At 42.5% G+C, this 122,043-nt stretch overlaps 3 protein-coding genes and 1 long non-coding RNA gene across 7 annotated transcripts; all 4 read left to right on the top strand.

The window, feature by feature from the left end:
• The first annotated feature begins 8,538 nt into the window (after positions 1-8,538).
• Positions 8,539-18,569, top strand: SERPINE2 (serpin family E member 2). 3 transcript variants are annotated; one of them, XM_061453022.1, is made up of 9 exons: positions 8,539-8,840; positions 10,041-10,160; positions 11,284-11,511; positions 12,562-12,759; positions 15,210-15,408; positions 15,552-15,652; positions 16,672-16,758; positions 17,299-17,382; positions 17,895-18,569. In XM_061453022.1, the coding sequence occupies exons 1-9, from the start codon at positions 8,585-8,587 to the stop codon at positions 17,930-17,932; spliced, it is 1,311 nt and encodes a 436-aa protein (XP_061309006.1). In that variant the 5' UTR covers positions 8,539-8,584; the 3' UTR covers positions 17,933-18,569. The 3 variants fall into 3 exon arrangements, with proteins under 3 accessions (XP_061309006.1, XP_061309007.1, XP_061309008.1); XM_061453023.1 differs by having other exon boundaries at positions 10,044-10,160; XM_061453024.1 differs by lacking the exon at positions 10,041-10,160.
• An 8,717-nt stretch (positions 18,570-27,286) lies between these two features.
• On the top strand, positions 27,287-54,454 carry WDFY1 (WD repeat and FYVE domain containing 1). The gene is made up of 13 exons (XM_061453027.1): positions 27,287-27,549; positions 34,581-34,648; positions 36,342-36,415; positions 37,631-37,685; positions 39,010-39,153; positions 41,652-41,658; positions 42,251-42,363; positions 44,912-45,038; positions 46,642-46,747; positions 48,851-48,952; positions 49,721-49,851; positions 50,779-50,887; positions 51,581-54,454. Exons 1-13 carry the CDS (start codon positions 27,413-27,415, stop codon positions 51,638-51,640), a joined length of 1,233 nt encoding a protein of 410 aa, XP_061309011.1. The 5' UTR covers positions 27,287-27,412; the 3' UTR covers positions 51,641-54,454.
• Positions 54,455-61,922: 7,468 nt separating this feature from the next.
• On the top strand, positions 61,923-80,578 carry AP1S3 (adaptor related protein complex 1 subunit sigma 3). Of its 2 annotated transcripts, XM_061453026.1 has the most exons (6): positions 62,037-62,056; positions 64,500-64,779; positions 75,599-75,777; positions 76,936-77,044; positions 77,874-78,011; positions 78,975-80,578. In XM_061453026.1, exons 2-6 carry the CDS (start codon positions 64,774-64,776, stop codon positions 79,008-79,010), a joined length of 468 nt encoding a protein of 155 aa, XP_061309010.1. In that variant the 5' UTR covers positions 62,037-62,056; positions 64,500-64,773; the 3' UTR covers positions 79,011-80,578. The 2 variants fall into 2 exon arrangements, with proteins under 2 accessions (XP_061309009.1, XP_061309010.1); XM_061453025.1 differs by lacking the exon at positions 64,500-64,779 and having other exon boundaries at positions 61,923-62,056.
• A 9,417-nt stretch (positions 80,579-89,995) lies between these two features.
• On the top strand, positions 89,996-93,158 carry LOC133268226 (uncharacterized). Its single transcript, XR_009743011.1, has 3 exons — positions 89,996-91,598; positions 91,997-92,114; positions 92,439-93,158. It is a non-coding gene; the product is annotated as an uncharacterized LOC133268226 (long non-coding RNA).
• The last annotated feature ends 28,885 nt before the right edge of the window (positions 93,159-122,043 follow it).

The following is a 122,043-nucleotide window of genomic DNA, read 5'->3' on the forward strand; positions in this document are numbered from 1 at the left end:
AAGAGTTACATTTGTTATATAGATTAGAATAGCATTTCTAGACTCACTTGCAGATAGGAAGCGGTTGATTATTAGTGTTGTACAGTATGATTAATAAATGAAAGGCTAGTCACCTATCACTCTGCAGATCTCCAACCACAAGTAAAGTAGATGGAGAGATCAAGAGCACTGCTCTAACCAAGTATTTTGTCAGGTGGTAGTATTCCTTAGATACTTGTAAGTTAACTAACTTACATAGCTTGTAAGTTTCAGGTCTTGGATCAGTGAGTTTGAGTAACTGCAAATTCTTATTATGATCAGAGAACATGGGAATTATTCCAATTTAATTCTATGGAGGAAAGAGTGTATCAAATACAACTGTGTAACTTTATAGAACTGCCAACACTGTTACTATGAAAGCCTTACCTTTTGTAGAAGGAAGAATAAGTAAAACATAATAATTTCAGGTGGAGTTTCTTAAAGGCCATTTGGAAGACTGAGAGACTGTAGTCTGGCATCGCTAACCAAAGCATGCATGTGGCTGGTGCATCCTGCCATCCCTTATTTTCCCAGGAGTATAAAAATATTATTGCTACATAGACACCCCTGTTTTCAGTTGTGCTGTAAGCGCAGACTGAACCATAGAGTGTGGAATGATGGGAACATAGCTTCATAGTATTTTTTTAATAGGAAATACAAGTACCTCTTTTGTAGGTTAAACCAAACCTAAAAGGTGTAGAATCTGAAGGCAATCATCTGTCTTCCGCTGTACAGCAAGTTGCATGCCTTGTCAAAGCTCTGTTGAACTTTTTGCTATTAGTTTGAGGAATCTTCTATGTCTTCAGCTTTGATTACTTTTTTTTTTCCTTCGCTTGGTGGTTCTCCATGTCTGAGTGTTTCAGATGTTAGTATCGTAACCCTTCTGAAGAAGGATGTGTACTTGGAAGTTCCCAACATTCAGTCTGTTCCAAGCACAGCTCTGCATGAAGTTTCAAAGTGGCCATGGAGCCATTTCTACGAGGCTTTTTCTACTCTTTCAGCCTGGTATGTGCAGGAGATGGAGCATGTGTTGCTGGCCTGCAGACTAAAATTTACCTGGGGAGGGAAGTAGCAAGTTGCAGTTTGCTTTGCAGGGACGTAGAGGGCCAAGTCCTGCTATCAGGAGAGTTCTGCAACATGTAGGAATGAATAAAGTTACTGAGTTTCCCTTTAATCCTTTAAGGAAGAAAAGAAGGTCAAATACTATAGCAGAAGTTGGGGCTGAGGTAAAGGTGTTGGTGGTGAGGTAGCTGATAAGACACCAGCCATTGTTAGTCCAGCACCTTGTGCTGCTACTCTGTAAATGCGGCCCATTATCAAAGAGTTAATGCCCTGTACCTTACTAATAAGAGCTGGCAATCCTGTAGGTTCGCCTTTGGCTCTTAATGAGCCTGTACTTGCATAGTGAGTATTGTATTGTAAAATAATTGTGGGAATTGTGGTTCCACGAGGCTTTTCCACAAAATCTTGAAATGGGAGTCTGGTTTGTGGACCTGCTGCTATGTTTTAGGCAAATGCTTTAATTATTGAACCATCATTCCCTCTACTGGGGTGAATCCAGAGCAAGAGGGTATAGCCTGACTGCCATGTTGTGAAACACTACTGTGTTGCATCTTTTTGGGAAACTGGTTCTGCAGCATTAGTCATGATGGGCTGACTGTCCCATGCTGTTTCTTCATTATGTTAAAGTAACCACATTGCATAAAGAACTTAAGATCAACAAAACCATCCCTTTATTAAAGGGACACCAGTAAATTAAAAACATAATTCTCTTTAATCTTCTGATACTATAAGACTTGATAATAGATCTTGGAGAAGATTGTGGAAAATCTGCTTTAAATACAGGAGTAAATGACACATAGAAACTTTAACAATAGTTGTTGAGCTTACCATAATGAAAGAACACAAATAAAACTTGAAAATGGTAGTGGAACTATAAAGTCACAGAATTCTTTGTGCCCCCTGCTCTCTGATCTCAGCAAACTGTGTATTTATTTCATGAAGCAGAGCTAAAGTTTCTTTCTGTATAAATGAGAGATAGAAGTAAAAGGAAACGATATGTAAGCACCTTCTTGAAACTCGTAGTATAGTTACAACTAAGTGATGAAATCAAAAGCTGTCTCTGGTCAATGTCAGAGACCTATTTTGTTTCATGAAGTGAACTGCAATGCACCACCATCTAGTACTGGAGAAGGTATGTGAGAGAATTAGTCTGGCTTATGAACTGGAAACACTAGTTGTGAGGCTACAGAAAGCTTTAAATGGAGCTTGTCTCTCTCCTTCATGCTAAATGGAAACTCCCGTGAAGCAGTGGTCAGGACCCTTCATAAAGAAGCACTAAACTCCACTGGCTCATGTGGGAGCTGCACTTGGATAAAGAGATGGTTCCTATTGGGGCCAGCCAGTTTTTGAAGCTGATGCTCTGCTGGGAAATTCCCCCTTGGCAAGGGAGGCTGGTTGGACACAGCTGAAAAGGAGGTGTTCCAGATGGAGACGGTCCATCTTGAAACAAACACAAATACACTAATGAACTGAGAGAGTTAGAAATGGCAGAGAGAGAATTAAAGCTGAGAGAAGAAAGTGCAGAACCAGTACCATGCTTCTTGCAGTTGTGTGCAGCATTGGCTGTATTGCCTGAAGTCAGACCAATATCTTAAGGTACAAAATGTTCTTAAAATAACCTTCCAGCTTATCTCTGTGTGCAAGTTGTTTATCTCATGTTGACAGTAACTTACTCCTCTTCTGAGCAATGTTAAGTACTGAGCTGTTCAAAAGCTAGCAATCATCCTTTCTTGGTAATGCTCTGCATGTACTAAACCTTCCAGGTATTGAGTAATATAAGACTGTTTTGTTGTGTTAGATACTTTAAATGTGACCTGACATGTTGATAAAATGTGGCTTTTATTTTTTTTGTATCTGTGGGGATGTCCAGGGTTTTTTTCCTTACTTTAAAGTAGGAAGCACTGGAAAGAGTTGTTAGAAGGGAAGAGCCAGCATTCAGGACATACCAGAAAACCTGGAGGAAGAAGAAACATCTCTTATTTTTGTTGTAGAAGAAACCACTTCTGAACTTTGTTGCATTCAGATTGTGGGTCCTGCTGCTCTGAACCTGAAAGCATGTTCAGATGTAGCAGAGGCCAAGCAGCATGGTAGGAAAGCTGAAGCTGGAGGCTTTAGGATATAAGAAGTTTAGGCAGAAGGGGAGTTGTGAACACCTGTGAGGGGAGAGGAGAAGCCTACCAAGAGGCTTGAGCATTTTAATATGCTGCCAAGTGTGCATCATCATCTGAAAACCAAGATCCAGCATGTGACCTTCCTATTGCAACCAGAGTGGTCTCATTGCTTTGCAGGAACAATTGCAGTGTGCTCAGCCAGCTCCATAAATGACTGCTAACAAGTTTGGTTGAGTATTTATTCTGTCCTGCTGGAAAGAGTTAGTTAAATGCCTGGAGTGAAGCTGCTTTCTTTGAGCTCACATGTCAGTTGCAATAAGACTTTTAAATTAGTAGCACAGATGGCACTGACAAGGATATCAGCATTTCAAACTTGGAGAAGTCTCCCATTGTTTGTTCCAGGCCATGTTTCTCTGGGCACAAAGGCTGCCCAGTGCCTGCCATGTGGACTCAAGGGCTTTGAGTGTTTTAGGCTCAATACAGCAAGACCAGCAATGCTGCAAGACTGCTTTTTAGTTTTACTCTGTTTAGCTATGCTTGCTGCCATTTTCGTTACAGCTATACACAAAAGCGAAGTCTGGTATCTAAACTTCCCTATGCTTCATGTATCTTCAAAGAAACTATTGAATACACCTTGCAGCTGCAAGAATGTGCTTATACCTTATAACCATTGAAGTTGGACTTCAAAATAAACATGTAGAGGTGTCTCATGGGATACTTACAGTACTTAGTGCGGTTGGTACAAATAGTTAAAAATGTATGTACAGGTCACCTTCTTCCTCAGTTAACTTTAAAATGTTTTTCAGGTTCTCTGGGACAGGTCTTTTCTCCAACGCACACTTTAAATCTGGGTATTTTTTTTCAGGTCATGAGTTTTCACTCTGATCTTGAACCAGACTTCCATCTCTAACTCTTGAGAAGAGGGCAGCAGCTTGGTCTGGCTTTCTTAAAATTGAGTCTTTCTTAAGCTAGTGCCTTCCTGTAAGAGAATCTCCCTGCTCAGCTGCTTTTTGTGCCTGGTGCTGAAGATGTAACTTCTCCCTGCTCTACCAAATGCCTTTCTAGACCTAGATCAAATAGTCTATATTAATGTAACTTTGCTTTTGTACCAAGCATTCTATAACTGCAGGCCGAAAGCATTGTGTTCTCTTTGTTGACATAAACAGTTCCATGATAACTTCAGCCAAAAACTTGAACTATGCATCATGTGGGTGATGTGAATAGCTGAGCCTAGTGAGAGTTGAGTACGCTGCCTAGTATGTGTGAAGGTTGATGTTTGCAACACTTGCTAGAGTCTGAGGTCATCTGGAGATTGGTAGCCTGAAGACATTTCATCATCTGTCATGGAACAACACAAAGCTACCAGTGTAAATAGGACACACTATGGTGTTTCCCTCCTGTCTTCCCCAGAGCTCTGTACCTGACAGGACTCTTTCAGCTGCTTAAACTAGGCTCTGCAGTTAGGTATAGGTAGTAACTACTAATTTAGCATGATGTACAGGACTTGGAATGGTGCTGTTCAGTGAAGCGGGGGGAGTAATGGAGTTCTTTTATGCTTGCCATGGGCAAGGCATCCCTCATGCAGCTGAATGCATGACACATCTGTTTTGTTCAGAAACTTTAGGGTTAAGAACTGGGTTTGCCTAACAAATTGCATTTGGGGGTTTTGTCACTTATTCTCTAGCTGCATTTCTCTGGGTCAGTGACAGTGTTTCCATTGTCCATTTAGAAGTTTTAAGTTGTGAGATGTCCTTCCTGTAAGTTCATAATCTAAGTGGGTAGCCTACCTTGAAGAGGGATTTTTAGTCCATCAGCTTTCAAAAGCCCACACTTATGTAAATGAATTTGCCTATATACCTTCCTCCTTCTCAGTTAGCTTATAAAAATATAAAGGTCATCGGCAAAGAAGTGCCTAGCTTTTATTTTTGTTAGGCTTTCTGAAGCATTAGATTCAAATTTAACTATCTTTAAGTTTTTAGCTTCAGCATTATGAAAGCTTGTTGAAAGCTTGTTGGTATTCTGTATAGCAGGTCAGCTGTTTTCCATCCTACACATCCTACATCCTTTCAGTTTTTTTTTTCTCCTTGCACTGTACTTAAGCTGTTTCTTTCAGGATACGCAAATGTATGTCTTGTTACTGAACTGCATAGAGGTTGAATATACTGAAATCCATGCCAGAAGCATTAATAACATGAATGCCACTTCAGCTCAAAGATTAAATTTGCTCCTCAGTTAGCTGGTCAAGCTATCCAGTGGGCATAGCAGGGCCAAGAAGTGGCTGCTCTAACTAATGCTGAATAGCAGTTGTACAGTGCTCTGAGCACAAGAGTAAAACTTTTTCACTTACTGAGCAGCCATCTGCTAGAGGCCGTACTCCAAAACGGGGACCAGCCTTCCTAATGGCATAGTAGGAGGGAGAGGTTGGGCCAGTGTGGACACCTCTGAGGAAACCAGGTGCAGGAGGTAATAGTGTTGGCCTGAAACAAAAAAAGCAAACCCAGCCCCCTGCAGCAGTGGCCTTGGGAGCAGAGTTGGGTGGTTTTGACAAGGCTTTGCACATGTCATGGGGAAAATGCAAGGTTATCGGTAGCTGTCACCAGTGAAGTGCAAAACTTGGGACTCGCAATATATTGTGGTAAAGGCAAAGAAGAGAAATGTCTGACTTCAATTAGGCTTAGGCAGGCGCAGTATATAAATGACAATGAAAAAGTGTTTTATTTGTTTTCATAAAAGTGTAACTCCTGTCCTTGCCCTCATAATAACTTCTGGCCATGTAATGCGTCAAAGGTAGATGCACTTGAAATAGTCCAGTCTCTTCTGGTTTGCTCTCTGGACCACGTGGAGCTGCCTCAATCAAAAGCAGGGTTTGCAAATTACAGCTCAAATTGTGTTCTCTGGGATTGCAGTTGCCTGTCACCATCTGTGGTCTCCATCACTACATGGGACATGATGTATTGCACCAATGTTAACTGTTTGCTTGCTTGTAAATACTAAGAATGTCTAGCAGTTTTTTTTTTTTGTAGATTCCCCCCCCCCCGGCTACTAAGTAAATGTAAAAGTCAAATTAATAATTGGGATTAATAAATTGTTTAAACTGGTCCTTGAGTCTCTGGGTGGGGAGATGGCTGCCAAAGAAAGCCCTTAAACAGCTTTTCTTGGAGTGGGAAGCCACACTTGCCTCCTGCAAGAAAGCACTGCCATCAGAGTAGAGCTGGGGAAAGAGGGGAGCCTTTCCCCCTAAGAATGAAACTAGAGATTTCGAGTGGTTTGTGCTACTGTCAAAGAACACTCCTTAAAGAATAATCTGTAACATTTTTACTAGAAATAGTACAAGTTCACTTTCCCTGTCAGGCTGCTGGTCCTCCCATGACTGCTTCCTGCTGTAGCCAACAGTGTGGGGTGCAGGGCAAATCTAGGAAGTGACTCGTATAACCCTCTTCAGAGTTATACCCAAACATCACAGGGTGTTTGGGTTTTCAGTCCTGGAGGTCTCGGCTGCAGCCAGCCAAATCCAGTCTGGTTTTCAGACTGAGCTTGCATAGTGCCAGCTGATGGCTGGTGTGGAGCTCCTTTGGAAGGAATTGTGGGGTGAGTTTAGTTACTCCAAAACAGTTTGGCAGCTTAGCAGGTTGATGGGAAAGACTTAATTAGTGGGTGAGCTGTTAACCTGCCTTGTAGGGCAGCATTTTCAGTTGCATAACTGAAATCAATCCAAGTTCCTCTGGTCACAGGAATACTAAAACGCTTGGGTTGGGGAAGAAAGATGTCTTGCCTCCTGTGTCACTTTATATTAAGCGCCTGATTTTTCTGTGCTGCAGCTTTCAGCACGAAGCTGAGTCTATGCCCTGAAATGGTGTAGAAGAAAGTGGAAGTGCTGTATTTGTTACTTCCAAGTGCTTTAGCACAGTGAAAGTACATGCTATTAAAGGAATCTGTACAGACACCAGCTGGTTTCTGGCGATGGGGTGCTGCAGCATGGCTTTTGCCATAGGTAGGTTGTGCAGTGGCAGAGCTCGCTGGTGCCATACACCCTTCCGTGGGAGTGGGAGATGGATGTGAAGAACACCCAAGCCAAAACACCCTCCCCGCCTTGGTGCTGCGGCCGCCAGCTTGGAGCTGTGTGAGCCAGAAGAGCAAGTGTGCAGTGCTGAGCAGAGGGGGCAAGGGGCGGAGGCTCCTATTTTGGGGTTTTGCCTGTGGTCACACATGGTATTTTAATCAGTTGTATGCTTTCTGCAGCCTCATTTAGCCTTTGGTGAGCAAGGGAACTAGCTAGCCAGCTGCTCAGCGTGTTCGAGGCTAACGGCTAGTTGTGCTCTCGGAGCACTACAGTCAGCCCGGTGGGAAACAGACTTCTTCTTGGGCTGAAAAATGGAAGTCAGGACTCTAGAACTGCAACTGAAATGTCTTAAAACAAAAATGTGATCAAACCTCTCAAAGGTGAGCAGCGTACCTAATTTGATGAAATAGATTATTGCGTAACTATTCCTCCAGGTACCTGTTTGCCCTAACAAAAAAAGGGGATTGAATAAACTTCCGTGAGGAGGAAATACAGCCTATTAGCAACAAGCCCAAATCTTAAAACACTGAGTATGTGTTTAAGATTTGGGCTTGGTTCTCTCTAATCAGTTGCTGAGAGGTCCTGAACAAACTGCTGCTGCTTGTGCCTCCTTTCCTAGGAGGTCATGGGTGTAACGAAACTGCATTCTGTTAGGTGCTAATCTGCAGATGAAGGCTGGCCCATTTCAAATGTGAAATTCCTTCTGTACTCATTAGCTGCTGAATTTTTGTAATGGAAAAGCACAGGCTAACATCCAAACTTAACCTTGCGTTTTGATATCCTTAAAAGTTTTCCTCTATATTCCGATCATGGAAAACGCTAGTTAAGTAGCCAACTCTTGTTATTCTAGGCAGGTGTAAATTCCCAAACAGAAGGTCTCTTTGCATATGTATACATGCTTCTCTTCGCTGTAGAAAATGATCTGTAAAATGTACTGTGCATCACATTTGTGGATAAGGACCATAAGCCTGTCTAGCACTAATTTATCCTGAAGGGCAGCTTAAATAGAATGCTAAGACTCCATTTAACCGAAAGACAAAACCAATGGAACTTGTGTGTGGTGGAAGGTAGTATCCCAGCTTGGCAGCTTTTGTCCTGTTATATGGTCACTCACTGATACCTGGCTATTTTATGGTTATCTCCTGCTTCTGAAAACCCCTAGACCTAAAATACTGCTAGCAGTAAAACACAGGGGTGATTCCCAGAGCATGTGCAAGACTTGCTTGCTCTTCAGGTGAATAAGAATTTAAGCTGAAAATGAAAATGTTGTACTTGTGAAAGCTGATTTAACTTTCCCCTTTTGTTCTCTTTCAGGTATCTCCATCCAGAAATCATGAACTGGCACTTCCCACTTCTCTTTGCTCTTGGGACTTTAACATCTGTATGTTCCCAGTTCAGTTTTTATCCTCTGGAGGAACTTAGCTCTGATGTTGGAATCCAGGTCTTCAACCAGATAGTGAAAGCTAAGCCTCAGGACAATGTTGTTGTTTCTCCTCATGGGATTGCATCAGTCCTGGGGGTGTTACAGCTGGGTGCTGATGGCAAGACAAAGAAGCAGCTGACAACTATGATGAGATACAGCGTAAATGGTCAGTGATTCCTAAGGTGATTTTGGCTGTGGTTTGTCAGAGTCCTCATGCTCTTTTGAGGTGGCTTTCGAAGTGTGGTAGATAGCATCATGCACCAGTTAACTCTGTTTACCAAAGCACAAACTGGACATGCTTGAAGTTAATTGGTAATTTGAGTATGGACATGTACTTATGCTTGAACTGGCTTATAAGCAGCTTTATTAATGACTCCAGGGCCTTGGCTAGAACTGCCTTCATACTTTCTAAATTGATTTTCCAGAACAGTGTGAATGGCAGTCCAGTGCCAGCAGTATGCAGGAAGGCTTCAGTACCCCATTGCAGGCTGTACTAAACAGCCTTTAATGTGCCACTCATAAATAATGGGGGAAGAGAATACTTCTCATCACCACATGGAAAGCAAGGCAAACTCTAACCATTCAATTGATAGTTTCACTCTGATGCTCTTCAGTTTTGTTCATTTGTGTTTCTGCTGTCAGTCTCCCTGAATCTGTAGTCCTTGTAGTGCCCTCTTCTTGCAACAGCTGTTTCTGCTTGTCTCTGTGCCTGGTACTGCATGCATTTGTGTTTATATTCATCTGCCAATGTCTGCCCCTTGAGAGGGTGTAGGCTGAAGGCTCTTGCTGCTTTACTTTGCATGCTGAGTATTTTGTGAGTGTTTGCCAGCAAGACTTAACATCTTAGTGCCAGCATACTGCCTTACTTCAAGGAATAGGAAACCCTCCAAAGGTAAGTGCACATTTAAGTCTTAAGCAGTATTGTCATATAACATGTTGTCCTGTCTTCATTTGCTTTGCTGTTTTGGTTCTGGTTTTAAAATACAGCAAAATGATTTCTCAGCTTAAGATCTAAATACTGTAGATTGAAATCTCTTCATGGGATAATCAACTTCGGGAACATCTTAATGCTCTAAATAAAAACCTTGCAAAAATTCTGAAGCATTATATTAAGTAGTTTAATTTGGCCTGCAGGCTTCCCAGTCCTAGCTGTGAGACACAGAGGTTCTCAAACTCCTTAGAAGGTAGCCAGTACCTTATTACATGAATTTGTTACTGGGATTGCTACCTATCTCTGCACAAATCTCCTTTGCTCTTTTTCATGATTGCCTTGCAGTCTTTTGGCAACTACAGCAACTGCTTCTTTGGAAAGTTAATAGTTGGAAAGTATTTAATTTATCTTTAGCTGTCTTTTAATGCGATCTAGCAGCTGGAAGCAAAGAGGAGAGCCAGCATCATGAGACCAACCAGCTCTCCCCAGACCACCAGAAAGTCCTCCGTGGACCACCTGTGGTCCACAGAATACAGTTTGAGAACCTCTGTTATGGTATGTTCTCCGAAAGAATTTACCCATAATATTGGAGAGTGAACATGTAGAAATTCATACAAATGGTACTGCTTAAGCATTCATAATACATGAAACAGCAAAGCCATCTGAGGCTTTTTTTTACATGCAGCTACTAGAATAACTCTGAACTAATTTATTCCCTTCATATCCCTAATATCAAGTTTGTCTACATAAGGAAGCAGTCTGGAAATATTTCCCCCTAAACTGTTTTGGGAAGCAGAGGGAGCCCATTAATAACTGCTGTGAAAACAGCCACCCAAGAATCCTGTTCAATATTATGGCTGAACACAAAGTTGCTTGCCTAGCAATAGCTTCCCTGTGTAGACAAGCACTGATTCATAACAGGGAGGACTGGGTATGGTGATCACAGCAGTTCTTCTGTGCTGCCATATGCATTCTCTTATGTACAGTGAAGGAGCTAGCAAACACTTGATGATACAAGCTGCTTTCAGCTCCTAAGCATCTTGACTGTAAGCACTAGAACCTACTGCTTTCCTTTTTCTTTAAAAGCAAGCTCCTATTAAGGGGTTGACTCCTGCTTGTAGTTGATTTAGGCCAGCACCTAGTCTTCAAGGAAACAAGGACTTGAACATTGCCATAGAAATCTTCACAGCTTCCTTTATTCTCTAATAAATGGGAAGGAAAGATGGTGAGAAAACAACTTTTGCTTTGCACTCTGAGGTTCAGGGACACCTGCAGGCTGGTGGCAGGTGAGCTCTTGACTTTCTCACTGTCACAGAACTGACAGGTAACCTGGACTTAAGAGATACGCTTTGGAATAGTCTGCTTTGTGGAGGAGTGTGGTTAGGAGCTCCACACTAAGACTTGAACCTCAATACTATTCCCAGCACTTTCTGTAGCATTTTGAGCAGACAGCTAGCTAGAGGGGCAGCAGGCATCACAGTGAAGGTCATGTTTTTTGCTGGGAAACAGTAGCCTTTCAGATGAGAGATCAGAAATGGGTATTTGGAAGGCCTCTTAGAATGCCTGCCTTGGTCTCCTTGTGTGGTCCATTACTTTTTGTGTCATTAATAGTTGCATATGCAGTAATTGTTTGTTCATCATCTTATTCTAAATTAAACTTGCTGTTCTTTCCAACTAGGAGTTGGTAAAGCGTTAAAGAAGATAAACAGGCTCATAGTCTCAAAAAAGAATAAAGACATTGTTACAATTGCTAATGCAGTTTTTGCAAAGAATGGCTTTAAAATGGAAGTGCCTTTTGTTACAAGGAACAAAGAGGTGTTTCAGTGCAGTGTCAACAGTGTGGACTTTGAGGACCCAAGTGCAGCATGTGATTCCATCAACCAATGGGTGAAAAATGAAACAAGGGGTGAGTATTGGTGAGTGCTTTTTTGTGCATGGCAGGATGGTGTCTGAGGCCTATCAGATTTGGATGGAAATACTGGGAAAGAGAGGGGAGGTAGAAAAAGCTCTGCCTTGCAGCTGAAAACAGTCTTTATGCTGGTATTAGTGTGATGTTCTAGAGCTCATGGGCCAAGAATCTGCAGTCTTACAGCCCCAGCAGATGTACCTGTCTGGTGGACTTAAGGGATGTGTATAAGTCTGTGTGTATGCTCATTTGCCTGTGGGATCAGGGAGCTTCTACTGTTCTCTGCCATTATATGACTATTGATAAATCCAAGCTCAATTATCTTGGAGCTATGCATTCTCAAACATAAAAGATGCTTTCCATTTGACTCAGTAAATCAGACTGTTGGAAAGCTGTAGACAGTTCATCTTTTGTTCTTACTGCCCTAAACTCTTGCAAGGTATGACCATGTTCTTGGGAATCATGTTTAGTGGAGGGTCTTTAACCCTGCCTTGACAAAACTCTTCATGGTTCATGCCTCTTGGCAGCTAGCTGTTAAGGTTACATGTGCTAAAAAATCATGTATTGCAACTTATTAATAATCTAGGCAAACTATGTGCTTTGTATATCTTGGTTAAAACCAGTGCCTCCTGGATGTGAAGAATGTTAATGTTGGATGTTTGTGAAATACGGCTGTCAAATTCTTTCTTAACCATGTCAACCAGTTTTGTGTAGCAATGTTGCTAGGAGTATGTGAATGGGAAAGTGCTTCAGCTAGAACTGTTACCATTGTAACATAGTCTTAGATCTGTTCACATGCTTGAAAGGGTAAGGCTCTGTTAGTCATAATGTCAGTCTATCAATTAGCAAGATATGTTGGCTAATTATCCCAAAGGTTTACTTTATGACAAAGAATACTGTTGGCTTTATGACCCTTGGGTGTATTTCCCCATGAAGAGTTGGCACACTCGCAGATCAAGAGGCCTAAAGTAGTATGTGCTTCAGGTTCTTAATGAACAGTTGGCCAGTGTTATGACAGCAAATACTCAGGCTTCATTCATTTCTTTACAGGTATGATCGATCAGGTTGTAGCTCCAGATGATATTGATGGCAGTTTGACCAGACTGGTTCTAGTAAATGCTGTATATTTCAAAGGCTTATGGAAATCACGATTTCGACCTGAAAATACAAAGAAACGTCCATTTTATGGAGCTGATGGGAAGACCTACCAAGTTCCTATGCTGTCCCAACTATCTATCTTCCGCTGTGGTGAGCTCAGTAACTACCACTGTTCATAAAATTTGCTTTTTTTCCTTGAAACTGAAACTAGAGTTTGCTGTATATGTGGTGTTTAATAGTATTGCTTAATCTAGTTTATGTAGGAGGCTTTGGATTACAGAAGTATCTCATGCAGCTGAGGTATGGATGAGCTTGCTGTGCAAGGTATTTAACAGTTGCTTAAGGTTCAATACTCTGTCAAAGTGCTTGCCTTATCCTGTTTCCTTTAGAAAGGAAAACCTGAAGTACCCAAACTGAGAACTTTGCATGTTACTTAAGCTTTGCAGTAAGGAGAAAGCTTTATTTTTGGAAGAGCTGAGAATGCCAACAAAACCAGAACCCTGAGGTTTATCTGGTGATGGGCTGTGTATGAAAGAATAGAATCAATGTGTTTTGCATAGAATCAATCTATATTTTACTGTCTGATAAAGAAATGGGACTTGCATACAGTCCCCAGTCCTGTGGGACCCAGAGGAGCACAGGGCTAGTATGTTGGCTATATTTCAAGGTGTGAAGCTGCTCCTCAAATTCAAATCGAGTCACAAGTGAAAAGAAGTTCAGCAGGTTCAGCCAGACTTTCATCAGAGACTCTCAGAGCTGACATAGGCAGCTTTGTGACTGGCAGTGTACATCAGAGCTTCAGTGTTGCAGCCCTATCGGGATTTTATCAGTCAAAGTGAGATTGAAGCTCTGATTAAAAACTTCTGGTTTGCCCTTCCGAGAGCAGTGCTGCCTGAACTTGCTTCCATGTATGTTAAATACAATCTGAGAAATAGGCCTGAGAATAGAGTTTACTAAAAATCAAAAAACCAAAACCCACTGTGGCTATAAATGTCTAGTTTTATTGTCAGTAGTGCTCAACTAATATTAGTATTTGTGTTAAACAGCTGTGACTTTGTCCCAGATCCATGTATTTAGAACAGGTGTGATGTAATGCTTTCAGATAACTGCTGAAAGTGTGAGTTGGGTGAGGCAGAGAAGTATATTCGACTTATCTCTGGGGTTTGAAAGAAGTTCATGACTAAAGATGTGCTTTAGCAAGGCTATTTTAAAGGCTTTTGATTCTGATGCTGATGGAAAAAATCCCTTATGTTGGTTTATGTTAAGCTAGAAAATCTATTTAAGCTAGAAAGGTACAAGATAAATACCCAATCAAAAATGAGTCCTAACTTGGCAGTATCTCTGGATATCTGAACGCAGGGCTTCTGTCTTCTCTATGCTTGCAAAGGGATCTTTAAAAGTATAAATTTCTTAAGCATCTTAAATTCTATCAGTTGACTGTTTTGGTATGCCTCAATAGTCATGATAGTAGTACATAGCGGACAAGAAAAGTGGTACCTCACTGTTAGACAGTTTACCTTTTGTCGCTGTCCTGTAGATGACTTAGATAGCCAATGTTTTGATCTGTAGGCCCCAGTCTGAGAGCCACTATCAGGCTCTCAGGAAATAATCAGACTGCCAAGCTTGACACAATTCCTGCAAAATAAATGCAGTATTGTCAGTTTTCTAGCAATGTGAGCTCAGTCAAGGCAGGTTACATGGCCCTGGCAACAAGATTAAATTTCTAATGAAGATGTCAATTTTCAGCTTGGGCTGACAAGTGCAGACTTAGATGAAGAAATGGGAAAGATAATAAGATCTTATTGCTATCCAAAAACTTTCCCAGAAACCTGTGTGTAGTTAAACTGACAAGTTATCACTTGAAACTCCTATAAAAAGAAACTTTTGCTTCCCAGTCACGTGCCAGAAATTTCACTGTAACCAAAGGGAACTTTGAAGAAGAGGTCTGCTCAAAGACAGTCTTACTGGCACTTGCTGTAACTCGGAGGCATTGCTACCTCACTCCTTCTCATCTAATTGGCCTCCTGCACTACGTAAAAGTGGCTGCTCTCCACTACCTTGAAGGACTTAAAGCTGCTTCCAAAAGAGATCCTTATTAAGCAAAAATATGAAGTAAATGCAACAGACTGCTTCAAACAGGAGCTCCTCCAATAACTCTTGGAGGAAAAAGAGCTTGTCTATAAGTTCTTTAGTTTGGAACATAGTCTGCTGGTTTTGTTTGTTTTTTGTTTCTCAGTGCTCAGTTGGTTTTGGTACAGCTAAAATCCAACTGATTCACAGACCTGCTTATTTCTAACATGAATTGACACTTTGGGCTGAGAAGGTTTGTCTGGGAAACAGTATGCCTATCAAACTCAAGTGAGTATTTGCTTCATGGTGTCGTCCTGTTTTTGTTTTTGTCAAACTAGCATCTGTACAGAGCCCATGACCCCTTTCGAAGGGCTGTCTAGCAGGAAAGCAGGCAGTCAGTTACATTTTAGTCAGTTTTAAGATGTGGGCAAAACTTTCCAAAAGACTCATACAGCAGTAGGTGTCTAAAGGTAAAATAGAGATTTAAGACTGGAAGGATTATGGCTTATTAGCTCGCCTTAATTTTTCAGGCACTACAAGTACTCCGAATGAGCTGTGGTACAACATCATTGAACTGCCATATCACGGTGAAATGATAAGCATGTTGATTGCCTTGCCTACTGAAAGTACAACGCCACTTTCTGCTATCATTCCCCACATCAGCACCAAAACAATAGGAAGCTGGATGACAACCATGGTAGCAAAAAGAGTGCAGGTTATTTTACCTAAGTAAGTACTAACATGATCCATTTCTTCTTCATGAAGTGTTTTGAGGGTCATATATACATATCTCTTCTAGTACAGGAGAAACAGTTTTTAAGACAACTTTCCTACATAATACTGATGCATTCTTTTTTGCTTGTGCCAACTAGATTTACAGCAGTAGCAGAAACAGACTTAAAGGACCCTCTGAAAGCACTTGGTATTACAGATATGTTTGACCAGTCGAAGGCAAACTTTGCAAAAATAACAAGTAAGTTTGGGTTGATAGGGGTTTTTTTGGGGTGGTGGTGGGTGGGTTTCTTGCTTTTTTTTTTTTTAATCCATGGTGGTCCTTATTTATAGTTTCTGGCACTGAATAAGGGTCTCTTATAATAATGCAGTTGTCTGGTTTGGATAAATGTTATCGGGACATTCGAGCAAGTTCTGTTTTGTAGCCAGCCAAGCATGGCTGCTTGGTCCTACTGAATGCTGCAATGGCTCTCTTCCCCTGTAAATCCTGCAATGATTTACAACAGTAAATCATCTTGGTCAGCTTCTTAAGATTTGGTATTACAACCTGAGGGTCTCAAGCACTGTCTAAAGTCTGTGGCAGGACTTCTAAGAATACCATACCTTGGACTGTAACAAATATTTCAGCTGCAATATTTAGCTTTTCCTTGAAGTTCAATGACTTGAGCTGTAGGAAAGCCTAGGGACTACACTCCTGGTTTAAGGGACTGGACCAACCTAGAGCTGTAAATGAGGTGTAGACATTTTTGAACTTGTGGCTCTTAAAATGTCATTTTATTTATGTTCTCTGCTCCCATTAAATTCCCAATTTAGCTTCTATAGAGAGATCTAACAGAAAAGCCTGCTTTGTGCTGGTGTAATTTGAAAACAAAATCCTATGTTTCACTGAAAGCAAGATGTCTAAGTGCTTTTTTTCTTGTCCTGACACAGAGCTAAATGGGAGTGTAACTTAAATTCAGATAGCATATTTTTTCAGTCACTTGCTTAATTAAAACTAAAAATGCAAGTGAACACTTCTAACTTAAACCATGATCTAAAACCTAGTAAATGGGTTAGGTTATTCCTTATTATTTGTAATTACTTAGTGACTGTATCCAAAGATATTACCAGTAGTGTTCTTTATTGCAATTTTGGGATTTCAGCAGGATTGTAGCAGCTTTTATTATTCTGAGCTATGCCAGCCTAGCTGCTAGCTAGAAGTTACTTCAGGACTCTTGCAGCTGGTTTCACTGAAGGTGCTGTTCTCCTTGGGATTTTCAGGAACAGAAGGTCTTCATGTATCTAATGTTCTGCAAAAGACAAAAATTGAAGTTAGTGAAGATGGAACCAAAGCTTCTGCAGCAACAAGTAAGCATCTGTATTGTTAGCTGTCAGACTCGAGGAAAACTGTATAAGGCTATACCACTAAGCAAAGACAGCCCACTTTGAGATCACTGCAGGAATGTGCTTTGTCATCAGATCAGTTGATGTATTTTATGTAATTTCTCAGGAAAATCCCAATTTGCCAGTATTGTTCAGACCACTGGTATCCTCTAAGAAATACAAACAGGCTTACTTCTAGAGAAGTGTCTCCTAATAGCTAATGCTTTGGCCACCAGTGTAATGTTCTGGTAATCCAGATGTTGAAGAGGACCAAGCTACTACATCCTTTGGGTGGCAACCCAAGACTTCCAGCTTTCTGTGAGTCCTGTGATGTCTTTTTAGAATGGTTCCTGTAAGAATAACCTGTGACCTGTGGTGGTTTAAATGTCCACGTTGGTAGGTTTTAGGCATTTATCTTTACCTGTACAAGCGTATAGTATGCACTAGGAAACTTCAATTTTATAGAGTATATTATGTGTTACAGTACTTGCTTTGTCTAACTTTAAACATTATCTTCCTTTCAAGCTGCAATTTTAATAGCCAGGTCATCCCCTCCGTGGTTCATAGTAGACAGGCCGTTTGTATTTTTCATCCGGCATAATCCTACAGGTAAGCAGCATTTCTGTGTACTTTTTTGCTTAGAAGTTGAATATCAGCATGCAACAGAGACAAAAGAAGTCTGATGCCATTTAATTACTATCGGTTTAAAAAGAAAAAGTCCTACAAGTATATTTTTATGCCTTTAATATTAGATTATTTAGAATACAACTCAGAGTTGTCCAGTTAGTTTGAATAACCCACCTACTTCATATTTGGATGATATATGTGCAAGTTAGTAGGGAACAAGATGCAGCTGCCAGCACCAGGGGAAGAGCAGGCTCCTGGCATCCTGGCAGCAATCCTCATCCCAAGGCTCCACAGAGCATCAACAGAGCTGTGTCTCTAGAAATACAAGCTGGTCACTTATCCAAACATATGCTTCCCTGGGCTCACAGACTTGAGGGAGGCTAGACAAGACTGACGAGATGGCTTAGCTGTGCTCTGTGGGCTTTATGCTTTCATGGAAAAGTTTAACTGTGTCTATAGACTATGGTAATCCTTGTTTTCATTTCATCCCTCAGGTACAATCTTGTTTATGGGACAAATAAATAAACCTTGAATGTGGAGAAGACTTTCTTCAAGAAGTAAACATTCATGTGACACACCGGTGTTCTGTTAAATATTTTGTACACTACTCTTTGACTTCACTCAAGAGCTAGTTTTAACCACTGACTAGGTTTTGAAACAGGAGTCGATGTAGTTGTGGCTTTGTGGGGAAAAATACAGATTGAAAACTACAGTATCTCTTCAAAATGTCTAAAAGATTCTCTAAACTACTGAATGGTTACCTATGCTAACAAACTTTTGAGCTTTTTCTGTATCTACTAAGAATTTTATGTATGGCTTTTGTGAGAGGATTTTAACAAAGAATGATAAATGTTTCTATTAATGTTGGTTTCTTCTTGTGAGTGGAAAAGGTCTAATTTTGTAGATACCGCCTATCAAGATTACTTTTGGTTCTTGAGTGTCTTGGTACCTGGATATTCTTGGTAGAAATAGATTAAAAGTTCTAGCAATTTTTATATAGTGCATGTATCACTGAGAATTTTAAAACTAATGTGGTGTTCAGTACACATCGCATTGTCCTGTCTTATTGTAATGTAAACTTGTCATTGCTAGTATACACTTTCTATTGGATTTAAATTTTATATTTGTTTTTGTACAAAGGAAAAATAAAACTGCATTATGAACTGTCAGTGTTGTGGATCATGGGTGTGCTGATGGGTATTTGGGTCCAGAGCCCTGTGAAGTACTTGTCTGAGACTTCCCTTTAAACAAGGCGAAAGAAGGGTGGATTTGAAGCTCTGCGTGTGTGTGTGTGTGTGTGTGTGTGTTTGGGGGCTTGATTATTCTGTGGTATTTTTACTGCCTGGTGCTTATTGACTTCAGCAGAAAAGGTATTCTGCTGAGGGTGAATTATCCATAGGTTCAGTATCTGAAGAGTAAGCCTTAGTTGCTATGCCCAAGTTACTGCTAAAACTGCTGTGTGAGGACATCTTGATATGCTTTTGGGGTGTTTCTTCCTGCTTGCTGTATCTAAGTTGCATGCACATTTGCATGTCCTCAGCTTCTTATAGGACTCTCTTGAGTGCAAAACCCTTCAAAAGATAAGCAGTAAATCCCTTTGTTTTACCACAGATGATTCTCTGTTTGTAGGCATGTTGTATCGCTCCTGTGGCAGCAGAGGGATGTGGATGGGAAAGGTAAATCTTTGCTAATAGCTGCCCTCTTAAAGGCACATTGACAGTGAGAGGAAGCTGGCTGATGTGGTCTGTGGTCCTGCTCTGTTTGGCAGACTTAGCCCTGGTGTAAATAGATGACTACTGCATAAGCTGGAGGATGAATGAGCATTGAGCCTCTTCATCAGGTAAGAATACAGGATGAAATGAAAATGCTTCCAGCATAAAACATCTGATCTGTCATGGATGGCCAGTCATAACCCAGTACAAAACCCAGGATGCACTTTCACAATGTATTGCCACAGATAATATGTGGATACTTAACTTGGTAGGGGGAGGGGAGTAACAAAACAGCTCTACAGGAAGAATGTCTGGCTCTAACTGCTGGCCTTTCTTCCTGTTTCAGCTGATTACTGGAACATCGAGAAGAATAAATCTGTCTAGCTGTCTTTTATGGGATGTATTAGCTGCCTGCCACCAAATCCTCATAAGCTGAGAGGGAAATGCTCCTGCTGCATGCTTTCCTGTGGAGCTGCACAAACAGGGCTAAGTCCTCTGCTCTCTAGAGAGGTGAATGGAGAAACCAGCATGATCTCATCCTGTCTTGAAGAGAAATTGAGCCATGCTGGGGGGCAGGGGACCACAAAAAATCCCCACGCCTTTATGCATGTGACTGATGTAACTAAAGATGCTGGTGCTGAGCAGGAAAGCTTTGCTGGCTAGCCTCGCATAGCCAGGCTTGCCTTCAATTTGTTGCATCTCACAGAGGGAAAGAGTAAAAGGAATAACAGAATTGTCACTGAGTTTTGTACAATTACAGCGAAACTTGTGTTGGTTTGTCTCGTATCTAGCTTGAGTATGGTTTCTCCTGCAAAAACAGAGGAATGTTGCCTCCCAGAAACTATATAGCTAGGACCTGAGCTGGACTTCAGAAGGCATAATGCATGTGAGAAGTGACTGCTGAGGTGCAAGTTGCCCTCTTAGGGCTCTAGAGCAGCATGGGATTGTATTTCAGAGAAACAGCTTGCTATTTTTATGTAAAAATAAGCTTACAATATGAGAATTAATTTTCCAGTTGCTTCTACTTGATGTTTGTGGTAAGAATTCAAATATTAAGGGCTTGGCATTCAAACTGAGCTCCCGAAGGGCTTCCACACAGCAGCAGTGTGTGCTCTGTGCAGTAAACCAGCTTGGGATTAGAGTTAGGCAAGAAAAAAAGCAATGACATAAGTTTTCAGACTCTCCTTAGCACAGTTTCTCTGTAAATAATTTCTGTTGGTCCTGAAATAATTTGCAAAATAAGATGATTGTTTAGAGTGCCAAAGAAAGAGTAACTATGGCTGTTTCCTTTTCCCATCCAGGCTAAAGCTGGACAACGAAGAGCATGGCTTGGCAAATGTGAACTGGCTTATTCAGCCTGATGGGGCTAGGACTAACTGCCCAAGCTGAGCTGTGAGCAAACTGATGGGGAATGTCACATGTAGCAGCTACTTGAGAACTTCAAGGTTCTGCAGGACATGGGTGAAATATGTCAGCACTCAGGAAAAAGCTCTGACATTCTTATGCAGTATTTAGCTCTTTTTCAATGCTGGGGAAAAAGAAGTTTAACAAAAGCAGGTTCGAAGTAAAATGCTGATGGCTTGCTTATAAACTATGTAAAGGAAGTCAGGATGAAGGGAAGTGAAGTAAGAGCCTGGGAAGGAGAGGGTTAGGTTAGCTGCTAAAATCTTCCTTTTTAGTAATGCTGTAAAAACACTGTCTGTTCTTCAGCCTGGGAGTTGATTCATATCAAATTTCTAGTCCTGCTCAATGGAGTAACTAGAGTTCAGTGTGATGTTTTAGTGGTAGGTCTGTGCCTACTTTAGTCTTATTAACCCTTACGGTAGCAGTCTGTTAGCTGCTTCTGAAAGGCTTTGGGGAATCTGCCTGAAATCTGCAAAAGTTGTCTGGTTTTGCATTTTCATTTTTTTGTTGTCTCTAGGAGTATCGAGCCTAAGGAGGATGCTCATGCTGCTTGGTTCTGCTTTGATCTATTCCTTCTTTACGCCCAGCTGCTTTGCAGTTCAACTTCGTCTTCATCGAAAAGCCAGTGTGGGTTTGGGCCTCTGAGCAATGTGACACAGACAGCCCTGCATGCTGCTTGAGGGCAGGAGGAGTGCTGGGGAGAAACTGTCCTCAAGGAAGAACAGAAATAGTGAGGCTGAATGTGTGAAGCTTGTAACTTAATGATGGATTGGTAATTTCAATCAGGAACATAACTGTCCAGAACTGCAACTCAAATGATCTCATTCTCTATCTGCTGTTGCTGGCTGCTTTCTGTAGGTTTCTCCATCTTTAAAAGTGGAGGTAACGCATCCTTTGTCTGCTTTTCTGAGGTGGAAAGCCCAGGGAGACTGTAACTCTTAAGTAATATGAGACTGAAGCCCTGGGTAGGGAATAGTTATGGAAAATGCCTGTGGTTACAATTGCTTTAGCCTAGAGACTAAGCAGGGAGGCAGAGTTTAGTAAAACTCACCCTATGTTTCCTGAGCCAGATTTGTAATGAAGTGGTTATTCATGAGGTAATTAACAGCAAAAATAGCAGGCTATTAATCTGCTAAACTGTGTCTCAGCTTTGTTTTCATATCTTCAGAGAGCTCTAAAAAGGTTGCTTTTCTTTCACAACTTCCACATTTCATTAACACTTTGTAGTTTAAAAATCTTATTTGGTGGACAGAATGGGGAGAGGAGGGAGGGGACAGATCCTCAGCCTTTGTGAACGGATAACTGCTTTCATCCCTTGGTATCACACTGAATTCCCTGCTGGCAAGCCCTCTCCTGACAGCAGCCTCTCCTTTAAAACCAAGACTGCATTGCCTGCCAGCAGCAGAGTGGGTTAATAAAGATGAAAAAGAGAAAGAAATTCAAATACCTCTTTGTAAGCAACGTTCTGAAGACTCCCTTGTGCTTCAAAGAGAAAGCCCTTTAGCTTAGCCCCATCAATTTCAGCTGCATGTATTAGTAATGCTACTACTACCTGTAGTGGTTGAAACCTGTCTAACACTAATGATTCCCATTATTACTGTGGTGCCAGGAGGCTGTGATAGTCTCATGTGCTGGATGTGACACCCAGGAGGAGACAAGCCCCTACCTAAGTCAGTAGGGGAACATGAAGGTAGAAGCTGCAGAGGGTGATGCCGGAGGCTGGTGCTGAAGCTGGCTTCAGACTGCAGTTGTCCTTGCTCTCGGTTCGCTAGGCTTGCTGCTGTGACAAAGTAGGCACCATTCACTTACCAGATGACAATTTTCTGTGAGCCCTTGACTAATGATGCTTTGTGTGCTGCAGGGACATGAAGTCCTGTTGAGTGGATATTGCTAACTCACAGTAACAAAGCTATCTCAGTGCTGCTCTGCTTTCGGTGCTCTCCTTCCTGAAATTGCCAGGGATGCAATTTTTGCTTTCAAAGCCCTGGTGGGAATGGGTCCAGGGAGACTGGACCCTGTCTGGCTTGCATGTAATGTGTGTGTATTAACATGATGCTGACATTTCCATTCCAATGTACCTCCAACACATTATTAGCCCTGAGCCTTTCCTGGGCTAAGCCTATGGCACCTCTCTTGAATACTGGATCTGCACTCCTAATGCACCAAGTTCCCTGTAATTAAGTGAACCAGCTCCTGAAGGGTGTTTGTGCAATAGGGGGAGTGAATCAGATGCTTTTTCCTTTGGGGCAGTGAGCACCTGGAGCCTGTGGCTATCAGTTAATTATAATGGCTTTGAGCCACCCTGCCTTAGACCAAAGGGCTGGGCATGTGTCTGTGGTTCACAGGCAGCATTTGTTTCACTTCCAGACTAATTTGTGCTGTCTGATTTGGGATCTGAACAGATGGTTGAGAGTGGGGAAGGCAGTGCTATATCTTAGGCTGTATCTCACCAACCTGGGCTCTTCTACCTTCTTGAAATGGTTGAGGTGAGGACACTGGTGCTATAGGCTTGTTCAATGTGGCTGATGCCATGGGCTGATAGATGCATGCCCATGGGAAACACTGACCCATGGGCATTCTTGCAAAATGCTCCTTCCTCTGCCTGGCTGCTGTCCTCAGCAAGAATCATGGGGCTTCTGGTGGAGCAGGGGCAGCACATGCCCCTTTGGGAAGAGGTGCCATCCCCAATGCTCCTCTTTGTACTTAATATATATATAAATATATATGTATACATAAAATAGAGGGGATATAATTTAGATAGCTTTGTTCTCATTTATTTCTTGTGTTGGAGCTCTTAAAGGATGTTCTCTAAGAACCAGGGTCACGTACAGGGTGAAATTCCTGCTTTGCTGGCATCTCCACGTGGCAATATTTCAGACGGAGCTTCCATGTTTCCTGTCACTGTGTCTTATCTGGACTTCAGCAGGGTGACAGGAGCGGCCATCACTGTGGTCCTGGGCCACATGGGGCTGCAGCTCACCTGAACGTGCACACATATATCACCTTTTTGATAACGGGCTCTTTGCTTAACCCAGAGCTGTGGAGCCTGAGCAGCACCTCTGAGTTTCCCTACAGAGCCTGCCTGCAGGAGGGGGAGGCAATGCTCTGAGCTGTTCCTGCAGCTCCCACTCTTCCTAGGCAAAGTGGCTGCTTTCCCAGCTGTTTTGGGAGGGCCTCTTCCTCTTCCAGGGGTTCACCATCCCAAGGCAGACAGCTTGAGTGAGAAGCCCTGCAGCAGGGTGCCAATGGCCAGGATTCTACTCAAAAGCCCTTGCCTGCTTGCTGTCCCTGTTCCTGCACACTGAAGTGCTGGGCAGCAGTGCCCTTCCCGGTGGCCCTTATTGATATCTTGGCGCCCATGTTGATCTCTGGTGTGATGGGGCATGTGGAGGAGAGGGGCAGTCAATTCTGGGGAGTTGCTTTACCTTTCCATCTTGTTTTCAGGGATGCCTGATAGCTGACACTGTGCTAATTATGCCTGGTTTAAAGAGGAAGGCTGTGGAGCAGTAACCTGGCTGATGGCTCTTAGCCTGTTAAAATGGGCTGCAAGGTAAAGTCCTCTTCCCCACAACAGAGGCCTGTATGGAGGGTATGCTGGACAACACCTATTTCTGTTAAAGGCAAAGGTGATGAAATGTGCTGTGTCCTTTTCCTCTGGAGGGGCAGAAGCAGCAGGGGAAGCAAGGGCCGTCACTATGTAAAGAACAATACAAATGTGGTCTTCTCAGGGCATCGCTTTTATTAACAAAAGAACAGCTTGTGCTGGATTTCTGCTGCAGAAGAGCTGGCGTGATCCAGGTGTTGTGAACACAAATGGAAATCTTGTCACTCCAGTGCAACGTGCCATGTGGCTTACTTACTTGGAACAATATGCCTTAGAGCTAGACTGACCATTATGCCATGCCTATGGCATGAGTGATTAGTTGGGGGGGGGGGGGGAGGAAATGCCAGTACTGTGTTTTGTGACTGTACAAGAGGCAATAGGAGGCAAGCTGAAGAAAGGGAGGAGGAGGAAGGGTTTAGCAAGGAGCATCCAGATTGCGATTCTGGAGGTGGAAAACAAGGTATTTTCACATCCCCTGTTCCTGCAGAGGAGCTCAGAAAGAGATGGAAGAGCTGGTAGAAGAACATGATATACCTCTGAGCCAAAATCCATTTCCACCATAAGCCCAAGTCAAGGCAAGCAGGATGAAGAATACCAGATGATGAGGCCAAAGGGAATATCTTACATGAGAAGAAAGGAAGGTTTAGAAAAAGAAGGCTACTAAAAAAAAACTCTTAACTACTACTCCTCATCAAATAAAGTCTTCAGATAGCTGTTGTTGAAAAGACTTGTGTGGATGTACTATTCTATAGCTCCATGTTCATACAGAGTCCCTGCTGTGAAGTCTCTGTATGGGGAGGATGCTGCCTTCCCCTCTTTTCTTCAGGCAGAGAGCCAGAATCTCACTTCTGACAATTCACGTGAGTTAAGCAGCTCAGGTTTATAAATCAGAGCAGTAGGCATGTATAAATCTGAGCGGGAGAAAAATCCAAAGAAGCATTAGGCAACAAAGTGCTTTTTGGTGGCTGCTTGGATTAGGAGAGAATTATTAGTTCTGATCATAAGTATGTTGACTGGGCTGAGCACCGTGTTGCTGTTTGGAAGCCTGGGGAAACCTTGAACAGCAAACATGGTCCAGGCCTGAAACACTGTGCTTGAAGGATTTTTAGATCCAGCTGTGCCGTCTATCTCACCTATGTAGTTACTGCCTGTTGTCTGTACTGGACCGATTTGTTGGACCAGACCTGGAGTAAAACAGTCATGTCCCTGGTGACTGAGTCTGAGTGCCATACAGCCGGTCCCCCCTTGCCAATGGGGTTCAGGCCAGACTCTCACGGCGTTGTAGACCAGCCCGTTACCTAATAAACTGTTAGGCTTACCCGTGGAGCTTCCGGTAGAGGTGGCAGGAGGAACTGGTAAATGATTGCAGCCGTTCCTGGTGGTCGTGTGCAGGCAGCATTCCCGCGGTGCACGGCTGAGCGAGCAGCTCTGCGGCCTGCTGGACCTCAGCTCTGGAGCACGTAGAGCAGTAAAGCACTGAGGGAAACCCTAAAGCTCCCTCTAGCGTGCAGCAAGTGTAAGGACTGTAGATCTGCAGACGGGAGCCTCGAAGGGAGGTTGATGTTTAACCCAAGGGGATTCAGTCACCTGCATCCCTCGGAGGCTCGGGGATGGGCTCTGGGAGTAGCTCTGCGTAGAGATACTGGTTTTGGGAAGAGCTGTTTCCTCTGCACCTCCTTCTCTGACCTTTCCCTCTGAAACCCTGGGTGAACGCTTGGACAACCCTGGAAAAAGTGAACATAGTCCCTTGTTACAGGGACTGTTATCTTGCCACTTCATCTTATAGCTGCGCCTCTTCAGAACCATGAGAGATGTGAGGTAGTGCAGGGCTGGACTGACTTGCTGCTTGCTTTGGTCGTGGTGGTGGTGCAAACAGGGTGATGGGAGGAAAAAAAAAAAAAAAGAACGGGTTGAGGAAGGAAAAGAAATATAGAGAAAAAGCAGGTTATAAATTTAGGAACTGGATTAAAAGAGCGACCACCAGAGAAAGAAAAGCACTATGACACTGGCATGAGGAGAGATTGGGAAACAGGGAAAAGCTGAAAGCAAAGTGCACTTAACCACAAGTATTTTAAAAACTTCAAGTTGGTCCCATTCGTCCTGAGTCTGTTTCTTTTAGTGTCTATAAGGAAGCTGGGAAACCCAGTAAAACAGATTAAATTCCTCTTTTTGGGCCGGTAAGGGGGAGATAATTGCTGTCTGCTGTCCGCTGTCCGCATCCAGGAGTCTGGGGAAGCCTCATTCAGCTTCCCTTGCTGCAGGCATGTGGCACTGTCTGTGATGGCTCATCAGATGATACGATTCCCACCACTGGGTCAAGGAGGTTTGTCCTCACCTCTTCTTGTACCTCATCTTTTTGGGTACAGTACTGTCTGGGATGCCCTGAGCACAAATAGCTTTGGATTTTCACACAAGTTTGTGTGTATTGGTTATATCTAGACACACCGCTGTTCAAATATTTACGTATTTGCTAGACCTGGGATCAGAAACTACATCCCTGCTCCCGGAGGAGGGTCCTGACCAATTCAAGTATCCTTTCCACGAGCCCCAGGCCCGTCGTGACAAGCAGGAGCTTTGGATCAGGACTGGACTCAAAGGTGTGAGCACCACCACTGCCATTGTCACAGCACTAGCACCGAGGGGAGGGATTTTGCTGTTGATTAACCAACTATGTCGACAATAGTCCCATGCACTTGGACACTAAGACAACAGCCAGCTGCCTAACAACTTAAACGGTGAAGGCTTACAGTTGCTTCTAGTTTAAAAGGCATAAAGAAACTAGCTAATATACTTCCTGTGACTACACATCCTTCCTCAGTCCGTATCCCTCTGTTAATTAGTCCAGGGGGAATACTCTTTTCTTTGTGTCCTTAGTGAGACCCTAGGCCAGGCTGGGCAGTGAGGTGGCTCCTTGGGCTCTAGAGTGGTGGCAGTAACTGTATTTAACAGCAGTGTGGTTTGTGTACGGGACAGCACAGCCAGCCCCGTGGATCAAGCCGTAGGAACAGTGTTACAGCCCACGGCCACCTTCTCCCGCTTAGGAAGCCACAGCCCCACAGAGATCCATTTCTCCCTCTCTTCTGCGACATACGGCCCCGTGGCTCTTCTACTACAGAGAATACGGCTGCCGCCGGCCTGCCCCTCCCCGCGCCGGAGATGGCGTCAGCGCGCGGCCGTGCTGCGCCGCTACACGGGGCACCTCGGCGCGGCGCCGCTACACGCGACGTTACGGCGGCCGGCGGGCTTTCCCCGCGCCGTCAGCTGATGGGCGGCGGGCCGGTCCCGCAGCAACATGGCGGCGGAGATCCACTCGCGGCCTCAGAGCAGCCGGCCTGTCCTCCTCAGCAAGGTCGAGGGGCACCAGGATGTGGTGAGCGCCGCGCTCCTCATCCCCAAGGAGGACGGGGTTATCACGGCCAGCGAGGACAGGTGAGTGGGGAATGCGGTCCGGCCCGCCGGGGCGCCTCACGGGGCGGTGACGGCCCGATCCCCCACGGGGGTCCGAGGGGGCTAGGCCGGGGCGCTGGTGGCGGGACGGGCCGGCAGGGCTGGCGCGGCCCCTCGGCGGAGGGTCGGGTCCCGTCCGGTCCTCTCCTCTCACTCGGCGGTACCCACTCCGTGCGGGGCTGGGGCCCCGATCCCGCAGCTTCGGAGCCGGGGCGCCGCGGCGGTGCGGTCCCAGCGGGAGGTGGCAGCCGACGGGAGCCGGCTGAGTTGGGGAAGCGCAGCACTGGGAATGGGGTGAAATTCACTTTGTAGGCTCCAACTTTGCTAGGAGGCATGCAGCCATGACTCTTTGCCTGGAGCCGTAAGGAAATAACCGAGGCGGCACTTCGAGGGAGGAAAATATCGTCACCCGGCTTCCCGCTCTCGGAGGGAGTCTGCGGGCGGGAGCAGGGCTGGGAGCGTTCCCCTGCGGATGGGAAAAAGCCGTCGTACTTCTTTTCCAGCCCTGCGAAGTAGATGGAAAAGTACAACTCGTTTGTGTGTGTGAAAGGGGTCTGCAGTGGTAATGAGTAGAACCGAAAGTGTGGGGGTATGCTTTCCTCTGCCGTCAGCTGTGTTGGCTCAATCACTTGCATGAGAGTTTGGAGCTCTCCAAGCTGCTTCAAAACAAGCCCATTCTGGTGCCTCAGCCTGAACGTCTCAAGCCTGGCTGAAACCGTTGAGAGAGTGAGTTGGCAGATCTGAGGGGAGAGGTGGTGATGAGCTGCTGAGGACAGTGGTTTCTGGAAAGGAAGGGAAAAGGTGTTCAGGTTGTAATCCCCATCCTTGATACGGTATGTGAAACATCTGTCACTAAAGCTGGTAATGTCATTAAGCAGTTATTCAGATGAAAGTGGAAATGAGGAAGCAAGTAGCACAAGATTGTTGGTTAGGAGAAAGATGAGGGGTCTGCAGTGTAGTGGTGAGAGCTGGAATTTTTGGCACGCTATGTGGAAAGTGACTTTTAAATATGAAGAGGCATAAGAGATTCTTCTTTAGAGCTCCTCTCCTGTAACTAGCAGGGTTTGAAAGGAGTATACAATGACTGGCGCTGATTATCAGCACTTCAGAGAAATCGGAACGCTCTAGTCTAGCTTCGCTCTCTGTGGAGAGGAGACAAGAACGTGTTTTTCACTAGTATGCGAAGAATTGTTTTCAAGTGCCAGTTGAGCATTTTAGAAAGCAGACAGTAAAAGTAGTTGATTTCAGAAGAGGAAGACTTAATAATTAGTTCTTCAAAGTGGCTAACTATATCCCACTCCCTTTTTTATTTCCCCTGAAGATTAACACACTTAATGCTTAGACGAGCTATCAGTTATCAGGACAGGAGTAAAAACTCATTACTGAAGTCAAAAAGTCTGAAGTACAAATGCCGTAAGTTTGGAGTAACTGAAGACAAAGATTTCCTTCTGTTTAAAAGTTATTTGAAAATATTTTTCTGAGCCACTTGGAGTCAGGCTCTTATTCCTAAAAAATACTTTTTTTCAGCTATCACACTGGGTGCTTATCTTAATAGGCCATTCAAGAAGTGCTCTTAAGCGTTTTAGTGTTATGGTCGTACCATCAAATTCTACCATGTGACAGATATCATGGTCTTCTTTCCCAGGCTTCTAGAATGATGGAGCTCTGGGTTCTGGAAGCGTTCAGCATCTTGACCCTTTGAGCAGTAATACATACTGCTCCTTGTTGAACCATGGCAGTAATTGTACCTTGCTTACAGCAAGCATTTACGCTTGGATGTGTTAGCTGTGTTTTCTGGCTTTGATTGAAAGGTGGACTTGGGTTAGTCTCTTCCCTTCCTGTGGAAATGACTTTCTGTAGTACATGTTGGATAACAGGTTTTGGATGGGACTGAGCAGCTTCCTTTTCATTCTTCTCTTGCATGAGATTGTTCTGGTATCTTAGTCATGTGCAGGATGAAGTTGGCCTTTTGGGTGCAACTGTGGGTTGAATCTTAACCTTGTTTTGGTGTGCTTCCTGGCTGGGAGAAGAGGAAATAGCAATTTTTAGGAGTGGGTATGAGTTAAACTGAATTTCATGGTGCAGGTTTGCAGAGGCTTGCCTGTAGCAGACAATGTCAACTTTCAGACTTAAAGGTCTAAAGCTGAAGGTTAGCAGCCTGCATGCTTAGACTGTGTTGGTAAGAGCCAGGGATGCAGCTGCATCGTTATCTGGGCAAGTCAGATACAGACTTGTGCAAGGAGGGCAGAGGCCGTTACCCACGTTTGGTGTGTATAAATTTCTAAGAGAAGATTTGGACTCGGGGTTAAATTTGTGTAGGCTGCCTTACTATGGGAGTTTACTTAGACCTTTAAGCTTTCAGAAACCATTGCACTGTAGTACCTCTAATATGGGATACCTCCTATAGTACATCAAAGCTTACTCACATGTACTTCACCTACAGTTTAGCATGTTATCAAACTTACTGCTCTTCTATTTGTTTACTATAAACAGGATGTAGGTGTTAATACTGCATAAGTGATGATGCTGTTAGCATCAAGCATAGTACAGAGTTGAAGATGTGAAAGTACTGCTGTGTACACCGAGAAAGTAGTGCAAAAGCATGTTTGATTAAATCTCAATACAGCTAAGGCTGTCAAGTATTTCATAATAGCCAGTCAGAGGAATGTGTTTACAAGTTAAGTAGTGAGGAAAATACTGGTGCGCAAACATTTCCCAGCAGTGTTGTAGATTATCCTCTCATTAAAGGAGTCGTAGTTCTTTCTAGTTTAAGTTGTATTTTCTAGAATGAGAAGTAACAGGTTTTTGGTGGTGGTGGTGGTTTTGCTTGTTTGTTTTCTGTTTGGTTGGTTGGTTTGTTTTTTTTTTTGAGGGTACAAAAGGTGCCATTGTAGATTTGCGAATACAAATAAAAACCTAGCTCTTCTTTTGTAAGTTTTGAAGCCGAAAACGGTAGCAAGAATATACTTGCAGGAGTTAAATTACTAGTTTTCCAAATCTGACTTTTGGCAGGATACTTGCTATCGGTGAAGCTTTCTCAGAACTTACCCAGAAAGGGTAATTCACTCTGTGTCCCTCTGAGTATCTTGTCTGACTCTGGCTCCCAGACAATGTTCGGAATTGTTGCAGTGTTTACCTCAGCCTGGGCAGAGGCCTGGGTACCAGCTGTGAGTTGGATCTGTCCGCTCAAGGCTGGCTTGTGTTTTCTCAGAGCTGATATAGGCCCGTGTGGGCTGCACAGATCTGTGATACCACCAAATCTCTAGACTTGGCCTTATCATCCTTGTTCTCAGCAAACAAATACCTAAGGCAAGATTGGTGTTTCCCAGCTGTAGTTGGGGATACTGAGGGATTATAAACTAGTGTATAAGACCCTAAATGCAAGGTGAAGGTATTGTATATGCTGCAGGTTAATGGGATCTCTAGAGTCACTAGTACATCTGCATGCTGGTGTTCTGTGATCATTAGCAGCTGCTATTGCATTGGAACTACTGCTTGTAGTTGTGGTATTAAGTTTGGTTGGGCTTTTTTCTGTTATGGAACTTAAATATTGGTCAAAACTAATGTTTTTGTGAGCAGAAATTAAATAAAACCATCAACTGTGAGTCCTTGAGATTGCATTGTGTTGTGATTAAACCAGATTCCTAGTGCTGTTTTGGGAACATGGTCAATAGCAATGTAAATACTTCTGGTTTATTTTGACTACCAGAAAAATGCAGTCTTCTGTTTTCTTGCTAGGAAAACAGTTGTGATTGCTTTCAGGTAGGAAAGCAATGGTTAGTGGTTTGAAGGTGTTGGGAAGATGCAGTTCTTGGAGCAGGGCTAGTGTGTCTGTGTAGTACTTGCGACAGTGCTGGGTTGTAACAAGTCTGGATTTGCCTGCTAATCTTTCATCACTTGTTTCTCCCTGACATAATGCATTTGGATTTTAGAGGACAGCCTATGTGGCACAAGCACAAATACTGTTGGAACACTAAAGGATTTTCTCAGTTCTCAAACCTCAAATTTTATCACCAGCGCTGTTGGGTACTTCCTCTGTACAAGAAGCAGCTATTGAGAGCAATGGAAATGTTTAGGAATTGCTAAGGCCGTGCTTGTTATTGCTTAAAGATGTCTTTTTGTGCCTTTATATTACTGAAAAAAAACCCAAACAACTAAAAAAAAACCCTTTGAATTACTCTTTTATAAACACACATGCTTTCCAGCTGTTTCAATACTCAAATGCTGGGGAAATTTGGAGGTCTTTTTTAATCTTGTCTTACTTCCTCCTGCCACTCTCGGATATCTGAGCCTACTGTAATCTTAAAAGCATGTATCTATCTATCTCTGGGTGCTCCTTAAAGAGTTTCAGCATTTTCACATCCTTACTGAGACTGCTGTCAAATCAACCTGTGTTTTTCCAGGCCCTTAATAGGAAAAGCCTAAGGAAAAGTAAGTGTGGTGTGGTAGCCAGCTCTTCTCAGGTACTGAGCACAGGCCTCTTTGTTAAATAAAGAAAGTTTTGAGAGGAGTGCTGGAGTTTCTAGGATTGATGTAGTAGTTCTCATAATAAAAAACCAAAAATAATGGTACAAGGAGACTGTGGAAGCAGTATTACTGGAGGACTTTTCTAGTCCTTGGACCTAGAACTGGTACCAATTAATTTGTCCTAACAAAAGGAGATGCACCACAACTGGTCTCTGGGAGAGAACTGAGAAGTGGTATTTTGGCACAGGTTATTTGCTGAGTACTGTAAAAACAATCTCTTACAATTTTGCTCAGAGTTTTGTATAATTAGATATAAAGCTGTCTTGACAGCTTATCTTTGCAAACACGAGGCTAGTGAAGTCTAAATCTTGCTTAAACCAAAATAAGAAGCTTTCAGAAGTCAATTTTGCTAATTCTTGCAGCTATTTGCTTAGGCCCTCAACTTCAGTGAGGGGCTGTGTTACTGATGATTGGTGCACAAATTATACTCCCAGGAAATAATTTGCTTAGGAAAACCAAATCCTTGCTTCCTTTATGTTAATTCCTAGTTTAGTGTAGTCGACCAGAATACTGAGAGGAGATAAAGTCTACCTCATGAAAATTAGAAATGCATGACCTCAATCACTATGATAAACCTAGTCTCTTTATATAAAAAAATAATTGCATGGTTTTAGCTAGAAGAGTTGAGTTAGTAAGTTTGGAAACTACTATCTGAGATGTTCTGAAGACTTTGAATATGATGGAGCTGATTTAAAAAGCAGATTAAAAAGCCATTAAAGTGCACAGGTGCTAAACCATATCACTGTCATTTGCATCATAAAAATGTCTTGGAAGCATTGTTTTTTCTCATGTTACCAAGATAATAGCAACTGCTCTCCTGAAGTGTTAACTTTCTGACGATGGGGCAGAGTTCAGATTGCTGTAAAAAGAAAGTGATAGCTTTTAAGAGACTGTCTTAATGCATAATATCTTATGGACTGGAGTGATATGCATCTGCCACTGAACTGGTGGAACAGTGGCTTGATTCAAAAGCTGAAAATCATTGTTTTGAGGCAGTGTGTACTCAGCTGTATTGATTTCAACTTTTAGAAAAGGAAAGTAGTACATTAAGGGTGGCCGTTTGCTTTATTTTTGAGTGGTCCTTTAAAGAAAAGCCCTTAAATGGATTACAAAATTAGAATGCTACCTTTATATATTCAACCTCAAAAGTGCTAGTCCTGGTGCAGGGTACCAGTTCCTTCCTGTACTCTTCTTGTTAAACTTACTGGCAGTCCCATATGATGTTTGGCAAATCTATCCCCTGGTTGAGTTAGTTCCTTTTTTTAGCCAAAAGTAAATAGAACAAGTCATCTTAATGAACTCTCTCGGCAGTGTTTCCAGGTACACATATTTACAGATCATTTAGGTTTCCATGAGGAAGTTGGATTTAAACAGTATCAAGAAGGCAAACAATAATCTGGAGAGGAAATTTCAAGTAGACTTAAAATAACCTTAATACTGTGTACATGTGTGCTCTTAACTTCTTGATGTAGATACCCTTCAGATGTGCCTATTGTAGGAATGTTTTTAACTGACAATAACCTTCCACTTCCTTGCTGACTCTCTTATATCCCTCCTCCCAGGATTAGACAGTGGTGAGAGTGGTATAATGCTGAATGTTCTCAAGGCCATTTTTCCTTTCCTTCCAAGTCTGATTCTAGAAAACTACAAACCTAAAACAATGTTACAAAGAACACTGGCATGCTCTCACATCATCTTGCCAATTTCTTTCAATTCCCATGGGACTGGCTAATCAATCCTTTTCATATTTAGGCCAGAGGAGCAGTGCAGTATAACAGTGCTGCTAATGTTGCTTGTCCTTTGCATTCGTACATGAGAGAGTAGAGGCGTGGCTAAGAGGAAATAACACTGAACTAGATATGATGTCCCCTATGGATCCATAAGTCAATATTTGGGGCTGGAGGTGTCAGTAATGTGCTGGTCTGGAGGATGAGGTGCTTCTCTAACAATATTCAGTATCTGGCTTGCTGAAGGATGAGTTGCACAGAGAAGCTGTAAAAATTCAAAAGTTCAGGCTTCCATAGTAGAATTATTTCCTTTTTTTTTTATTTTTATTTAAACAAATCAAACACTTCATCTGCTCTAAAACAAGTTCAGCCAAAGCTGAAAAGTTCCTTCAACTTGAATGTGACTTAAATCAGCCAGAGCCAAGGAGAAGGAATTAAAGGGATACAATATGTAGCAGTTTCTGTGGTGAGATGAAATAGTATTTCCATTCCATACTTGCTAAAAGTCCATATATAAATAGTTTTGGAGAAGACTCTTCAGAATCCAAAGGTGGCTATTCTTAGTACTATTATTCTTGTTATGTTAAAGTACTATTGGAGTACTGTGATTCTGTTATATTATTCCTCTACCTATTATGTTTGAGCTGCACAAAAGCTGGGAGGATTTGAGCTGATGTGTAAGTAAACTGGTTAACTGTTTCAGATGCAAGGGATGATGCACTTAGTTAAAACTGTCTTTTCCCTGCTCTTTCCCAACAGAACAATACGAGTATGGCTGAAGAGAGACAGTGGACAATACTGGCCCAGTATCTATCACACTATGTCATGTAAGTACAATGCTGGAGATGGTAAGTGGTGGCCAAGCATGACATGGGTTTTGTACCTGTGCTGTGTGTGTGAATACCTCCTTCCCATTTCTCCAAGTGTTGGATTTGCTCGGTGGTCTTGAAATTGGGAACTTTGCAGACACTCTGGCTCAGACTTTAGTTTGAAACTAGCTGTATAGTGGGTGAGATCTAAAGCAGCATTCTGTCAGAACCAGATCCTTCACCACATTAATTGCTGTATGGATCTGCAGCTGTAGATGTCTCAAATGCTGGCAAATACTTCTTTTGCTGAATAAGTGACCTTTTCAAATGATTAGCTTTAAAGTTCAGGCATAAGAATATTCTGTGCTTTCCAAGGTTGAAAGAACCTATCTTCTTTCTTTGCCCCCCTCTCCCCCTCAACATTTAGATTATTAAGAAAACAGCACTGAGCAACAGCTTCAGTGTTGAGTAAATCTTGAATGTCAGTGTGCTTTTTTGGTTTTGGAACATCAGTCAGCCTGGGTTCTTTGCTGTAGCTTCTTTAATGTCTAGTTGCTACCTGGACACATACCACATGTAAAAAGAAGGAATACAATGGCAAAACAAAATATCATAACACGAAAGATAGTCTTTGGAATGACAATTCCTGGAGTAATTTCCATACAAATGTTCAATGAAAACCAAAGAATTGGACTTCATGGTGTTCTGTGCTGCCTTAGCTGCAGGCTCAGTAGCCTACCATCTAGGTTGAAAATATGAAATGTAATCTTTTTATTTTTTTTTCCTAATAGTTGATCTCAATTACAGCAGTTGCTCCATTTATTAGTTTTCTAAAACTATTCAGATTGTATGTATAAACCTACAAAAGTTTATGCAAAACAATGTCTGCCTGTAGGTAGTTCCAAGGGGTGGACTTGTCCTTATGCAGTATGACCCCTGTAATATTCCAGACTGTGCTGTCTGTCTTTAAATTTCTACAAACACCTTCAGGGCCACATTTTCTGAGGGTCCTGGGGGAAGAAGGTATTGGTTTAGAACACTGTATCTTTCTCATCCTTGTAATTTGCAAGTTAAATGAAGACATTCTTCAGTGAAATTTCTGTGCAAAATTTCTTTAGGACCTTTTATTGTATTTTCGTTGTCATTGCTTTTCACATCTATTTTAGCTCTTAATTTCAAAAAGGGAAGTAGGTCTAGAGGCTTTCTGCTGAAAAAGATTGTGTGTAATCTCAAAAAAATAAGTCTCCTTAAAGTTGCAGATGTTGAGACAGGATTCCATATGAAGTTGACATGCAATTACCTATTTGTCTCTAGCACTTTATCTCTCTCTAGTGATAAAGTCCTCAAATATAAAGAACAGATTATTGTTGTATACAACTTAGGGATCCTCTTGAGATAATTTTAGTGAGCTCAAGTTCTTAAGTGTAACCAGCTGCACATGCTGTGGTTGCTAAGTAAGCTTTCAGCCTGTGTAAAATTTCTCTTACTCGGTTGCATCCTGGGGCAGGAAATCATTTTTGCATATGCTTCCTAGTGCTTTGTCTGAGCTACTGTAATAGTGTTCCTTCCCTCAGCTTCACTATCTTACCAAGGGATGCTATCTATGTAGACTAATTTCAATCAGCTTTTGTCTTGAGTGGAAAAAAAAGCCATAAGTTGTGTATCCTAATGCCTCTGTTTCAATGACTGTTATGTCTGCCTTTTTTGACAGCACCATGTTCAGCCATGGCTTATCATCATGACAGCAGAAGAATATTTGTAGGCCAGGATAATGGGGCTATCATGGTAAGTTGCTGTGACTTTTCTTCAGTTTGTGAGTTAGAATTGCTTAGGTTGTCTGTGAGCATCAAGTGTTGCTGGCAGCTGTTAATTCATTTTCTTTCCTTTGTTTTTGGAATGCAACTACTACTAAATGGCTGAACTTCTTGACAGTTCACCTGAGATGTACATGGGAGGACTGCAGATTAGCAAGGGTTCTTCTGGCTAGATATGAGCCAGCTACCCTCAAGAAGTCATTGAGCCATTGGTGTAGCAGTGGACCCAAACAATTGTACTTCATCAAGGAATTATTTTGAGGGGTATATTAAGCTGGGCAGAGTGCTATGGTGGTGTACTAACAGCGGTTGTGAACTGTAGCTACCTTGCATCTGGCCAGAAGTATGGATCTGCTTGTACCTCGCCATGCACATTTCTCTGGATTCTCTTGCTGCAGATCTTTTTGTGATATGGAAATTTCAACACTACTCCTAAAATGACAAGAGGCAGGGCTGGTTTCTTTCTGGGAATTCTTCTGTCTTTTTATACCATCATTGTAATTGCTTTCACTTTCCTGGAGAGCAGATGCATATGGCAGAATAGAACGTGGGTCTGTATTCTTCCCCTCTTTCCTTGGCAAAGGAGGGGAATCTTGTGACTCTCAGATGCTTTAATGGTTTCCTTTCTCTGTGAAAATAAGATCAAAATCATAATTGTCATATAAGGAAGGATACAGGGTACTGCATGACTGTCATAAATAGTGATTCTGCTGATAAGTAGGTGTGAATTGCCTACACAGAACTACAGAGAATAGTGATTCTAGTGACAACTACTTGAAATTGTAAGCTGAGACTTTTAAAATTTCAGTAATGGATCAAATAGAAAATACTCTCACTTAAATATGTCCATTATGAAGTCTCAGATACTTAAATCAGAAATACTACTATGTACAGTTTTGTTTGTTCCTGCTGGGACCAAATGAGAGCTCTTTCTTCCTGTATTCTTCCTTCAGCAAACTTGATACTGAAATACGCTTAATGCTGAAAGGATGCTCCCTATTGAAAATGAAGTTCACTAGTTACTTCAATTTACAGTTGGTGTGTCAGTGCGCTATGCTCCAGCCTCAGAAACTGCTAGATATTTGCTATGCAAATTCTGGCCTTTGAGGTTACTGTTCTTTTTTGGGGTATCAATATTGCTTATGTTACTATGGTATCTTTTCTGATAGTTCCACTTTGCTTTTAGGAATTTCATATTTCAGAAGACTTTAATAAGATGAACTTTGTGAAGACATATCCAGGTAAACTCTTAACCACTGTTTACACTGAGATTTGCATGTAATGCTTGGGAAATAGGACACCATCATAGATTAATCAAGTCCAAATATGCTTTAAGTCTGACTGACCTTCTAGATGTCACTTAGTTGGAATAACTGCCGTAAGAAAAATGTTGTGTTACTGAGTAATCCTCTGTCAGCTGAGTCTGAGTTGCAGTCATTAAGTTCAGTACATCATTAGTCTGTGAGTGTAATGAGCCAGAACTAGTGAGTTCATCTTTGGTTCTTCAACTGTAGCTCTGTTACATGAATGTTAGGGTAAGAGCTTTCTAAAGGTGCATATTGGTATTTGCAGTTTTCATCCTCACTTTCCATATTCACTGAGCTTGGCTACTTGAAGGTAAGAGTCCTTGCCTTCTCTGTCATCTTAGGAGAGCAATAGGGATAAAAAAAGATCTAATTTTTCTGGTACATAGGGAATAGGGATTGTTCTTCTAGTATTTATGGAGATGCTAATTTCAGCATTTGCACATCCTTTAAAGAAATACAAAACTCAATGGCTGGTTTAAATTGGAATATTCATGTGAAAGGCTTGATGGAGACTCTTAAAGACTGCGGATTATGTAGCAAAACAAAGCGCAGTTTGTCTTATGACTCCCTGACACTGATAGAAGCAATGTTCTTGGTTAGGAGAAAAAAGACCTTGTTCTTAAAGCAACAAAAAAACCCCTTTGTCCTAAGGAAGATGACTTGACAGCTCGGTCAAGGAAATTGCTTGCATACTGGGGGCTGGGGGGCTTCTTTCTAATGTTTATAGCTTCTTGCTTAGTGGCAGCTTTCTAAACAGAGTTGGGTGGGATTTGGTTGCTATCACAAGTAGCAGTTTGAATTACATGGGCTAGATATACTCTCAGGTGCTTAAAAGCATGAATGTGAGCATAGCTCCCCTGGGGTCAGGAGAAGGAGGCACTTAAAGCAATTAGGGTTTTTAGATGTGTTACATTACTCCCAGAAGTCCTGGCCTAACTAGAGGAAGCTGAAGATTTGCCTGCTCCTTAACCAGAGCATCTTGGGTATCTGGGCTGAACTCAGTTTCTGTCTTTGTGGAAGGAAGACTTTAATTAGCTGATTGACATGTTTGGTTCACTTCAGCTGGGTCAGAAGGCAACTACCAAACAGAACAATGCTAACCTTTTAATTTGGCTTAGAGGCAAATATAACTGTAAAAGCATCTCCCTGGGGCATTGCTTAGATATCATCTTCAACCTATGTATCTCTGAATTAGAACATAAGAATACATCACTTTGAGTTTTAGGAAAAACTAGCCAGAATCCTTTTTTTTCCACAGCTCATCAGAATCGAGTGTCTGCTATTACTTTTTGCCTGGCATCAGAGTGGGTTATCAGCACTGGTCACGACAAGTGTATCAGCTGGATGTGCACCAGGAGTGGGAGTATGTTGGGAAGGCATTATTTCACCTCTTGGGCTTCATGTTTACAATATCCTTTGAAAAATGATTGTGACCCTGAAACTAGAGAATATTTTGTTCCTTTAGCTCAATTTGGTCCCTCCTTTTCATATAAAAAGCTAGAGTGAAGTATCTTACATGTCTGCAAACCTGATTAGATGTTTAATACCTTTATTTCTGTTAGCTGTTGTTAGTTAGTAGGAAGGGGATGTTGTGACCTTGAGTTACAGAAATCACAGTATGTACTAGTTCCTAATTTTGAAATGTTTGTAGCATCTTGTGACAGTGACTTTTAACTATCTGTAGTCTGGCCTGTATACTTCCTAGGCAAGTCACTTTGTTCAACAGATGCTAGTTTGCATTTGAGTTCTTCAAGAGCATAAAACATCATGAAAATCCTTTGCTTTAATTGTTCTGTGTTTGCTCATATTAATCTTTTCCATTTTTAAGCTATGGGGTACTTTGAAACTTTATTCATTACTAGTAGCGATTTGTCTGTGTGCAGTTTCCTTTCCTGCAGATTGCTTTTAACTGCAACATTTGTAGTTTAAAGACCAGTTGTCTATTCAGTTGCAAGTACTTCAAGCCATTCTTTATCCTGCAGAAAAGACTTACAAACCCGGTAGCTTAAAATGTAGTTCATATGTCATGAGCATGAGTGAAAAACTCATAAGCAAAACTCATAAGCATGAGTTAAATAAATTCTAAAACTGTTTTAGCGCTTGTTAATGGTGGCAGTTTAGATGTGGCTGGATAGTAACTGGAGGAACTGGTTGGTGTATGAAGATTAATGGCAGCAATGCAGAAGTGGCATGATTGAAAAGCTGAACTACATCTCTTATAAAAATAAAGACCTCTCTAAAATTGTAATATACCTGTGTAGTGTGAAGAAACTAAAAGAAAAGCTAACTGCTTGGTTGCCAGCAGCAGGTCCAGCCTTCTGAGGTGTCACATCTGTGCAGACCCTGCCATACTGACTGAAGAGCTGACTCACAGGTTTGTGTTGTTGCATTGTTCCTCTTTTTTGCTGTCCTTTGGAGTTGTGTCCCACAAAATATTTCATGTACACCTCACCTCAGCTCCATGCAGCACAGAGCGGCGTTAATATTGGGGTGTGTGTGTTAGGAGAATAGCTCACAGAACTGAAATTCTTTCCTGTTAGGGTGATGAGGCACTGGAATAGGTTGCCCAGGGAGGTTGTGAATGCTCCATCCCTGGCAGTGTTCAAGACCAGGTTGGACGAAGCCTTGGGTGAGACGGTTTAGTGTGAGGTGTCCCTGTCCATAGCAGGGGACGTTGGAACTAGATGATTTTAAGGTCCTTTCCAACCCTAACTATTCTATGAGTCTATGAACTGTCTGGTGCCTCTGAGTCTCACTATTTGAATTCAGTGGGTTCTATAGCTGATACTATTGCAAATAATGGAACAGTGTATTATGAAAATGGAGGAAAGAATATGACCTTTTCTATTAAGATAAAAATAAATTTCCACTGAAGACTGTGACATTTGCAAATGCATTGTCATTTATCCTGCCTTTGGATTTATGTTTGAAAGAACTAGGTTTCTGGTGTGTGTACTAGCTGCTGGCCTCCCTATCAGGAATTTCCGTAGGAGTTATTAATGATCCCATGTGTAAACTTCTGAAAACCACAGCAGAGTGCTTATTCTTTACTGGATTAGTGGGGATAATGCTTGCCTGAACTTCCAAGATGAAGAAAGTATCACATGGTCACAGACTTAGTGGATTTGTTGAAAGTGAATCATTATCTCAAGATTCTGAAGGCTTAAGAGATTTCAGAATCTCATCAGATGTCAAAACTTCTGTTTTTTTCACTTACAGTGATGGGCTTTTTGGTACATTGACTTTTTAAAGTTTAGTCTTTTCTGTTGTGTAAAGTAGGCTACTTTGCTAGCCACTGCTTGTGTTTCTGTGTGGCTCCAGAAGGACAGGTGAGATTATACACAACTCTTGGGTTATGTGGTATCAGCTGTTTGGATTTTTCATAGCTCTTGCATATATCCTGAATATCAAAAGTCTTGTAAAGGTGGCAAATTATATCGTTCTATACAGCTTGCTGTGCTTTAGCTTCTGGAAATGGTAGTTATATAGTTGCAAAGCCTGAATATCAGAAAACTGTTATGATGTATAAGATAGCCCAGTATGCCACCTTTTTAATAGATTACATGTTAGGGTGTGGTGTTGCTTTTATGTCACTGTTAAGTAACAGAACTCTTTCTGAAAATCATTTCAGTCTTTGATACTGTGCTCAAGGACCTGCATTAGTAAACTTGAAAGTGCAGAAAACGGACCGAGAAATTACATGGTCTCACCTTCTCAGTAGCTAGAACATTTGGAGTATACTTCTGCTGTAAGGTAAACTAGCTGTAGGAGGTCAGTGTCATTGTATCTTGGTTTTCTTATCCTGAGGGCATCGACTAGTATAACATGCCAGAAAACTTAAGTCTGTAGGAGCAGATAGTAGCACTGGGTAAGACTGAATACCATCCAGTGTCCAGTGAGGTGTTCAGTGAGTAGCTGCGCACTACAAGAAGTAGCTTGGGGAATTCTGGCATTGCTCGTAGAACATGAGTGCGTTCTGTAAATAGCTGCTAGAAATGGTCTAAATCTTCTTGTCCTGCCTTAAACAAGGGGAATTACATCATGGCTTCTCCAGTGGCTTTCTAAAACTTTTACTCACTTATTTTCCATGCTGTTTTACATGCACATATAGGGAAGCATGAGGAGAAGAGAGGAATGAAAAAGTTTTAACTATTATGGTCTCCGTCCTGTTTAGTAGTAGTGCCCCTCCTCACTGGCAGAGCACGAGAGACTGAAAAGCCCTTGATCAGGGTAAGCATTACTTAGCAACAACTAAAACATTGGTGTGTTCTCAGACTAAAGTTGAAAACACAGCACTGTGCCAGCTACTAAGAAGAAGAAAAATAACTGTTACAGCTGAACCCAGGACAGGTGGTAATGTAAATATTTATGTGGCACATTAAAATGTTGGGTTTTTTTTCCAATTTGTTTAAACTCTGTAACGGACAACTGTGCTATCTGTTTCAGTTCTGTAAAATACTCATAAGGTCAAATGGGGCTTCTCCTTGACTGATATTCAGATATGATCATGAAACTCGACATGCATTCGTTGGTGATTATTCTGGACAGATCACTCTCCTGAAGCTTGAGCAGAATACATGCTCAGTTATCACAACGCTCAAAGGGCATGAAGGTAGAGTAACTCTTGCTCTTAATTCCACTTGACCCAGATTATAGTACCCATTTGTAAACTGGGATTATGAAGTTTGATGTCTGCCTTGTAAGGATAGACTTTGGGTAAACAACTAGTGCAGGGTAGTAGTTACCAGAAGCTGTTTAGAGCTGTACATATGACTTCTTTAAGAACAGGCATGTTCTTGTGAGGGGAAATCTTAGCCTTGTAAATAATGTAAATACTGATGTATTTGCATATTTGCAAATATGTAAATACTGATGGGTATTTTTATTATAGATGAAAAATAAACATACGTATTCAATTAAACACAAGTTATCCACTAGATGGCCACCTTTAAAAACTTTATTCTCCCTACTATTGAAAAGAAGGGATGAGAATGTAGGGTCTTCTTGGTTGTTGGGTTGTTTTTTCCTGGAGACCTTCTAGTACTATAATAATACCTAGCAGCTCACAGTCTAGCTTCTAAAAAGCCAGTTTAATTCTGCTCAATACAGACTTTGCTGTTCTGATCACTCCTTGAGGCTCTAGTTTAGTTTCCTATGTTTAGCTGAAACTAAGCTATATGCAAGAAATTTAGAGAGCCTTTTAGAATCAGAACTGTCTAGTGAAAGACAGACGTCTCATTCCATGTAGTATAGCTGAAATCCTTATATCAACTGAAGAACTAAATGGTCTGTAACATGATACGGAGTCACTCTCCGACGTAATGAGTAAGGCAAGAATGCAAATCACAGACAAATGTGCAATTTAATAATATACTGAGAGAAATAAACAAGACTTAATGCCTCTTCCCATGTGGTACTGGCAACTTTCAAATCAGCTGACTAGTTTGCATTTGGGTAGGGGTGAATTACTCAGAATCATGAGTCTGATCCACTGGAAAAGGCTGCCTTGTTTAATAGCTGTAAGTATAGAGTAGACTTTGTTAAAGTCGAGTAGGCTCCTGACTTACAGATGACTCTAAAATTATCATGCTGGTTTTGAATGCAGGAGGCAAGTCAAGATTTTCAAATGATAAATGCCTCTTCTGCTTTCAGCCAGAATTTCAGATTACTTCATTAAGAGCAAAATAATTCTCTTGGTCATTTACCTCTGTATGCTTTTGCACTAGTCTGCTCAAGTGCAACTCCTTAAGTCTGAAAGCAGTATGTCTTGGCACAGCACTGCATAAAGTGCGTATTCTGTCTACTGCTTCTAAGCACCAGCTCCAGCAGTGCTGTCCATGTGGCAGCAACTTTGGCTTATATGTAAGTTCCCATCTGTATGGAGATTGTGATCCTCAAAACAAGAATTGATTTAGTATAAAAGATGTTTAAATCCGAGGGGCAAAACCAGGTTTTTCTTCAATGGGTGTAATAGTAGCTACTTTTTTTCCTCCACAGTATTTGGGTAATACTCTCAAGGCCTGGTAACTCTAAACTTGAATGGCATCTATTTCTTCTCTGAGTGCAGCTTTGTTTGCCAGACTTCAAGTCTGACTTCATTTTATTTCCTTTCTAGCTCTTGCGTTACTGTGACTTCATAATCAATCAGTGTCTGCTTTGCAGTTTAAATGTTTTTAGAGCTTGTCCTTCAGTGGGCAGCTGCTTTTTATGTTGCAGATGCCCACTGTGCTCTAATACAGTTATTCTGAGATGGATCAGTCTGAAATAGTCTAGTCCTAAAGGGGGCAAGAATAATCTTTTGCTCCAGAGACCTGGAAGGGACTGATTTGGGCTGTAAACTACCATTCATCATGCTTTCAGACTAACAAGGTTTTTTTATGGAAAAAAAAAAAACAACCAACCAAGCAAACCAAAAACCCAAACCTGAGCAATGGAAGGATGCTCTAAAGGGAAGGATGTCTGGAAGGCAGTAAAATGTTCTTGCAACTTCAAAACTATAGCTGGTTTGAGTAACAAAATTCATTCTTTAGTCTCCTGCCTACATTACAATATCCATGGGTTTAGTATAAGACTGCTGCTGTAAGATGACTGAATAATGAGCTGCACAGCCAGGTTGGGCCTTCTGAAATCTAGTTTTGTAATACAGTACATCGTGGCCAGATTTGCTAACAGCTGTGAAACTGTCACTTAGTTTCTTATTCCAACTATTAAGGTTGTAAATAGTTATGTAATGGAGTTGGTTTAGCTGTGAACACTGCATGCTGTTCCGAAACTGCTGACCAAGCACCTTATTGTGTAGTATGTAGTAGTTTCTACTTGGCAAGTTTTAATACTTTTCACCTTCCAAAGATCACATTAGCCTGCCAGCTCCTAAAACCAACTACCTAAATACAATGGGCAGAAAGACAGTAACTCAAACTTTCTGATTTATGATTTGAATCAAACTTTCTTCTTAGGAATGTTTTGTTTTGTTGTTAAATGCTCTTTGTCTCTCTAGGAAGATTGTATCTTGCTGTTGAATGATGTTGTTTGCCTTAGGGCTTTCAGTCTCTGTTGCTGTAGTAAGGGACTATTTCAGGTTTCACTTTAATGACCCAGAAGAGCATCACTGTGTTGGGGAGTGACTCCCTTAGATCTAACTGCAGAATGTTCTTTCCTAGGAAGTATTACTTCCCTGTGGTGGGATCCAGCTCAACGACTGCTCTTCTCAGGTGCCTCTGATCACAGCATTATCATGTGGGATATTGGTGGAAGGAAGGGACGAACACTGCTGCTTCAGGGCCATCAGTATGTAATGGGGTCTTATTTTTCCTACATGTTCCATAATGAACACAGAGTCCCAGGAAGAGTAAATAGCACAGCAAAATATATGAATGTGAATAAGAGAGAAAATAACTTCTTGCAGAACTCTGAGGAGGAAGAAAGTCAGTACTAGGATAGTGTTACTGATAAATCTTTATTTTTGCTCATGTTAGATACGTTCTTGTTAACCATGGTTTAAAAGTAACATAAAAGTAGGTTATAGGAAAAAGGTGGATAAAACTCCTAAATAATCTTGTTTGGACCTTATGTAAAAGTTGCAGGCTTATGTTTTGTAAATACCTCACTGAGTTGCCTGTGAAGTTGGGGCTAGAAACTATGTATATGTGTGTTGATGCACCCATGTAGAATAAACATCAGTATTTTCCTGTTCCCAGCCATCTTCTCTCAGTGAGGTGATACAGTGATTGGCTAAATCGTAGGGGTGGTCTCTTGACTTCAGAAAAGTATGTTACATCTGCACTTTTCTATGGATAAAGTAGTTAGTTGTCTGTATTAATCAAGTCTTTATTTTTACAGAGACACAACACTAGCTGCCATTTTTTAAATCTAGGGCCTCAATTCCATCTGACTGGCAGTTCACCACCGAAGATATATTTTACTTTAGAAATGAAGTGGTAGTTGAGATCTTGTTTATGTTTAAAGATGTATTTGTATAGTGCATTCTCCTCTTGTCTAATTCCATAGATGTCTCCATCCACCTTTGATCAAGACTGATAGCCTTAGCCCTAGAACTCTTGTTAAATCTTGAGGATTTAGTTTTATGGCTAAAGAACTAATTAATAGAGTACTGGTTACAAAAAAAGTAACCGAAGTCAGTGACTGGAGGACTTTATACTGCTGTTACTGCTGCATCATGTGTCCTGGTGAAGACTTGTAACACTGTTAGTTTCTCTTCAAACATCCCACTTAGCATCAGACTTCATACTGAATGGGAAAGTAAGTTGTTCTGAGTAGCAGAATGTTTTTTTTTAATTCAACTTGGATGTTGCAAAGCAGTCTAATACTGTTGAGATCCTTTGTTTAGCATCTTAGGGTAGACTGTTATTTTGCCATGCCTTTATTTAGGATTAAATTGTCTTATTGGTGAATGCATGCTTTGCTTTGCAGCTACAGACTTACTGTGATTTGTTAGCAAAAGTGGAAGCTCCATCTGCTTCCTAGCTGTATCTTGAAACAAATATTTCTTATTATTTTTCCACTTGTCTCTGTTTTGATAACTGACTTTCCTTGCCAACACAGAAGAGTATTCGCACGCACGCTCTGAGGCAGTTGACACTCAACTCACTGTCAATGCTTACTGCCAGCAAATGTTAACGTGGAACTGTACCTCTGGTATTCTGGTCAAGCCTGTAAAAATGCTGTTCTAGGCAATGTCCTGATGCTAAGGCAATGCTCAGGTGACAGCATCTGTTCACTCATCTTCATGGCTCTACTTAGTAGACTTACCGAAGTGTTTGGAAATAATTTTTGGCTTCCTAGGTAGCTTTAAAAGGATAAATCAGGGTTTGCTGGGAAACTAAGCTTTGTTTAAATACCTGTGGGTAAATAGTGTCTACTTCATTTGCAGTGACAAGGTGCAGGCTATCTGTTACATACAGCTGACACGACAGCTGGTATCTTGTTCAGCTGATGGGGGAATTGCTGTTTGGAACATGGATATCAGCCGAGAAGAGGTAAGATCATAACCAAGGTCAAAGATTTCTTTCTACTTTCTTTTTACTTTATTTTCTCTTTAGCCTCCCCTCTTTTTCAGAGGCTGATGTGGCTTTCCTTAGTCAGTTCTGCAGGCTGGTTTTCTTACATTACCTGAAACTTCAATGCTGAATCACATAGCTAAAAACTGCTGTTCTAGTGTCTGTCCATGCACTTCAGAATGTAGAGATTCAGTCCCCACATAGCATTTTTTTGAAGACCTTAGTACACAGCAGCTGAGCCTGGCATGCAGATTCTTTTTGTGTCAGTTCATATCCATCATAGAAGCTGAAAATATATGTATTACTACTATTTTTGGTTAAACTGTAATTATGGGAGTTAATTTTGGTTGCTCCCATAAAACAGTATTTAAGGCTCAGCTCTATTGCTATTCCTTAAATGCAAGTGTCATGGTTAAGAACTGTTTTCTTCTTCACCTGAAACACACTGGATGCTGTATGTGAAGCTCCTAACATTTTCATCATGACCTCTCTTCAAAGCTTCTGTGATATTATGAAACTTTGTAATTGTAAATAATTGACTTGCAATACAACTGGGAAAACAAGATGTGCCTATGTCTCTTTTGGATCTGCACACAATAAGTAAGGGATCTTGTAAATAATAGACAGTTTTAATACAAGTAAAATAATACAGTTAGCTTTAAAACAGCCATGATATCTCAGAACTCATTGGAAAAACATAATCAAGCCCAATCCAAAAGCAAAGAAACTAAATGTTTGAAGAATGATGAACATACTTCCTCTGAAGCACTAGCTAGTGAGTTGTGTTATAGGGCATCTTCAAATATGCAAATGAGACTAGACGACAGACTTGTTTTGATTAGAAGGAATGGTAACTGTGCTGACAGTGTTGCTATGATCTCAATCAGTTCCAACTATATGTTGGCAATAATGTTGGCAGGTTTTTACCTCCTATTTTATGCTGAAATGAAGATGAAAAGATCAGGAAGATATCCTGCTCTTCTGTTAGAGGGAGCCAGAAAGTGGATTGTCTTCTCAAAAATGCTATTAAGTGAAAACTCTTATTGTAAGTAACTGAAAGAAGCAATATGGAACATCTCACTTGGGGGAAAGGTGACTCATTTCCTCTACTCTGCTCCCCACCCCCCCATGCTAGACTTGTTACTACCCTTTACAGTATTTTCCACTAGTGTGGAGGAAGGAAGGGGATGCAATCAAGGTTGAAGATGTAGGAAATGGACATCTGGTATTAATAAATATTCATAGTGAGATGGTGGTGTGTCTGACAATACTATTGTTTTATTACTATCAACAATGGATCTAAGTGAATTCAGGAGAAAAGCTTTGTTGTTCCAGCTTTCTTCCTGTCAGGGGAGTCTCCCTGAAACCCATCAGATGTATAAGGATGTATAGAATATACATAATTCAAGTCTGTACTAAAAGTATTGTGCCTCTCTTCCTATTCATTACAAGGGTGCTCAGTTAAAGTATCTGAGAGTGTTAAAATATGTGAAAGCTCTTAAGGATTTTTATTTGGCCTAATCCATTTATGGCAGGAATAGTATGTTGGTGGGAGAAGGAGTGCTTAATGAAGGTATGAGCAAGATGGAAAATGCATATGAGTTCTTAATTATTTCAAACTGCCATCCTAGGGATACAAAATATGATTACTTCCAGAATTTACTTCTGGACCCTGCCTTTCGAGAGGATGATTGCCTCATATCCTCTACAGTTTGGACTACACTAGCCCTTAAAGTTCATCTAGTCAACCAGAGCAGCAGTCCTTGAATGCCTGCAGCAAATTTAATAACTTAGATGTTTCAATTAGGTTACTTACTAAGGCAGTACCATAACACACTGCTGTAGGCTTAAAAAGCATAGGAGTTATGTAGGTAACAAATAACTGTAGTCTTGGATTTGAAGTCTTGTCTTTTATACTAAGCTTCCTATGTACTATACCTTAGGCAATCTGTTGTAATGTCCAGAGCTGAGACAGGGCATCTTTCCAAATAAAACTTTACTTTGTGTTCTTAAAACAGACTTCTTTGGCTGTCGTATGAGGAAAAATAATTCTGATTGCTTATATCTCTTGCTCTTTTATAGGCTCCTCAATGGCTAGAAAGTGATTCCTGCCAGAAATGTGAACAACCTTTCTTCTGGAATATAAAGCAAATGTGGGACACAAAGACATTAGGGTTGAGGCAGGTGAGATTGCTGTTTTGAGTGCTCAGCTGTATTTCAGCACTTAAGCAAAATGTAAACAGAAAACTATTAAAAGCTGTTAGATCTTTTAAACTGTTGGTATTTTTGCTGCTTTGAAGTGAGGGTTTATTGAGAGGTCACAGCTTCTAGGCAGTGCTAAGAAATTTCCAGATTCTATGGAAAGTATTACATCAAACTTCCATCATGGGGCAAAGCAAGTTGTGTTGTCGGCACTGTGTTGGATTTCTCTGAATATCTCTATGCACTGGAACTGTGGACAGATAATCCTCAAGCATTGTGTAAAGCAGCACACAATGCCCCATAACTGAGCAAGTTGCAGCCTAACATTGTAGGGTTCTAAGTTCAGTGAGGCAGTGATGGCCCTGTTCTTACCGTCTAGAATGTAAAAGTCTTGCAGATAGATTTCTTTTTGGAGGTACTGGACAGGCACCAAGGCACTTATCTGTTTCTGACTTCCTTAGACTTATTATTTTCTTGGTTGATTATTCAACCCCTTTTTTTTCCCCTACTCCCAGAAGGAGCTTGCAAAAAGAGTAGAGGATGGTCAGGGCAATATGGAGGTAAACTCATTAATGGCCAAGAAGATTGTACAGAACTCCAGACTCCTTGGTCTTTGACCTAACGGAAGACTTCCTAACAGGTTGCTTCCTAACAGGATGCAAACCAGAAGCTGTCTTGGTTTTATTCAGTGAGTGCTTGGTAAGCGACACAATAATAGTGATTTGTTTGTTTTCTTCTTCCTCCGTGAAGCATCATTGCAGAAAATGTGGGCAAGCAGTGTGTGGGAAGTGCAGTAGCAAACGGTCAAGTTACCCAATCATGGGATTTGAGTTCCAGGTCCGTGTCTGTGATTCCTGTTTTGAGTCAATCAAGGATGAAGAGTGAGTATTAAAGAATAATAAACAAAAGTAATACTGCTGAGGTATAGAAATGCTTGTGCTTCCTCCATATCCACACACAATGCTACACTGTGTGACTGTTGACCCTCTGCTGCTAGGCCACCTTTTCCTTGGGCACTCAAAGCACTAAAATAGCCGAGATCCCTCAGCTGGCACTGCAGACTAATTTGGATTAGATGTGGTATTGCAACTTTTTTATCTACTCTATTTCTTATTTTCCATGAGCCCAGATCTAGAGCTGAAACATTTGTTTCAAGATTTCTGTTTAGCTAAACGCTATTGATGGCATGTGGATTAGTTCATGCTGAACTACTGAAAACTGCTTCTTTGGGAATATTCTTCACAGCCCAACATGCAAGCAAATTGGGTTAAACATTGTTTGCTGTCTCATTAAACCATTTTTTGCAATGGAGGAACCCTGTTATTATCTTGATAAGAGCAGCACTTCACTGTTTTGTCATCTCCTTGGACACGTGGTGTGCTAAAGGACCAAAGTAACCAGATCCCAAACACTCCCAAAATTGGCTTTTTTTTTGTTATGGTGGTAGTTGTTGGGTTGGGGGTTGTTTTTGTGGTTGACTAGCTATAGCCAGAGGATAAATGTAGCTGAGCTTGACTTAATAACCAAGAGTAGAATTATTTACTAATGTGCTTTCCCACTTCTGCCCTGGTATTATTAACAGGTTGCAGAAGACTAAGAAATGTCACACCTGTATAACTACACAAGCAATGCCATAGTATGACTTGCTAATTTAATTCTGGCCCTTTTAATATGGCACTGCAGTTTTCAGGACTGATTTGTTAGTCCTTGGGCAACTTTATTTTCTTGTAAGTTTATTTTGCACTGCTATAACGATGCTGTCAAGCTTCATCTGACAGCTGGCTTTCATTTGAATTGTTCTCATGCAGCCGTACTTCCTTGGCAACCTTTCATGAAGGAAAACACAACATTTCATACATGTCCATGGACATCTCCAGAGGGCTAATGGTCACTTGTGGGAGCGACCGGATTGTGAAGGTATTCATGTACCTCTTTCGTGCATTTATTAGAGATACTTAATAGAGGACTAATGTTTATATATACTTTTTTCTGACAACTGTTGCTACAAAGTTAAAACAAGGTCAGCAAGAATCCTATCTGTTGCAGGCTGTTTTTCCTGCAGCTGAATGACAGTCACCTAAAGTGACTCCACTTTATGGAGTTTAGCTGTCAGAGCTGGACTCTCCTCTGGACAAACAAAGCAGTAGGAGAATGGGCCAGCAGCCTTAAAGGCACAGATGGGATGAAGCAGACTTCCTTAACTCTGAACTCCCTGGCTTCTTGGACCATTGCAACTTAAAAGCCTTGGTTATGAGACAGGGACATGGAAATCAGGCTGAATATAGAATCTTGATGTGCTTCAGTTACACATCCACCATGCATGTCAGAACTTGAGACTGTTCCAGTCTATGCTGGTTTTGTGTAAGCCTGTTTGTAACAAACTACATAGCGCTTTTTAAAACACACCCACAGAGAACTGCTACAAGGCTCTCTTGAGCCCAGAGTTTGACTTTAGGTTTGTAAGGCTGGTATAACTCTTTGGCTTTTTTTCTCAAGTAGTTGCTGCTTTGTCTCCAGGGAGGTATCCATGTTTGCTTTTGTGCCTCTTACAGAAATACCTCTTGGGTCTTACAATAATGCTGCGTAATTCTCTACAATATTTTCTTCCAGATCTGGGACATGACGCCAGTAGTTGGTTGCAGCCTTGCAACTGGCTTCTCTTCACGCTGATCTCATACATGACAGGGTTATGCACCTTATGTACAGCAATATGCACCGAACAGATGGAATTCTTCTTACGATTATTACCGCAAACACTGGCTGCTTGATTCTTCTCCTGCTGCTGTTCCTGGATGGACAGTCACCTTTGTAGAGCACGGCTTTTCTGTTGGGCTCACCAGGAATTTCCTTGGTGCAGAAGTGCAGTTTTGCAGCCTCTTGGACTAACTTAAAATGGCTACTGGCAATATGACCCCTTGATGAAAGGACCTGTTGTTTCTCAGTTTACATATATAGTGTTAACAGTGTGCTATCTCTGCTGATAAATCTTGTACAGATACCTTGTAGCTAAACCATTATCTGAGTAAAACAACTGTAGTAAATGCAATTTGTGCAAATAGTAAAATAACTTATTCTCTCTTCCAAAAAGCAGTTCTGTAGAATACGTTTGAGCAGTCACTGTCTAAACTGCCTTGAAAAGGTATGATGGTTATTCCTATGGAAGGAGGAAAATGGCACATAACTTCTTTCAGATGAGATAGTTGGAGAACCTTTGATCACACAAGATTTCCTTTATTGGCTTTCTTGTAGTGTTTTTCTTCAAGTTCATTTACTAGTGAAATCACTTTTGTGGGTCAACTGTTTTATTTAAGTAGCTGGTGAGGCTTTGAACAATTCTAGGTTCTTTAGGTAGTGTTTTAGCATAGCTAATAAACTTCTCTCATTCTTACGAATACATGCAGCCCAGCTACTCTACTCTAAAGACAGGCTGTAGGTCTGAGCCATATAATTTGACAGCTCTATAATGGTGTTAGAATGGGAAGTTAAGCAAATCTGCCTTGTCGGATATAACGGCTAAGAAAATATGGCCAGCTAAATTTTAGAGACTTTTTTCCCATGGAAAGGCTGATGTTTCTTTAACAGTAGAGAACCTGACTCTGCTAAAGTGTGGCATAAACTCAGATGCTACCTTGATGTTGCTTAAAATGGATAAACACAGAGCAATAATTACTGAGGTACAGAACAACTGCTTTTTTTCCCCTGCACTTAAGTGTGTTGATCCCAAAATACTTACTGTTGATTGTTTCCTGTTTGAAAGCAGAGAAGTGTAAAGAAGAACTGGGAGGGTTTTGTGACTGCAGTTGGCACGTACAGGAAATAATTATTGAGATATTGTCAATAAATTGGTATGTCAGCTGTGTGAATTTCCTGCATTTGAACACTGCAAGAATTTACTTTGAAGCTTCTGAAGCTGAGGTAATATGTCACAGTTTTAAGCTTGGAGCTGTTTAGATTTTTCTGAAGACAGAAGCATATGTGTGAGGACAAAAATTGTGGGTAGGTCAGCTGGCTTGGAATACATGGTGTTGCACAACTGTCAAAAGGTAATAGGCTCTTTCTGGCAGAGGACTTAAAGGTTAGATTGTCTTTATTTACAGCAACAATCAAGTGGTGCTATGAGTGTTGGTGAATTCAAGTCCTAGGTGTGTAACTTGACACTAATAACCTGCACTGGACCATGCTGTAGGCTGAAATACATGAAGATCATGGTATTGTTAATATGTCATGATTCACTTGCATTTTAAGCCAAAAAGCTGATAGTCTCCAAAGGGCATTAGAATCTAGAATATGTTACTGTTATTTTGAATCTGGCTTTGTCTGCTTTTTGATGGGCCTTCTCTGGAAGTTTGTCAAAGAGTCTTTTTAATTTGCTATGCTTATTGGGCCACCGAAGAATAAATAAATCCCTCTTTTGTGGGCATCCCAAAACTTGCCCTCAGTTTGGGATTGGAAACTTGTCATGCTGATTTGACTCATGCCTTGCTACATGCTACATGCTGTATAGCTTAGTGGTTTTTGTGAAGGCTTATTTCTAAGCTATTGAAAGAAAATCAGCTTATACTGAAAAAAAAAAGTTGCAGCTTTCTGCACTGAAGGCCTTCACCCTTGTAAATTAGAAAGGAGGCTGGGTGAATAAGCCTTGATAATGCTCTGCATTCACTTTCAGACTTCTTCATGTCTGGCTCTGGAAGAAAATAGAAGCCTTCCTCACAGTGTGTAAGACAGAACATGAATTACATTGCTAGAACTGTTTAAGATTCTACTGTGGTAGGTAAGGAGGATCTAGGATCAAGAGTTAAGTTGGGAGATTGATGTAGATGTCGGAGGAATAGCATATTTTTCAAACTAGATGTTCTGAAACTTACACCAATGATACTGAGGTGTAACTCCTTTGCAGCTAGCACTCCTGAGCTTCAGCATTTTTAGTTACATGCCCCCTGCTTAGCCTGCAGCTCCCCTCTTCCCTGTGAATACTTCCTCTACTTCTTTGCATTACAGTTTTGCCTCTAGATAATATAATCTCTACTACATACTGTTAAACCTAAGGAATCTATTTTCTATAATTGATATACTTAAAGATAGCATCAGTTTAGATATAACAAGACAATTATGGCTGCTAAATCATTAGTCATTTAAGTATACTCTTGGTGTTGAATGAGTAATGCTTACAAACCACTAAAGAGATAGTGTTTTGTTTATAAACAACTATTTTGAAGGGACACATATGCTCTCATGAATCTGAACATCAGCTGTAGTGAGCAATTACTGAGAAGGCTTGATCTGAAGCATTTCTAATCTTGCTTGTATAACCTCCTTCACTGGGGCAGGGAAGGGGAGCAAAGGGTACTAATATGTGCTAATTCTTTACTAGTTGTATTTCTGTACCTTGCAGTTAAGAGATGCTAGATAAACCTGTCCCTTGCTCCTTCTTGTCTGTTTTTTAAACTTTGATTACACGTATAATAAAATATTTCTTGATATTCACTTAGTCTGTTTGGATGATCCATCTTTTCTTCCATTCTGTGAATGCACAACCCCCATTGTATCCTCTGGCTCCTCCTTTACATAGCCCGTGTCCAAATTCTAGGTTGGAGGGAAAGCTTGTTGTATGTGTTGTATTTGGAGCTGAATGAGCTGCAGCAGTGGGGTTAAAGGCCCAGGATGAACCAGTGAGCTGAGACACAACCAACTGCTGTGTGGTCCCAGCTAGGGATGTGTAACCCTATCCTGTATCCTACTTGCCAACCCATATAGACCCCTTCTCTGGTTCATCTGGTTCCTCTTCAGCGGTCTAGCAAAGGCTCTTACAACATAGAGTATCAGAGGATCAACCCGTTCCTTGAGATCCTTTGGACCTGAGGTATTACAGAAATACTAATTTATACTGGATGGGATAATCAGGCTCTATGATATATACAGAGGATATAAACTGCAGGCACAGGAGGTAGTTACACTTGTCTCATGATCCTTTCTCACAGAGCAAGGATGGGAACCAGCTGGGAAGCATCCTTATCCCTCAGTTACAAACAGCCTTCACAGGCTCAAATACAGCACTGGCTGGCTTTGTAATGCTTGGAATGTTTGCTTGTTGGCCAGTTAATGTAGTGTAGCTCACTGCTCCCTTGGGAATTCAGGAGCAATAGAAGGAATTTGAAAGGGTTTCACAAACTCCTTCCATGTCTGAAGGCTGGCTGAGTAGCCTGTGTGCTATATAATACTGTAATTTTACCATTTTTAACAAGACGCATTTCATTTTGATCAGCTTACACTCCTCATCTTTTCTAAGGCAAAATACCTTGGTTTCTACTTTCCATAAAAACTGACTGAAGTCAATGAAGCTGTTACTGATGTGTAGTCAGAAAAGCCTATTTAGATGTCTGTGTAGACCATCTTACAGAATGTTTCAAATAAGGCATATGAACTCTAGATTTAGTTAAATTTGAAAATGTTTGAGAACTGCAAATGGTGTCCTTGTAGTGAAAGCACTGAAATATGTGTGTTGGGTTTCTAAATGAGATACACATAATGGATAGTTGATCACTTCTCGCATTCCTTATGTTGCAAACTTAGATAGCTGTGTGGCAGGTCTTAGCGATGAAGGGTTTTTGGTGTGGTGTTGACTTTTTGTCATGACCAACCATCTTTCAGGGAGTTGTAACATGGCCTTTGAAGTCTTTCTGTGCTTCTCTAGTGGGTATAAGGCAAGTATTCTCAACGATCTCTTCAGGGACTGCTACCAAATGATCCCACACAGCTTTTTGCCCCTTTGGAGGAAGTAAGGGCATGGTCTCTAGGCAGCTATGTGTTGTCTACTAAATTCTTTTAATATGTACAAGCTAACGAACAGATTCAAAGACGGTGTTACTGGTTTTATCATTTTGCAGTGGAAGAAAGTATCAAAATATTAGTAATAAAATCTATACAATTTATTTTCCATTAAATTAAATATTTCACCAAATAGTAAACTGAAATATATGGAGTAACTAGAAACTTTGCTTTCTGCTTCTATAGCATAAGCCTTTTTCACCCCAACATACAAGTAGCTCAGACTTGCTTTTAATAGTTGCCCTCCAACTCACTTGTATACCCAAGGTCCCTTACTATATAACCTGTTCTCACACAGGGAAGTTGAACCATATTCTTTGACTTAATTCTCAATGTGTTACACTAATTTAGGTGGGATTGTCTTCAGAATATTTGGTATCTTCATTTGCAAATTGTCTTCTGTCACAAAGATATGAATTGCGTTATATCTAACTTATAACTAAATTCGTAAGTCCTGTCAGTTTTGTATACAAAGACCCTGGTGCACTATGAATCATGCTTTCTGTGAGGAACCCAGAGGTTTAGGTATCTCCTAGCATTTACCCAGTTCAATCTAAGATAAATTTATGTGGAAATACAGGTTGACTGTAGGAATTCCTATCTGTATTTCTGTGTGTTTTACATATTTTTATATTTTTCAGTTTTTCCTCTGAAATACTTTATATTACACTGTTCTTCAGGAAACTGACTTGCAATAGCAAATATTAGAGGTGCCTGCTTTTCTCTCCTATACCTTGTTCAGAGGGAAAGACACAGAATAAGGTTTAACTTGCTCCTGGCTTTACCTTTATAGCTGTTAAATAAAGATGCCATTACTTTCATTTTCTATATTGTTTTATTCTTTCTGAAGCCTGTTTTTCCTGTGGTTTCAGCTGCTCTCAAAATCTATATGCATGTATCTGTCAACACTCTTTTAAGTTCTAATGAACTGAAGTGTACCCCTGTGTTGTTGATCTGGAATGAGCACTGCTTGCTAATACTTCTTGATGTTGCTGTTGCTAAGCCATAGCTGGCTTTCTGTTCTAGTACTGTGCTGTGTCTGTTCTCATTCATTTTTCCTTCTTTCTCTCTTAGTTTATGGCTCGTTCTTCAGGTTTCCTCTGCAGCACTATGTCCATGTTGGATTTCAGCTCCTTGAAACCCGTGATGGCAGCTCTTGAAGCACAACAGAAATGCTTGCCTGAGCCTCCTTCATGGTCTGTAAGAGTGAGCTGAATTAAGAATGACTGAGACAGCAGGTGTGGAAGGTGAGTGCCTTTTAGGCCATTACCTCATTTCACTTACAAGAGTCCATCCACTAAACACCCATAGCAATGCAGCCGTAACTTGCTTTTATGTTTAGTGTAGCCTTTTCAGGTTGGAAACTAATACTGGGAAAGCCACGACCACTTACCACCCTGACTGTGCGGTGTCCCAACTAAGTGGTGGACACCAGAGTTCTTAATGTTGGTGATTGGTAGGGAAGGACTGGGGATCAAAAGGACTGTCGATAGTACTTACAGGTTTTGGAGAATGTCAGGATCATCTCTGTAGGGGTAAAGAAACATTGCACATGTCTAAATGGTGTCTGTGGGGCACTCACTTTAAAACTTCATCTCATAGGTGTCTAAAGGAGGGAAACAAGACTGTAAATTGTGTTCATGACAGTCCATTTATGCAGAAGAAATGCTAGGAGTATAAGCATGCTTACAGGCAATGAGGGATGTTTCAGTCCTCATACTCCAAAACAGCAGCTCTCTTGTTTTATGGTGTGACTCTACCAACTGAGCACTCTGCTGTTTCAGAAGCGTAGTCTTTGAATATGCTTAGATTTTACAACCAGGATGGGAAGAGGAAAAGCATGAAAGAAACTAAGGGAAGGTGTAGAGGGCAATGAAGTAAATGGCAGTGTGGTTGAAGTACACAGAGCCTTTATTTAAAGGGTTCTAAGGAAGGACACTGGATTGAATAGTTGATAATCCAACTGAACACAAGAGGGCTACAGCAACACATTTTCTCTAAACAGAGAATTCTGGATAGAGCTTTATTAATGTCTGTCTACCTCTTGGCCTGCTCTTAGTTTTATGCAGCTGGGATATGAAATAAAATGCTATCCTTTACTTTTGTACACTTATCAGTTCAGTACATGCTATAAGGGCTTGCGACTGCTATTTTTAACACTTTTCTAGTACTTTAAACTGCTGGGATTACTTCCTGAACATGCTGTTGCTGCTGATAAGGTACCAAAATCTGTGGCACAGATAGATAATCAGCTATGTTCTCCAGTGATATGAATGTTTTTTCTGCACTTAAATTATGGAGAATACAGATTGTGTGAGCAAATAAGGAAAAGGGAACATTTGTAAAGCAAGGGAAAATTGTCTGGAAAAGTACAAACTCCTGCCTGGTAACCAAGAACAAGTGTTAGATTGCTTCTGTATTGATCCGAAGTGCAATTAAAAGCTACCTCCTGCAGCTGAATTTAGATTGGGCTTTTAAAGTTTTCTCTTTCTCCTACAGATCTAATATCAAGTGGAAAAAAACCTGCGCAGCAGGTCTCCTGTAGAGTCACCAAGTGGAGTGTGCATCAGCCTGAACTCCTGGTTCTGCGCAGGGCTGCTTACTGCAGTAGTCTAGCTCTGGGTGCCTGGCAACAGTTCAGTTTAGGTGCTGAGAAAAGACACTGAGATGTTGCTAGAATCAGTGTAAATGGCCAGTGAACTGCTTCATTTACTGGGGTAGAGTCAGTAAAGCTTCTTTCTGCAGTAAAAAGGTCTTTTTCAGAAAGGATTTTTTGGCAGTTTTTTAAAAGGAGGTGAGAATGTTATATTCTGTTCTCTCCCTGCTGTTCTTTAGACAGTGATTTGTGTCTCTTAATTGGAGCTGTCAGGATTTGTTTGTTTTCCTGGAAACATACATGAATATAACTTCCCAGTCAGTTACAAATCATTACTGAATGTATAGCTTTACTTATATGATCCACTATTAGCTTCTGCAGTCCATAAAGCTTTCAGAGATAAGGAGGGCCTAAGACAAAGGCTGTTTCGGTTTTAGGCATCTGGCATTTTAACTTCCTTTCAAGTCATTCATGTCCAAACTCACTGAAACCTACACTTAGGAGATAGAGAAGCTCTTGCAGCAGCTTTAGGCACACAAGGCTCACTGTAACTCTTGTGAACATTTTATACTTCTGAATGCAACAGCCTGCTAGAAGAATGGAATATAAGCAAAGAGGATGCAATACATAGTAGCATGAAAAAGCTGCTTGCCTCACTTGAAAACCTTTTCAAAGGGCCCTCATGAAAGAAGTATGAGCATTTTCCTCCAGGCAGGGACAGAAGCAATATGAGAAGGGTCTTAAAGTCTTTTTGCAGCCCATTTGAGTGAGATATATATGTTTGCCTCTCTTTGCAAGCTTTTGTGTTCAGATTAACTGGGCCTAAGGGAAGGACCTGACGTTTTTATGGCGTAAGATCACCCCACCAGTTCACCTGGTACACCAACTGTGTGCCACAGCTGCCTCCCCCTGCTCCCATTGTTGTGTGACACTGATAACCATCAGTAGTTCCTACCTGGGGAGTTTGAGCTATCTTCTTTATCATAACATTATGCAGGCACTCAGTGCTAGTGATGGAGAGACAGGGAGGGAAGAATTCCAGCTCCTTACTGCTTCTAGTTCGCCAGTGATTAAGTATAGCCTGGCTTTCCATGCTGGAAAACATCTAATTTAGGCATGCTCCTGTATCTGCAGCCTTGTTTCTGTAGGGCAGCAAAATTCTGTCTGCTAACCTGCAAGACTAGCCATAGTGAGTTGACATTGGCCACTGCTGCTAATGTGCACCGTATGCATGATGTGTTTGCTGCTGCTGCTGCTGCTTTTTTTCTGATGAACTTGCCAAAAAAAAAAAGCAGCAGGCTATTTCTCTTGGGTTCATGGGCCTAATTACTTCTCATAGAAAAGTAAGGTTACAGGAAAGCGGTTGTTAAGCAAAAAGAAGTTACTGGCCATCACCAAGGTAAATTACATAAGTAAAATGTAGGCTGAACAAAGGTGTTTTCATGGAACTTAGGGGTTTGGAAGGGGTGAGGAGAATGTTCATTCCTTAATTTTGTATTAATTTTGGAGATGAAAGTGTTGATGCCCCACATCTGTAGTACAACTGCACTATGATGCCCACATTCTTGCATGTTAGGCAAATCCAGTTCCACGCATTCACAGAGTCGTGGCTTCCCCAGTCATGCAGTGGTATCTGTAGACTCTCCCCATTTACCAACAGTGAGGAGCACCTGGGGCTTAAGTGCAAAGCCAGCTCTCTGTTCTGCATAGGCCGCAGTGGGCAGAGCAGGGGGCTGCAAGAGACAGGAACACGGCAGTGGTCGTGTGGAAGCTAAATGTTTACTAGATGTTTACCTCCTGCAAAGGCACCATGGGTACTGTGGCACTTGGTGTGGCCTGTTTACTGTTTCAGCTATCTTTCAGAGAATCTAGGGGAAGGTTTTGGTCTACTTTAACAGAGGCTGATAGCAGTAAGCATGTATTTGACAGGTATACTGAAGGCAAGATAGCGCCCAGGAAAAAACAGCGAAGCCGGTGCTGTCTGGCAGCATGGTGGGGTGTATGCTGCACCATCTTGATGTGGTCTGTAGATAGTGCTGCTTTATGGGCCCAGGATATGTACTCAGGAAGTGACAGGCCAGAGAGAAATGAGCAGATGAAGTATGGCTGAGATCTATAGGCAGCTGGGACTTGTACTTCTTGTGTTGTGCTGCTTGGCAGGATAGGGTGGAACTTACAGAAAACAGAACTGAGCAAGCACTGTGAACTGCTAGCATGTCTATCTAGACCAAATTCTTCACCGTGAGGGTGGTGAGGCACTGGCATAGGTTGCCCAGAGAAGCTGTGGATACCCCATCACTGGCAGTGTCCAAGGCCAGGTTGGATGGGGCTTTGCAGCCTAGAAGGAAAGTTGGAACTAGATGATCTTTGAGGTCCCTTCCAACCCAAACCATTCTGTGACTATAAATCAAAGCTTATGGAGGGCAGAGGAATAGGGTCATGCATGCTTAGGGAAACATGTAAGTTGCCTTCACACTGTTAAAGGAGCACACCCTGCACATGTTCTCTGCTCCTGTAAACAAGCAGTTCTAACTGGGAGTGGATTTCAGCCCAGCTGCCCTCTCAGTTGTGCACAAACAATTGCTTTTGACCAAGGGACCTTTTCCACTTTGCTGAAGCCAGAGGCTGAAGAGGGGTTCTGCTGGTGCCAGCCATTGGCACCACAGTGTCCCCTGGAGTCCCTGAGCTCCTTTGGATTTCCCCTTCTCGCTGATGACTCAGGTGCATCATGCAAGAGCAGGGCGTCAATCTGCCCAGAGCAAATGGGAACCATATTCTATATCCAGACACATCGCGCTTGGGGCTAGATGCATGCTACGCACTGCGGAATGTATCTTCCTTAGACTACAAACATGGGACTTAAACATCCTAAGTCTTCTCATGTTATGCTTATGTGGTGGTTTGCATCTGGATCAGACTCCCAGTAAGAGCTTGAGAAGACTTAGACATGGATTTAGAGCTTTTGATTCACGTGCTGAGTCTGTGGATGTTGTGCATTTTTTGGCAAGAGCTGCTTATCAGCAAATCCCTGCCAGAGTTTACAGGGGTTTGCTGATCTACCCGCAGAGCTGCTCCTGTTTTGCTCTCTCCTCCAGCTCTGTCAAAAGACACAGGTTAGCAAAGCCCAGCCATTTAAGATATTTCAACTATCTGAGTTTCATTTTGATAGAGATAGGGTCCAGAGCAATCATGCTGGTTGCGCTACCACAGTGTCTTTAGCGTATGGATGCTTGGAAGGGGAGCAACTAGAGCCGATGGAGGACATGAACTGCGTTTTTGTTTCACTGTGGCGAGAAAGGCACCTTTTGAGTGGTTAACACCTGCACAGGGTCTGGGTCACCCCATGTGCGGGGACGGGGTCTCTGCAGCCCCTGCCTGTCATCGGCACCCTCGCTTCCCACAGCGACCGGCCTGTGAGGAGCTGTCCCGGAGGCAGCCCGACGCCGCCGGGGCCCCTCTCTCCTACCCGACGGCGGTGCCCGCGGCGAGTCCCTGCCCGGCGGCGGGGGGAGGCGCCCGCGGAGTGCCCTTTCGCGGCATTGTGGGAAGGCGCGATGCGGCCGGGGCCTCACCTGGCGCGGGGCGGGGAGGGAGGAGGGCAGGAGGGAGGCGGCCGGCAGCCAGCCCGGCCGGGCCGGCTCCGAGCCCGCCGCCGCCACGACATGGTAAGTGGGCCGGGGCTGCCCCTGCCCCGCCGGTGCCGCCCCTGCCCCGCGGAGCAGCCCCCCTCGACGGGCGCGTTCTCTGTGCTTCCTCGGCTGGGCGGGCTGGAGGCAGTGCGGAGGGGAGATGCCCCCCGAGCCCCTCGGACCCGCGGGGTCAGGGTTGCTCCGCCCGGAGCCGAGACCCGGCGCTTGGCCGACTGCAGACCCTCGGCGGGGCCGCCCTGGACGTTGCTTTCCCGAGAGCCGAAAGCAAACAGAAATGTTTGCGCGCTGCCCGAGAAAGCAAAGTCCCCGTGGAGGTGGGTTCGAACGTGGAGCCTCTCTGCCGCCCGGGTGCCCCGTCGTGGTGTACCTGCGGAGGGGGCAGGTCCCGGAATGGTGCGGCAGCGGCTCCCTTGTGTTTGGGAGAAAGAAACATGGGTTTTGTTCAATAATCATTCCGCTGGAATAATCCGAGTTGGCTTTAAGTAGACGTAAAAGGTGTTCTTTGAAAGGTGCATGCCAGCCTGCTTGCGATGGCTGTGCCGGCTGCTCCGAGCAGCAGAAATGCCATTTTCAAGTAGGCTTGAACGAGGTTAGCACCTGTTTTGAGGAAATGGAAGTTATATTCTTTTTTCTTTTTGCCTTGTGACCGTTGGGGTGAGCTGGGGTCATGCTGACAGCCTTTCATAGCCAACCAGGAAAACAAGGCTGTTACAGAGAGAGGCTTTATAAAGGCTTCCTGTAACTTGAGGAGCTGAGGTTCAAGTCGGCTCCAGTGCCTGGAGAAGTATCGAATGTGGTTTCATAGGGATCTGTGTCTGCTGGCTGGCTCTGGGGTCAAAGCGGAGCAGTGCTGGGCAGTGAGGTTTCTTGTAATGGGAGCATTGGGAAGAGCTTTTCCCCACGTGTACTCCCTGGTGCCGGGTAACTGGAAAGCTTGGACGGCAGCCTTGCCCCCAGCTCAACTGCCTAGTCTCATGGGGGTCCTAGGAATTTAGTTCCGCTTTTCCATCAATTAACGCATCCGTGAGAGAGCGTATGGGTCTGGTTCTCTTCCTTGTAGGTTGTCTGTTGGCAGCCAGTGTACGTGTGCAGCCCAGCTCCGTGGTGGGCCAGAGGTGGCAGCAGCAGCTTGTTTCAGTTTGGAAGGGGGCAGCAGCCCTTCAGGTTGAAGGGCTGGCAAGCAGGATCTTGGGAAGAATAGCCCTTTGGCTCTCCAGTGCTGTAATTGGTGGTGGTTTGCTGGGATCAGTAAAGGTTGCCGTGGTTATTCTCTTTTGTTAAGCGTGTTGACCCGTATCCTCAGAATAATGGCTAGATTTTCCCCAAGGAGGACTGCGGGCTCTCAAGCAGTAAGATGGTCAGCGATGCTGACCATTGAGAAAGCATCTTGCTGCTTGATAATTCGGACTTGGGGCAGGTTCTGCAAGTGTGCCCGGAGTTGCTGTCTTGTACAGTTTGTCTGTTGTGTGCACCTGAAACACCAGTTAACTGGCAGAATGTAAGTCTCTCACCTCCTTCATCAGCGGCCAAGTTTCGTTGTTTCTCTCTATCCTCAAAGGCAGAACTACATTGTTTCTTTTCAGTGGTTTAGCCAGAATGCTAAATATGTGTTAGTTTAGTGTATTTAGGAAGGTGTACCTGTCATTACGTTTGCAAATATGTATACACAGTAATGAATTTACAGATGGCAACACAGTCTCCACACACCCTAAGTCCCTATGTAGATATAAGCTTTCTGGTTACACCCCGAGACAGGCCTACATATCCACTTCCCTCAGGTAAAGCTTATGTAAACAACTGGAACTCCTATTTTGCTCTTGAAGGTCAGTAAATATGGGAGCTGATTTCAGGGAAGCTGATCTCAGAACTCCCTGATGCATGCACTTCGCAAATGCCAGTTTTCAAAGCACTCACGGCAGTCCCAGGGGAGCGCTGCTTACAATATTGCTGCTTATGGACAATTTGGAGACTGTCTGCTGTATTGATTGTTATAATTTTATAAGGTGAGTGTGCATTCTTACAATTAATTTTTTTTGTCCTTTTCTGAGGGCGTAGTACAAACCCTTGCTGGTGTTATTCCATTAACTAGTGCTGCCAGCCTTACCCCCTTCTGTTGTAGAACCAGTGCTGGTGAAAGGGTGCTTTTGTCAGGCCACTCTTTTGCTTAAAATTCTTCTGTCTGTCATCCAGTCTCCATGAAGGGCTTGTTACACTGGGCTGTGTGTCAAGAAACAGGGGTTACAGGGTTACAAACCAAGAATAAGCCTTATTCAGGCTCACGAGTGAAGAACTTTCAACAGGTCATTTAAACTCGCCATAGATCAGTTCCTCCAGTTTGGAATGACGTAGTTGTGCTTGCCTCCTTTTTTCTATGTTTTGAAGTCTGAGTGGAAGGTACTTGTGCAAATGGTATGGTGTCTTAGCAGGAAGGTCGTTTCAATTGTTTTCTCTGTTGCAGATTTCCAGGGAAGTTTCAGGAAAGAGTCTGTTTAGCAAAGCTAACTTCACATCCTGCTGAGAAAGTCAGCTTTTCTGCCTGGCTGCTACTTTTGTAACATGCTTAAACGAAGGCTTTACTATAAAGAGACTAAATTCTGCTCCCTGACATATATGGGTGCAGTAGAGAAACGTATCCTGAAGAACTGCTGTCTCAACAGAGTCGAAGAGCAGGGAGAGAGCAGAGAGGAGAAAATGATCAGTTTCTCCAAGGATATGTGTTACTGTAGTCTCTCATGCCTGTAAGTGTCGCGACACCTTGATCTTACTGCCACCTCAGTGTTATTAGTATTACATTCATGACAGTTCATGGCTCTGCTTGCATGGCTTTGAGTACAGGACTGCTGCCTGCATAGTAAAGGCCCTCCTTCCCTCCATTCTGTGCTGCTCATCAGCACAATGAGAAGAATTAGTACTTGTGGGCATGATCTGAAATCCTGGCCAAAGATCAAAAGAATCCTATGGAGCAGAGGGTCCCTAAAAATGGACTTGGCCTGACTAGAAAAGGAGTTGGCAAGCACTGTTTCCGTTTAGCAAGGCATTTGATACCAGTCACTGATCTAGAAGGGGAAATATTATTGAAGTTGCTGACACCTGGCTGGTGTTTGGCAATGGACTTTCAGCTATTCTGAATGCTGACCTCACCAACAGTCTCAACGACCTTAATTGTTAAAACAGACACAGGTCTGCAAAAGGTGTTTTCAGTGCTGCACAGAATTTACTGTCCACAGTTTGAAGAACGAACTTTGCTTCTAGGCATTTACCTCTGAAAGACAAGAAGGGCAGCAGATTAGAATAGATGAGGGAAGGAGAAAAAATTGCAAATAAATGATTCTTGTTGTTTGAGGCAGTGTTCTACATTGGGGGGAAAAACAGTCCAAGTGGTATTTCTTTGTTAATTTGTCTTGCAGTGAATTGTTAGTGTGTGAGTAGATAATGGTAATGGAATGGATCCTGAGTAGATAGACTTTTAAGCTTGAGAAGAGATGACTACAGGGGAAGAGATAGAAATGCATGAAGTCATGAACGCCAGAAAGAATGATTGCTACAGGAAGTATTAGGGTACATCCTGTTAAATTTTTAGGCACTAAATGTAAAGAAAACAAAAGGGTGCTGTAGGTGTCCTAATAGTTAAGGAAGTTCATAGAGGATGGGTCCACAAGTGCATCATCTGGATCCAGTTTCTGGCTATGAATCCTTAAACCTGTGATTCCTGGAGATGGGACTACCAGAATGATTTTACACTTGCCATGTTACACATGCTGTCCCCTTCTGGAAGCTCCTCAGTTCACAGTACTGCTCAGAGGGTGATCCATAATCCAATATTCAGTTACTCTGTCATTCAGTTGGGCTTTTGAATAGCATTTTATGGGATTTGCGAGGAAAAATGTTTTCTAGGGTTCTTTATCTCTGACTGTTGATGTGGTCCTCTTCCAGTTTTATATGTTCTCTCTCAAGTATTCACTCATAACAGACTGTCACTGTTACACTAGAGAGCACTCTGGACTGGCTGGCTATGCAGTAATTGTGATGCACACTTCACTGTCCCTGGGTAATAAGCTCATTTCCGGAGAGAAATATTATGATGGATCATCTGCTGATTCTTTGCTTAGGTGATCTTTTAATTTATTTTCACTTGCAAATAAGGAAATTGTAGGTATGTCTCAGAGCCAGGAGTTACTACTAGGACATGGAGTGCCTGGAGGGCTTTGGAGAAAACCATGGTATGTGGGGTAAGCAAACGCAGAAAAAGGGCTGGAGTGTTAATGGGCAGCTGTGGCTATGAGGAAACAAAAATAATGCTGCCGAGTCTGTGGATCATGTAAAATGCTTGCTGCTTTTCTCTACCTTTCATCATTTCAGAGTCGCATGCTTTATAAACCATCCCATAGACCTTCTGCCTTCTGAAAGCATCAGTTATGTGCAAGAGCAGCAAAGGGACAAAATGATGAAAGTGGGGAGGAAACTGATGGTTCAGGGAGGACAGGTAGAGCTGCTCCTCCCTGAAGTACAAGGTTTATGCTTTGGCAGTACATCAAGCATTTATGTGAGCCAGTTGTAGTGTTTCCAGTGATGCCTAAATGAAAACCATGCTGCTCCTGTAAAAAGAATTCTTTCTGTATTGCATACACAGCTACTAATTACCATCCCTGCCCATTCATTTTCCTACTGTCCTATTCCTATGGGCTGTCATCTGCGTTTACTTGGCTGCTTTGGGTGTATGCTTTCTTGAGCAGCCCTTTGCATTTTTGCAGGTGTTGCAGTTTAGAGTTGCAAGATCCAGTCATGTACAAATGGTATTTCATTTGTGAGTAGGAATATAGTCAGAGTCACTGGTGTAGGATGGGAAAGTAAACTTTACATTTGTGTGTTTGAAGGCAAGCTTGACGTGCCTTTCTGGCCAGGCATGTCTTTCTGGACTAGTATGTCCTGGGTTTGTTTCCTGATACCACAGGTGTAACCCCGGCCATTCTATGCACCAGTCTCTTTTTCTTCTCTGACTGGCTGAATTTGTTTAGGATGTCCATCTACTATCCTCTATTCAGATGAGAAGAGAACACAGGGCATTAACATCCCTCTTCACCAGCCAGTAAATGCCTGTCCTTGCCTTGCTGCGTGACATTGGAGCTTGAAGGTGTTTTTGCTCAGACACTTGAGTTCTCCATGGCTCATTAACCAGTGCAGGAATTCCTGTGTGGTCATCACCCTCTGCTTAGTCTCCTGAGGTGTGTGATAGACACAAGCCACCAAGGAATGAGAAATTCAATGATATTTTGTTTGAAGAAAATGGAAAAAATCACTATGTTGTGAACCGCATAAATATGCTATGTCTCGGAATGCTGTATGCTGAAAGGAGAACATGGGAAGTGTTGGGTGAGTGTCTGTTTGCTCTGAGCTCTAGAAAAGCCATGGGGTGGTGAGACACAGGAACAGGTTTTCCAGAGAAGCTGTGGCTGCCTCATCCCTGGCAGTGTTCAAGGCCAGGCTGGACAGGGCTTGGAGCAGCCTGCTCTAGTGGAAGGTGCCCCTGCCTGTGGCAGGAAGATTGGAACCAGATGAGCTTCAAGGTCCCTTCCAACCCATTCTATGAAACATTCGCAGCTCAACAGCCACCAGGCTGAGGAGATGGGGATGGGGAAGGCGCAGTATCTCAGGCATTTCCTTTCCAAGTCTCATGAAAAGAGCTGGATGAGTGAATGGCAGAATTATTTTTTGCTCCACTTTTTCATCCAAGAGGCTGAATTTTGGGCCAGCATAAAGCATTTTGTGAGATAATGTGCTTTGGCCTTTCCTTCTGTAAACAATGGTTGCTTCTTTTATGCTTAGATTATTAAATCCATGATAGTTTTTTACCATAATGAAAAAATGACATTTTAAAAGGGAAAATGGAGGATTTCTCTATTGAAAATGACTAAATGAAATGCTTCAGCATTTCTAAAAAAACTACTCTGTGCTCTTCAGAGTCATTCACAAATGTGATCCTAACTCATATGGATCTCCGATCTTTTTGGAGCTCAGGTTTTCTGTGAGCATCTTTGCTGGCAACTGGAGGGATGAGTGTGAGGCTGCTGCAGACCTGCAGCATTCTTGCTGCACCAGGCACAGGTGTCCCCAGGCTGAAGCACTATCCATCAGCTGGCTGAGGCACCTGGAAACTCCTCACCTTCTGATGTATCCACCCTGTCCCAGAGCAAGGCTTTTTAACTTCGCTCCTTGGAAGCTCAGAGGCAAGGGAAGGGCACTGCAGGACCTTCAGAGAGCAGGGCTTTACTGATGAGACAAACTGGAATTGAAACTGAAAGAGGCCGCACCTTGAGTCAGAGTCCATTGGGCTAGATTTTAGCTCTGTTTCTTCATCAGATGTTCAAGGAACAGACTTGGAAAATGGCTTCTTGTGACTATAAAGTACACTGGGGCTATAGTGAATGAGGGGTAGCTCTCTGCAGGTTGTTCAGCCTCTCCCCTGGTCTCCTCCTTCTGATAGTAACCTAGTGAAGATTTCCACTGCCTCCCAGAAATGTGTAAACAAATAAAAACAACTCTGAGAGCCCAGCCCAGGAGACAGAAGGGATGTGATCACCCAGTTAGTAATTGTACGGAGTGTCTTCAAATTGTGCTGCTTTCTGTAAGGTCAGCCAGCTGGGGTCCCTGCAACTGCCTGTCCCTGGAGCTGAGACTGAAGGTGGGAGTGCCGTCTCTCTGGTTCACACAGCTATGGTGTTGTCACTGGCCTGCTCTTAAATTGCAGAGTTTGAGGCAGGTTTTATGCAAACCCTCTGCCTGGATCTGTTCTTGCTTACTGACTAGAAACAAGAGAAATTCCACATGCAGGAATAAAAAAGCAGTGATTTAGGAAAACTGAGATAATTACCCTCTGTAAAACCAGGATGTCATTGCCTCCATCTACATCTTAGGAGGTATCTTGCAAAGCTGTGCTGTCTCTCCTCTCTGGAGAGGTGCTGGAAACTAGGCTTTGCTGTTGGTGGGACATCCAGCAGCCTGAGAGGAGAAGGCACAAGCATTCCTGTACTGTAAGAAGGATGTTGTTGAAGGAATGCTGCCTGTTTATGAGAAACGAGCCAAGGGTGGGAGGAGTAGACCTGCTGGAGGCAGCGATAAACAGGAGCAGAGCTGGAAGGAGCTTGTGGTGGCTTACAGCTTCCTTGAGCTTTGTTTTCTGATCCTTAGGTAGGAATCAGAAGTGAGGACCTTCAAGATGGTTTTGGCTCAGCTATACTGTTTTGATTTTAGTTTTATTTAACTCAAGTGAGGCTATAAATGAGGTTGTTGTTTGGATCAATACTGTAAATATCCTCTAAATAGTATGCTGGTCAATTTAAAATCTTAAGCAATAAGAAAAGGGTGACTTCTGCATCATGAAAAGCATGAAATCAATGTGTAACTGTAGTCATGTGTGCCTGTAATGATCTGGCACAACTTTTATTGCACGGACTTTGGATGTATTGTTTAGGGGAAATGGTTCAGAAATTTTCCTAACGGAGATTAAGCGAGAAAGAATTCTGTGCCAGTTAGGCAGCAGTATGCTACTATGGTATTTTTGTGTTGCTCATTTTTTTTCACTTTCTTTTTTCTGATTTGCTTATGTTATGCTGACTAAATAAGTGTTTTAAAGCAGAGATTCTACAGTATTTAGCAAACATCTGTCAGCTTCTGCACTGCTGTGAATAAAAGTTTTTAGTAGCAGAGTAAACAAGTAAGGAAGTAGCCTGGGTTGGATTTTACATAATTACTTTTAAACCCTCAAGTGTGTGTATGAAAGATCACTAGCCAGATGGGGACTTGGTGCAGCAGCAGAATACCGAAATACCTATACTTCAATGTGCTCTTATTCTTTCTCTTCCTGATGTGGCTAGATTGTTAATACAGTAGCTGTGCGCTGTGTTTTTCTAATCCTAAGCGCCTGGCATTCCAAACCATCTGTGTGTTCACAGTGTAGCTATTTATTTTTTCAGGGAAAAATTATAGTAGTTATTTCCCCCCCTCCCCCCCCAAAAAAAATTAAAAAAAAAAGCTAAACAAATAAAAAACTAAAAGGAATTTTTTATTCTCTGAATGTTTCAGAGAAAAAAAAAAAAAACAGCAAATCAGTAAATGGCTGGAATACTTTGGATGTTCATACTTTTTCAAAGAAACAGTTTAATGAAAGTAGTATTTGTTCATTTTCAGATGTGATGTGAAAATAAAAACTAATAAAAAATTCTGGACAGAAATATGTTGGGAAATATTTGTTCATATTGGAGGAAAGAAAGAAAGATAATAGAATATGAACTCAGGCAGAAACAGTGCCAGACAGTCAAGCAGACTTCAACAGAGTCAGAATAAGGTAAAAGAGAACTTGATGATTAAAAAGTTGCTTCCTCTCCACCAGGTACAGCCAGTCAGTCTGGTTTTCCCCAGGCCCCTGTCAGCAGCCGTTGCCATGTCAGCAGCCAAAGGTGTGGCTTTATTCATCCCACTTTCCTTTTTATGTGGTCTATGCGTTTTCCTTTATTAGCATGTCATACGTTGCCTTTTGCCCTACTGGCAGCAGCAGGCTTAAACTGGAAGTTTCTAAGGAAAATCGAAGAGTTTCCAAGTTCTGCCAAGCTGTCTGTTTTGGAATAGTTATTCCTAATTTGAAGATCTTAGTTAACTTGTGAGTTTCAGTAATCTTTCCATTTTATAAAGGTGGCTTTGTTTTGGGAGGGCTTTTAACTGAATTTGGAAAGGTTACAGCTGAGTCAGAGTCTAAGCTGTGTTGCTGAACTGAGAGAGCTACCTAGCTGAACAAATCCTTGCCCAAACCAAGCACCCAAGGAAGAGAAGGATGTTTGCTTTTAGGTCTTCCAGGTGCCATCTCCTCTTCTGCCTTCCCTCCCCTTAGGCTCCTTGGAGACTTCCTATTTCCTTGTCCTCTCCCACAAAAGCACCTGGAGCAGCCAGATGCCACAGAATAGGTTTGAAACCAGTCAGTAAATGTTAATGCAGGTTGAAGTATGGGAGGAGGAAAAGCATTTCTAGCACAAGTTCTCAAAGTGGAGTGACTCAGAGCTTCTCTGCATTCACCCCTGGAGTTCACCTTGCGGGAATAAACATGCCAACTTTTACAGGTTTCTGTCACTGGACAGTAAACTGGAGAAACTGGGAGTAAGGAAAGCTGCTTTGTTTTACTGTGTAGTTGTCTTTATTTGATATTCGTACAGGTGGTTTGTTCTGTGTGTAATAGAATATAGTCCAGAGCCCTTTAGACAGTTGTGCTAAACATTGCAGTACAGATTACATTAAGTTTTAAAACATCTGTAAAAGCAACAAATGGTCTGAGTTTGAAAACAGTGAACCAATTGTGTTTTATCACTTTGAGTGTGAAATGACTGAATACTGGGTAAGGCTGCACTGAAGGGGACCTCCAGTCTTGGCAGGGTACAGTCCAGGAGACAAGCTTGGGTAAGCTGCTTATTGGATCATGACAGCCCATTAGCAAAAGGAAGGAGAGGTCTCCCGAGGAAGGTGGGAAAAAAAAACACAGCGTGTTAATTTTGCATATTTCTCTTACATTTGCTGTTTGTGAATATGTAAACCTTCTCTATTTTGCATTTTTAATGTCTGTTCAATTTACTGTTAAAATTATTTCATGTCCAGGTCTACCTTTGGATATTTTGTAGCCCTGAAACTGAAGGTATTGTTTGTTATCCTGGTACAGTTTTGTTCATCTGTATAAAGCAGAAGGCTCCCTAACTTTCCAACCTGTTGTATACTTTACAGCTGTAATTGTTTCAGAGATGCATGATAAGGGGATAGAGTTCAGGTTTAGAAATCTGGTTTAAATGCTTGTTTTTTAAAAATCCCTGTTTCTCCAACTAGAAAATAGTGGCCTACAAATACAAAATGCAGTCATTTAGGCTACTTGCAGATGCTTATGGAGATCAGTTTGCACAGTGCTGTGGGTAGTTAGGTGTGATTTAGTAAAGCAAGCTAATAAAATCACACTCAGCTCCTAGACCAAAGCTTGTCTCCACAGACTCTGTATGAGAAGGCAGCTGATGCTTTTCATAGGAACTGCACTTCTCACCCCGACCCACTCAGGCTTGGACCTAAAAATTCCTTCTGGCATCGGCCATGGGTCTGGTGATTGTTAGTCACAGCCAGCACCCTAGAATGGTAGGAAAGGAAACCAAGCACCCTGCTTCAAAGGTATTTTGCTTAAGACAAGTAATTTGCCTTTGTTTGCCTCTGGAATTAGAATTTTTAAAGATAAGTAAAATGTTTTGGGATAATCACCTCTATTTGTATTTTGGCTGCTGAAAACCAACCCAAAATTCCAACATCCATCTTGTCATTAGCAATATAGGAAAGCAAATATGTTTTCACAGTCAAGGAGCAAGGAACAGATGAGCTGTTAGATTTCTGTTTGTGCAGCACTTCAGTGTTTCCAGGTTTATTGATGCATCAGAATTTTTCCAGTGAGCTGTAATGAACAGAGCTATGAGAGTGAGGATTGTGTTGTATCATATCAGTGTGGCTGAACTGAATGAAACAACATATGTAGCAATTGGATGCTTACCACTCACAGAAATTAAGCCATGTGACCTCTTGAGAGGGTAATATTCTTTACTTTCTAGAGAGTTCCCCAGATTGAATGGACTTTAGAAATCAGAAAAAGGAAGAAAAGTCAAAAGAGGGAAAAGGAACCTACAGTATTTTTTTAAGTATCTGTAATTTTCTAATATGTTGTTTTGTTACAGAAACTCTCAACTGGGCAGTAATACGTACCTAGGCTTGAGGGTACACTATTTTGCTGCAGACTGTAAAATTAGAAATGAACTATAGTAGAGGCTTTTATCTGTTTTCTAGCTGTATATATTTCAATAATAGTAAAATTGCCTTATGAGTTATGCAGTTACATTCTGCATATGAAACAGTGTGGGATGGGGGATCCAAAAGATGGGATTTTTTTAAGCTTGTATATGAATCTTGATGTTTTTAAGAGCATTAGTAGATATTTTTTGATTGCAAGGAATGTTGCCTCTGCTCATGAAAGTGATGGTGAAACATCAACTGCATCTTCATAAGAAACAGTGGAGTTTTCAAAGCAGTTTCAAAAGGAAAGCATTTCAGTTTCCTATGGGTGAAGTATAACATCCTGAAGTAAGCTAATCAGCAGAAAATGGTGGTCATATTCACAGTGATTCCCTGGCTTGTGGGTAGTTGACCTTTTAGAGGCATAAGGTTGTTTTCCTGGAGATAAGTATACTACTTGCAGGCACTCAGATTTAAGGTCTTTTGGGTCCAGCGGCTGAACCTAAGCTAGAACACCCTTTCATCTTTCCTGTAGCACTGCAGGCAAATATATGTCTTTCTGAGCCTGTCTCAAACAGCACGATCTTCTTGGTGCTGAACATGCTGTCGGCTTTTGACAGGGACTCATTGACTAATTCCTTGCATTTTCAGTCGAATCTGATCATCCTCTCCTATCTGATTCACCATGGTTTTAGGAATTTGTTTATCAAATAGCTGTTACCTGTGCCTGCCTGATTGCTTTTAAATGGACACCTGCTGAGCTGCTGCTCTTATCTGCAGAACCTATGCTGCTTTTCGAAATGCACTTGTCTTTACAAAGGCTTTGGAGCTAATGTGCTGTGCAGCAAGAATATAACTCTTCCATTCATCCAGCTTGTCTTAGTGGACAAGTGTATGTACTGTAAGTACTGTCCCTTCATCTGCTGGGATAGGGTATCTGACAGCTGGAACATTACCATGTCAAAACCCAGCTGGTTATGTGAACAGAGAAAGGCAAGAACATGGTGCTTTGATCTTCACTGTAATCAGGCTACGTGTACTGCCAGCATCATAATTGTTTCAATTTAGCAAGCTCATCTGGAGAGTATTACAGGGCTCAAAACAAAATCCTTGTAATTTTATCAGGCACATTAGACTAATGATGGCAAGCGCCATATTTCCAGCAGCAGATCCTGCCACAGGCACATGAATAAAACAGTCCACTTTTCCCCAGAATTATCCACCTTTGAAGTCTTTCTCAATATAGTCAGATTTCTTATCTCTGGATTACTCAATAACTCTGTGACTTAATAGCTAGAGAATTGTTCTGAATTATGAATTAAAGCTTTATTTAAGATCCAGTAGCTTTTTTTTTTTTTTTTCCCCTTTCTTTTACAAAGAAGCTTCTCTGATGTATTTCTCTGCTTGGACTTCACCAGAGCCTAGAATGATTCTGTCTTTACAGAAATCTTCATTATGATCTTAATAGTAATTGTGAACATTAACTTTGATCCTCACTGGGGAGACTTAGTGATAGGGAAATACAGGTACAGGAATAAGATGGGGAGACGGAGTGATAGGGAAATACAGGTACAGGAATAAGATGGAATAGGAAACAAGAGGGAGAAGAGAGTAGGGTGTATATTGAAAAGCTATAGGGAAGGGTAAGGCTAGGTTAATGGGGATGCGGCAAGGGACCTGCCAGCTCTTCTGTTGGGCATTTGCAAGGATTGAGAGTGAGGAAAGCAGTCTCTTATGCTTCTTTTTGGTCCTTCCAGCATCAGGGGTAGCCTTGTCTCTACATGGGCAACTGGCAGTGTGCCTGTTGTCATGCACATGGCTGTGACTGCAGTTGGACATCCTCCAAGTCCATGGCGTCTCCAAACATTGCTACTGGTGAAAAAATGATGAGGATGCCTGTCCAGAGTAAGGCAGTTCACAGTGTCTGCAGCCATTGGAAGCATCTCTATCCCTGCTAGGTTGTGGGGTTTTTTCTGTTTAACGGAAGGTGTCCCGTTGAGATGGATATCACAATGTCATCCTCAAAGTTTTCCTGCATTCTTAAAGCCATTTTCATGCTGTGGGTAGATGATTTACCATACTGCTTAGAGACTTAGTATGGTCAGTTATTTTAATCTGCTAATAAAAGTATTTGTATTGTGGTAATTTCTTCAGTAAAACTAATCAAGCTATCTTTCCAAAGTAGTTGGTTGCTTCTGCTTCTTCTAATCCTCTTCTATGAATGTGCTGCTTTGTTTGTGACCTGAAACAGTACAATACCATAATTGTAAGTGATTATGATTACTATCTAAGTATTCGTATTTCTAGTCTTGTGCTACACGGCATCCTTGATCTCCATAGCCCTGTGGAATATAAGTCTTTATTCCCTTCGCTAAGGTATCTAATCTTGCTGGTGGAGGGGTGGGGACCCTCTTTCTCACTGCTGCAAAGTGGTGATGTTCCTCCTGTTTCCCAAGGAAGTGTCAGAATAGGAAGCAAAGCAGATGTTTTCACAAGGTAAGGGAGGACAGGTGGGAGAGAATCCAAAGGGGATGCTGAGGGGAGAGGTCCCACAGGGAGGGGAGAGCTGCCAGGGTAAGAAACAGGAGAGGGATCTCTGCTCCTCTGCCCAGCCTCCCGCAGACCTCACTGATGGCATGTCCAAACGTCACGCCAGGGCTGGAGATGCCTTCACTGGGATCTCACAGATTTCAGTGTCAGGCAGTGGAATGTTCTTCTCTGGCCATGGCCCCAGCGTTAACCGTGTTGCTTTGTTTACTCTAGATACACTTTATACTGCTGTTCAGTCGGCAGGGGAAGTTAAGGCTTCAGAAATGGTACACGACGCTACCTGATAAAGAGAAGAAAAAGATCATTCGAGAAATTGTTCAGATTATTTTGTCTCGCAATCAAAAAACAAGTAGTTTTGTTGACTGGAAAGACCTCAAGCTTGTTTACAAAAGGTGTGAGTAATTTTATGAGAACATATAATTACTATTCATATAAATAACACATGCTAGAACAGGGAAAATAAAGGCTCACTTTAAGAAAAACAGCATACAAAACACTAAGTGCTAAGCTAATAGGAGCCTGCCACCAGCAAGGTAACTGTGTGTAACAGCACAGTGTCCCTGGATAAATTGGCAGTGCAAATTGTGGGTGCAGACTACTTACACAGTCTGTCAAAAGAGAAAAAGGGGAATAACTTAATATTGGTGATTGAAATTTTGTTAGGAGGCTTTAGGCTTCACTGCTCCCTATTCCCCAAGGCAGCCTGCTGAGACGTGCTGGGCTTTTTCAGACTCTTTGGGTGGTTGCAGGAACTGTTCTGAGGTAATTTCAGCATTGTGTCATATTTTGTCTTTGAAGTATTTGTTGCTCCAGAAGGTGTTAATTCCCATTTCCTTTTCCAAACAAAACACTGGTCCCCAGCTACAGGATGCTAAGTGTTCACTGACTGTTAATTCTTGTAAAGTTGTAGCAAACAACAGTAGCCTTAAGGTATAACACACTACAAATTAAGCAGTATCTCCCATTTAGCAAAAATTAGAGTTCCCTGCTGTGACGGATGTAAGCATCTGACTAGATGATGTGACAGATTGAGCCTCTAGCCACAGCACCAGAGAATTGGTGTAGATCACTACTCCCATCTTGGGCTGATTCAAACAGAAAGTTTTGCTGCCAGTTTGTCATGAAGATTGTTTGGTTTAAGCAGTTTCATACCTTATGTAAAATACTGTCAGTCATTTGATGGCTGGTAGCCTTCCACCTTTATTTTTGCTTTCATTTTTGTTAATAAAGACCAGTAACACATTCTGCAGTTTAATTAACCCTGCTTACTGTGGTGCTATTGCAGCAGGTGAGTAGTACTGATTTCCTGTGAGGTTTGTTAAGACCAGTGTTGGAGGCATCCCACTTTGCCAAGAGTGGAGTTTGTTCTTCTAACTAAATTAATAATTCCTTTAAATTTCTTTTTAAGTGTTCCTGGGACACTAGAATAAAAGTGTGTTATTTTAGAGACCAGATAGACATTAACTGTCATTTATGTAACTTGTAAGAGGCAGAACAGAGCACTGAGGATCCAGCTGTTCACTCTCACATTTTTGCCTTTGTTTCCTTAGGTATGCTAGTTTGTACTTCTGTTGTGCAATAGAAGACCAGGACAATGAACTCCTGACACTAGAGGTCGTTCACCGATATGTAGAGCTTCTGGACAGATACTTTGGAAATGTAGGTTTCACTTTCCCTTATGAACTGTATTCCTGGCAGTCTGATAAACAGTTGTCTGAAGCTTTTTTAGTTTGTGTTTCTATCTGCACTATTTGCCCTGTAGTCTCTTTCAATCCAGAGTGATCTCATTAGTAGAATATTTCATAAAATAGTGCTTAAAACTATCAGAAGATAGTTTTTCCACCACAACCTTCCCCTAGTTAATCTTCATACTTTGTAAGTTTGTCTTGGAATAGTATTTGAGGGGAAACTTGAGGAAAGTTATTTCAGTCCTGCGTGACAGTGCTTTAGTTCTCTTTCCTGACATCTTCAGGTACACTGGTTTTGTTTGTTTCTTAATAGTGTGTAACAGTGAAGGATATAAAGAAGAAAAAGTGGGTGTTTTTCTTAAAGAAAAATCTGAAGAAGGTTAAATAAGTCTTTAAAGACTGCAACAGACCCATCTTTTCTATGAATATTCTTGAAATAGTTCCCACTACCTTAATTCATCTCTTATTTAAATCACTGTGCCATGACTCCTGTTTGTACCACCTCAAAACAAGAAAGCAGTTGGTGGTGCAAGGTCACTAGGACAGGGAATTTGTCTTGCTCTGTGAAACTGTGCATGAACATATGTAACCCATATTACAAGTAAGTCTAGACTATTTGTATGAAGAGAATTATGGGTAGAAGCTGTGATATTACATAATAAGCAGTATTCTTCATCCTCCTAACTGCCACAAGAGTGTATCTGTTGAACAAGTTTGATCATCTTAACAACTTTTGGCCCAATAGTGATTCTGATACTACAAAAGTGATTTAAATGTGGGGTGTTCCTTTATTCTGGCAGGTGTGTGAGCTGGATATTATCTTTAATTTTGAGAAGGCTTATTTTATTCTTGATGAGTTTATAATTGGTGGAGAAGTACAAGAAACTTCAAAGAGGTCTGCAGTGAAAGCCATAGAAGACTCTGACATGTTGCAGGAGGTAAGGCAGAGGAAGACAAAAGACAAATACCTCATCTTCTTACATCTTCTGTGTTTCACAGAGCTGAAAATATGGTTAAGCACATCTGAGGACTACCTAAATGTGGCTTGTGTTCAGTTTCAATAGTTACAACAATGCAGTTAAGATAGCAGTTACATAAGCTTTCAATTCAACCTTCTTGCATCTTGTGGAATCACCAGGAGGCTCTTTGTATACTGGTGTTGCTGTCTTGCAGTTTAACTGCTAAGGTTTCTTGGATATTATATTAAGAAACTGTTTAAGACATATCTTGGATATTTTTATAACACAAGAACATAGTCTACGATTATATTGTATGTATACATATGTATATCTAAATACAGAAAAATATGTTTCATTAATATATTGGAAACAGATGACCTACTATTAACATTTAAAACTGGAAAGAGTAAGTGCTGGCAAACTCCACTTTCATTCATAAACACCTGGGTAGATTTTCTGCAGGACACAGTTATACGAAACCTTTATTCAGACCCCTGCAGGATTGTCTTGTAATATACTGCTGAGCCAGGAATGGCAAAAGCACTTGAATGTGATGGATTTACTTAATTTCTTCCTAGGTAGTGAAGGATCCATTGTAATACTGAAAGGAACAGCATGCTGGTAGAACTAGCTAGGGACACACTGTGTGAGTCAAAGAGTTTTTCACAGTGGTCTGGCGTTTGCATATGAAACTAAGCCAGCTAAGTAGAAAGGCCTATACATGATGAGTTTAGCCACTGTGATATGTCATGATTTAAAGATCAGATTCTAAAATGCTGTAAAATGTTTTTAAAGCAGAATTATTTCCACATTTTAATTAATCTGATCTAATTCCATGCAAAACTATACTGTCTGTAAAGAGGAGAAAAGGTTTGATTTGAGAGGTTATTGTACTGTTCCATAATGCTCCATCAGTTGACCCTTCTTTTTTTCTTTCCCCAGACAGTGGAAGAGTACATGAACAAGCCTGCATTTTAATGTTACAACTGTCTGGAGAGAGAACTGCTGTATGCACCTGTAAACTGTACTTCCTAAAATTGCTTCCCAATGTGCCAGAGCCTCAGAGAAATACCAAAAGCAATAACTAAGGGGTTTGTTTGTATAATTGTGAAGATGAAGGTCAGCCAATGTAGCAGAGGGTTCAACAATTCTGTACTTGCCTTACTCTGCATATGAGTTTCTCAGAATTGTTATTACCCTTCATGTAGTTTCTCTTCTCCTTGCTGGACTAAACACTTGTTTTGTACCATGCCTTTTAGCTACTGGTTTTGTCATCATAAAATGTTACTTTGATGGTACTTAGAAGTATTTTTACTAGTTTTAGTCCATTGCTGACCATATGACTCTACTTTTGTACAAATGTCCATTATTTTGAATGTAATGATTATTCTGCTCTAATAATAATTTTTTCCAAAAGCCAAATTGTTGTGGGCTTTGATTTCACAAGCGTATTTTGAAAAGATGAAACCATCTAGTTTAGGAAGAAATGTGCTTCTCTTTGGACCAAGCCCCTTTCTTTCACTATCTTCCTTCTATTTTCTGCTCTAGTCTGCTAATAAGACTGCTCCAACTGCTACTAGTATGCACACCACACCTCTAATCTGGAAGGCTGTTCTGACTCAAGGTGGGCTTCTCCCAGGTTTAATGAATCATTTTTGCTGCTGCATACAGATGGCCTCTTTCTGTCTTTCTCCTCATTTTCCTGTCCCCCTCCTAGGTTCCCTGAACCTAAACAAAGGCTGTAACCTTTGGAAGTGTGCAGCTTGAGAGCAAGGAGATGTCCAGAAGAGAAGAAATTAGTCTTTGGGAGTCATTGATTGCGCAGGTTTGCATTTCCCTTCGGCATAGATTTTCTTTGATTTCTGGGTTGTACAGTTGGTATTTTCCTTCAGGGATGTTCTTCATTCTTACTCCTGCTCTTTCATTGCTCCTTCCTTCCCAGTCTGTCTGTATCTTCCTGTAGTGAGGTTTGGGGTTTTTTTGGAGGGTGGGAGCACTTTGACACAACATGACAACTTTGTTAATTGTCAACCCGGTTTTCTGCCTGTTATCTAGTCTGTTAGTAAAACTGTTACAAGCTTGCTCATAGCATCATGATGCTCTTATTATAATTACTTTATCCACCTGTTTTCTCTGTATTGATGTCAAAGGCATACTTTCAGGACCAAAAAAATGGTGAAACTGCTGAAGGGCTTTCAATAGCTCTGAAGACCTTCAATTTAGTAGTAAATTAATGAAATTGTATGAGTTGTATATTATTTTCTCATGGCTTGAAATGAAGTTGGTTTTTTTAAGTAGCATTTAATTGATTAAGGAGCCACTTTAGAACATGCAGAGACTCTTTCCGCCCTTTACTTTTATAAGTGTCTTTTATTCGGTGAAATCATCAGCAGTTTCATTTGCTTTTACTCCTCCTTTTTGGAACCACACTGTGATTTTCTGACTCTTACAATTCTTGTGTGAATTCTGGAGTATATGAAAATAGGAGTTCCAAAAAGAAGATTTCTTGGTATGAATAAAGATATCTTAAGCTTTTTTCTTCAGTCATTTGAAGAAGAGCTGTAGGACTTCTTTGTCTCTTGTTTTAAATGAAGAATTCCTTATGAAATACATTAGCTAGGGGTACTTATGCCAGCCATGTCAATATAGCATCTAAAATACGTAGCATTGCCAAACTGATGTATCCAATGTCAACTTGAGAAGTGTGATGAAATTAGTATAGCTTCCTTGCCCTTATGCAGAAGGTCATTGGAATATGCTGCACCTGTTGTGCCAACTGCTTTTATACGACAAAGTTGGATGGAAGTACGTGTTAGGTACTCTAAAGAACTGCTTGATTATATTTGTGGTCTAAAAAACATCTACAGGTTCCTGTTGCTTTTGCCTGCAGATGGGCTACACAAAGTAGGTAGGTGGGTGTTACTTAATGTGACTTTTGCAAATGTCGGTGTGTATGTATAGTATACCTATGATATAGGACAGATTGGTTTGAAGCAGAAAACTTGTATTTATACTTCTTACAACCTTCAATGAGAAGGAGGTCACTCACCTAAGTGGCATTACAATGGCATTCAGCTCAACCCAACTCTTCTCCAAAGGGACAAAGCCCAGATGAAACCCAGTTATTGTCAGATTGCCTTTAGGTCACTGTGTCAAAATGCCTGTGCCTGCCTCCATCTTTGCGGGATTCCATTGCCGTCAACAGGACTCTGCATAATGTAGTGCGTTGAAGAGTATAAGTCATCAGAAGACTTAACGCCTCTCCTGTTACCTTAGTTCTTTGATTTTTCTTAAAACTGGTGATGCATATATCTTTGTATATATTTACAAATCTCTCTGCAGCATTGCCCATTTCAGTTGTGCTTGCTGTTGATGTTTCTCTCTCCAACTTCCCTGACTCTTCTAGGCAATGTTCAATGTAAAGTTTTGTGAGACTACTTTATGAAATTATTATCAAGAAAGTTTTAGAAAGCAGGTTCCTTAATGGTTTTCCCAATCTCACTAACCTCTTCTGCAGTTACCTAAATTCTCACCTTGTTGATGAGCTTCAAGCACATACATCCTAGTTTGCAAAATTGCATTTACTAAAATAATCATTAATCATAGTCATGTTGCTAACCTAGATTCTCTTCCTTGCTTTTGCCAGCTGTATCTAGCAAAAAACTGCTTGGTTTTTCTTATTAGCATCTCTGCCTGAAGGATTCTTGCTGTGATGTTGCCGCTTACCTGTTGTGACAGGGCTGGTTCTCTGTCATGCAACTATTTGCAACTCGTGAGTTTTGACATCATGACAATTAAAAAGCGAGAGACAGACACTGACTGGGATAAAAATAAGTGTAATAATGTCAAGAGGAATAGTAGAACTATGACAAATTATTATGAGTGAGAGATAGGAGTGACGGGATCTCAGAGGATACATGAATTCTTCACATTTGTTTCTTTTTTCATGAGGCATTTCTGACTGTGGTGTCAACTCTTATGAATAACTATAGGAAAATTGACATTCAGGTTACCTCCTGTAAACCTTTATTTAACAAAAAGCCACTGGAAGTGAATCTTCAACACCTCCTTCTAGCTGCTCCTACATAAAACCTGTGTTTTATAAAGTTCTGTGCTTTCAGAAACCCAGACAGGAAACTTAGTATAAACTATAGGTATGGTTCTGTGTCTGCATGTAATGCTGAAATAATGTTGTACTTATGAAAGGATGAAATACTCCCCCCCCCCCCCGCCCCCATTAATTTACAGTCCTTTCAATAGATAACACCTTTTTTACACTGCTTAGCACTCTGTGTGTCGGAGTGATACAGCATTCAGTAACAGTACATTAGGGGTAAGGAGGGGTTGGTTTTATAAGGAAGGTTCAGAGGAGTTTTAACAATGTGAGTGAAAATTTAAAAGATACCCAGAGACGTTCAATCAACAAAATAACAAGGCTCAGTACAGTTCACAGATAAAAAAAAACCCTCTCTGTGCCTCTCCATGACATTCTGGTGCACTGAAAATGTGTTGGAAAACATTTGTGTTAGCACAGCTCCTCTGTGAGGAGAGACATTGCTCTCGGCCTGCATGAAATGACTAAACCCAAAGGTCTTTGTTCTGCAGTTAAGCCCCATGGTGGGATTTTCATTAACTTTCTTTGATGCCTCCATGAGTGTGGAGTCTGCATCATCATCTTACATCACTGTATTTTTGCTTTAGATGGCTGCCAAGAACTTGTGAGCTCAGACCAGGTAAAAGCATCCTTCTGGGGAATTTGATGACATTCCCACTGAATGCAGTAGTGTGCATGCTCCTTAGCGAGATTCATAGTACAGGTAAGATACAGCTATTGATTTAAATGTCTGTTAGTATTTTTCAGGGATTTCATGAAGCAAGCGGGTCTAGGTTGAAGTACAGTAGTGAAAGCTTAGTGCTTACGGCAGAAATAACTGCTGCAAGAGACTTAATGTTTGCTGTCATGGAAACCTGTAGCCTTGGAACATGACTAATGAGACCCAGGCTAAGGGAAAGGAAGAAGCTATTCTTGAAATTACTGTTCAGCGAACCCTAAGGAAGACCAATAATATGCATTATCATAAATTACAGTTGTTTCAAGTTCTGTTGTCTAGTCCACTTAACCTTGTCTTTTTATTTACTTATTTTACAGCTCTTGTTACCACATGTTTTCTTACATTCTTTGTAAGATGTACATTCTTTGTTATAAGATAGTTCAAAGCTAATCCTTTGCCCATCTAGAAACAAATAGCATCTTATTTGCATTCCACTTTCCCAGGACACTACAAAATTTGGCTGACTTTTGTGGAAAGGACACACTAGAACCAAACTTGTGGCTGGCCTGGAGAGCCCCAGTAAGCTGAGAAATAGTTAGCAGTTTAGCTGGGATTTTTGCCTTTGGTTGTAGTTGTATGTTTTAAAGACAGTCCACATACATGAGATAGGCAACATTTCTGTGTACAGATCCATATGGAAAAATCCAATTACCCCTGTGTTTTAGTGCAGTAAGATTCCTACTTTCCTAAGCTGAAAGGAAACTTGGTTGGGGAAACATGTAGAAGGTGCCTTAAAGTTTACTTTACCCTTCTGCCATCTCCTTTTAAAATTCTCACTGAGAATTCTCCTCTCTTTCAAAGCTTCCTGCTCCAAACCCAACATCTCCCATTACACACCACAATCTGCAATGGAGAATAGAGTGCTGATGGATTTTTCCTGCAAAGGTGAGCTTTCTGTGTCTGTTGTAAAAAACAATGCTGAATGTAGAATCCCTAGTGGCACAGGGTGACAAATTCATTACATCCACTTGCTGTGGATCTCAGTTGCTCTGTGGATCAGGATTGTGCATGAATAAATTGCCAGCAGCTCTGTGAGTCTCTCTGCTGTGTGGTGATCACAGTTCAGGGTCCTCCTGGAATCTAACAGTGAGGAGTCAGCCTCAGCTGAGCCAAGCCAACAATGACACATCACAGAGGAGTATCATCTTCACAGAAGTTTCAGATGAAAGAATATGTTCTATTTTATTTCTCAAGAGGGCTTGGGGCATGGTCCTAGGTGAGTATTACCCTGGGTTACACCTCTGAAAGGGCAATCTTGACAATGTGGGAAGAAAGGAGTACTCTGGGGAAAAAGGGAAAAAACCTGACTGGGTTTGGAAGCTGACAGCTGCAACTGGGGCAAATGAGGGTTTTTTTCTGGTGTCTGTTGTCAGTGACAAGGTGGTTCTTGTTCTCAGAGGAAAAACTGGCTTGGGTAATCAGTTCTTGTTTGGCAAGGACTGACACAGCGTTGTGTTGGCAATGATAGGAATGTTCTGGCAAAAAAAGGTACTGCAGAGGGCAATGAAATATAAATTATTTTTAAATACAGTAATAAAACATTGATTCATTTTGGCTGGGTTAATATGAGGAAACAGCAACATTAAAGATGACAGTTCTGAGTGATGATGAAATTAATTAGTATGTCAAAAATGTTATGTCATAATCTATACTCTTGCATTTATGTTTGAACCTGGCATAAGAGTGGAAGGACTAGAACATCAAGAAATCCTGTGCATCCTTTGGTCCCAGGCAGGATCTGAGTGATGTTTTTCTAACTTCATTAAATCAGCCTGTGGTGGAGACCCCAAAATGTTCTTGGACAGTCTGCCCTGACAATTCCCTCAGTTGAAATTCTCTTCCTGATGCCAACTCCTTTAGTGTGACACAAGCCTAGTACTGCTTGTGATATCAAGGATCAATATAGAAATACTTGGTTACATTTTTCTTTGCAGCAGCCTTATAAGGGATTCTCTGTTTTGCTGTCTAACTCCCAGGTAGTGCTTAGGGAGTAATGAAGTACAAGGACAGCTGTGCCTTCAGTAGGGGGGGGGAATGGTACTGGTTGGTTTTACTCTTTATTCTGTTATATGAACCATATTGTGTTGTGGCTCATTGGTAGTTGATCAGAAAATTGAAATAGCAGATAAATTGATGAAAACCAGAAGCACAATCATTTTCTTTTTCTCCTATTTTCTTACACTCTGTAACTGTTTGTAACAACTGTGCATGAGACCTGGATTCAGAAAGTACTTTAGGGTGTCCTTTATTGCAAGCATGCCAGAAGCTCAGACTGCTTTAACAGGGCTACCTGCGTTTTTTGAGGTTTAAATTGCTCCCCCTGCCTTGCTTGCTCAGCACTGGGAAAACAGCTGTTTCTGTTTAGGTGTAGAAAAGGGGAGTTCTCTTCACTGTTGCATGCTTTAATATAAAATTAATGAGAAATAAAGTTTGCTTTAATTTGAACAGGTAATGGCTGTTGTGGGAAGTTCCTGCACATCATTTTCTTGCCTCTGTCAGGCAGGGCTCTTCTGAGAGGAGGGGAAACTTAAAAGATGGGTATGTTTTGAAGCCAACGCAAACGGGGAAGGGGGAGGCATTACAAAAGGGATGACTTGAGCCTTGCCTGGCTTCTCTGCTGGGCTGCTGGGTCAGCAGGGCTTCGGCAGTCAGTGATGTGCTTCAGCTGTGCTGAAGTGGGCACAGCTGGACACAGCTGTACCTGCGGCAGGGGCCAGGGCTCAGCCTGATGCCTGCGGAGGGGAAGGAGAGGTTCTGTACTCACATTACTGTGCCTTTTCTGACCTCACAACACAGTGCAGGCTGGGCTGCTGCCTGGCAGGCTGGGGCAGAAATCGCCTGTGCTTTGTGCTTGTCCTTTGTCTCTGTGCTGTCCTTCTACACTGCAGGGTCCCACAGAGCATCCTGCTGGGGAGATCTAGGAAGCGCAAAAGCCTTTGGTCTAACTTGCTTTTGCGGCTGCAGTGAGGGCTCGGCTGGAGCTCAGACCTGGTTCAATGCAACATGGCTGTGCTACACCTAGGACTCAAGTGTCAAAAAAATGTATCAACTAAAAATGTTTCTACTCTAAATGGTTAGTGTTTCACTGCATGGGGGGGGGCCTAGAGCACACAGAGACAGCGGATCCCTCAGGCTGGTGGTGGTTGCATTAGTCCATTCAGCAAGTAAGCGTCTGATCGGTGTCCCAAGCCTCTGCGCTGGCTTCCAGAAGAAATGGGAGATTAAATCCTTTGAGACATCAGGAATAGTGGACTTATACAGGGTTTGCTGTTGGTTGACTTGTCCTGCCATACACTAACAAACAAAGCAGCCTGTGCATCCTGTGCTAATAAGGTTTCCCTAATATTACAGCCACGTTGAAGCATCCAGTTCTCTCCTAAATAATGGAAAAAATCTGAGACCCTAAATATTTGGAGATTACTCCAGTAAAAGGAAAAATAACGGAAAAGCAAAGGGGTGCTTAGTGAGAGAGGACAGCCTCTGATTTCCTTCTGTTCCTTAATGAGATGTGCTTGTAAGAACGTACTGATGGCAAATATGTGGTTATTGAGAGTATTTTTGTCATTGTGAGTAACATCAGAGTGATTCGTGTCAGCAACTCGGGGGTCCTAGTGATCATTGCACTTTGTGTGGAGATGGAATCCCTTGTGATCATTGTGCTGTGTGCAAAGGGTATAAGTGTCCCTGTCGATACCACAGTGAGGAGGAAGAAGAAACAAGGGAATAATTCCCCTGGGTCAACCGCAATATTGTGCAAAGAAATGTTTTGTTCTTTGTTTAAATTGCATGAATGTTCTTAGAAAAGGGGGGGTAGGTAATTTAGAGATATGTCCTGTTACAGAACGTTGTGAAATCTGTGCGCTGAACAAATAAACACATAAGGAGTGGAATTTATGGGGGCTAAGATGGCGGTCAGACTTGTGATAGACATAATATTTCTTCACCCAGAGACAAGACCCCAACAACAGGTGGAGAAGCCCAGGAAAAGAAGACAACAGGATTGGCTGAGGAAGCCCAGGAAACCAAAAAGTATAAGAGACTATCCCCAGAAGTTCCCTGTGTGCGTCTCGGGCGGAGCAGAGACCCTGGTGAACCCAGTGCTGCTTGCTTATTGTCTCTCGATATTAATGATAATAAAAATCAATTAAAACAGATTGGCTAGGTTTTTATAACATCATTGTTTTAAACTTACAACTTTCTGCAGCTGCAGAAGGCTGTGTATGGGAGGCCAAGCAGTAATAGTGCGACACACGTAAACAGGAGTGAAAGTGCTCCCTTTCTGCTCCAAGGTGATGCTGGCCAGGAGAAGGAGGGAGGTCCTCCAGGGTTGTGGCATGATGCTTCCCCTTTGCACAGGTCGGGGCAGCAAGACATCTCTTAGTCAGGGATGGCTGCCAAGAGCATTAGAGAGGCCCTCAGTGCTAGCTGGTGGCGGGAGTGAGGGCAGCCTCTCCTGCCTCCAGTGCTTCCATTAACTCCATTTCACATCTCTTCCTTTATCTACTCACTTTTAACTGACTTTCCCCAGAAGGGATGAAAGGGTTTTTATCACCAGAGAAGACAGAGCAGTGGAGCCCAGGGGCTGTGTTCTGCTCAGTCCTCAGTTCCTTCTGCCAGCACTTCTGCAACCTTTCCCTTCCTTATACTTTCTGTCTGTTTCTGCCAAGAGTGCAAAGTCTTTTAGAAAGCCTTGTTTGAGGAATGACCGCGTTTCTGGTATTGTATTCCTCATTTCTCCTTCTTAAGTAATTACAGCGCTCAATTTAGCTCAGATGAATTCTGCAATACAGTGATGTTTTACATAGTGCATTGCTATCACTAAGTAAGATGGTAGCTAGGCACTTTTTCAAACTGAAATGTTATTTAGGGTCTAAACTTGAGATTATGAGGTATGTGCAAAATTCAAGTCTATTGGTACTGCATTGCTAAGTGATTCTAGAAAGATAAGCAGTAAGAGTATTTTCACTCCCATTTTAGAGTGCTCTGTTGTCCAGAGCTAACTCAGATACCCAGGGGCCATTTTTGTTGTGAACTTTCCATTTGCTGCATATCTGAGAAAACAACTTCTGATTTGGCCTGCTGGTAGACAGGGACCCCACTGAAAATCAAGCAGTCAGAGAGAGTCAAGGCTGAGAATACTGGGAAAGCCAAAAGGTCGGACAATGAACTAATTTCAGCAAAATGACATCAAGATTATGTTGATTTATATAATCTGTTTTTATTTGACAAGTATGTCAAGCAGAGGCTTGTGTGTTACACTGTTTTTTCTGCACCTTTTCTGTCATGTACGTTTGGTCAGTCATTTCAGTCATCCTTGGGCTTTCATAGCGTATCTGTGGCCTGAACAAGTAGCAGGGGAAGCAGTGCAGGTGGGAGCGCAGCCATACGCAAGCAGCACTTTCCAGCTCTGGCACAAAGCCCGTGTGTGTGGATGTGCCCCACGTTGCCATGCTGTCTTTCCAAACCTCCATTTTACCCCTTAATTGACTGCCTTTGCTGAAGAGATTGAGCTAACAGCAGTATTTCTGCTTCCAGCACCGTGCTGGGGGAAGTCAGTAGCAGGCTGTAAGCGATGCTGCCCTCCAGGCAGCCGGGAACATGGAGCTAAATATATCTCCTGTCCCCTGCTGTGGCCCTTTGCAGCTCAAGAACAAGTGGTTGCAGCCTGGGATGCGCTGCTGCGGGAGCTGGGCTCCGAGGAGACCGAGGCTTGGCTTTGCAGCCTAAAGCTAGCAGAGAAAGTGAAACATCACAGATGCCAGTAATTAATCCCATGTAAGAGAAGAACTCAAATTACTCGGCTTGTTCTCCTCTTCATTGCTTTGCATAGTTTCTGAGTAAAATGCTGTTATCCATGCGACAGAAGGATTTGCCGTCTGGATTAAAAATCTGAATTTTAACTACACAGAAACAGCCCCTTTCTAGATTACTTCTTCTGCTTCTATCTTTCATGGCACTGGGCCCACGTTTCTGACAAAGACAGGGAATCATGCCTGCGTTCACATATTTTTTTTCATGTCTGCACATTTCAGCTTAATTTTAGCCAGGCACAGAGGCACGGGAAGGGTCTTGAATTTGGCAGCACTGACTTGATGCTGCTTCTCTACATGTCTGTTTGGGCACCCTTATCGGGTGTTACTGGGAAGTATTGTTTGGGCAGTTTCAAGGACTGCTTAACAGCTACTTTGTGGTGTGTAAACGTCTTGTGAAAGTACTCCCACCCCATTCTGAGCATATTGAGAGCTAGGATGCTGCTCACTGCTTGCCAAGCTCCGCTGAGTGGGGCAACGCTCCTGTGAGATGCACGAGAAGGGCTTCCCAAAAGGCCTAATTCTGGGGGTTTGTTTTGAGTCGGTATCTAATAAACCAGCTTGCCTGAGGAGGTACCTGGTTTTGTTTCCAGTATTCACCAGAAAAGTTTACCCTTTGAAGGAGCTGTCAGTGCAATGTGCATGGTGTAACTCTTGAGGCAGAGATGACCCCTGACCAAACCCCGTGTGTTTGGGAGGAAGTTCAGGCTGTTATGTTGATACCTTTTTTTATCTTTTTAATGAAACCTCCTTCCTGCCATTTCAGAGGAGAGGAGGGTTTGACGTCATGTGCTGATGAGTCACTGCTTTTAACAGGCCAGCAAGTGAGGATTGAGAGTGCTGTCTGGAGCAGCTGCTTTGTTAATCATTCACAAAAAGCCCAGAGAAGGCTCAAGGGGAATGCTTGTGAATAATTAAATTTCTGTTTTCATTATGGAGACACGGTTGACTTACCTGGATCTGCTAGGATCCAGGTATTGGGAAGGGAGGGAGCAGGACAATGATCTCACTGATTTATTGATACCACTGTAAATAGCTTTTGGATAGTCATCAGTGTCAGCCAAGCATATACATGATTTAACAGTTTCATGCAAAACTTATGTAATATAGCTCTGACCGTCAGCTACATCTCACTTGCTGCAACTACTTCAACCATTGGGTATGTTTTCTAGAAGAGAGTTCTTTGAGAAGCAAATACCCTTGATAGGGCAAGACAAGGATTTTACTGGAAGGCTGGAGATCTGGAGTATCTCGTAGCCTGAAGTCATAGAATCATAGAATCCTTAGGGTTGGAAAAGACCTTAAGATCACCTGGTTCTATCCCCCCTGCCATAGGCAGGGACACCTCACCCTAGGCCATGTTGCCCAAAGCTGTGTCCAACCTCGCCTTGAACACTGCCAGGGATGGAGCATTTGTCACTTCTTTGGGCAACCTGTTCCAGTCATATATTCTTAAAGGAAGCAGATTTGCCCAGGTTTGTTCACTGATGGTTCTCCTGCTCATAAACAGCTCCTGGGGATGACTCCATCATTTTGAGCTAGTGCTGAATCAGTATCTTGGCAGGATAAATTGCACTCATCCTTGTTGTGATGAGCTTCAAACTTCAGTTGCCAATACACGATGACCAGAAAGTTCATCAAATTCTTCTTTGGATGAGTAGGACTGTTATTTCAGACAAGGTCCAAACTGGATAAATTCTTACATGGTGAATTATTCACTGCTCAAATCTTCCATTTGTAGGTTGTTTAGGTGTCCTAGACAAGAGCTGCTGCCTTTTACCCAGCGGTAGAATAAGACAGGCAGTTTTATTCCCAGAGCAATCCCACCCCCTAAATGGTGAGTTGAAGCTGCCTTAGAACAGAAGCATGCCACTTGGCTTTGACAAAATGTCAGATTCAACTCCACCTACACAGCTGTAATGCTGGGACCATTAGGGGAGTGGGATTGCCTGCAAACATTTAATTACCTATACCATGTGAGTAGGAAGTTGTTATTCTGGCTGACAGAGGAATAATGAGGAAAAAAAACACATTATGAAAACATTTGAATCTGAAGAATCTTTCTGTCTTTGGGCATTGTTTTAATGGATTTATGATACCCCACTGATGTGTGGGCAGAACCCAATTAGTTGCAGACACTGAAAGAGTAAACTTTTAAATAATTTGTTGAGAATGGAATATTTTTTTTCATCCTTTAGCACTAGTGGCTAATTTACTGCATATTTGTCTTCTTTAACTGATTAGTAGAAGAGCTTAACTGATTGTGTCAACTTCTCCATACGCACATTAGCCCCAAATTCTAAAGCTTCTTACCACAGTAAAACTCACTTATTCAGTGGGCTGTGCTATTCTTGATAAATGGAAATAAATATTAGTAGATGAAACCAGATAGTATCACTGTGGAAGGAAGAGTTGTCCTAGAAATGCAATAGTTGATGATTTGCCATTTCTGTAATGAGACAACTTCCAGAGCCCATTTCTCAGTCTGCACCCAGTCTGGACCCTTTCAGAAGAGTTGGCCTTGCTCCCTGAGCAAGTACATGGTTCCTGGTGGGGCAGGAGAGGGGGCTGGCTATTTAGATGTTTAGGGGAGGCAGCAAAGGACCAGCAGAGAAGATATGTGAAATCTTACGGGGGGAGCAGCGGTTTCACTGGAATGGGTTGAAATTTGTGATGCCAGCAACATGTTGGCTGACTGTTCTGAGCTGGGAAACAAGAACCAGAAGGATGGGGAGAGAGGTGGGCTAACTAAGCAGCTGAGCTGTAGCTCTTCTGATGAGCAGCAGAATTAAATGTAGGCCAAAGGAATGCTAGAAAGGCTTCTCTGCAGAACTGGCTTTGGTGGAGAAAGCAGGTGGTCCCTGCTGAGGAGTTCAGGGATGGCTGGACTGCCTCTTTCTCAAGAGGACCAGAGATGAACCTAAGTAAGTTGCGGGTGCTGGGATAGCTGATGTGTCAGTGTGGTGAGTTTGGGGTTTTTAAGGTTTCTGTGCTGTAAGTAAATGAGAGATGATGGGTGAACCTGGGTCATCGCACATCACAGGAGACCAGCCATGGAGATGGAAACAAATCAGGACTGAAGCATGAGAACAGTATGGGAAAACCAGTAATGCTGTGCCCTTTTCACCAGGGTGACCTCGTATCTATCAGGGGACATGGGAGGGAAAAAGTTGATCTTAGAATTTGAATTTAGAGCAGAAGCACTGAAGAAATTGTCAGTGAATGGGTTATATTCAGTTTTTCAGATCATTGCCATGCTGTAGTGAATAGTGTTCTCTTTGCAAACCCATGAAAGGTATGATCAGAAGAGCTCAATTTACAGATGATGACAATGGGAGGTTCTGCATATACCCTTTCCCAATCAATCAGAGATCATGAACCAAGTGTCTGTCTTCCCTGCCGAATCACAGCCTGAGAAAAAGGATGCCCAAGGATGCCTGGTTTGTAACTTTGGTCCTTTGGTACATCCTTACTGGAGTTCTTTTTTAACTTCTGCCTTCTGAGCCTTGGAGATTCCTATGTTCAAAACCAATTCCTATTAATTTTAAGGCTTGGAGAAACTTGTATATTGAAATCTGTGATTCACATAAATTGACAACATTATAGGTTTACCTAGTTTTACTAATTACTCCAGATATTATAAGATTCAGTGTCATGAGCCACTGCGTGTGGGACATGGATAGAGCCCAGTTCGAATACCAGTTTAGGGTGGTTGTTTATACTAGCAGTAGAAAAAGTATCAGGAAAGCAAACTGTGTTTGCAGATGGAGTATATTTTGTATAGCATGCAATAGTAAAAGTCACCTTTCAGAGCTACGTTGCTATTGAAAAGTTGAGAAATATGAAAAATGGAGGAAATCAAGCAGGAGCTTACAATGTATGAGCCAAATCAAAAGGAGGAAAGCATTTAAAAAAAAACACTGTTTCTGAGGCCTCATGTCAAATGTTGACTCTACAAAAGATGTTTTTTTTTCAGTTGCTCATTAAAAAGGATCCTACTGAAGAGTTATTGTTCCCTGAGAAATCAGACATGTTGTGCGGGCAAACATATTAAAAAGAAAAGGATTTCCAGAAAGATGTGAATGCAAGAAAGCAATAAAACCTGAAGAGGTTATTAAAAGCCACCCAGAGAAATTGGCCACATGAGGTGTATTAAAAAAGACTGAGAAGCAATCGGCAACAAGAAATCTTCTGGGACACCAAAGCCTAAGACTGGATGTAATCCTGATCCCCTGGGAACCTCTGATCTCCCTCTCCTGGAGTCCTCACTATGTGGATGAAGACAGCTGATGGCCTTTGCTCTGATGTTCCTGCAGCTGGAGGCATTCTCAGTGGGAAGGGCTGGCAGATTTCAAAACAAGTTTTCCCTATTCTCCAGCCACATTTTTTCTCCTAATTGCAAAGCCAGCACGGTTTGTTTTGTTGGTTTTGTTGTTTTCTGAAATAACTAATTCAGCCAGCCATTAAATCTCTTGCTCTCTGTACGCAGCAAAAAAATGTGAGTTTGTCTGGAAAAATAATAATTAGAGAAAGATTAACACAAGGGACCAAACCCATCTGCAATTGAATGATGGGCTCTGGAAGCGTTCACCAGCCCAGGTCAACAGTAAAAGGAAACTGTCCAGTGGGTGCAGATATAAATTGTGACCTCAGGTCAGTGTTGCAGGGGAAGTATAAGCTCTGTGACACTGAAGGGTGTGTATCCCTCCCACAGGCTCTCTCATCATAGCAGAAGCCTGTCTGCTTGCCTGCCTTGGTGTTCATTAGCGATCACAGAGTTGTGGAGTAGGAAAAGCACAACTGGCTGCTGGTCAAATAATCAGATTTCTTCCCTCACTTCTGACCTCTCGATTTGTGCTCAGGAGAGCTCATGCAGACTTCTCAAACCTGCTGGGTCTCGAGGGCTGCAGTCCGTATCTTATGTGGCATAAGCATCAGGGCATTTGTGTAATGCTGTAGCCTATTACTTTAAATGTGTCATTATTAATTATTGACAGAGCACTCACATACTGAATTGTGATGTTTCTGCTCTTTGATTCTTCTATAAGAAAAATAACAGTTTCCAAATTTAAACTTATAAAGCTTAAAGTTTTAAAGAGATGCCTGTTCTCCCATGCCTGTTTTCTTCTAAGGTCAGGAATAAGTTTCTCTTCCAGCTTCCATCCTTGATCTGGCACCATGCAATTTACAAAGGGCTCTATGTCCAGTGTAAGCTAACGCATCAGATGACTCCAATGCATCATCTACAAGCTGTTCTCACATGTATGGTACCAAAGGCAGAAGCAGTTCTGACTTTGGTGCGGTTACTCACTACTGCCTGCTTCTCAGACCTGAGTAGCAGGCATCCTCAGAATGAGTCACGGCTTGAAACGATGCTTATAAAGATAAAATACCTGTTGCACCCGCTTCCCTGGCAGCCTGATCTTCCTGTCATGAGCATCATCCTTCTGTGCATTGCAGCAGAGATTCTGAATGTCCCTGTGAAGCTGCTCCGCATTTCGAGAGCATGGCACTTTGTCTCCTCAGAGAGACAAAGATATGCCTTTCTCTTAGATCCCAGCCTACGGGAAAACAAGGTCAACCTGATTGTTTCAGAACAGATGGCTTCCTTCCATGTAGTGGCATTTCCCTGGCTAAATGGAGCCTGACTATACTCAAATATCAAATGCAGCTATATGTGGATTTATAAGTATAGTAGCAAATTACAAGGTTAGGAGAATTTAGAACTCTGAAAAATGAGCAATTTTTAAAAACAAAAAATCACTTTAAGTTACCAGTTTTCTTTATGTATAAGAGTTCATCCTTTAAACTAAGCTAAGCTGGCAGGTAACAGGTTATTGCAGTCCCTCCTGGGGAAGGTTTTCAGTGAAAGTTGACCGGAAGCAACAACACAGGAAGACCTTGATGTATTCTGAGCCATCTCCCCCAGTGGAGCGAGGTTTTGTTGGGTTCTGTGGAAACATGAGCTAAGGCACATCTGAGCTGGATGCTAAAACACAGGGTTAACTGTGAAGCATAGGTAATGAGGCTAGAAAGTATCCAGGTAGGTTAACTGGACTCAGAAAGACTAAGTTACTGTTCTGAGTAAATTCATGCTGTTGTCAGCTTTGCATACTTTTCCAAGTCCCAAAGAAATAATTTAGATTATATTAATTAATCATTTAAAATAACACTGTGCAGGGGATAGAGGCTCATTCCAGCTCTGTTTTCTGTAGTTCCAAGAAATTGGGTGGCTGATTCAAGCTATTTACCCCTGTGCTAAAGAGTAGTCCTGGCAGCATGTGGGAGCCCTCCCTTTCCAAGGGTGGCAGGCAGAGCTCCCCATTCCAGCTTTAACTTATTGCCTCCTTTCAGAAAATACAGCAAAAATATAATCCAATCACTTTGGCGTTCAGAGGCCCTGGCTCAGTGTAGGGCAATCCAGCTCACTAACAGAGATGCTGCTTCGTGACTCATTTCCTCTCCTCAGCCACTGAGTCACTCACTGTCCATTCCTATTGCTAAAACTCTTTGAAAGAGTCTGAATGGATTCCTGGGCACTTGATGTTTTATCCACCTTTAGATGTGGAAGGAGGCACTTGAAGGCATGAGAGTTTGTTGCTGCCTCCAAAACACCACAAACTACTTTGAAATACAGACATACCAAGTGCATTTGAAAGCCTGGCTGAAAATCTTACAGGTGTTCTTTGACCAGTAGGTCATCACTAGAAAAGGACTGAACTGCAAATACAAGGATTTCACAGGGGTTCACAAATGAGCTAGGGCTGTAATTCTGTTTTGTCGCTTGGGCTTGCTTCCAGAGCAGAACTCGGGTCTGGATCTTAAATACTGCCAGTCTCCTAAGTCAAGTACCAAGTTGTCCTGGGTTCAGCAGTAGCAGTCATGTTTTTTTTTTCTTTGTGTTAGCTGGTGCAGTGCTGTGTTTTGACTTCTAGTTTTGAGAACAGCGTTGGTGAAGCCGATGTTTTCGGTTGTTGCTAAGTGATGTTTACCCTGACCAAGGACTCTGTGAGGCTCATGCTCTGCCAGGGAGGAGGGGAAGCTGTGAGGAAGCAGAGACGGGGCGCCTGACCCGGGCTAGCCGGGGAGGTATTCCATACCACAGCACGTCATGCCCGGGGTGGGGGGTAACTGGGAGTTACCCGGAAGGACAGGAGCTTCCGGGTGGAACTCGTCTTCTTGGCCGGTGGTATCGTATTCTCTTCCCTTGTTATTTTCCCTTATCATTGTTTTAGCTGATAGTAGCGGTGGTGATTTGTTGCTGGACTGTTCTTGTCTCAACCCGTAGGAGTTGCACTCTCTCGATCCTCCTCCCCGTTCCTCCGGGAGCGGGGAAGGGGAGAGCCCCGGTGCAGGGAGGGGGGGGGGAGACGAACACGGACCTTGATTGTTGTCAGCTTGGCACCACTCACTGGGAGTGAGTGAACAAGTTACCTGACTGGGTTTAAACCACGACAGTTCTTTTTGGCGCCCAACGTGGGGCACGAGGGGTTGAGATAAGAACAGATCTGACTGGATTGAGAGTCACTCGTCACAATGCTGATTTATTGGCTCTCCAGGTTTTTCCTCTTGATCTCACAGTTTCAGTATACCATATCTTACGTCCATCCGGTATTGGCTGTATTAGTGTTTTTCAAGTGTGGGGCTTGGGCTAAGGTTTTTATCCCATTGTACTTTATGGTAATGACTTGTAATACAATAGAATCATTGATCATGAAACTGATCTGGTTTATGTTCCCAGTGTGGTCACCACCTTTATACTTTGGGAGGTATATGATGGAGGTGCTTAGCAATTACACATCTTTTTTCTCCTTCTCAGGTGCTCAACCTGTGAAGGAGACATCCTTTTACCCTCCTAGTCGTCCCCCCAGACCATTTACATTTGAGAGTTTCGAATTTTTTAAATGGCCTTTTAATGCTCTTGAGACTTGTTTGCTGATGGTGATGGGAATCACCATGCTAACACGCATACAGAGTGTGTTTTGCCCACTACTGATTTCAAGAGTTAAGCAGATTCAGGTTTGGGTCTTGTCTGGGGTCAAACGACGATGTAGGAGGACCGAGAGATTTTCCCAGAGGCTGGACAGCCATGAGTGGCAGGGTGTGTGGGATAGTATGGGCAAGTATCTAGGTCAGTGGGCCCCCCCAGTATTTTGGAATTTCACTACCGAACAACTGCAAAATCCAGAAGAATTAGTAAAACACTTAAATGAGGTGTGTGGTCATTCTGGCCATACCAGAGATGGACAAATCACGGCAACGTGCTGGGGCTTGGCCTATGCTTACAGGGCCTTGTTCAACACTATCCAGCACCTTCAAAAGGAAAAGAATGTTGGCGGATTTGAGGGCAAAGCGACAGTCGCTACTCAAACTTTGGCTGCAATGAACTGCGCAGCTACCCCAGTGGCAAGTACAGCAGCTGCTCAAACTTCAACTGCAACAGACAGCGCGGTTACCCCAGCTCCAAGCACGGTAGCTACACCACCCCCAGCAACAAGTACAGTCGCTACTCAAACCACAGTGATAATCACTGCAGCCAAACCAGAGGACCAATTCGTACCAATATCGGTTGCCCCTGTACGCAAGAGAACAAGCAAGAAGGAGGCAAAAAGGGTGAAGCGAGATGAAGAACCAATGAATTCACCACCCGGTCCAGAATCTGATCAGGAGTCATCCTCACATGACAAAGAAGAAGAAGAAGAGGTAACTTCTCGACCCCGGACCTCAACCGAGCTGCGGAATATGCGAAAAGATTTTACCCGTCAACCAGGGGAGCACATCATCACCTGGTTACTCCGATGCTGGGACAATGGGGCCGATGGTCACGAACTAGAAGGTACAGAAGCCAAGCAGCTGGGATCACTTGCTAGAGAAGGGGGAATTGACAAAGCAATTGCAAGAGAGAAAAAGTCCCTCAGCCTTTGGAGGAGGCTCTTGGCAGCTGTGAAAGAAAGGTTTCCGTACAAGGACGATGTTACGAGTCGTTCGGCCAAGTGGACTACTATAGACAAAGGCATCCAGTCTCTGAGGGAATCGGCCATCGTAGAGATGATCTATCACATCAAGCCGAATAACGGGGATACACCTATAGATCCAGATGAAGTTGAATGTACACGACCCATGTGGCGAAAACTTACACGGAATGCACCGTCATCATATGCCCATTCATTGGCAACAGTGACCTGGAATGACATAGTACCACTAACAGTGGATGAAATGGTTCATAAACTCCGAGAGTTCGAAGACAATCTCACTCCTTCCATCATCTCAGCTGTGAAAAAACTGTCCCAGGACCTCGACAAATTGAGGGACGATGTATCTGATTTATCCAGCTCCTCACGTGTACCAACACGCGTCTCAGCTATTAACAAAAGACGTCCTATTGTTCAAGAGAGGAGATACAGAAGGTATACGCCACGGGGTACCCTATGGTTTTACTTGCTGGATCACGGAGAAGACATGACAAAGTGGGATGGAAAACCTACTTCAGCTTTGGAGGAACGGGTGAGTGAACTGAAGAGGGGAGCAAGGGCCAAGACTGATCGTCCCATGAGAGCTACAGCTTCAGTTTCTGGTGAGCAGTTTCCCAGATGGAGTGGAAGAGCTGATTTTACTCCAGCTCCTGTGATAACGAAGAATAATCCCTTTCAACACGACTTAAGTGTCCAATGCTGTGACGACCATTAGAGGGGCCCTGCCTCCAGCCAGGTGGAGGTAGGGGACAATCGGATTTACTGGACTGTGTGGATCAGATGGCCTGGCACATCAGTCCCACAGAAGTATAAGGCTCTAGTAGATACCGGTGCACAGTGTACCCTGATGCCATCAAGCTGTCAAGGGGTGGAACCCATCTATATTTCTGGAGTAACAGGAGGATCCCAAGAGTTGACTGTGCTGGAGGCTGAAATCAGCCTGACTGGGAGGGAGTGGCAAAAGCACCCTATTGTGACTGGTCCAGAGGCTCCATGCATCCTCGGCATAGACTACCTCAAGAGAGGGTACTTCAAAGACCCAAAAGGGTACCGGTGGGCTTTTGGTATTGCTGCTTTGGAGACTGAGGAAATTGAGCAGCTGTCCACCTTGCCTGGTCTCTCAGAAGATCCCTCTGCTGTGGGGTTGCTGAAAGTTGAAGAACAACAAGTGCCAATTGCGACCACAACAGTGCACCGGCGGCAATATCGCACCAACCGAGACTCCCTGATTCCCATCCATCAGCTGATCCGTAGACTGGAGAGTCAGGGGGTGATCAGCAGGACCCGCTCACCCTTCAATAGCCCCATATGGCCAGTGCGAAAGTCTAATGGAGAATGGAGACTAACAGTAGACTATCGTGGCCTGAATGAAGTCACACCACCATTGAGTGCTGCCGTACCGGACATGCTAGAACTTCAGTATGAGCTAGAGTCAAAAGCAGCCAAGTGGTATGCCACGATTGATATTGCCAATGCATTTTTCTCCATTCCTTTGGCAGCAGAGTGCAGGCCACAGTTTGCTTTTACTTGGAGGGGTGTCCAGTTCACTTGGAACCGACTGCCCCAGGGGTGGAAACACAGCCCTACCATTTGCCATGGACTGATCCAGACTGCACTGGAACAGGGGCAAGCTCCAGAACACCTGCAATACATTGATGACATTATTGTGTGGGGCGATACAGCGGAAGAAGTCTTTGAGAAAGGGAGGAAAATAATCCAAATCCTGCTGAAAGCCGGTTTTGCCATAAAACGGAGTAAGGTCAAGGGACCTGCACAGGAGATACAATTTTTGGGAATAAAATGGCAAGATGGACGTAGACAGATCCCCACAGATGTGATCAACAAGATAACAGCAATGTCTCCACCAACTAATAAGAAAGAAACGCAAGCTTTCTTGGGTGCAGTGGGGTTCTGGAGAATGCACATCCCAAATTACAGTTCGATTGTAAGCCCTCTCTATCATGTGACCCGGAAGAAGAATGATTTTAAATGGGGCCCTGAGCAGCAACAAGCCTTTGAGCAAATTAAACGCGAGATAGTTCATGCAGTAGCCCTTGGACCAGTCCGAACCGGACCAGATGTAAAAAATGTGCTGTACACTGCAGCTGGGGAGAACGGTCCTACCTGGAGCCTCTGGCAGAAAGCTCCAGGGGAGACTCGAGGTCGACCCCTCGGCTTTTGGAGTCGGGGATACAAAGGATCTGAGGCCAGCTATACCCCAACTGAGAAAGAGATACTGGCAGCCTATGAAGGGGTTCGAGCTGCTTCGGAAGTGATTGGCACTGAAGCACAGCTCCTCCTGGCACCCCGGCTGCCCGTGCTGGGCTGGATGTTCAAAGGCAGGGTCTCCTCTACACATCATGCAACTGATGCTACATGGAGTAAATGGGCTGCACTAATTACACAACGAACTCGAATAGGAAATCCCAGTCGTCCAGGCATTCTAGAAGTCATCATGGACTGGCCAGAGGGCAAAGATTTCGGAATGTCACCAGAGGAGGAGGTGGTGCGTGCTGAAGAGGCCCCACCATATAATAAACTGTCAGAAAGTGAAAAGCAGTATGCCTTGTTTACTGATGGCTCTTGCCGTATTGTGGGAAAGCATCGGAGATGGAAGGCAGCTGTATGGAGTCCTGGACGACAAGTTGCAGAAACTGCTGAAGGAGAGGGTGAATCGAGTCAATTTGCCGAGGTGAAAGCCATCCAGCTGGCCCTGGACATTGCTGAACGAGAAAAGTGGCCAGTACTTTATCTCTATACTGACTCATGGATGGTGGCAAATGCCCTGTGGGGGTGGTTGAAGCAATGGAAGCAGAGCAACTGGCAACGCAGAGGTAAACCCATCTGGGCTGCTGCACTGTGGAAAGATATTGCTGCCCGGGTGCAGAACCTGGTGGTGAAGGTACGTCATGTAGATGCCCATGTACCCAAGAGTCGGGCCACTGAGGAACACCAGAACAACCAACAAGTGGATAAAGCGGCTAAGATTGAAGTGGCTCAGATGGACTTAGATTGGCAACATAAAGGTGAATTATTTTTGGCCCGGTGGGCCCATGACACTTCAGGCCATCAAGGCAGAGATGCAACATATAGATGGGCCCGTGACCGAGGGGTGGACTTAACAATGGACACTATTGCCCAGGTTATTCATGAGTGTGAAACATGTGCTGCAATTAAACAAGCCAAGCGGTTAAAGCCTCTTTGGTATGGAGGACGATGGTTGAAGTATAAATATGGGGAGGCCTGGCAGATTGACTATATCACACTGCCACCAACCCGCCAAGGCAAGCGCCATGTGCTTACCATGGTGGAAGCAACCACCGGGTGGCTGGAAACATACGCTGTGCCCCATGCCACTGCCCGGAACACCATCCTGGGCCTTGAGAAACAGATTTTGTGGCGACACGGCACCCCAGAGAGAATTGAGTCAGACAATGGGACTCATTTCCGGAATAACCTTATAGATATTTGGGCCAAAGAGCATGGCATTGAGTGGGTATATCACATCCCCTACCATGCACCAGCCTCTGGGAAAATCGAACGGTACAATGGGCTGTTAAAAACTACACTGAGAGCGATGGGTGGGGGAACTTTCAAGCATTGGGATACACATTTACCAAAGGCCACCTGGTTGGTCAACACCAGAGGATCTGCCAACAGGGCCGGCCCAGCCCAGTCAGAACTTTTACATATTGTAGAGGGGGACAAAGTTCCCGTGGTGCATATGAAGAATTTGCTGGGGAAGACAGTCTGGGTTATTCCTGCTTCAGGTAAAGGCAAACCCACTCGTGGGATTGCTTTTGCTCAGGGACCTGGATATACTTGGTGGGTAATGCGGGAAGATGGGGAAGTCCGATGTATACCTCAAGGGGATTTGATTTTAGGGGAAAACAGCCAGTGAACTCAATTGTATGCTGTTGCTTGCTGTGTAATGCTTTTATAGCCCATCAACTAGATGTCTCCAGGTCACCAGCGACTGGCCCTGACTTCCCTCCAGCCATCATCCCAACAGAGAATGAACTTGGAACATCATGGACCGAATGGACTCGGCAGCATTATAGGGATTGGTCCATGCACTAAGAAAATGATTTTTTTTCCTCTTGGTCTGTATGTATATGGATGTATATATATGTGGGAGAGCGATGGTGTATTGAAAATGTGGGATCTGAGCACGACGTGAATGGTATGGAATAAGGGGTGGATAATGTCCTGGGTTCAGCAGTAGCAGTCATGTTTTTTTTTTCTTTGTGTTAGCTGGTGCAGTGCTGTGTTTTGACTTCTAGTTTTGAGAACAGCGTTGGTGAAGCCGATGTTTTCGGTTGTTGCTAAGTGATGTTTACCCTGACCAAGGACTCTGTGAGGCTCATGCTCTGCCAGGGAGGAGGGGAAGCTGTGAGGAAGCAGAGACGGGGCGCCTGACCCGGGCTAGCCGGGGAGGTATTCCATACCACAGCACGTCATGCCCGGGGTGGGGGGTAACTGGGAGTTACCCGGAAGGACAGGAGCTTCCGGGTGGAACTCGTCTTCTTGGCCGGTGGTATCGTATTCTCTTCCCTTGTTATTTTCCCTTATCATTGTTTTAGCTGATAGTAGCGGTGGTGATTTGTTGCTGGACTGTTCTTGTCTCAACCCGTAGGAGTTGCACTCTCTCGATCCTCCTCCCCGTTCCTCCGGGAGCGGGGAAGGGGAGAGCCCCGGTGCAGGGAGGGGGGGGGGAGACGAACACGGACCTTGATTGTTGTCAGCTTGGCACCACTCACTGGGAGTGAGTGAACAAGTTACCTGACTGGGTTTAAACCACGACACAAGTTCAAGTGTACAGTCAAGCAAGGTCCTTGACCTGGGTATCTCCACTGTGCTTAGCTGTAGTTTCCATGCCTTTGTGCTTGTGCATCTGTGCAGAAGGCTATCAGCCACCTGGAATGCCTCCACCCTGCCTGCTTGGCAGCCTGTCAGCTTCCCTGCCCAGGTTTCCTTCTGACTACATCTTTGCATTCTTCCTTTTTAGCTGCTGATTCTGCTTCCAGAAGTGCTGCCAGCTCCCTACAAGATTGTCTTGTCTGTCAGATTTCTTAGTACTCATGTTGACTGCACCCCACAAGTCTCTCTGTCCAGCCGTGAGTCCAGAAACTGATGTGGTTTTCGGATTGAGCCTGCTCAACTTCTCCTCACATAAATCAATCCACACATGGCATGGGATACAAGGTCTTTTACAAGCAAACCCAGTTCATTACAAAACAGAATCTTCTAAAACAAACACTTGTATTGAAGGATTTTTTGTTTTTTTTTTTTTTTACTCAAAGATTTTTTGATGTTTGGTTTGGTTCTGGGTTTGTATCATTTTTGTTTTTTTTTTTTTTGGAGGGGGTGTGGTTTTGGGCTTTGTTGTTTTTTTTTTTAACCTTTATCAATATTAAAGTCATCCTGTTTTAATAAATTAAGGTTTTTCTCTTCTGAGATGGAAACTAATATAACGCAGTAAGTCCCAGTATTCTGATAAAAATTGTTCACGTATTAAATCTCTTTACAAATCCCAGGGAACAAATACTAGCATAAGCATTCTCAGACTGAAAGGAAGCTCATTTATTTTTTATTTTATTTGGGCTGGCCAACCCCCCAAATTCATAAGTTTTCATCCTTTTTCTTGTGATTTGCTTACCTAAGGTAATAATTATGTAGTGACTTTATATGTAATATTCCTTCATGCTGACCTTGTACTTAGCTCCAGTAGTTCCAAAGGAGACCTCCCAACCTTCTTGGAGTAACCTGCCAGAAGGCAAACTCATTATTCATAGACCTGCTTTATGTAGGTGTCCTCTCTGCTCCCAAGTAAAAGCCATCCTAGCATGAGAGCTGTTGACCCGTTCCTTATACTTGGCAGCTTTCACCAACCCAACTGTTAGTCCAGAATACTTGGTTTTAGTTTTCATTTTGTTAAGTTCTGGTGGACATTCAAAGTGACCAAAAGGAGGCTGGAGCCATTGTTAAGCTGTAGAGCTCCTTCCTGATCCTGTACTCCTGGGCTTGTGCCTAACCCACTGCACTACTACAGTGGCGGCAACCAGGAGCTTGGGCTGAGACCTTCATTTACCCAAGTAAGTTTATACATCCCCCTGCAATGAACATGCAAACCAGACTATTACTATAAGTAGACCCATTATGTGAGACAGCTAAAAAATTAGAGGAAACAAAACAAAAACCGGCTCCATAAGATCTGATTAGTAGTTTTTGCTCAAAATTGCTGGCAACACAATGATTATGTGTTGTTTCATAAAAATTGGCTGAGACTAAATGACTGAAGCTGAGCAAGGATTGATGTGTATGCTTAATTTACGTGTGCTCTGTCCAAAACAATCTTGATAATCAAATGCAAGTTTAAATGTTCCCAAAGTCTTTGCAGAAGAAGTCGCTGAAAATTAACTGTGAAAGCTTGGAAATGTGTTCCCCCAGAGCTCATGGATATTTTAATCCCTGTTGTTTGGCTTTGCTCATTATAGGATGCATCCTTCTCTCCTCATTAAGATGTTTATGAGATATGTTCGGTCAGATGACCAGAAATAACTGAGATTGATTTGTGAGTTACCAACCCTAATGAGTGACGCAGTCTTGGTGTGGTTTGGGTTGTATCTCCAGTGCAGCCTTCTGGAGTTGACTGTACCCTTCTTGCAGCTCTCCTTCCTCTCTGGGGGGGGGAAAAGGACCATCCCTGAACTCTGAACCTGGCTTATGAATTTCTGCAGTCTTTTGAGTTTGCTTTCAGTCATATTTCAAACACCTCATGAAGGGACTTATTAGTGGGCATTTAATATCGCTTAATATTAGGGTTTCTTTGCTCAGTTTTAGTTTTTTAGCTGCATTTTAGTTAGTCCTCTTTTCCATCATTTAATTCATATTAAAATACTTTGTATGTTTTGGAACAGAAAATTAAACGTACCAAAGCAATTTGGAAACCAATAGCTATCAGAAGCTAAATGTAAGTCTGTGAGCAGCCTAGGGGCTTGCTGTTCTTGAAGTTTTCAGAAAGCTAGTTTTCAGAGGCAGAAAAGTTGTATCATTGCCACAGCTTTGGCTGGTAAAACATGCCTAAGAGCCGAATCCTGTTGCTTAGCAACTTGTGAAAGATCATTAACCCTTTCCCAGCACCGCCCTCCTGAGGCATCTTTGTGGACAATAATTGAATATGAAGAAACTACTCTAATATCTTCAGCTACTAAATGTATTGATTTATTAATCATTAATGTTAAATGAAGGACCATCTTAATCTTATCATTAGTTACTGAAGGAGATCTCTTAATCAGAAGTCATTCTTCCATAACATGACATGCAATTCTTGGAAAGGAAGGATCATGCAATTTCAGTAAAGATGGGGTAAGAAGTGGTTAAAAATAATTTGGGGTGATGGTGGTTCATGCTGCTGCTGATACTTCTTCATTTGAACTCAAGTATTTCTAAAACTTCTACTAGGTTTGAAGATTGTGCCCATGTATTGACACTGCTCTTGCACAGCGTGCCTTAGAGCAGAGTTCGATAGCAATGGTAGATAGGGAAGTTCCTCACCTCTCATCTCTTGCCAGTCCCAAGAGGGAAATTTTAAAGGCCATTTCAGTCTAAAAATGCTCCTTTTAATTAAAAATAGAATTAATTTCTGAGGTTGATGGGCTGCAAAATTTAAATCTTCTTCTTTGAAAGGTGCCTGAAATTCATCAAGAGTTAATGAGCAGGAATGTGGGGTGTGGTGGGTGTGTTTGCGTTTACCTGGTGTCGCCCTTTTGCAGATACTGCGGTGCAGAAATCTTCCATACAGTGTTACTAGTACGTTCCAGCACCTGGGTTGAGATGATTTCCAAATGTGATCATTCTGGATGCTGTTTACCTCACTACAGTCAGAGCAAGAGGAGCAATTCTGATGGGTCATTCATTTCATCTCTTTTAAACATACCCTTGGGTGGGCTCAACCGCCCTGTTTTGCCATCTGTTGAAAGCACCCTGAAAAGACCATTACACTCCAGCCTACAGCGAGTGCTGGGGGAGATGAGCCCAGCCCCTGGTTTTAGTGGTATCTTGTGCAGCATGTTTCCGCAAGGATGGCTTTCTAGTGTGCTGCTTAACAACAGTGACAGAGCAGACATTTTCAATTGCAGCCATGGAAAAAGCCTCACATGGGAACAGAGGTTAAGGCATAGATAGAGGATTTTAAATTGCAGTAGCCTCTCTTTGTGAAATTAGCTGGTAATAAAGGCAAGAATTCCCCTGGAGCAAGAAACACAATGGGTTTCACCTCTCCCCCTCACAGTGTTCCAGCAGCAGCAATTAGTTTCTGTAACTATTGGTCCTCAATTGTGGTAGCTTGAGAGGAGGCTGGGACTGTTGACTGCAGGGAACAGCTGCTGCCTACACATGACTGTGTGCAGCAGCGTCCCAAGCATCGCTGTATCTCTGCTGTCACCAACTGAGAAAACTATCTGAGCTAGAAATACTTTGTATTTGGTAGTGTTGAGATGGTGTTCTCTTGTTTGCAAGTGGGTTAATTCCGTGACCTTAACAAGGTCTTGCAAAGCATTAAAATTAATCCAGATAACAACTCGTCGTGACCACAACCTTTCCTACAACATACCCGAATGCAGTCTCTGCATTTGTTTGTCCTTACTCAGTAACACTATGTGTGCTCCTATTAGGCAAATACAGAAACTGTTGGAGATCTTGTTTCCCAGATGTTTTCTCCTGATGCATTTAAGACTTTTGGCTCCAGACAGTAGTCCCTGGAATAAATAAGCTGACTGTTTGCCACGTGGTGTTTTGCACTACTGCTTTTCATATGAGTCTTCATGTCACTGAGAGATCTCAAGGGAGAGTAATACTGTAACAGAGGCACAAAGCAAGGCAGATACTTCTGCATTGTTAGGCAGATTATTTACTGCTGTTTTGAACATGCTTTCTTAACCCACCAGCAGCAAAAGAAAAGAAACTTGTGCCGTCGATATCTGAGCTGTTTTCTTTCACTGCTGTCAGTAAGGAGATGGAGCTTACAAACAGGGCTGTTTTGGCATTTAACTAGAATGGATGGATTTGAGCTTTCTGATATATGATTTCTGTTGGCACCTATCAGAGGAAATACCCATTTATCTTGTGCTGTGCTAGTTGGCATGTCACGCAATGGGGACAGTGTGTATTATTTGCCCAGCTTTGTACCTCTCCTGGCATGCATTAATTATGCAAGTTGTGATGGTTGCTTATGAGTAAGTAAACCTGTGCCTGTGCTTCCAGTTTCATTTCTGGGCAGAGACCAGCCTAGGAAACCCTAACATAAGTGTTCACGTACAAAACTGTCCAGCAGTCCACTCTGTGCTCCAGAGGAGGAACAAGACGTTCAGTGCTGCTCTTGGGGCTAAGGATGGTCAGGGCTGAAGCAGCAATGCCCCAAGCTCTCTGCTGAGCCACGGTAATAGAGGGCAATGTGTAACCTCCACTCCTTTCTCCTTGCTCACTCTCTGAGGTTGGAAATCAGATTACTGGCATTGCTGCCCACTGATGGACGCGCACACACCGGGAGGCAGCACGTGTTCACACCATGGGCTCTGCCTTGGCTAGAGTCTAAATTCCTGTGTTCTCTTATGTGTGTTTCTAGGGGGAATTTTCACAGAGTTAAGATGCTGGAATGTGAAAATACACTTTAAAGAGAAACAAACTTAAGCCAGGATTTTTGTGGGCCATAGCAAAGTAATATGTGTGGATGAATGTGGTTGCCATCAGGGAAATGCTTGGGATTTTTTGTACCTTTCTGGTTCAGACTTTGTGTGTAGCTGAAGGCCTTGTGATTCTGAGGAGCTGTGTGGTTTTATCTCAGTAGGAGAATCTGCACGTTGGAAAGGTTGCAATTTATTTTGATGCTGAAATGTAACAGCACAAGGTGCATCCTGAGGGGTATGTGGGTTTCAGCGTGAAGGGTGGTTCACAGCTTAAGATGCTTCTGTGGGCTAGGGCAGATTGGGATCAGTTATGGGCCCCCGCAGTCATCCTGTGGGAGCACACCAGGGACATGGGCTTAGACCCTCTGTGAAGCCACAGCTATATATAAAGTACTGTCCTGTCCCCTCCCTCCCTTCCCTGCTGCACCAGGGAAGGAGCACCATGAAGGAGAGAAAGTTCATGTACCCTGATGATGAGTGAGGGGAATATTAGCACCTGAGAGCATGATGGGACCTGCCCCGACCTGTCTCTGTGCTCAGGTGGTGCAGACCTAAGTCAGATGTGATCCAGCATCCACAGAGCTGCGTTAGCACCAGGCTGGATCTGCTGCTTGGCAGATACACAACTATACCTGCCCACAGGGATCAAGTTCTGCATTTCCCATGAATTCGTTTATTTAGGGGGAAAATCTGGAAGTGCAGGTATTCACTGGGTCCAGGGATGCTTTAGCTGTGTGAGCTGTGAATAAAAACATGGCACATGAGATCCCAGTCACTCGAATGGGGAAATAAAAGACAACTAATCTAGAGATTATTGGTTTGTTTTCTTTTTTACTTGTTGTAGGTTAATATTTAGCCACCCCTGGCTGTGCTTGAACACAGCTGCAAACACAAACTGTGGGACAGGCGATAAGGAGTGGCTGGTCTCATTTTAACATCCCTTAATTAGTGCATAAAGTAGCCTGTCGACTGCATCTGAAATTTAAGGTCCGCACGCTGAAGTGTTCACCAGGATTAATTAATACATGATTCCAGGGGAAGCTGCTTCTTCCAGTGCTGTCAACAGAGAGCCCTGGGGAGTTTTTTCTTTCCAGCTGGATGACAGCTAGTGACAGATTTCTTAATATTCGTTACAGTGTTGATGCCTTTAACTGCATGGCACATCAGGAGAAGAAGATCCAATGCTCTGAATAGCTGAACCTGGCCATTTTGTTCTCACCATTTGAGTTTAATGACATCGCTTAAGTCCTGTGAGAGATGATCAGAAGTTCTTCAGTTAGACTGTGAGTTGCCATATTTTATATTGCTTTAAATTCATTGTGCTTCAGAGGTAGAATGAACTTTAATGCCACAATGCTATAGAACACAGAAATTTTTGCAGCTAACTTCTGTACAAAACCATAGGAAACTGTTTTCAAGCACTGTACAGGGTACCTGTCACATTTTTCATGGTTTATTTTGAGCAGTTTTCTATCCTATGAGTTTTCTACCAACCTCAAAGCCTATTGAAACTTTTATGACATTTTTCATACTAAAGAGGCCTCTCAGTCTTGGATGCTTACTGCTGTGATGGGCAGGGAAACTTCTCTGTTCTGCAGAGAGAAAGTGGGAATTGAGAGGCTAAGTGAGATGCTGAAGTCCCTGAAGGAAATCCAGGACAGATCAGGGAAGATATGCTCTTGGTTGTCCTGCTAACCCAGATAGCCAAACTAACCCACATGCTCTCAGACTTGCTATTTGGACCTGTGTGGTAAACATCCCTTATGCTGAAAGCATGGCTCTCTCTCACAAGGACCAGGCCCCATGCCAATGAAAATGCAACAAATTCTGGAAAGAGAAGCCCAATGACTCTGTGTGGATGTGCCTCCGGATACAGTGCAATAGTGACAGAGGGCCCTCTTTTACACCCACTTAGAGATATCTCTGGGTGCCCATGCAACCTCTGCAGCGAGCGTGGTAACATGGCAAACTGCTGCTGCACTCCCACAGACAGCAAAAACAGGAGAAGAACCTGGAGCCCTGCTGTCATCTCACTTTGGAAACAGCAGAAATGGTCATTGTGTGTGGAAAACTTCATCATTTGTTTCATTTTTAGTGATTGGGTAAACAAATTGCTGTAGTTAGAAAGGAGAGCCTGCTTTCTGTCTAGGTTCTTCCTCTTGTAGACTGTCAAGTGTTAGCAGAGACCTAGCAAAAGTAACTCTTCCCAGTGTTCCTTTCCACATAGATGGAGACAACTGGGGAACGATGGTTATAGGTATTCAAGACTGTTGGACCTTACACTCACAGATGCTATGTACAGGCAGAAAGGCTACAATCACTGCTTAGTTCCTTCAAAGACTCCATCCAGTCTGAATCCCTTGGCTGGGACGTGGGTGTGTGCTGATGGGGAGCAACTCTATGCTTTTCATTCAAACGTTAGACAGCAACTGCTAGTTGTCCTAGCTGAATTCAAAGGTTTTCCAGCCCAATCAACTTGGGTGGTATTGCAATGCAATGGCTGAATTGCATTGTTCATGGTTTTGTTTTACAACCATTACTCAAACTGAAAGTTAGGTACCTTTTCATTAAAGCCAGCTCTAGTGAAAAGGCTTCCTCCTCTGATTCAAAGTTCCAGGTGATGGTAACAGAGATAACAATTGAATGTTTTTGTTCATCTAAAAAATAATTTCTGTAGTATCAAGAGGGAGAAGACGCTATGGAATTACATAGTTCCAGGAAAGTACATATACAACAAATGTTGTATTGTGAGAAGGGGCTCTGTTCGCAGATAAAAGACATTTATTGACAAAGATATAAAAGATGCTTATTGACAAAGAGATAAAAGATGTTTATTGGCAAAGATCAAAGGAAGTCCAGAAAAATATGACTGAAAGTTATCTGATTAGTAGGCAGTCATTGAAACCAAAAGTGTCCCAGTTACAGACATTCAGTGCACTTCTTGTGATCTGGATCACCTCATTCTGTCTGATAAACATTGCCTTTAGTTTGGGAGTGTTTCTTGCCTTCTGTCCCATATGAACAATTTGATTTTCCTGGCCCATTTGCAGCAGCATGTAATAGCAAAGTGTGTATGTTAAGATGTCACACGGCTTTTATGTCCTGCGATTCTGGCAGTAGGTCACAGCTTGAAGTATTGACAATATCCAGTAATGAGGCAGTGCTGTGTCAGATACAAGTGGATGAGTTATTTCTTGCAACCATCTGATTTAATTTCTTTCCTTCAGTCCCTGAATGATCTACTGTGAGGTTTTGACTGCCAGAGATTTGCGCGTGTGAAATGACAATGATTGTTTTATGCAAATAAGTTTCATGCTCTGGTTTGTCTATCAGCTATTCGGAGAAATTATTTCTCATTATTTGCTATTTCAGCTGAATGACAGCCCTTGCAAGTCATGGGGCATTGAGTCGGATTCCTAAATGAATAGCTTCCAGACTCACATGGAGCTTTCAAGATGATCTCTCAATAGGGCTGTGTGCATGCTCCAAGCATAAACCCTCATGCAAACATATTTGCTGTGCTTTCCTCTTCTCTACTCCATTCTTGACGATGTTTGTTTATTGCCAGCAAGGAATGGGAGTGCTGCCTAGTCTGTAAGGCTTGTATTTAGACAAAGCTTTGTGAGTACTCTTTGACAGCATTTTCTTGATTGTAAGCATGGGCCACACTGATGCAGGAAGACAGGGTTGAATTGACAAAGCAATATGCTAGTGGTTAATGGGTGAGCTGCTGTGGGTTTGCTGGTGCCACCACATGCAGGTTGAGCTGACCCATGCTTGTGGTGTTCAGGCACTGTCCCTGCTCCTGCAGGCAGCCGTGGCCAGGCCACCATGCTCATACAGCCCAAGTTTTGTCTCTGCCAGGGAAGCAGCCAGCATTCACTGTATTCCTTATGCGATTTTTCAGCAAGAGGTAGTACACGAGAGTGCTGCATCATTTGTGACAGTTGTAGCTCTAAATAGGAAGTGATTAATATTTCATTATTATTTTTCTGTAAGGCATGATTCTTGGGAGAATGCATCAGTCTGACTTGCTGGAGAGAATGAGCCTGCCTTGCTTTGCTTCAAATCAAAGTGTAGTCAGGCACTGCATGCTAATATGCCTATATTAGATGAAAACTCTCTGGCTGGCTGACTAATGCTCTGCTGCCAATATGTCAGTATAAAAGTGAACACTTCAGTTTTAGAAACTTCTGCTTCACTCTCCAGTATTGCAAGTTAACTGTCTTTCTGCCTTTGTCTTGTGCACCTTTGATCTAGTTTTTAAAATAGTGCAGGAGGTCACGAATATCAGCTGGCTGCATCAACTGTGAGTTCTTTGATTCTGATCTTTTTTCTTATTTACTTATTTTTCCCTTTCCTGAGTCATAAGTAAACCTCCTTAAAATGTTTCAGAATTGCACTGGAGAGAATAGCAAACAATCAATCAAGGAGATGTTCCTTGTACCTGTGATATAATTTTTCTGTGAAGGTGGCTATTCAGAATGTCTCAAGATAAAATATAGTGGCAAATATCTTACAGAACTTTGGTCCTCATAATATTAATAGGATGGTCCCTGAGTTACTGTTAATCAGCAGCTAGGCCACCAAGACTTTGACTTATGTCCTGTACTGCTCACAAAAAGTCTACTGGAAGGTCATGGGGAGGTTGGTAAGAAAAATGAGATGGAAGCTACTCTTCTCCTTTCTTCTCTGCAAGTGGTCCTGTAGGAAGACTTACGTTGTAGCAGGATGTTGTAAAGTATTGCAAATCAGGGCGAAAGAAACAGTGGGACACATTCTTATTTACATATACAGGGTTTATTCTTTAATCTGAACCATATCAGACCAGAAGAAAATGAGACTAAAAGATGATGTGTGTTGCCACAGACTAGTATAATGGCTTCATCTATGTGCAATACTGGAACATAAATAATTCACAGTAGATTTTGCTGGTCCCAACCAAGGTTTCAGTCTGTTAGACACAGTAGAGAATAGTACAAAAATATGATGGAGGATTATATTGCAGACAAAACATATGTTAGGAAGCGTCCGTCATCTGTGAAATGTTAATTTAAACTCTCTCTCCCCATGTAAGTGCTACATTTGTTCTTAATTACAGTCACGTCTACCTGGTCTGTACAACAGAGTGGATAGACTTGCTACAACCAAGCAAAACAGGGACTCCTGATTCTTTCTAGGATGCTATTTTAGAGCTGGATCTGTTTTTATATCACAGCTGCTCCATATTTTTTAAGGGTTGTTGGTAGTCTCTAAATAAAGCAGAAAGCAATGTGTAGGAGTGACAACTACTTTCCAAGACAGCTCTACATTGACAAGACACTCAAAAATAAGTTTTGGAGAGGCGTGATGTGCAACACAAGAAGTATTTTGAGACCTCATTGAGAGACAGGGTCACCTCAGAAATTTTCTCTGCAGTGCCCAAGGATTCGGGGACCTGGAAAACAACATAGCTGAATTGCATTTCCGTCTGAAAAAATCCTGATAAAACAACCCCTTTGGGATGTGTATAATTTAATGCACATGTGGGTATATTCTATGGTATTTGAGGATCCATCTTTTTTGAGCTAATGCAGCTGATATGTCAGGCAAGACTTGCTCAGCATTATTAAAATTCATGTGGCTTTATGAATATAGGACTTAAATCAGCACTACAAAAAGTATAAATTCAACAGGTACTTTGTAGGTCAGAGTAGTCTTCAGATAAAAGGCGATATAACCAAGGGAAAATACCATATTTATCAGTGGATTGTGGGAATCTTTGTAAATGTTGCTTTTGATGGTCAGTATATCAATCAAATTTGTAGCCTTAGTTTGTGATCTGTTTGACTGAAAATCATTGTTTGATTGTTAGTTTCTTGGGATCTTTTCTCTTAAAGTGTTGTTATTTGGTAAAAGGAGTGGTTGGATTTGGTTGTAATGATTAAAAAAAAAAGGTTTAGTTTTGTTTTGTCTGATGCCCCTGGCACAGAAAAGCCTCTGCAGTTCTTTTTAGTTTCCAAGTTAACACTCTCTGAGTGATGCTGACTGCCATTAGATGCTTGGCTATCTGAGCAGCTGTGGGAAAGAGCAACAAAAACTTAGAACTAAGAACTGTAAAAGTAAATAAAAACCATGCATAAGGGCTCTCATTCAGCGAACACTGCTGCTCAAAGCACTTAGGTGTGCTTTTAATTTCTGCATATTACAAATTTATTTGATCTTATTACAACTGAAGCATATACTTGGAATTCTATTGTTTTACTGTTTTTCTAAAGCAAATAAATGGCTGTAATTCATGTATGCAGTTGGTGGGTAAAAATCAGGGACCACAGCTGCAGCTATATGTATGGATTTACTTCTGGGAGCAGGTTCTGCTTTATTTTTGCTTCCCTGCAGGTTAGTTGTGCTGGGATTTGCTCTGTTATGCTTCTTACTTCACCTTATTCTTCCTAAGATTTCTCTTATATTGTAAGCCCCATTTCATACATTTAGTATCACTGTTCAGCAGCGTATTTACCCTTTGGTTCCACCTCCTTGGCACAGACCCTGCTCAATATTCCTGCGTCAGCTCCCACACCATCTGGCCCTTCCAGTTCAGAGTCTGGCCATGATCTCCAGAGGAGCATACATCTCGGCTGGGCTGGCTCACATATTGCAGCCACATCTCTCACAACTGGACTGTTTCTTTTGCTTAACAGTTTCTGCCGTGTCTCCTCACAACTTACAGTTCTTCCTTCCCATTTCTTCCTGTTTTGTACAGAATACCTCCGTTCTATAAAAAAATACAGTAAGATGGGAACTGACATCCTTCACAAAGCATAGCAGTGAGAAAGGAAATCCTTCTGCAGGAGCTCAGGGAGGACTGCCACACAGGACCGAGTCTGTACCTACCAGCCACTGCCAGATCCTTGCAGAAGGAAGGATGAGGAATGAGGAAAGGAGCTCTGTGCCCCAGCCAATGCAGACTCGTACAAACAGCCACTGATTTGGGACAGCTTCTGCAGCCATCATCTGAGAGAGACGCCAAGCAGCAGCGTGATGTTGTCTGGAGCAAAATGTACCCCTGCTTCTACAGACAACAGAACCTCAGGAGAAGCTGAGAAGATACCAGTTCAGCAAACATATATGGTCATGACTTCCTGATTAAAAGCAAGCAACATTAAAACAGCAGGGTTGTGTTTGGTTTTGATTGTTTGTTTTGCATACAATAATATCATGAAACAGTCATGTAAAATTGAGTACCTCATCAATATTACATCTGCAACAGATGGTGAAAACCTCTCTGCATGGACAAGTAATCCATTTAGTTCCTCAGACAAGATCTCCAGTGCCAGATGTAGTATCTGGTCTTTTGAATCAGATTTCAGATACACTAGTGGAAAACCATAACCAGCCAAACAACTCCCTGTTGACCCCACATCTATGCAGGAGCATACATGCAAGCCACGCTCTAGGTAAGGCTGGCAGTAATTCATTGCAGTGCTTTGTGACCTGATTTTAAACAGCTGCAATGAATTGCTTTTGTCATGTATTTCAAACAATTTATTTTGGGTGAACTGGAACACTTCTATGGGATCCAGCATCACATCAAATGCAGTAGATATTGATGACAGAATACCTGTCATTCTTTTGGAAGATGGCCATTGATTCCTTGGGGAATGCCGCTTGCATTGTGAGCAGATCCTGGGCTGTGCTATTTTCCCGTGTGTACAGACCTGCTGCTGGTGGGATGGACCCGAGGTGATGATTTGCAGCACAGCAGCAGTGCAGCAGCAGGACTGCTTCAAAATACAGTTAAGAGCTACAAGTCTGGAGGAAAACATCATGACAAACAGGAGCCTCATGGCTGGGAAGGGCACACAGCCCTTGTCAGGTGCTTACCAGTAAGGTGTATCAGACACAAAAGTATTTACTGTAGGGGAAAATCACAGCATTTTCCCTTGATTGTAAGGATTTTACTTGCTAGTCAAGGCTCTGATAGCTGAGAGAGATGCAAGACTGCTATCTAAAACAGTTTGGAGGTTCAAACAAGTGTTCTTCCCAGCTTATAGAGGTGTTACTAGGTGTAGATTGTAGCCTGATTGGGAAATAAAGTCACCAGTTATGTTTTAACTTTTGCTAGAGAAGGAAGCAGCCTGCCTAGCACTTTTTTCCTAGCCCAAGAGTGATTGAGTGATTGAGCCCAAGAGGGATTGAGTGATAAGGAAATGAGAGGTGTTAAGAGAGCTCTTAATCTTTTCAGTGGATGGACATGTTGTGCCATGTCCCCAGCTGTACCCATCCTGTGGCTCCCACCCCATCCTGTATTGGATGGAGCATGATGTCTTGTCCACGTGCATTTAGGCATGGCTGCAGCTCACTGCTCCCAGACTTCACTGCTTGATTTCTCTATCTCTTGCTGTTAGGAATATGCCTCCTGCACAGCTGGGTGATGGCATTAAGTCCTCACTGTCCAGGGGGTGGCTCTGCCAGTTGACAAATGTACTGTGCTGGAGGTCCTGCTCTATGAGCCACGGGGCATGCCTGACTGCAGCCCAGATACTTGAAGCAGCGAGGCTGGCCATGCAGGAGACTGGTGCAAAGCTGGTGCAGAGATCACCCCTGTATCTCTTCTGCTTTTTTCACTGAAGTTGTGGGCTTGCCCTGATCCTATAATCACTAAACCAGTGAAGCTACCGCTGGAGCCAGCCAACTCTCCCTGTCTGTGTATGCTGAAATTCAAAGTCAGTACAGTTCAGCCCTAAAAATCTGCTTTGATACTGATGAGGCAAATGTTAATAGCTATAACCACATGGGATTATATGAATTTGTGCTCTCGTTTTGATGAAATCACTCATGTCTGTGTTGAATTAAGTTTAAAATGGTTATGTATTTTTTAAAAAAGGGCATGACGTGAAGTGGTTCTGCTTGTGCATATGAGCTGCCAAACTGAACTCTTTGCCCTCTTTGTGGGAAAAGTTGTCTCCAGGAAGAAATTCTGTAACATTGGCTCTGTGCTGTGCCTTGCACTGAGTCTCTTTTTTTTACTTTTGTTGCATTCCTGACCAAATGCTAAATTTGGTTTTGACCCAGATCTATATAAATTACTGTAGCAACAGGGTTGGAACCTATGTGGGCATATACTTACTAAGCAAACAAGGACAAACCTATGACAACAAAAAGGCTGTAATGACACTGGTGAAACTAATGGCACTGTCAAAGACAATGCAAGAGAAAACTGTGATGATGTTTTAGTCCAGGAAACAGACCATGGCTTCTTGTCCTCCTAGCTTCATCAGATACATAGATAAATTCTTGCATGCTGAAGCAGGAGTTGCCATTATGACTTGGGAATAGAAGGTCATTTGCCCATGTGAAGTAAGGCAAGCACATAGTTCATGCTTTGAAAATGGTTGGATTCTCAAAAAAAATTAAAACAAAAAAGCCCAAACAACAACAACAGCAAAACCCAACAAAAAAACCCAAACAAGCCAAACAAACAAACAAAGAAGTCAGGAGTGTTAATTTGTTAATTTTGGAGTGGCAGTTTTTCTACTCTGTAGCCTATCCTGTGTTGCAAGACCAGGCAGCAGATAAAAACCACCAGGTTTTCTGCCAGACAAAGGGAGATCAAAAATCACTGAGCTTTTTCATGTTTATGAGTGATTAATGTGAAAAATAATGAGTCCTTAATGTAAGTAAGGGATACAAATGGGTTAGCCCCAAGATCATGAAGTTTCTGCAAAGCAGATTTGCTGAAATGATTTAGTGGAGGTCTAAATAATGCAACTAATCCTGTGCACAGCTGTGAAACCACTTCTGTTTATTTAAAACAAAAAATTACATCAATGTGTGCACAAATCACTTCTGTGTCACCTTTTTTCACCCCCATGTAAAACCTTTGTGTTCTTTCATGAAGAAACATCACTGAAGGTCAACGGTGGCTGACCCAAATACCCCTCGGTAGGATCCTCACACCAGCGAAGGAGATTGTTACAGGCAGACAGCACTCACTCAGCAGAGCCAAAATGGGTTTGCCTCTAAAGGGCAGCTCTGGAGGTTATGGTTAAGTAATCTCCAATGCTTTCAGGTGAGCCTGTGGAGGTCCTCCAACTGCCAAGCCATGGTTGCTTTGTTTCCTTCCCCCATGAGCCAGCAGTGGGGAGCAGTGCAGCTTCTCAAAACATATGACCTGGTTATAAGCAATCATCAGGGTTTGTTTTTTTTTGTCTCAGCTGTGGCAAAGGGGATTCGGCTGTGGCAGGAGCACGGGCCGCATCTTCTGTATCTGAATGATGCTAGAAGTTGCCAGGTTGTGCAAAGTTTTGTGGGTGGCACATCCTTAAAGCTGCTTGTGAGCAGCAAAACTTCCCTGATCACTTCCCACTGCTGCGCTCCTCTGGGTGTCAAGGAAAGGGGAGCCTGCCTCACGTTAATTAAAACTCTTTTTCTCAACTTCTCCTTGGCAAGGTGCAAACAAAACCCTCTTTTCATGCTCAACAACTAAAAATAAATCCTATTTTGGGTTTCAGAAGCAGCCGCATGACTAAAATGAGCTGTTCAGTTTCATTCATGTTTGCTGTCTATTAATCTGTTCCCCTCACCCTCAGCAGGGTATGACTCAGGGCTTCACATTGTCTTCCTCCCTAAACTATCTGTGTTTTGACTTTAAATTCTGCTGTCTGACGCAAAGCAGAGCTGAAATCATGACAGTTTGATCCAGCCAGCTCCCAGGAGGCTCTTGATATTTACTGGCTGATAAATGTAGCACTCAGAACAGCTACGCAGAGCAGATGTTGATATTTTTACACTAAATGTTGGTAAGCAGATGCCACAGGCTTGTAAAGAGCCTTGAAACTCCACGAAAGAAAATATGTGAGTACATATGTGGGGGAGGCCTGGAGATAAAAATACTGTGGTGGTTATATGAGAAGACGTATATTCCTTATTCTGTTGGTATTTTGCTATTCCTGGTCATGGTTCTCGAGCTGGAGGCTGCACTGGAACAAGTATAACTGTAAACTCCACCCCGATTGATTCATCCTCTGCTTTTACATCGTCCTTCCAGCAGAGGCTTCTTTCCTCCTCTAGTCCCAGGTGGGCTGTTACGTCCAGCCATGAGCAGTCTGTGCTATGTGGTAGAACACAAGTATCCCAAGCCTGAGGCATTCTATAGTAAGTGTTGGTCATTGGGCAGGGAGGAACAGTGAGGCAGCAGGTCATGCTCCCCCAGCAGTCATGAGAGGATCTTTTAGGGATGTCATAGTCCTGGGATAGGACTCACAAGCAGGTAGGGCACAGCTGAGCCTTGGGTGACCCTAACTCTGGTACAGGAAGGCCAAGCTGCTGTATGCACAGAACACTGTTTTCCATTACAAACCACCACCAGGTTTAGTTTGCTTGGTGAGGAGCTGGGCCAGGATACCTCCTGTGGGCAGGCTGGTGGGCATGCATGGAGGGAGAGCCTGTGAGGTGCCCTCAGCAAGGCTGCCATGGTCACCTCCTTGGAACAGGCACCTGCACAGGCTCCTGCAGAGGGACCATTCATTCTGGCATCAAGGAAGCCTCACGCATATGGAGTACCTGGATCTCAGACAGCACAGGGTGGATAAGGGGAAACCTCCCACCTGGGGCATGGGAGGCTTCTGCTGAAAAAGCAACGCCAACCAAATAGTTGTTGGTGTGTCCACAATGCAAAGCCATGTCTCAGAGGCAGCAGCCAAGTCTTGCCCTAAGGTTCCTCTTCCTAGTTAATTTTTTTTACAGGCAGGCAGCCTGAAACCTGACCAGGTAAATGCTGGGTAAAAGTCAGGATCTATTTTGAGGTTATTTTCTGTTGTTAGCAAAATCTGTTCTTGAAATGTCCCTGTGGAGTGAGGAGCAAACCTTCAGGGAGGCATGTGGGTCAGGCTACTTAATCCCATTGCAGCAAGGAATAAAGCCCAGTGATGTACAGCCACCAGGCGCTTGCCTTGACATCCACGCTTTTAAAGGACTGCGGTTACAAACTGCAAAGCTCTTGCTTTTCCTTACAGTGTTGTGTTTTTCCCTCCCCTTACAGCTTTGGTAATGAAATTTGAGCCATTTATTATGTGCTAAATTTAGGGAGGCCAAAAATATTTGCATACAAATATGTTTGATCTTTCAAGCATACAGAATGAGCACAGAATAACAAGTCTGATGTTGGACACAAAGCAGAGTTCAAGTATTTTAAAATTAAAATAATTTAAAAGCATCTATATATGCGATGGCAGATGAGATTTTTCTGAGAAAACCTCCCCCTTCTCACTATATACCAAATAAATGCAGATATTCCAGTCAGATATGGACTGAATTTCAATGTGACAATGGCACTTACTCTGCCAGAAATGCCACATCTGTAATGAATTGTAAATTATTTTTAGTTGCCACTGGAAACAGAGGAAGGGGAGGGTGAAATAATCAATATTGACACAACCACGCTTTATTTTTAAGCAGTACTTGTCTTTGGTGGCACCAATTAGAGGAGGAGAGAGCTGGAGCTGAAGTGAACTGCACAACTGAACACTATTTTGGTGTTTAGAAAACAGCCACAAGTGTGCTGCCTGCTGTTGTGCATTACTGTTGGGATGGTCATACCATAGAGATCACCGTTTCACCCTCTCATGTGAGCTGGGCATGTGTGGTGGGAGGCAGGCAGGTCTTACTGGGAGACTGTGGTCCATGAACAGTGGTGGTTCTTGCCACTGTCCCCACCAGTGCTGGTGCTGTTTGGTGAATGGGCACAAGGGCAACCACACCAAGCCCTATGTCAGACCTTGCTGCCTCCTGAGGTCAAGTTGTCCTGACTTTCCCTTTTCCATTAACTTTAGGGATGATGATCGTCTAGCTGGGTATGACACAACACAGTGGGCTGGAGTCCTTTTGCCCTTGTTTGCTGCAGCAAAATACACCCCTACACCCCATGGCCTCTGTCTTGACTGAAACAAAATGTCTTTGAAACTTTACTTACTCTTCAGTTAGCATGCAAGATATGGGGTTGATTGCTTAACTTTTAGCTCCTCATGATGTGTAGCTATGTAAGGTAGAACATGTGACAGGGCAAGCTGTTCACAAAACCCATTGCGTTTATTGCTGGTCTGTTCCCAGGATCCACAAAAGGATGCAGCATGGTCGAAATGCGCTCAGAAAAACAAGATTACCAAGCTCCTCTGGTTAAACAGTTGATATTGAGCTACTTCTAATGCAATTTCCTAACATTCAGGGGTGCTGTGATGTGATCTTACTCTTGCATAAAATGCCATGGAACTTCTAATGACAGAACAGATCAAATTTTCTGTTGTATGACTCATTCTGAGGAAAAGAATGCCATGCACTCAATACAACAAAAGTACATTCACTAAGTACTTCCTTATAGGACTTTGTGGACACAATCAATCACAAGGACAAAGTCCACGCAACACTTCTTGACGTGGACTAAAATTGACAGCTGAATTGTGTATACCCTTCGGTAAATCTTATCCACTGAACCCAAAATAGCCATGGCAGACCTAAGCCAAGCGTCTGCCTGACTTCACACACAGTAAATCTCAAGTGAGTATTTAAGAAGCAGAGGAAGGAATCGTGATGATGTGCCAGTTAATTGGGGTTGTCTGAAATATCCACTGGTCCTGAAGATCAGGGGTAGATGGATGGGGGCAGCAGGATGATTTCACTGGAAAGAATTTGCTAGATAAATGTTAGGACTTTGGTGGCAGAATGCATAAAACAAGAGTCTATTGGAAATACCTGCAGGAGCACAAGAATATTCCCGAAAATCTGGATTGAGCATTTTTCTTCTTGGGTTTGTTTTGTTGTATTTTTTTCATTTTGTTTTGTTCATGATGACGGTGTTCTCCATGGACTAAGGTGCATTAGCAATAACAATGTCTGCAGCTCTATGTCTTGTGGGCATTCAGAGCCTTGCTGAAGGGGAATGTGGTGTTCAGCAATACCGCTACCAGCTGCTCAGGGGGAACTTGGTCCTTGCTTTCTGCTTACTGCAGCAGATGCCTTTGTGTTTCCCCTTTTCAGAGATGCTATAATGGGTCCTAACGTAACCTTTCTTTTGTCTCTTTTCTTCCTGGGCCCACTGATGAAAGGGAGCATTTTGGATGGTATCTGTGGCCTGAATGATGCTGCTGCTGAAGAGTTTCAGCACAAAAACTGGTCCTATATTTCACTAACAAACAGCTATATGTAAGGTGAAACAACAGGCTTCCAGATCTCCATTTCAACAATGGAGATCATTCAAATTACAACAAATGCAGCAAGGGTAGTCCTTTTGTCTGTGTTCATGGCTGCAATTATTTCTACCTTGCTGTTCTTACAACAATTTAATTTTGCAACATTTATTGGTTTGGAAGGAACATTCATCCTAGGTTTTTTGCATTTTGTGCTGTAAAAGGTCAAAACTGTCAGAAAAGATTTATTTTGTGGGAAAAGGAGCCCTTATTTAAAAGCTGAAGTAAAACAACCCTTCTGGAATAGAAAGGAAGCAGAAGGAATGAGCTAAAACCCAGAGCAGCAGCTGAAGCAATGTGTTACATTTCATGCTTTCTGATTTATGGCAAGGTGGTATTTACTCATCCTAGTGATCAGTGCAAGTGCTGGCCTTTCTGCACAGGGAATGCTGAGGAAGGAGTTAAAACCGCAAGGGCATTGCAGGCAGTGCCCAGGGTGGGTAATCCCTCTCCAGCTGCTTCTGAACTGGAGCTACTGGGGAGGGGGGA

Source organism: Pezoporus flaviventris, unplaced genomic scaffold, assembly GCF_033815535.1.
Source record: "Pezoporus flaviventris isolate CSIRO_AGI_PZ_B2104156 unplaced genomic scaffold, CSIRO_AGI_Pfla_v1 ptg000013l, whole genome shotgun sequence".
Classification (NCBI taxonomy): Eukaryota; Metazoa; Chordata; class Aves; order Psittaciformes; family Psittacidae; genus Pezoporus; species Pezoporus flaviventris.

Bases quoted from the DNA above. Each gene is read 5' to 3' on its own strand.
- SERPINE2 (XM_061453022.1), top strand. From the start codon at position 8,585: ATGAACTGGCACTTCCCACTTCTCTTTGCTCTTGGGACTTTAACATCT. The intron at 11,512-12,561 runs GTGAGTATTGGT...ATTTCTTTACAG, and splicing joins GGTGAAAAATGAAACAAGGG to GTATGATCGATCAGGTTGTA. The intron at 15,653-16,671 runs GTAAGTTTGGGT...TGGGATTTTCAG, and splicing joins AAACTTTGCAAAAATAACAA to GAACAGAAGGTCTTCATGTA.
- WDFY1 (XM_061453027.1), top strand. From the start codon at position 27,413: ATGGCGGCGGAGATCCACTCGCGGCCTCAGAGCAGCCGGCCTGTCCTC. The intron at 34,649-36,341 runs GTAAGTACAATG...CTTTTTTGACAG, and splicing joins TATCTATCACACTATGTCAT to CACCATGTTCAGCCATGGCT. The intron at 46,748-48,850 runs GTAAGATCATAA...GCTCTTTTATAG, and splicing joins TGGATATCAGCCGAGAAGAG to GCTCCTCAATGGCTAGAAAG.
- AP1S3 (XM_061453025.1), top strand. From the start codon at position 61,946: ATGCGGCCGGGGCCTCACCTGGCGCGGGGCGGGGAGGGAGGAGGGCAG. The intron at 62,057-75,598 runs GTAAGTGGGCCG...TGTTTACTCTAG, and splicing joins CCCGCCGCCGCCACGACATG to ATACACTTTATACTGCTGTT. The intron at 78,012-78,974 runs GTAAGGCAGAGG...TTCTTTCCCCAG, and splicing joins ACTCTGACATGTTGCAGGAG to ACAGTGGAAGAGTACATGAA.